The following is a 144,179-nucleotide window of genomic DNA, read 5'->3' on the forward strand; positions in this document are numbered from 1 at the left end:
AGGTGGGACTATTTTTTCCACAGTGAGGCTATTTTATTGGATAATATGCTTCGCGTCGGGCCGAACAACGCCCCTTAGCCGTGGTATAATGAGCATATACCACAGCCTGTCGTGATATATTGCTTAAATAATTGTTAGTAACTCGCTGACAATGCCCACATTGATAATGCATTATAAATAGTCATAATGTGTTATAATTGGCTTATAAATGTTTAACTATCATTCTAAACACTCATAAATTATTATAAGGCTTTATAACAATAAGCATAACACATTATAGAGCATAACGTTCTATGTGTTATGTTTATAATGATAGTTATACACGTTTTAAAGCCATTTATAACACATTATAACTATATTTATAAAGCATCATCAATGTGGGCATTGTCAGCGAGTTACTAACAATTATAACATTGTTATGGAGGGATGTTGTGCTGTGTATGTGCATGGTGTGTGCTCTCTCTCCCTGTGTGTATGTGCATGGTGTGTGCTCTCTCCGTGTGTGTGTGTGCCTGGATGTAACATATTATAATACCTGACCTTATAAGTGTGTTATGATTATTGTTATAAAGCATTATGGTCAAGGCCGGATTAACCATATGGTCAATTGGGCAATTGCCCAGGGGCCCGCGACCTCAAAGGGCCCAGGGCAGTGAAGGCATAAGCAAAATATCTGATTATCTGTCCCTTGTAAATTAAACTGTCCGCCGGAGCCGCTGCGCTGCACCTTTTATGCAGCACCTCTTTCTCTTTTTTTCTGCACCTGCCTGTGAGTGTCTGTGACATGAGCTGAGACCCTCTCCTCATTGGTCAGCCCGTGACTGATCATGAGCTGAGAAACTCTCTTCATTGGTCAGCCGTAAAAGGCTGGTCAAAGGTGACGCAAATCAACGTGCACTCAGCGTGGCGAGTGACGTCAAGTGCCTCTACGCGACTCAAAAAATGCAAAGATGGAGAAGAAGCTAAGTGGGAGCGCTAAACGAAAATTAAAAAAGGAGAAGGACAGCAGAAACGCAGAAGGTTTAAAGTACATACCGAAAATAGGTAATTTCTTCAGTCCCGTTACTGCTAAGGCAGCTTCCGTCAATGAGCCGGACAGCTCAGCCAGCTCAGCTAGCCAGGACATATTTTCACTGCCGGCGGCGCTAACGTTAGCTAATGTTAACAGCCCGGAGAGCGGAGAGCTCCCGGCAGCGTCTTCAACCGACGGCCTGACTTCTGCTGCCAGCGCGACCGCTGAGGGAAGCGGTGATGGGTCTCGAGTCTCACCTCCATCTGAGCTGCTCGTCGAGTCTGCGAGCAGCCCCTGTACCTCAACGTCTCCACTGCCTTGGGATCCTGCACTGTGGAGGCCCGTTACGGAGCAGCTCCGGGAAGAGGGGATCTACCTCGGGCCTGCAGCTTTCCAGAACCGGGCTGCCAAGTATCCTGCATCGGTAAGGGAGTCCGGTCTTGGGAGTAGGACACGCTCCCTCACCAACGATTTGCTTCATTGCCGTCTCCCAAACAACGACATTGTGCCAAGGGAATGGCTTCTTTACTTACGAAAAGAGTGCAGAACACAGACAAAACATGCTTTCTTTTTTGCACCGGTCTAAACACACATGCAGAGTGGACGCTTCTCTTGCTCGACAGTGTGAGGCGGAACAGCAGTACTGGAAAGAAGTCCTTAGACGTGTGGTTGCTGTTATTAAATTTCTGGGAGCGAGAGGACTGCCATTTCGAGGCGACAACGAACTGCTTGGCTCTGCGCACAATGGGAACTATTTGGGACTGCTTGAACTGATAGCGGAGTTTGACCCGTTTTTAAAGGAGCACATTGAGAAGCATGGCAATAAGGGTAGAGGTAAGCCATCGTACCTGTCCTCAACTGTGTGCGAAGAATTCATTTCATTAATGGGTGACAAAACTAAGCAAGTGATAGCAGAGGAAATCAAACACGCAAAATATTTCTCTGTAATTGTTGATTCAACACCAGATTTAGCACACGTAGATCAGCTCACATTTGTTTTTCGTTTTGTCAGGGCAGATGGCAGAGTAGTGGAAAGATTCATTGGGTTTGAACCAGAGGGGAACCCTCTGGGCCTTCAAGGTATTCAGTGAAGGCCTAAGAAAAAATATTGAAATAATTTTTGTACTACTATATATTTATTTATTTATTTTATTTATTTGTTTTATACAGTGAGTAACACACAAGTAATATTTTCTAGATCATTGTTATAAAGTTGGACTAATATTTTTTGGGAAACAATGGGTTAATATAATGGAACGGGAAATGGACCAATCACAATTTTTCTTCCAACGGTATCTGGGCAGTAAATCATCGACTCCCCCTGCAGGACCTTCGGTGGCTGTGACCGAAGGCCCGTGTAATGCAAGTCATTGTGGGCATGAATTTGAGATTGACAGGTGTCTTAGCCTATAATACATCCATGGTTGTGGGCGGGACCATATCACGACCCGGAAGAACAACATAGCCGCCAAAATAGTGTGGGAGCGAGTTGCCAAGTCCGCTTATTATACGTGACTTGGGCTTGTTTTTCTGTGAAGTCGCTTCTAAATATTGGTAGTCGTGGGTTGCAGGTTTTTGGGCTTGTTGTTAAAATGTAGTTACTTATTTTAGGGCTGCTTCCAGCTCCATGAGTTGTCAAGCAGATATTTTCGACATGTTATTTAAACGCAGGATAGTTTGTCCTCCTGCTGGATGTGTCACCCCCGTTCCCCCCGCCCCTCCCTCCCCCCGTACACACACGTCACTTTGCCACGGTGACAACAACAACGAGATTGGCTTTCACCACGCTGATCAAGAGAATATACCGTGAATTCTCAAATAAAAGCCGGTCTCCGTTAGAAGGTGGGTCTATTTTTATTCCTATTTTTTATTCCTACCTCATAGCCCACGATCGCCCGTTTGAGCAGTTTCCAGTTTAACTGCTTCATCCGTTTCACAAAGCAGGTTCAACAAACTCTGAGTCTAAACCTGAAACTGATTGATCTACTCTGAGATAGGAATCCTAGAGTTTGCCTCATTTCAGGGTTAACAGACTCAGTTTTCACTAAACCTGCTTTGTGAAACGGACTCCTGCCCTGACTGAGACTGACTGAGCGGGTGGTGAAGCTCCGACTCGCCGTGGTACGAGCACCGCCACTCGGCCTGAACGCAGCACACCCGGTCATGTTGTTCGGTCCAGCCCGTTGAGAACTCTGACTGACCGAAGGAAAGAGCAGAGCCTACAGTCTGTGGCCGGAGCGCACATTTATATATTAGAAGTTTAAATGGTGCTGATTAAACGCCTGACTTTAAGCTGGGTCAGTTCTGCTGTTGAAGCCCTGAAGCCACACAGACCCTCAGACCCAGCACCGCAGCAGCAGCACAGAACTGAATTTGTACTGTAAACAGGGGTGAAAGTAAGCCGGTATGGTCCGGTACTGCGTACCACTAAAAGATTCAGAGGCGGTACGCCATGAGAGAGATTAAAAAAATAAAATAAAATAAAAAGTAAAAAATTTAATAAATCTAATTTCACATGAATTCCCTGTGGTTTTAAATGATTTCTGTGAAATTGTCTCGGTTATTATTATAACACAGTGTTACGAGATCCCGACCCGATCAAAGACAGAGACATGATCTACTTTCTGTGCGCAGCAGTGCTTGTGCCCTGGGACGTCAGCACCACCTGCAAGCACCTGCAGTGTGCAGCTGTGCACCGCGGAACGCGCGCCGCTCGCTCACTGCTGCTGATTGAAGACTGAACCTTTTTTTCCGGTACCGTGAAACTTTGCCCTCAGCGCGTCGTGGCGACTGGCGAGTCCTGTCGGGACCGAGGCGGATGTGACACGCGGGCCAGAGCACGCACTGGGTCTCGGTGCCGCTACAGTCGAGCTTGCGGTCTGTTTATGTGAACGCGGCTCCAGCTGCTCGGTGTGCGCCACAGCGCTGGTGCGCGTTTAGACCATAGTAGGCTACATCCATGATGGTTTGAAGCAGAGAAAAAACAAACGTGTGTAAAAACAAAACGGAGCTGAAAAATGAAACAATGAGTCAGTTTTGCACCAGTCTGTGTAAACAGCCTAAAGTGAATGAATGACAGCAACAGTTGTATCATTGAACTGCTGCAGATAAAAGTAATGACTACATGACTTTCCGTTTGTGTTGGGGCATATTTACCATTTTAACTCTGTTTTTACTTAAGAATTTAAAACTACTTTCACCCCTGTGTAAACCTACAATTTGCCAGTCCCTCCAGGAATTCGCGATGTTGCGATCGCAACAATTAACGCAAATTCAGCCAATCCCCGCAAATTTTTGCGATCTTGCAATTTTGTACAATCACCGAAACTTTTCCGCAAATTGGACCAATTGTCGGTGCTTTCCGCGAGTTACACAGCAGAGAGTCTGGACGCTCGGAGCGGTGGTTGAAAGTGAGTCCACGGAGGAACGGCGTGGCTGGGCTGACGGCAAGAAACTTGATACAACGTGCACAAAGTGATAAGTAAAGGAACACAAGCTGAGTTGAACGTGTTCTGCAGGGCCGGAGCGGAGCAGCCGGCGGCCAGGTGCCCCTTCCCCCATCCTAAGGCCCTGGACTTGAGTAGCCACTCTCCCCTTTTTATTCAAAGACTGGACTGTTTTAACGGCATTTTAAAACAGTTCTTTTACCACAATTTTTAAACAGACATTTTAATTAAAAGTAAAACAACTTTCAACTCTACGTAATTTCCCTGTGCCTTTCTTAACAAGTGGGAAATTGCTGGTATAACAGGACCTCACATTATTCAAAATTTTCAATTTTTCTTTGATTTTTAATTATTTAGAACAAAACTGCAACTTTTTTTTTGCAACTTTCGCTGTCTCCCGCAATTGAATCGCAACAAAAGCACCTAAAACATCGCAACATGCACCGCAATTTTTTCAAAATGTGGCCGCAAAATCAGGCATTTTAGGCCGCAACAATCACAAAAAAAGCCTGCGAAATCCTGGAGGGACTGATTTGCATACGGTAGTTTGGTTGCCATTAAGGCCAGTGAAAAATGGCTGAGCATTTAAAAAGAGCCTGTGCCTTTTTCCCATTTCACCTCAGGAGGTGTTTGTTTTATAGCCACTTTTGGCAGAAATATTAGATCTACAGTGAAATTCAACTGTGTCTAAGCTCAAACAAACACAAAAAACATTATCAAAAATGTAGTTGTTGAACAGCTCATGATTGACATTTTACTTTCATTCCAGCTAAACAAATAAGTGAATGTGTGATTTGCTTATTTCATTTTTTTGAGTGATTCATGATAGCCAGCTGGCTGACTGTTTTTCCAGAATCACCTTGTGTGTTGTGAAGCCAGTTAGGGCAAAGAAACATGTAATATGCCGACCATCCATGTGACAAGGCTCTGGCTATTATTTCTATTGCTATGTTAAATTTTTTATTGCTACATGGTCCTATTGAAGGCCCAGGGTCTGGGTCCACGGTTCGCCACTGGTTTGAACCCATCCACAGCCACACAGGTGTGAGCCTAGCTGAATCTGTGATTGAAATGGTGCGAGGCTTGGGGTTAGACTTGTCAAACTGCCGTGGCCAAAGGTACGACAACGCTAGCAACATGTCTGGCAAATACAACGGGCTACAGGCGCACTTGAAAAAACAAAACCCATTAATTCATTATACACCGTGTGCTGCCCATTCACTGAACCTCGTAGGTGTTAACTGCATTGAAAATTCCTGTGAGGAGGTGAACTCTTTTTTTGACCTATTGCAGTCTATGTATACATTTTGCAGCGCATCAACACATCGCTGGAATACAGTTTTCCATAATAGCGAACATTACATTAAATACACTCTAAAATCCCTCAGCACCACTCGATGGAGTTGCAGAGCAGACTCCACAAAAGCTCTCAATGAGAATTATGGGGCAATTAGAGATACATTAGCCAAAATAGCTTCAGACTGTAATGAGAAAACACAAACCAAACTCGAAGCTGCTGCATTGGTCGCAAAACTTGATAAACTTGAGACAGTAATAATGACTATGTTGTGGGACCATGTACTGCGTAGATTTAAGGCAACAAGTGATCAACTCCAAAAAAGCGATATGGATTTAGCTACAGCTCTTGGTCTTTTGCAGTCACTGCATTCATTTGTTGGCAGTCTACGAGAGCAGTTTGCAGAGCTCGAAGAATCCGCACGTGCTGTTAGTGCCACACAACACTACCAGTTTGACACGCGACGTGTGAGGAAAAAGAAAGAAATTTGCAGACGAGTCTGGTGATGACAGCGAAGTAGCTTTTACTGATAGTAGTCAGAGATTTACTATACTGTTTACATACTATGTCATCATTGACAGACTTTGTTCGTGCCTATCCAAGCGCATTGAAGCCTACACACACGTATGTGACCTCTTTGGAGTTTTATTTGAGAGGGACTGCAGTGATTGTGATGTGCGTGAAAAAGCTGCTAAGCTGAGCTCCACCTATCCAACAGATCTGGATGGTTCCTTGTCAGACAAACTTATTCAGTTCAAGCACTTTGTGCAGAATGAGATTTCACCTGTACAGCTGCTGCAAGCTCTTGTGAGACATGGATTTAAGACAACGTTTCCAAACGTTTATGTGGCACTAAGACTGTTTTTAACTTTGCCTGTGTCTAACTGCGAGGGTGAGAGAACGTTTTCTGTGTTGAGACGAGTTAAAAATGAGCTGAGGACCACAATGTCACAGACAAGGCTCTCTGCACTTTCTCTCTTGGCCATCTAACATGAACTTGTTAGTGCCCTTGATTTTGAAGATATTGTACAACAGTTTGCACATTCAAAGTCCAGAAAAATGCCAGTGTAAAATGTGCCAAATGAAATCTGGCATTCCAAATTCAAACTGCACTTAAATGCACCTCCCCATTATTAAAAATGTGTATTTTGCCAGATTTTGTCTTGTCTAATTGAGAGAAATTGACAGATTTCCAGATGTTTATGTTGCACAAAAATGTTTAACCCTTGCCTGTCTTGTTGAATTGTGATGTGACAGGTTGTTTTCTGTTTTACAACAGGTTAAAATGAGATTAGGACCAAAATGTCTATTTGAGCAGATGATACTGCATTTTATTTATTTTTTCTTGTGGTGGCTCCATGAAAATGCTGTAAATTGTTTGTTGTTGAGAGAAAATTCTCAGATTTAAAAATGTCAATCAATTCAAAATCAATTCAATACAATATATATAATATTTGTGTTGTTAAATAAATATTGAAGGCTTTGAAAGTGGTTGCTTATTTATTTTTTTGTGAAAATGGAGGACACTTCCCTCTCTTTCTATGCAGTGGGTCAATTTTGCCAGATTAAAGTGCTGATGTGTTTTGTTTTCATAGCATCGTATGTGAGTGAGTGGCTTTGACAAGAGGACACAGTGGTGTATTTGTAGTTCTGAGCATTTGCACATCAAAGTGCACTTAATGACAGTTAGATATTGAAGTATTGAGTATATTTACTGTATATTACTGGAATTTATTCTGATTATAGTGATCCTGGGGTCGCGATGATGGGGCCCTTGAATATTGTTGCCCAGGGTACAGCGAAGTGTTAATCTGGCCCTGATTATGGTAATTTATGAGTGTTTATAACTTCCATGCTATTACTGCATTATAACTCACTATAAGTATGGTTATAATGCGTTATACAGATAGGCGTCAAATAAAGTGTTAACGCACATTCTTACACACAAATGTAATTATAGTCAGATCAGGCAGTGCTCTAATGATGGGATGTGGTAGCTGCGGCTGGATCATGTGTTTCACTTCTTTGTATTAGTCTGATATTAGTTTGCTCTGCATTTTGTTAAATATGCTGCTCAGCTCCCAGTGGATGTGTCCATGTTTGTGCACTCATGAAACCCTGGGTCGGTGTGATGTATGTGTAGCTCCAGGCCGTGTGTGTATCTGCATGTGTGTGTGTGTGTGTGTGTGCAGGTCTGGAGGTGTGATGGCAGCTGGGATACCCTGTCTCCTAGCTCAACAACCCTTCACTGATGTTACTCTTGTTTAAAACATAACAGAACCCACCCACCACACACACACACACTAATCTCACCCACATTTCCATGGTTAGGAAAGCTATTATGTCCCCTTCACAGTCTAACAATTGGTTTGAAAGGTCACACTATATGGCAGACAAACTAATACTTGTCTAAATATTAATTTGATGCATGAGGCAGAACCAGGAGTGATTCAGCAGCACATTAAATTTGGTATTTAAATGTTTTGATTGAGCTGCACATTACTCAGCCTATAAGCTCAGTGTGCCAGAAACCCCACTGAGGCGTCACTGTGGCATTTTAACGGGAAAAAGACTTTAGATAAGGAACAAGTCTAGGAAGGATTTTAAATACATAATACGTGAGATAATAGGATTCCTGCAAAGACTCTGTTTCCAGGTTTATATTTGGAAGCGTGTGATGGAGGCAGCAGGAGGTTAACTCCCCAAAATCCTTTTGTGTGCTGCCTCCATGTTTAGCAGTGCATGATGGGGGATTTGAGTGAGGACAGAACCAGTGGCATGACGACCAACTGGATTTCCTTTATTTGAGTTAGTACTGATGCAAAGTTGATCCTTCTTATGCACCACTGTTTTCATGAACTGAGCAAAAACATTTTTAGACACATATTCTAAAAATGCTCTCTCTCTCTCTCTCTCTCTCTCTCTCTCTCTCTCTCATATACACATATTCCCAGAATGTGAAGATGACATGTTAAAATGAATTATGACATATATATAAGCAAATAGAATTTTGATATATTGTTTATAATAACATTTTAATACATGTATACACATTTTACTTATACGTATATGTTAATATATATATATATATATATATATATATATATATATATATATATATATATATAGGACAGACCCTGGTTCGTCCAAATTTGACGAACCAGGAAGAGAAGCTTCCGCCACAAACAAGCTTGAAATACAGACTTATTTAATTTTTTCGGGACAATTTCGCATTTCGGGGCTTCAATACAAGACGGACATTACATACGAGCAGCATTGAGGTATTTGGATGTTTTTTGGTGTGTCTTTTTGTTACGAAGACAGTTGGTATCCACTGCTACGCCGAGACCCCCTGTAACTCAGAGAAGCCACGGAGGACTCTGAAACTTCTCCCAGCCCTTAGTCCACATGAGGGTGAGTAGATAATGAGTGAAATTTCAATTTTGGGTGAACTATCCCTTTAACGTATTTATTAATATTATGATGTGACCATAAAGCAAGTGACATCACTCTTCATATGGGGATATATAGATATCACATGACCAGCCACAGGCCACCTTTCACTCACGCACCTGAAATTTGAAGGTTTTACAGACTAAAATGATAAATATCAGTGGAAGCAGGTCATATCAGTTGTCACCAAACGCTTAATCAGTAAGTAATTTGATAACAAGCTGAAAAAAAGAAAGTGTTGTCCAATTGCTGCCAGTTGAGGTGGTTGGGGCATCTGGTAAGGATGCATAGGGCTCCTCCCTAGGAAGGTGTTCCTGGCATGTCCAGCTGCAAAGAGGTCACGGCTGCCCCATAGGTGGAGAGATGATGTCAGGTTATGTCAACCTGACCTAGGAATGTCTCAGGATCCCCCAGTCAGAGCTGGCCAATGTTGCCTGGGAAATGGAAGTTGATCTGCTGCCCCCACAACTTGACTTGGATAAGAGGTTGAAAATGGATGGATGGATGGATGGATGGATGGATGGATGGATGGATGGATGGATGGATGGATGGAGTCTAATTAGCCTATGAAGGGCTAGTCAACTCAGTTCAGACATGTCCAACTGGTGGGAGGCCTCGGGATAGATCCAGGAGATGGAGCTTTGGACTACATCAGAAAAGCAGTCAGAAAATTAATGGATGGATGGGAATACACACACTTTGACTTACACAAGCCTATGCAGGAATAACTTTTTAAAAAATATTTTACTTTTATTTTGGAACTCGACTAACTAGTCTCTCTCTTTCCAAGGTGGAGGTCATGGAGTGTACACACGAGAGCAGCTACAGCTGAAGACTTACACATAAAGCTGGCACATGAACCTATTTTAATTTACCATTTCTTTTTTTAAACATATGTTTATTGACATTTTGCTTAAGCTATACAGAGTGTACATTAACATACACAAACTTCAACAACCCCACCCACCAAGGATCTCATCCAACAAGGTCCACAGAGAGAAGAAATGTGAAAAATAAATGTGCAAATAAAATAAGAAAAAATAAGAATACCATACTATAGCCATATAATCAAACACACAGTGCAACACCATTAAAAAAAAGAATGAAAAGAAAGATGCACAGACAACAGAGCCACAGCACTCAGACGATTACAGAGTTAATTGAGCATTTCTAATTGAAACTTCCACTTCACTGTGAGCATCTGATTGGATGATGAGATGTCACAATGAATAACCCTCACATTTAACAGTGTTATCAAGGCAAGGCAAAAATTTTTTTGGCTTTTTTTTATTTGATAGCTCATAGTGAGATAGACAGGAAAGGGGGAGGCAGACAGAGGGGGAATGACATGCAGGAAAGGTCTGCCCGACGCGGGATTCGAACCGGGGACATCTGCGTTGAGGACCGTAGCCTCTACATGGGGCGGCCGCTTTAACCATTGTGCCACGCACCGCCCCAAGGCAATTTTATTTCTATAGCCAATTTTTACAAACAGTTCGTCTCAAAGGGCTTTACATGGCATCATAACAACATCCTTGGTCCCCCCAATAAAAATACCCCAAATTATTCAAAATTGATCAAATGTATTTTCAGACTTCACATTTTAGATTCACATCTAAAAAGAAATTATTGAAATGGTGGAACATAATTTCTGACAAATACTGTATATTTCTGACTCCTCATTCCACCTGTCTTCTCCACTACGATGCAAATGAACGGGTAGTTTCTTACACAGATGCTGATGACATCAGCAGGCCTTTAAAAAAATGACCCCCTCAATCTTAGGGCTTTATATTTTGATTTTCATCCATATCAATTCATCATGTATAAAGTAGTTCCATACACTTGGAGAAAAGGGAGATGGGGAGAAGAACTGGGGATCTGGGAAGGTCGGAGGGAGGCGAAAGATAAGAACTTGAGCAGACATTATATGTCTGAGACCCTTAAAATTATAATTTACTAGTGATACGTGCTGTTGGCTGTTTAGGACAAATAAACAAGAAAGGTAAGCACAATAAATGATTCCCTGTGCAGTACTATGAATGATATGGCGAGCCTCTACCAAGTTGTGATTTATGGTCGCATGTTATGAGCTGCGTACGGGCAAAAAAAATAAAAATCACTTTTGTGCCCCCCCCAATCCTGACATCGGATCTGCACCTCTGCCTTTTAACAGGGACAATTTGGAGAAACCTCAGGGTGAGCAACAGAGGAGGGATCCCTCATCCAGGACGAGGCAGACGTGCAATAGATGTTGTATACAGACTGCATGTGTAGCCAGAAACAGTCACATGCTGAGGATCTTACTCTTAACAGACTGTGGTAACATTGAGTTGAAGCTTGGACTGAATGAGCTGCCTCACAGCAGAGCCTTTCCCACTAAAGCTAACTGTACAAACACGTCTATAAATAGTCTTCTCCTGGCGTATGTGTCTGACTGAAGCATTTACACCAGTAATGAGGGCTGTCAAGCATTTCACTGCAATTTCACCTGAATGGGACTTAACATATTATGACATCAGAGCGCTCAGAGGTTTACACCGTATTCTCCACTGAGCATGAAGCCACAGAGTTCAGCTTTTGTTACATTTCACATCTATTAACACTGTGCTTACTTTACTGCTGGGTTACATGTCCTTGGACGTGCACGCACACACACACACACACCAGGGAAGAGATGAGTTTCCAGTTTGTCCTTGTGTAGAGCAGCAGTAACGGTCAGCAGGGCTTCAGGTTGGTTGTGTTGGCTTAGAGATGCTCCATGTAAATGACCTCCTACTCCAAGTGTGAAACAAACAACTGTTCTGCACTGATGTCTGCTGCAAACTTAAAGGGATAGTTCACCCAAAATTGAAATTTCACTCATTATCTACTCACCCTCATGTGGACTAAGGGCTGGGAGAAGTTTCAGAGTCCTCCGTGGCTTCTCTGAGTTACAGGGGGTCTCGCCGTAGCAGTGCATGTCCATATAACAGTTGCAAATGGATACCAACTGGCTTTGTAACAAAAAGACACACCAAAAAACATCCAAATACCTCCATGCTGCTCGTATGTAATGTCCGTCTTGTATTGAAGCCCCGAAATGCGAAATTGTCCCCCCCAAAAAATTTAACTATATTTCAAGCTTGTTTTGTAGCGGAAGCTTCTTGAAGCTCCTCTTCCCGGTTCATCAAATTTGGACGAACTGGGAAGAGGAGCTTCCGCTACAAACAAGCTTGAAAAATAGACTTATTTAATTTTTTTCGGGACAATTTTGCATTTCGGGGCTTCAATACAAGACGGACATTACATACGAGCAGCATGGAGGTATTTGGATGTTTTTTGGTGTGTCTTTTTGTTTGTCTCCCTTAGAGCTGACAGTGTGTTCACACCGTAAACAAGTAAAATATTTGCCTCGCTCTACTCGAGGGAGTTTGCCCGCTGGAATATTTGTTTTTACTCGCGACATTTGCACAGATATTTCGCTCGAGGTTAAAGCAGATATCAGCTTCACGGCCGTTTCGGCTAATGCTGCGTTCAAGGCAGGCTTTTGAAACCGTAAGTTACAGCTTCAAGTCACAACTACGACTTGGTAGCGTTCCAGGTAACCCGTAGCTCGTGTTTTTACCATCCTGTTGTCTGTGAAAGTTCCCTATAACGGCCACTCGTAACTTCCGACCCGTGAACTCGTACCAGATCGAACTGGTATGACTTCACAGGAAGGAAAAACACAAAGTACGAGTTTCTTGAACGCACCATGAGTTAGCAGCCCCCGCCCTTGTCAGGCATCAATTGGTCCTCGTGCTACGTCACCACATTCACGCGCATCCCTTGGCTGCACACACAGCCCTTCATGCCGTTCTCTCTCCTCATTGGATAACACTTGTATCCCACAAGGAAAATTTTCTCCTCGGGTTACAGCAGAGCAGAGTGACGGAGAGACTCGTGTTTAGGCTGAAATACTTCATGTAAGTGATTGCTGACGGAAAATAGGACTATTTAGGACTTATATTAACAAAAACATTCCACTGATATCTGCTTTAATATTTTGAACGTGCGCAAACAGGCTAATGACGCAATTTTTACGTGTTTGTCCATTTCCATTCACGGCATTCGTGCCGGCGGCAGAAACATCTATTCGCGACATTGCATATAATCTTATTATCTTATATAATAAGTAAATTAAAATATGATAGCCTTTTCATGGGAGCAGCTTTTTATATTTTTTGTTACTTTCCCCTATAGGCAGATTGTCATTAAAGTGGCTTGTCAAGTGGCTCAGATCGGATCTGTGTCATTAATGTGTAAACAGGACAAATGCGCATTGAATCGGATATTGTCAGATCAGATTCCGGCCCCCGTTATATGTGGAAATAAATCAGATACAAACCGGATATCTGCCAATGCGTCTGCAGTCTAAACAGACGGATCGGACCTTTCCTGGCAATGTGTGTCATACATGTAGCGCCTCTCTAGTGTATGTGACTATAGTGAGAGGTGGCTAACCTGAGCTCTTTCTTTACTCTCAAACAATAAGATGGGGTCTCTGTAATAAACTTAAAAGTATACACTAACAGTATGTGTGAAAAGTGATTTTTAAATGTTGTCTTGACTTCCCCTTTAAACCAAGTTTTTAACCATCAATTTACTCTCTTATGAACTTAAATACTTTTTAAATCACAGTACTTTTTAAACATAAAATTATTCCTTTTGACCTTAAAGGGATAGTTCGGGTTTTTTGATATGAATCTATATGGCATCCCCATCATCAGTTACGTGCTGTGACGGTGACTTTCCCCAGACTGTATCCCGTGAGCGGAGTTCCGGCCTGGTTTCGGTGCTGACGAATGTAGTCCGGCTAGTTGGCTGGGGTCACGAAAATAAAGCGTTTTTCTTCTCAAAACAATATGCATTCGAAAGAGTGATACATTTGCATCACAAAACCGTTGTCCACGAAAAAGTCTGACCTCGCAATCGCTTGGCGCTATTTTCTCTCCCTCCGTATCACTGCGCGCTGCCGCCTGTAGACGGCCGTGCGCGTTTCTATCAGCTGTTTCACTGAGTTTACTGCTCGGATAGTTCACATAAACATTTCTGATTATGACACAAGTGATGAAGCCATCACTTGTTTTAGCACAGAGCTAAAGGGAGACCTTTATGAACCTGATGTGATGCTGAACTTCGTCAGATGGAGTTAAAACGAGCAGACAGAGAGAGGAGGGACAGGGAAGTGACAAGCTGAAGTTAGACCACAGCTGTAGCTGTGACGGACAGGGTGATGATCAGTAATGCAGCGCAGTCCGTTATGGAAGATCTGAGGCTCCTCTGACCGCTGCAGGTGAGCCGCAGGTGAGCTGCACGTCAGCTGGCTGGAGTATAGTGCCGTTCTTTTTTTTCCAGCAGCACCGTCCGGTGCAGCTGTCTGTCTGTGTTAGGGCTGGGTATCAATCAAAATTTTTCGATACCGGTACCGGTACCGATACCTTCACTTCGATACCGGTTCCTGAACGATACTTTTTTCGATACCAATTTTTATAACATCAGTTCTAAAAAAAATGAAAATTACATTACACATCACGGTACAAATCTTGAGTTGTATTTTTCTATTCCAACCAGCAGCTTTTCTAAGGCTCAACAGGTAGATCACCCTGGCATGTGTTACAACTTCATTGCAGTTAGATGAATTTTGCAACCTGAAAATATTAGGAAACCACTTTCATACATAATTTTTGTAGTTGACACATTAGGTTTTTAAATAGGCTAAGGGTTTCTGATTTGTTAAATGCAAAAAGTGTTACTATTGTCCCTGGTCTCCCCTAAACATGGCGGTCAGGTAGTCCCATTAAATAAATAAATAAAAAAATAAATTAAAAAAAAGTGACTATGTGGTGGCCGCCGGCCGTGTTGTGACCCTCCAGGACACAGATATGGTTGGTCCGCCCCTGTGAACAGCTACACTACTTGCGCTCCAGCATTTTGCAGGCAGAGGAAACGCTGCTCTGACGTCTGCTCCCTCATGTGCAGTTGCACGTCGCGGAGCCGCACATACACATACAGAGGTGACAGAAAGAGGCAGGAGGGACTGATAACATGAAATAGCCGAGAGCATAATCTGTATGTGTGCGTCGCGGGGCCGCACGGAGAGGCAGTCTCTCGGGAATTACGTCAAACGCAACAAAATACCGGAGTTTTCTGTGCAAAGCGCCAGTCAATTTAAGCACATGAAAAACAATCAAAACCGGACGTTTTCATATTAAAAATCCGGACGACCCGAACAGGACGTGAAGAGGAACGGGTCACCCGATGCATGCAGCAACTAGGCCTACGTAATGTTACAGCTGATCACCGGCAGCGTTATCAGATCTTGATCACGTGATTAACCTCCGGGTACCGAAACTTGGCACCGAAAGACGAGGCATGTTTTGATACTCGGTACTACCGAAGCGTTTCGGTCGGTGCCACAAAAGAACCGAAGTTCGGTACACAGCCCTAGTCTGTGTATGTTTGTAGGTCTGATCTTCCACCATGAACTGCGCTGCAACGATCACCCACCTCTTTACCTAACTCCATCTGACGAAGTTCGCATCACATCAGGTTCATAAAGCTCTCCCTTTAGCTCTGTGCTAAAACAAGGGATGGCTTCATCACTTGTGTCATAATCAGAAATGTTTATGTGAACTATCCGAGCAGTAAACTCCGTGAAACAGCTGATAGAAACGCGCACAGCCGTCTACAGGCGGCAGCGCGCAGTGATACGGAGGGAGAGAAAATAGCGCCAAGCGATTGCGAGGTCAGACTTTTTCGTGGACAACGGTTTTGTGATGCAAATGTATCACTCTTTTGAATGCATATTGTTTTGAGAAGAAAAACGCTTTATTTTCGTGACCCCAGCCAACTAGCCGGACTACATTCGCCAGCACCGAAACCAGGCCGGAACTCCGCTCACGGGACACAGTCTGGGGAAAGTCACCGTCACAGCACGTAACTGATGATGGGGATGCCATATAGATTCATATCAAAAAACCCGAACTATCCCTTTAATGAACTTAAAATATTAAACTCAGTGACCACAACTGTTTAGTGTAAATAAAAATGAATTGTTCACTCACAAATTGTGTTCAGCAGGTACACACACTTTTTCAAATACCTTCTCAAAAAATAGTAAATATCACCATGACACTTTAATGGGCCCCATGAAAATAAAATAGCCGGCAATGAAATGAAAATACTGTTCAAATATACTGTTCAACCGATGCAGGCCTGAATGCAGCACGGGTATGTTGTTTTTTTGTTTTTTATTGAAGTATCTTCAAAATACAAACATTAAAGGCACATTGGTAACAGATAAATTAACAGTGCTTAATCAGCCATCTTAATCAATCAAGAACAAAAAGAAAAAGAAAAGAGAACGTGAGGGTCTCAGTCCACAATAGTAAATCCAGCAGTCCAGCAAAGAAAATAATTTTAGGGCATTTTTGCTTTCCATGTAATGCAAAGATTTTTTATACATTCTGAGTTTGTTTATCCATCCATTGAAGTGGGGTTTCACTTTGAGGTATTTACATCTGTTGATGAAATGTTTTCCAAGGGAAATTAAAATGTTCACCAAAAAGTTCAAGTTCTTTTCCTTTAACTGTAGTCCAACCTTGATCGACATCCAATTTAATGGGGGCAAAATAATGTGTTTAGATAACCAGTTTTGAAATGAAGTCCAAAATTGTACATACTCGCATTCAAAGAAAATATGTTCTACTGTTTCGATATCATTCTCACAAAAACCAGACATATTATTATCCAATTTAAATCTAATATGTAGGAAGTGGTTTGATGGATAAATGTCATTCAGTATTTTGAATGTGATCTCTTTTGTTTTCTGAGGGACAGGATAAGACAAATATCGCTTTCTAATCGTTCTTGCTTCCACAACATCGTAATCTTTCAAAATATATTTTCTTTTTAGTTGACAAGGGTAATACTGTTCAGTTAAAATATTTCTAATAAATTTATTAGAGAATACTTTACTACCTAGATTAATTCCTAACACGCTTAGTGATCTCATTACAAAAGTATTAGGCTCGGGTACGTTGTAGCAAACAAATGGCTGCTTCGCCACTACAGGGCAAAAGAAAAAGGAGAGGTACCTTAATCCACAGGTGTTGAAGCCTCACACACCCACGCTGGAGGATGGCCGAAGCAGGAGGAGGAGAGGGGAAGAGAGGATCCACATGGAGGAGGAGAAGAAGACACACGCCGCCGCCGAACCCGCCGTGGCTCGGCTCCGTCGTCCACGTCGCTGCCGATCTCGCTGTGACTCGGCTCCGTTGTCCGCAGCTCCACACACGCTCTCACACAGGCTCTGCCGTAAGGGTCGCTAGCCGCTAGCCTGTTAGCAAGTTAGCAAAGTCCGTGCAAACTACTAGCCACTTGTTTAGCCGCTAGCTTCACTTCTTTCACTTATCTTGAGTTGAGCTGTCCACTCAAACAGACAGTAACGTCACCACAAAGTCTTCCGAAGCGTCCTGGTCGAACACATCCACGACCCTGGTGACAGACATTCACTCGACAGTCTCTTTTCCTTCACTGTTCACACCGAGCTTCCATGCTTCGTCCTCCTCGGCTTCTCTTTTTTTTTTCAGAACTTTATTAAAAATTGTGCAAAACAATACAATTCAACACGACAACAAATATTATCGCCAGGGGGTTACATGCGGTTACATGCATAAAGGCATTTTTTACAGATTGCATTATAAAAATATGTTGTAGAGAGCACATAGGTTCAAGGTCTTGATAGCTTTTGTGTTATTAGATTTTTCAATGGTTTTAATATACTGCTTGACTTCGTTCTTAAATGTAAGAAAAAAAGGATTTTGATTTGTGTATCTACATTTATGAATGTGCCATTTTGATAAACCTCGGCTTCTCTCTAGCTCGTTCTCACTTCCTGTTTGTTTTTTTCACAGGTAGGCCTACTACGCTCACTCTCACACCTTTCAAAATAAAATACATTCATAACCATTTGTGTGTCTATTTCTTCCTTCCTGTACTTTCAGTCATAGTTAAACATAGTTACAGACATTAATAAACAACAAATAATTAACATGTTAAATGCATAGTTCAATACACCAATAACATTACCCAGTAGGCTATTCATATTTTTTACTGAATTATTTTAACTTTACTTTTTTAAACTTAAATGACATTTATTAACCATGAACTTAGACTTTATTTTTTAAATCTTAACTGCTATTTATTATGCAACTAACGTATTTATTTAAACATATGCCCTTTTCATTCTTCATAAATTTCCACCGGGCTACATGCGTCATCAATGATAATATTAATTCACGTGCTCACGCGTCTCACTGAACCTCTGTAGCCTGTGATTGACACGTGGGGCTGACCTGGACTACCTTGGTCAGTTGTCACAGGAATTATAGTGTTTCATTTTCATGGTGTCCGCACGTCTGTTTTGTCAAGTCTATGCAGATCGATACGAGGGCAAGCGAGGGAGTGTGAAAAAAGAGAGCACGCCAGACAAACACCTATTTCATTTGAGAAAGGCCCAAAGTTGTTAAAGTGAGACTCTCTAACAAGGAGAAACCTTTGATACCTTTGACCAAAATGAGCCGAGTCTGCCCATGTTTCAATGTGCACACCACATGGTTGTTCTATGAGCCGGTGTTACCACCACCACCACCCAGCATAGTTTTTTCATTGTCAATCTATCTATCTATCTATCTATCTATCTATCTATCTATCTATCTATCTATCTATCTATCTATCTATCTATCTATCTATCTATCTATCTATCTATCTATCTATCTATCTATCTATCTATCTATCTATCTTATCTAATTTGCCTCTACACCAATTTAATAAGGTATTGGGAAGAAATATAATTTGTCGAAAAGTATCCTTAATTAGAAAATACATTGCAATGATTTAGAACTGACAATCAGCTCATTGAAGCTTATTTACACCTATATTAGATAAATTACTTGAAACACTACTTAAGGGTTTATTACAAGTATCTATGGCTGGCCATTAGTTCACACCCAAAGAAGAGGATATGATGAAAGAAAGATGATTTCCAGGGATGGCTTTTTTTTTTTTTTTCGTTTTTGAACAGCAACAGTCTATTACTTTACAGTAAGAGGTGATAAATACTATAAAGCTACCAATCAGCAAGGTCTATCATATCAAAACTTAATCTAGGGGTGTTTATGGGAATAAAAAAAAATCACAACTAGAATTTGCCCTTCGAGCTTGATACCGATATGTGAAATTTTGGGTCTTGGCCCAAGGACTACCTAGTACCTATGAAGGGGTATGGGTGGATGGATGGGTGTGGTGTTTGACTCTAAGTGGCTGCAAGACTCTGCTTGTAGTTCATAGCTGTTGCTTGTGTCAGCTCTTTATGCCTGTGCCATAATCAGACAGGATTAATGTTGGAGTAAAGAGATGCAGAATAAATTTTTCATTGTGCTCCACAGTAATTGGAAGAACTGGAACAAACATTACAGCAGCCCATTTACTTCATACTGCTCTGTGCACTGTAAATACGCCCGCTCTTTATGGTAATGTGTGTTTCCCAGATGCTGAATTCACTTCTTGCTTAAATTATGTTGAATGTACTTGAAGGAGAATGTAAACAGTTTGGATAAGGTTCCATTTACCCAGCATGCAATACCAGTGCAGGAGAAAATAAAGTAAAGGAAAGACCATATGCAGCCACCTGGAAGAGAAAAAACACAAAGTACAGATTATATTTGGACATTAACACAGTTTGAGTAACTGCCTATGATTAAGTTCCTACCTACATTAGTATGTCCCTCATTTCTGAATTATTATTGTCGCAGTTACTAATGAGAGATTTTAATTTAGTCTCTCTATTATTAATGAGAGCTTTGATGGTGTTTTGGCTGCAAATTCAGGACAACATTGAAAATCTTTAACAAATTAGAGCTGAAACATAATGAATGCATATTGTATTTAATGGCTTGACATAATTTAATGAAAGTTGTGAATCATATGCTCTCAAACTAACCGAGCACATACAGATGGACCACTGTGAAGGGCAGTCTCCTTGTCCACACCTGCAGCGTGGTGAAAGCAGCCCGTCAGTAGCAGCAGCGTCTGTGCTGTCACCGTCACACAGGATGTATCCAGACGGTGCTGGTGTAAACTAGATGAGTTCTGTCAGTGCTCTCAGACCAACCTCTGTTGTCGCACCTGGAAATGGGAGAGAGAGAGGCTCCTCCTGACAGTGTCAGCCTCAGTTAGTTCAGCAGGCAACAGCAACAGAGAGGCTCCAGAGATCTCTTCTCATGTGTGGTGTTGGAGTGTCATTTTTGCACTTTAATTGGCCCATGACTCATGATGACATGGCACAAATATGTATCTAGAAAATTCTGCAGATTCATTAAAGGTGTACAGAAAAGAAAATTGAATTTGAGCCCACTCTGGGTCATACAATTAGTGTAATAACTCATCAATACATCAGACGTTGTAGGCCAGACTTTGTGCAAAATTCTATTTTTGAGTAAATCCGGGATGAAAGTGTGGTATTTCTTTTTCGCATTGGATAATGCAGGCGCACGGATTATACGTCAGCCTGTACACGATTCATCAGCCACTGATATTGGATCCGTCATCCATCAATCAAACGTCTGAGACACGCACACACCGAGCTCGGTCTCGCCCCAAGCTTTGAATATCCCGCCTGCTCGATAACGACCAATCAAATTTGTTTTCCTTACTCGGGTAAACTCGTGTTGCAGCTTGTGACAACTCGGTGCGACAAACAGGACAAACGGCCATTTCTGTACACCTTTAAAGGGATAGTTCAACATTTTGGCAAATTGGCCCATTGCCATAATCCCTATAGTTTTAGGAGTAGGTTCGTTACCTTGCAAGCTATTTTTAGGTGGAGCAGACCCGTGAGCTGCTCAGAGCTACGCTACGGAGGCTAATGGGATTTCTTGGGTTCCCTCATCAAACTTATCAAATACACAATCCAACAACTCCAAAACGCTCTGGTGGACAAGTTGTGACCTGCACATTCACCACAGTATGAGAAAATAACGGAATGTTTCAAGACAGAGTTGTTTTGGAGGCAAATACAGAGACTGCCCCCGACGGGAACACGCATCAGCTGTTTTGCATGAATTTCCCTCTAAAACAACTCTGTCTCGTAACGTTCTGTTATTATCTCATAGCATGGTGAATGTGCAGGTCACAACTTGTTCACAAGAGCATTTTGGAGTTGTTGGATTGTGTATTTGATGAGTTTGATACCCCCCCCCCCCCCCCACCACCACCACCACCACACATGAGTACAAGTCCATGGGTGATGATTAAGCAGGATTTATTTTATATAAGTCTATTTTCTTTTTTAGGAAAATCCTACAGACTACCTTAAAGAAAAAAAAGAACAGAAAAATGTAAAACATAGCACTAGAATTTAATCTATTTTCCAATATAGATGTGTAGAGAAATATTGTAGAAAAAGAAGAGTAGAATAAATATATAACTAAATACCAGTATGTGCAGTGTGTATGACAGCTGCACAGGTAAATCAGGAAACTGAACACAATTGCCATCACACTGCACTTCTTTTATTAGATTAGGAATATTCTCTCCCAGAGTGATGCTGAGAAACTAGTGCATGCATTTATCACTTCTAGGCTAGACTACTGCAACTCTCTCCTGTCAGGATGTCCGAAAAACTCTCTAAAGAGTCTCCAGCTGGTCCAGAATGCCGCAGCGAGAGTTTTGACAGGAGTTAGGAAGAGAGAGCACATCTCTCCCACCTTAGCTTCTCTCCACTGGCTTCCTGTAGGATTTAGAATAGACTTCAAAATCCTTCTGCTGACTTACAAGGCTCTTAATGATAAAGCTCCATCCTATCTGAAAGAACTAATCATTCCTTACTGTCCTACCAGAGCACTCCGCTCCCAGAATGCAGGTCTGTTAGTGACTCCCAGTATCTCTAAAAACAGACTGGGAAGTAGAGCCTTCAGTTACCGGGCTCCTTTACTGTGGAACCAGCTCTCTCCATGGGTCAAAGAGGCAGACACTCTAACTACATTTAAGTCTAGACTTAAGACCTTCCTCTATGACAGGGCTTTTAGTTAGGGCTGGTTCAGGTAGCTCTGAACCATTTTATAGCTACGCTGCTATAGGCTTAGACTGCTGGGGACACATCTGGTTACTCAGAGCCCTCTCCTCTCCTCTCCTCTCCTCTCCTCTCCTCTCCTCTCCTCCCCTCTCCTCTCCTCTCCTCTCCCCTCCCCTCCCCTCCCCTCCTCTCCTCTCCTCTCCTCTCCTCTCCTCAGTATATTTTTGAACTGTCATTTTCTGTTGTACTTTGTAGTTTGGCCTTGGTGTCTCGCACTCTCTCTGTGTTTCCGCAGATCCACCGGAGCTCCATCTCTCTGCACCAGCCGCCGCCTACATCGCCCCCATCCCACCCCTTCCCCTGCCGTTAGACCGGCCTCCCCTCCCTTCCCACGGACCAGTCTGCCACCCAGTCCTCCCATCGAGCTGACCGGCTCTCCCTGCCCCCCCCCCCTCCCCTCACTAGAGACTGCCTTCATCAACCCCTGCTAACATTTCCATATTCCGCACATTCTGTGACAAACTGTAAACTGTTTTCTTGTCTGTAACAACATCTATTGCACGTCTGTCCGTCCTGGGTGAGGGATCCCTCCTCTGTTGCTCACCCTGAGGTTTCTCCTGTTTTTCCCTGTTAAAAGGGTTTCCATGGAGTTTTTCCTCAGTCGATGTGAGGGTCTAAGGACAGAGGATGTTGTTACGATGCCATGTAAAGCCCTTTGAGACAAACTGTTTGTAAAAACGGGCTATACAAATAAAATTGCCTTGCCTTGCCTTGCCTTGCCTTCCTGCCTTACATGTCTTTTACACATTGGGGACATGTCTTGACTTGTACCTTCAGGTGCTGTGTGGTCTCTTGTTCTCATGGTACCAACCTTGATGTACATCAGGTTCAAAAGTGTGGCCCTTGCTGCTTGTAGCCACATCATCAAAAAAAAAAAAGGTCTCCACTGACGGTTTGTGCAGCACCTCAGGGGGAGACGATCAGGAAAAATAAAGCAGGACGGGCTGTCAGAGGAACAGCAGCACAACAGAAATGCAAAGAGCTGCAAAGCACACTTTCAGGAGAACCTGTGGTTTTTCTTTCTGATCATTTCCTTTTGGCAGCCAAACAGCTCTGTCAGTCAAAACGAAATGCATAATTGAAGGGCAATCTATCACTGAGAATAGCTCGTGTTGCTCTTTAATGAACCCTGCTCATGTTCATGCAATGGGAGTTCAGCTGCCTGTCATACTTCACAGCAGCTTTCTGTGGTCTTTGTTTACGTCCTCTACTACTGAGTGGGTTTGATCATGTGCAGCTTCTCAGGTTTTTACCCAGATAATCTTGACTTCTCTGGTTATCATTCATCTATACCAGCGCTGCTTTTGACAGTATCTCTCCGTATGGTGTCTGTGGCCCACTTTATGTGTCAGTATTTAGGCTATGGGGAGTGAACGGCTGGCCAAACATGGGCACAGTCGGCCCAGAAAGGGATAAGTTTAACCTGAAATGTAGCATATTTAAAGATATAGAAGCTCTCAAGATTTGGGTCAGTGATGGTGGTGATGATGATAGCTAGGGACAGCATTTTCTGGTTTAGCTCAAAGATGGCTTCACAACACTCAGAAAGCATAAAAGAACAAGTGGCAGGAACATTTATTAATCAATGGGAAATTAATGTGCTGTAGTCGGAATTTCAGAGGAAGGTAACCACATTTACTATAATGCCATCTCTTATTTCCAGAGGCGTTCCTGGCTAGTTTTATGCCCTAGGCTAACAAGAAAAACCCCCAAACCCCACCAACATATTTTATTATTTGTATTATTATATTATTATTAGTCAGTGTTGGGAGGGTTACTTTTAAAATGTATTCCCCAACAGATTACTGATTACATGTCCTAGTAGCCATTGAGCTACTATAGTCCATGGGCTACCACAGTAGGGGCCTATATGGATCCTGGGTGCAAGCCACATATGGGGCCCACAATTGCAGCCCAAGTGGGGCCCATATGGACTCCACTTAGCATTGCTGGCTGGGCTATAATGGATTTGGATTTGGATGGAGCAATGTATTCTGAATACTTCTGGATTACTTTTAGCTTACTTCAAAATCACCTGTCTGAGCACCTTTAACTAGAACACTGAATTTGTTTTAGAGAATGATCTTACACATGATCCGGCGGCCCTGCTCCATCCGGTGGCCCTGCTCCATCCGGTGGTCCTGCTCTATCCGGTGGCCCTGCTCCACCTGGCGGCCTTGCTCCATCCAGCGGCCCTGCTCCATCTTTCTTTCTTTTTTGTGTCATTGTCGTGTGAGCTAGGCTACTGGACTAATTTGAATTTCCCTCCTAGGGATGAATAAAGTATTCCCTACTCTACACTACTCTATCTTATAGGCTACCGTGGCTCCTTTAAACTAAAGCATTAATTTCCATACAGTGTTCCTGCAGGGAAATGAATGAATTAGCAGTGTAACTTCGTCCTGGTCTTTTAAAGTCCTTGTATTTCAGGAGGTGGGTCTTAAAATCAGTTCAAATCAAATGTAAAAGGAAGCCAATGCAAAGGGTTAACAGCTGAGCTCTAGTTTTGAAAAAAGCTGAAGTCTCACCTTTTATTTTTACCAAAGCTGGAAAATTGATGCTCCACTGTGTTGATGTGGGACCTAAAGCTGAGTTTATATAATAATCAGTTTCGTACTGTATCATCAGTACAATTATGAAAACATACATTGTGTTCTCTAATGATATCCCCATGTGGCAGCATTAACCACACAGCAGATCTCATGTTTCTCAGACACATGCTCAGCAGAGACTTGTGTTAGCCTGCCATCTACTCCCATTAACCTGGCCTGCTCTCCCTGCCGTTCCTGTATACGGCCCAGCCTGCACACCAGAAGCTGCCTTCATCAGCTCTTGTTTACCGACTGACTCCATGTTCCATGTTGTAAACTGTGTTCTTGTCTGTATACAACATCTACTGCCCCTCCTGGCTGAGGGATCCCTCCTCTGTCTCTCACCCTGAGGTTTCTCCTGTTTTTTTCCTTGGGGTCGAAGGGCAGAGGATGTTGTAATGATGCTGTGTAAAGTCCTTTGAGACAAACTGTAAGAATGGCCTCTAATTGCCTTGTTAAAGGGATATTTCAAAATGTTTGCAAATTTGCCTTTTGCCATAATCCCTGTAGTTTTAAGATTAGTTTAATTCACTTTAATTGTCGGTGCAAGCTGTTTTAAGATTGGCCAGGGAATGACGCAAGCTCATCAACCTCATCAAACCAAATACACAATCCAACAACTCCAAAATACTCTTGTGGACAAGTTGTGACCTGCACATTCACCACGCTATGAAATAATAACGAATGATTATGTAACATTGACACAAGAAGCAAATAATCAGAACTACTTGCTTTTGAAATCACTCTGCCCAGCAGCCGTGTTTGAAATGTAGTTTTGGTCATGAATTTACCAAGAAAACAACTCTGTCAGGTAACGTTACATTATTATTTCATTGCATGGTGAATGTGCAGGTCACAACTTGTCCACAAGAGTGTTTTGGAGTTGTTGGATTGTGTATTTAGTTTGATGAGGGAAACGTGGAAATACCGTGCACCTCCATCTCTCCCCCGCCGATCTCAAAACAACATGCACTGAATATAGGGATTGTGGATATAGGCAAAATTGCTAAAATGTTGAAATATCCCTTTAACATTTCTCCCTTTCTTGTTTGTTCATTCATTCACTTGGGCTCTGTGACATTACCCACAGAGTTGTTTTTTTTGTTTCAAACTGTTCCTGTCTGACTCTGACTATGGGACAGATAAACATCACATTTTAGCTATTAAATGTGCTTCATAAATATCATAAATTGATTTGTCGATATTGATCAGTGGTGGAGAATAATATTCCAGAGTCTCCAATATTTTCTTTAACCTTGGAAAAGTATAGTTCTCAGTTCTTTCTTGCCTGACTTGCTGCTTTGATGGCCTCTTTACATACAGCACATTACAGAGACCTGCTCTGTTTTCTTTCAGCTGCCTGATTTCCTTAATCTCAAAAGTTCTCCTTCATGCCACAGCCAGACTGCACAATCAAGCAAATTTCAAGCCCAATTTAGACGTGTCTCCTGCTTCCTCCACAGTCCAAACACATGCACGCTAGGTTGATTGGCAACTCTAAATTGCCTGTAGGCATGAATTTGAGTCTGTGAGATTGTTGGTCTCTATATGTCAGCCCCTGCCATCACCCTATGTCAGCTGGGATTAGCTGCAGCCCCCTGAAACCCTGCATGGATAAGTGGTGGAGACGATGAATGGCGGGATGGACGGATTTTGATGTCACCGACTGATTCTAGAAGCAGCTGACAGAATCCTGTGATCAGAGGCAAATTGGTGTTTGAATATGTCTCGCTATATATTATCTCTTCAATTATTGAAGCTGATCAGCCTGTTGGATATCTAGCATGCTTGTGTACTAAGATCCAACACCTTTGGAGTCATATAGACACTGATGGTCCTAAAAAGATAGTTCGACGACTGAAACATTGATGTGTACTGATAAGTCTGATTTGACATTCAAATGATGTCTATTCACCTGAGTCAGTGTCATTACTGACACGGTGTGCAGAGAAAATAGCTGCAGCGCCTCCTCCTCTCCTGTTCCGTGTGACTGACTGAGAGAAATGATAGTCCTTGTTCCCAAGAAATGGTGTTTGAGATAAAGATATGTTTGCAAGAGGGAGTCGATCAAACAATCAGAGTGCATAACAATCCATATATCACACATCAGAGGATAACTGCTCCCTGACAGATCTGTCAGTCACAGTTAGATTCTCGGTCCTGGCCATTCGTACACTGTCATGATTCAGACTGTATTTGACTTACCAGGTGTGGAGTTTGCAATGTTTCTTCTTACCTTCAGCTAAGCAGTGATTTGGAGATTTTTCCATCCATCCATCCTGATGTGTTTCCCAGTAGGAGTCATCATGGAGACCAAGTAGAAAGTATTTATAGTTAATAATTAAATGCATGTTGTTGCACAATTATAATTTCTATCTAATTATCATTCTAATGACTCAACTTTCTCTGTTTGCATTTTTCCAAGTACAGCTGGATTCGTTCCACTTTTCCAAGGTCTGGATGGTTTCTCCTTCACATCTGTCCGTGACCTCGTGTTTTCCATGGGGGCTGATGAGAAGCGGTTAGAGAGGAGATGATTTAGAGTTTTTTACTGCAGCCTCATATATTTTTTCCTTGTTCTCCTTACTCAGCTTATCTTGTCTTGATCCCATGTGCCAGACTATAGCACTATCCACGAAGGTTCCTCACTCTCTGTCTCACCTCCTCTCCTACTAGCGAACGTGCTTCACCCCTCAACCCCATTCAGTGATTTACATTGTAAATGCCTTTAAAAAAAAACAGTAAGTAAAATACTATTGTATGAGAAATCAATTGGTTAAAAGAATAGTTCACCCAAAATTCAAATTGCACTCATTATCTACTCACCCTCATGTGGACTAAGGGCTGGGAGAAGTTTCAGAGTCCTCCGTGGCTTCTCTGAGTTACAGGGGGTCTCGGCGTAGCAGTGCATGTCCATATAACGGTTGCAAATGGATACCAACTGTCTATTTTTTGAGAAAGGACAGTACCAAAGTTTGTCTAAATATATTCATATATAAATGTAGTGTCCTCTGTCAGTGATTAAATATTCTCATGTATCTCAGATGAAATAGAGCATCGTAAAAAAAGACAAAACCATTAACAGTCAGAACAATACGTTTTTATTATAGTATTCTTCCAGTCAACACCTGCTCCCACAACGCGCCTTGAACCTGAAGCTATTTACAGACTCCTACAGTGCTGCAGCTCACACCTCCTGTGCTGAAGGAAGATCCAATGCAGTGAACAGTACAGGACGGAGAAAGAGTGGCTGTCTGCTCGCTGCTGGGTTCAGAATCTCTCTTCATTATAGATGGTGGTCTAAAATAAATGATTTAGTATAATGAGATTAAGGATGGAGAAGTAAACCAGGAAATCCACTTCAGGCTCCCACCCAGGGACCCAGAGGAGCACAGTTTTGTGAGGGATTTTGGACGAACAGTTGCAGAAACCGTAACCCTTATGTAAACTGTCGTCTGTGAGGTCATCACAGCATGTTGCTTTGGCCACAGACTGACCTAACTACAGTGCAATGTAGTTAGAGTGATGCACAGTAATCCAAATAGGTGCTGGGATTTAAATAATCATACATTGCACTAAAAATCATAAATATAAATTAGGTCTAGATTAAAATCAGTGGCATATTGTTCCTTATCTGGCCTACTGTGTAGAAAGACAGGAAAATGCATAAAAAAACATTTTCAAATTACAAAAGAGAGACAGTAAAATAATGTGCCAAAACCCTTCTTATAAGAAATCTGTGACGTGATTGATTATAATAAAAACATATAGAAAACACAAAACCTTTACAAACAATAAATATTCCAAACATATTTGCAAAGACAGCAGGAATTATCTTCTAGGAAAAGTGTGTGTCTATCTTTCTGACAGGTTTTCAAGTTCAATGATGTGTTTATACTCATCATTTTGCACTATTATTTCAGTAGTGAGCAACATAAGCATCCTTTCAACATTGTTTATGAGTCATTTATTTCCTGTTGAGGTACAACAACCTGTATAGCGCTCTGATTAGGTTATTGTTCCTCAAGCCAATCACTGAATCACTGAACCAATCAGGGTTATTAAAGTTTAGTCTGGAACCAGACATGTGCCTGTGTGTCCGTTTATGTTGTATTCTCATAAAGATATGAAGTATTACACTGAAGTGTGTAAAGAGAGAGTATAAGTATATTTCTCAAACTAATGGAGTCCAATACAAGAGCATCACAATAACAAAGTGATATTGTAGAGACATAAAATAAACAGTGAGGAGGCCAGAATAACATTTACTTAGCTATATGGAATGGAAGATGAGGCTGGTGACATACTGTTGTATCTCTCTTATTATCTCTGCATTTGCCCTCCCCTCCCAGGTCATCCAGATATCATTTCTTCATTTCTGATATGAGCTTAAAGATTTTACATCCTCGGGAGGGAACAATGGGCTTGGGGGAGTGTGACAGACAGGCCAGAGATGAGACTAATACAACACAATGTTGGGATTTATTGACGATGAGAAAAATGTCCAAGGCCATCTGCCTCATTTTCTAATCAAATGCAAGTTTGACTAAGGGCTACTACTTTCTTTTGAGGCTAAACTATGGGTTGCCAGGCAACAACGAGGGGAAGGGGACCGGGTGGGCTAAGTCTGGCTACTTCAGTGTTTGTGCTTTAAGGCAATTTTAAAGGGATAGTTCAACATTTTGTCAAATTGGCTCATTGCCATAATAATCCCTATAGTTTTAAGAGTAGATTCGTTACCTTTAATTGTTGGTGCAAGCTATTTTTAGAACGGCGGAGCAAAGCCGCGAGCTGCTCAGAGCTACGCTACGGAGGCTAATGGGATTTCTTGGTTTCCCTCATCAAACTCATCAAATACACAATCCAACAACTCCAAAACGCTCTGGTGGACAAGTTGTGACCTGCACATTCACCACGCTATGAAATAATAACGGGACAGAGTTGTTTTCAAGGTAAATTCATGCAAAAGTACTGATGCGCATTCCCATCTGGGCAGTTTTTCAGCAAGCAGTCTCTGCATTTGCCTCTAAAACAACTCTGTCTGGTAACGTTGTGTTATTATCTCATATCTCATTATCTCGAGCCTCCGTAGCATAGCTCTGAGCAGCTCACGGCTCTGCTCCACCGTTCTAAAAATAGCTTGCAGCAACAATTAAAGGTAACAAATCTACTGCTAGGACTATAGGGATTATGGCAATGGTCCAATTTGCCAAAATGTTGAAGTATCCCTTTAAGGAGAGTGCAGCGATGGATGGATGGAGCAACCTGCTCGTAGAGGGATGCTTCTCTGTGCAGTATGAAAGGAGGTGGGGTGGGGGTGGGGGGTGGTTTATGCCTTCTCTAGTCTACAGTCATGCAGAACTTTAAATATTCACTTGCAAAGAAAAGAGGGAGGAGGGAGGAGCAGGTGTACGTCCTGTTGGCTGGTTAGAATTCAGAGAAATGAAGAGAGGGCGGCGACATTCAAGTGACTTCCTGGGTCACGCCTTTCTAAGTGAGTATAGGCTGATGTCATCAGTACATTCAGTTGGGCTGAGTAGTTATCCTGTGTCTGCGTCCTACGTAGAAGTAAGTCTATATTTTCTAACTAAAGCACTTCAATATACTCCTATTTAGAAAAAGTGTCGCACAAATTGTGTTACTTAAAATGCTTGCTTTCGTTATTGTTAAAGATAAATTCTCACATTCAACCGGATAATTCATCAAAAAATAACTTTGATCAAAATACACTGTACAGTAATAATACGAAAAATAAAAATATCGTACGTCGGCTACATCAACAAATCCAGTTTAATTCAGAGATCAACTGCTGCAGTTGTTTAAGACGATCAAACCAAAGAGCTTCCGACTGTCCCACACGGTTTATGACAATACAATCGACTACAACTGTTAAAACAATAGATATACAGTATATATTATGCACTTGCTGAGTTCATCTCTATTGCACACGAGCTGTCCTAAACCAGGTTTATATTGGCAGGAAAGACCACCAGAAGTAAAATACTGTATTAAAAACAGAAAACATCAAACTGACAAGGGTGGAGTCCCGAACGTGTTCACACTGTCAGTGGATCTGCTGCAGCTGCACACACTTACCTCATCCACACACAGAGGAGGATGTCAGTAATAGTCCATCACCTGCCCCCCCGCTGCATCCTGGAACTCTCATGATTTCATGGTGCAAATGGGAACAACGATGACCAGGATGACGGTGCAGGTGGCGGCAGCGATCAGCGCTCCGATCTTACACGCCTTCGCCCTCCGGAACTCTGCCTCTTTCCTCTTGAGCAGCGAGTCGTATCCTGGTGTGTAGATGTCCTCCATCCAGTACTCCAGGTTGTTGGGGTTCAGAGACTCCTGGGTCTGCAAACACACAAACACACACACAAGCACAGGTCAGAGAAAACCATCTATCTATCAGTCAGTGAGTCTGTCTGTCTGTCTATCTATCTCTGTCTGTCTACTGCTATCTCTCTCTTTCTATCTATGTCTCTGTCTTTCTGTCTGTCCGTCAGAGAGGAAAGAGAAAACCATCTATCTATCAGTCAGTGAGTCTATCTAGGTATCTATCTAGGTATCTATCTATCTATCTATCTATCTATCTATCTATCTATCTATCTATCTATCTATCTAGGTATCTATCTATCTATCTATCTATCTATCTATCTATCTATCTATCTATCTATCTATCTATCTATCTATCTATCTATCTATCTATCTATCTATCTATCTATCTATCTATCTATCTATCTATCTATCGGTCTATCTCTCTGTCTGTCTATCAACTCTCTCTGTGTCTATCTATGTCTCTGTCTGTCTATCTATCTATCTGTGTCTATGTCTCTATCTCTCTCTTTCTATCTATGTCTCTGTCTTTCTGTCTGTCTGTCTGTCTGTCAGAGAGGAAAGAGAAAACCATCTATCTATCTGTCTCTCAGTCAGTGAGTCAGTGAGTCTGTCTGTCTATCTATGTGTCTGTCTGTCTGTCTGTCTGTCTGTCTGTCTGTCTGTCTGTCTGTCTGTCTGTCTGTCTGTCTGTCTGTCTGTCCTTCCATCCATCCATCCATCTATTCCGAGCTGGGACTCACATGACCAGGAATGACAGATGCTTTGAAAGAAAAATAAATGATGTCAATAACCGGCCATTTCTAAAAAGTAAACAAAGAGCAGATGGCGAGAGACGGTGAGAGGAGCCAGCAGAGGGATGAAAAGAGTCAGGGTGACCCGTCAACATTGACCCCCACAGCACAACCGAGGAGAACGGAGGATGCTAAATTCTTCCTGAGCTGAACCTGTGTGTGCCCCAGTACAATCCACAAACTGAACTTAAAACTGTGTACACCACCACAGAGCTCGTCTTTGTTATAATGCGTTGAAGGGTGGAGAGTGTTTTTGCCTTTATTGGACAGGGACAGTGAAGAGTGAACAGGAAATGAGGCGAGAGATCAGGGATAACATTCAACAAACAATAACGGTGCCCACAAAGGATTAAACCAAGGACATACCTCACACTCTCAATGATCAGGAATTTGCTTTTCAAATTAAAACGAAAGCCGGCTGCGTGTGTAGACTGTATTGGCTGTTATAGCATCTCCAAGTCAATACAGTGTAGTTACCATTTTGTTATTGAGGTGCAGAGTGGGAGCAACATTGTGTGGATGTGATGAGAACATAGTTACTGCAGGAGTCAATACCCACAAAGAAAACGGGCTCTGCTACCGAGATTGATTTTGTTTTTCCAATCTGCTCTGTAATGGCTTTGCTGAATACAGTGTAGCACAGACATTCTTCATTGTGAGGCTTCGGACTCACCGCATATTGATATTTTAACTGACTCCTATATACTATACTATAAAAGAATAAGAAGAAGACACACGTTCCACATTAATATGATAGATTATAAACTGGTACAGTACACACTAAAAACAGTTGGGTTAAAAATTAACCCAATTTTAACCCAACTGCTGGTTCAAATAAGGACAAACCCCTTTTTTGGGTTATTTTAACCCAATGGGTTGGGTTAATCTTTTTGACCCAACTTTTGGGTTGAATATTCAACCTAAGAGTTGGGTTATGCTAACTACAACATTGGGTTATTTTTAACCCAACTATTGGGTCGAGCAACCCAATGTTGTAGTGCATTGTAGTGCACAGCATTTTTCAAATGAACCAGCCGGTTAAGTCAAAGAATTACCCAACCCAACCCAACAAATGGGTTACTCACTGAAAAATAACCCAATTACTTGCACAACCCAGGAATTCATAGCCCTATAACCCTGAAAATGGGTTACACTCTGGAAAAACAACCCAAAAATTTAACTCAACACCAATAACTCAGAAATTTGGTTACAGAGATAACCCAACATTTTTTAGTGTGTAGATATATGCAGCTCATCCACTCATTGGTCAGTGCTTATGCTTCTATAATTGGGGGAACATCCTGGACACATTGCTGGTCTATCACAAGCCTGACTTATAGACACACACACACACCCATTCACTCTCACACTCTACTTAGAGCTAACCTCATAACTATGGACTGTCAATTTCACTATAAGTGAGTGATCAGGAAGCGACAGGAAAAATGTCAGCAGGAGTAGGACAGGACAGCTCCATCTCTACAGTATGTCTGCAGTAGTGAATGAATGCGATGGTCTTTATTTCAAACATGATGTCAGTCCGACAGGGTTGTGCTGATGGTGTGTAAGCTCTTGTGTAAAATAATAAATATGTACTGGCAACATAACCGTAAACCACAGCCCGCTGTGACTGATGCATAATGAGGTCGTACCAAAGTTACACTGATATAAATTGCAGCACTGTGCACGCAGCATGTCTCCTCCATGTTGCGCTCATTAAGAACTCATAAGAGCAGATTTCTGTCATTTAAACAACTCAGAATTACACTGAAAAATTTTAATTTAAAATAAATGTAACTATAAACAGACAACAAATTAAAAAAAATATTGGGCTCACAGAGAATGTACTGAGGCTTGGTTCAGTTTGGGCTGGACTTTTTGGGGCCCAATTAAAGCTCTAATAGAAGCAAGGTGATACAGTGAAAAACAATGTTTTCCAAAGCTAACAAATGTCAACTTATTCTCATTGCAGTAACACAAAACTTTGGACACAAAAACATACACTTTAATATCAAAACGATACAATCGTTTCTCAAAACTTCTCCACCACATCATTAAAGTCCAGACAAGCTCTGGATCTATCGCCAGTATTGATAAAGACCTAGAGCGATGCTGACTCATCATCGTTCTCAGTTCAGTATTAATTCTCCACATGTGGGAAAAGTAATAGTAGATAAATTACAGGGCTGCACAGCTAAGTTGTGGCTTGCTCGTTTTAAAAGTTATGTAACAGTTGGTGCTGAATCAAGTGGGCCACTTCGAAAATGACTTGAACCCAAATGAAAGGAAGCTGGGGCACTCGGTTAATTGCGGAGCTTTAATAAGGTGCAAACAGCAAACTAACCTTTCAATGCTACTGCGTCTTCATCAGAGTCAAACAGGTATTGATTAAACAATGGCAGTTAAATACACACATCCTGAAACCACACACTCTCTCATTGGTGAATGAAGATGCAGAGCAATAAACCAATCCTGTTGAAGCACTCATGAGACAGAGGGTGTAACGTATCAGCAATCTGAAGGCAAAACAAAAAACACACCCACACCGAATAATGAACTAATAATAAATAATACAATTGAAAATGCCAACAACCTAAAGGTCTAACCAGGTGTTACTAAAGAAAACATGAACAATTCAACTCTTCATTAAGTCCATGTGGTTCAACAGTGTTCAGTGTATAAATCCAGTATTCTTCTCTTCTGAGGAGTTTGTTGACAATATCTCTCTCCACCTCTAGGTTTTTACAGATGTCCGTCACTGTACCTACGGTTCAGATTCTACTGACTCTAAATATTTATGTCATCCACACACCAGTAATAAGTACACAATTAACTAATTTATCAACTGTAGTACCACTAGGGTTGCAAAGGGGCGGAACATTTCCAGAAACTTTCCATGGGAAGTTAAACTGGGGAATTTTGGAAATATTCCAAATTGGAAAATTTCCATGGGAATTTATGGGAATTAACTGGAAATTGGGGGTAATTTAAACTGGATCATATCCAAACATAAATGTAAATATTTTGTTTTGTCATAAGCAGACATCCTTAATCCTTAATATAATTAAAAAACATGATATTTCAACAGATTTATTTGTGAGTAGAAGATTGAACAACAAAAACATTAATGTTGAGGAGTAAAATGAGCTTGTGTGTGTGTGTGTGTGTTCCTGAACAGTGACCAGTTGCACTCAGAGGCAGCTGATGATGGTGGGATTTGGAGGATGATGGAGGCTACATGTGCAAGAACCTCAGATCCACAAAGTCCCTTCTATCAGGTGGATGCAGATATTAGGGGTGGGAGATTCACTTAAAGCAGAAGTGAGTGATCCGGTCGTTTTCGCTAATGCTGCGTTCCAGGCAGGGTTTTGAAATCGTAAATTACAAGTCACAACTTACGACTTTGTAGCGTTCCAGGCAACCCACTCGTGTTTTTCCGACCTGTTTTACCGGTGAAAGTCACTATAACGGCCACTCGTAACTTCCGACCGGTGAACTCGTACCAGATCGAACTGGTACCACTTCACGGTCGGAAAAATACGAGTTTCCTTGAACGCACCATAACAGTCCTCGTCGCTACGTCACCACATTCACGGCGTTCCTTGGCTGCACACACAGCCCTGCATGCTCTCTCTCCTCATTGGATAAAAACTGTAGGATACGATAAATGTTTTCTCTTCGGCTCAGAGCAGAGCAGAGGGACTGACAGACCCGTGTTTCAGTCCAAACACTCTATGTAAGTGATTGCTGTCGGAAGATAGAACTATTTAAGACTTATATTAACACAAATATATCACTCACTTCTGCTTTAAGTATCACGATTTTTTGTTTTATGATTTTTAAATAGATTTTTTTTTCAAATTCAAATGCTTCATTTTAGTCTGTGTTAAACCAGGTTGGAAAAAGTTACCACTTTTCTCCAGCGGAGGGCGAAATGTTTTTATTCAACACTGCTTCCCGAACGGATGTGACGTCACATTACTAGGTAGACTGTCTACCCATAGCCTGTAAAAATAATGGACGTAGCACCCGTGACGTCACCCATTGGTTTGGGGGAGTCTGTATAGTGCCGCTACTACGGGGGTTTGAACCGCGCCATGTTGGATTTTACTTTCCATATTTGGAGAGGTGCGGCCGTTAGCCGGCCGAGGGCCCGCCCACTGGCCTCGAAGCAGCGGTCTCTGGACCTGTCACTCAACGTTTCCGCGCCCTAATTGGCCAGAATTTTAAACCTAATAATAGTAAAACGGTAGAGTTTAAAAAAATTCACCCCCCTCAGAGTGTGTGCGGGGGTATAAACTATCGGTTGAGACCAAAAAACGTAATGGCACCAGGCTTTGATCATGTTTATTGAGGATGTAAAGTCGGCTATTTTAACATGGGGGTCTATGGAGAGTTGCCCCCTTCTGGAGCCAGCCCCCAGCGACAGCGGAGGGGATTGCAGTTTTTTGAACGCGGAAGTGAGCTTCACTTCTCAGACCGACAACTGCCCCCTTGTGTCTACCTAGTTACCTTATGTCACATCCGTTCACGGTGAAGAAAACAGTAGCGGAGAATGGCGGACAACACGAGAAAAGGCACAGCGGCGGAGATCAAACCCCCACCATCACATTTTAAATCAAAAGTGTGGGAACATTTTGGAGTTTTTGTTTCGAAAGAAAAAGGAGAGCTGGACATGTCAAAAGCTGTTTGTAGACTCTGTCATGCACTGGTCGCATACTGCGGGAACACAACCAACGTGGCTGCTCACCTAATAAGACACCACCCTGAGGTAAATGCAGAGCTAACTTTCAAACGTACTACCGCAGCAGCAAGCCAGCAGACACTCAGAGAAGCATTGTACAAACTACCCAGCAGTTCTGAAAAAGCAAAACGCATAACTAAATCAATAGCAGACTTTATTTGCAAAGACCTGCGGCCCTATAGTGTTGTTGAGAATATGGGATTCAGGAACATGATACACATGCTGGAGCCGAGGTATGTGATACCCTCCAGAAAGTATTTCTCTGAAACAGCGGTGCCTCAAACCTATAAGGACATTAATGAGAAAGTCAAAGAAAAGCTCAGCAGAGCTGAGCATGTTGCTCTCACCTGCGAGGCATGGACTTCACAGGCAGTGTTGTGCCTGAACGCGTTCAATGAACGATCGTTCATGAACTCGTTCATATTTTGGGCGAACGTGAACTGAACGTAGGTATTTCTGCTTGATGAACGTTATTGTGAACGCGTTCATTCTGGCGTTTGTGAACGCAGCTCTCGACTTCGTTCAGGAGTGTGCCAAATTTCCATAGAAAACCCAGCTAAAACACACTGTAAACAGGCGTTAATATGTTGCGGAAAGACCACCCAATCTGGCAACACCTATCAGCTGTTTGGATCAGCGGCGCATGGAAGAGGCGGAGTGATACAGCGCGTCGCGGAGCCTGTCTGTGTGGAGGAATACTGACCCAGTTGGTTAGTAAAAGCAAAGATACTCTATTTATCTTATAAACCGTCTTTGGTAAAAGATGACGGGGGTTACGCTGGGGCCACACCGGACGCACGAGCCGCGGCCCTCCTGTTCACATCAGACGCTTCTCCGCGCGGTCGAGAAGCGCTTCTGCCCCTCAGCTGTGTGTGTGTGTGTGTGTGTGTGTGTGTATAGCCTGTGTGTAGCCTGTGTGTAGGTGTATGTGTATGTGTATGTGTGTGTCTGTGTTTCTCTCTCACGCTCTGTTTGGATTAATAAACACAAATAGGCTACAAACGTACACACATTGGACACATCTAACTCAGTTACTTTTTGGGTAAAGTAAAGTAGTAACTATAACTAATACTACTGGTTAAAACTGCTAAAATAATAGCTGTCTGTGGTTCGATATGGGCTGAGGCAATAATTTTGAAAAATAATAGCTTGTAGAAACATATTGGAGAAAAAAAAGAACTATGAACTAGTTCAGTTTTTGAACCGTGAACTTAGTTCAAAATTTTGAATTATGAACTATGAACTGAACTAGTTCATTTTAAAATTTGTGAACTGAACTTTGAACTAGTTCATGTAGAAAGTGAACTTTCCCAACACTGTTCACAGGCGACACAGTCTTTTGTCACCGTAACAGCCCATTACATCGCTGAAGACTGGTCTCTATCCTCCCACGTCCTCCAGACCAGAGTCATGCACGAGGCTCATACTGGCGCAAATGTAGCAGAGCTGCTTTGTAATGTGGTGACTGAATGGGACATCGCAGAGAAGGACCCGGCTTTAGTGTCAGATAATGCGGCTAATATGGTTGTCGCCGCGCAGTTAGCTGGCTTTCTCCATGTTGGGTGCTACGCGCACACGCTCAACCTGGCCTCTCAGCGTGCCCTAAAGCTGCCGGCTGTAGCAAGAATACTCGGATGAGTTCGGCGTGTGACTGGATTTTTTCACAGAAGTGCCACAGCAGTTCATGTTTTGGAGCAAAAGCAGAAGTTGCTGGAGCTCCCCACGCACAAACTGATAACTGACGTATCCACCAGATGGGACAGCGCTTATGATATGGTTGAGCATTTCCTGGAACAGCAGCCAGCAGTCACGGCTGCACTGCTTTCCCCCGATGTGAGAAAGAGAGAGGAGATCAGCACCTTCACTGAGTCGGACATCTCTAATGCAGAGGAGTTCATTCAGGCCCTGAAGCCAGTCAAGGTGGCTACAAACGTTATGTCAGATGAGAAAAACCCGACAGTCTCTGTCATAGCCCCACTCCATGCCCAACTCCTGCCACCCAGGAAACCCTCGGAGATTCTCCGTTTGTCAGAGACCTGAAAGAAGCCATTCACCAAGACCTAAGTAAAAGGTACACGTCGGAGGTCGAGAGGGCCACATTGAATCTAGCTTCAGCGCTAGTGCTGCCATTCCTGCCAGAGGAGGAGAAACAAGACCAATCACAGTTCTGTATACTTTATCGTGGGCCAAGAATATGGAATTTACCTGTACAATTTTTTGATTTATCTTTACAACAATTTAGGAGAGCACTAAAGTCTCTCCTGCTAACCAGTCAATACTTTCCACATGGTCTGCCTATCTAAACTGGGATTATATTATATTTCTTATTATCAAGCTTTTGTATTGCATTGTACAATGTTAAATCATGTTAAACCATGTTTGTATTTATTATGTATGAACAACTTTTGTACCTCACAAATGTATGCTCATTAGCTTAGAACTGTAGTCGGAGAATGCCACCCTACAAGCCCCTGGAGGGTTTTTTGGCATTCCCCTTCACATTGTTTTGGATTTTATATGTTATATCTTTTTTAACTTTGATATGTGAAAATAAACAAACAAACATTTTCAAGAATGGTACATGAAGCTGCAGCCACTGTGGATTATTGTCAGGTAAATAAATACATACATATATACTTACATATATGAATAAATAAATAAAGCATGTTCTATGAGTCTTTCACAATGTAGTTCTACAGGTATTTGTGTGTGTTCTTTTACACTGGATGTTCTGGAGGTATATTTATTTTAAAATGTTTACATTATGATTAATAATAATAGTGTAATGTAGAACACTGTGCTAATATTGTGTCATGATGTGTTGCAATTATCAAATAAGCAGAATGCTGTCAAAGACAGAACATGAAGACATTTATTTGTGAACTAATTATTAATTATTATTTTTGTACCACTGTGTTTTATTTGTTGTAGGACAGTGTGAGGCAGGGCTAGCCTTGTAAACCAGCCTCTCGCGGAAATGCATTTCATTTCATTTCTCGGGAGAGTCTGGCCTAATCCCCCCTGCAAGCGTTTGGGGTGGGCGGGAGCTGGGCCGGAGTAGTAGCAAAGACGGTTTAATATCTTTGGTAGTAGCGTTGACAGACAACCCCATTCAGCCAATCAGCAAGTTGGTGTAGTGACGGGGCTTTGCACCAGTCGGTCCCTGATTGGCCAACGTGCTGTGTCAATCACAGCGGGCGACGCTGATTGGCTCGGCCTTCTGAGGGTTTCACTCCAAACGCTTAGAATGGGGATGAGGCCAGACTCTCCCTCGGAATGAAATGAAATGCACTTCCGCGAGAGGCTGGTTTACGAGGCTCAAATCTCACGCCAGCTCTGACCAGGTGTACGCACATTTGGAACCAGCGTAGAACATGCAGGAAGGAGTGCTGCTGTGTCAAAATGATTATTAAACCATAGTCTAATAACGCAGCGATGCGGACCACATGTTGTTGTTTATATTGATAAAAAGATAAAAAGTAGCCAAAAAAAAAAGAAACGCTACCACCAAGTCCGTGTTGAAAATATAACTCGACTTTTATTTTGAGCAACTGAGATGAATTAAAAACCACGATGTGACAGATGCTCGTTAATCAGCTGTGTAAACAGAAACAGTCAATGACAGACAGACCTGTTATTGTTAGATCACACACACAAACTTCCAACATCTCCTTCACCAGAGCATGACCGTCATCGGACGGCTCCTCAGTCTCTCTCTCTGCCGGACACCGGAGCCCCAGGTTGCGGGGTGGGGGCTCCGCTACCTGTCCAGGTGCAGCTGATCTCCGCGGCGGAGGGTTTCTTTTTTTTTTTTCTCCCCGTCACCGGGACCTGTCAGCGGTGTTTCACATCCCTCCATCAGCCGAACCATGCCAGCGGTGCTGATGGTCATAAAGTCGCGTTTGCAGCAGTAATATGCCTATATGATTTCTCCTCAGTCACTTGTGTTTAGTAAACTGCAGGAGCATTTCATGAGGTCGCTGGGTTTCCTGACGTGGTCGGTGCGACGGTGACATGTGCGTCTGCAGCCTCCATCCACCGGGATGACCCTTATCAATCACTAAAACTATCAATCTATCAATGTCCAGATATTTAATGTTGCCGCCCTCTCCCTGTTCAACGCGGTAATGTCAGTAAAGTCCCTCTTCTTGGCCGTCTTCCGTGTCTCCATGTCGTAAAAGGGGCAGGGCGACGCCTCTAAAGCAGGAATATATCGGGGCGTGACATTTAAATGACGCTCGTTTTCAGCCGCCGGATTTATCACCACCACGCCGGTTCTACGCCGAAATCAGCAGCGTACACACTTTTAGTAAATCACACGTGACACTTGGCGTACACTGATATTTACACCAGAATCTACACCAGATCCTGCGCAAGTTTGATAAATGAGGGCCAGTGTCACTGCTCAGAGGAGCAGCCTCAACCATGAGCACGTTGACCAGCTCTTGTTTTTGCACAGGAATCTTGACATTCCTAAGTACTAGCTATCTTGATAAAGAGCATAGTTACAGTAAATGTAGGAGCAGAGTACTTGAAAAAATATATATTTTTGTTCATTTTATTATACATTTAATTTACTACTTTTGATTGATTTGATGTCCTACATTTCATACAAAGTTTAAGGCTCACATATGAGTATTCAGGGGCTCTATTTGACCTGACATTTGTTTGACTGACAGGAACAGCTAAATAAGCTTTTTTTAAATTATTGTTTAATGTGCATTTGTTTGCCTTTTTTTAGGTTTTGAAAAGGGTTTACCGGTATGTTCATAATTTAATTTAAAGGCTACTGCAGTATTGCAGATAAATGTAGCAGTTTACCTCAAAGTCTATACCAGTTGTTATTTTTGCACAAGAATCTTGACATTTGAATGTAGCAGCAGAGTACTTGAAAAAGTATATATTTTTGTTGATTTTATTATACATTTAATTTAGCCTACTAGTTTTGATGTCCTACATTTCAAAGTTTAAGGGTCACATTTGAGTATTCAGGGGCTCTATTTGACCTGACATTTGTTTTCTTAAAGGACTGAAACAGCTAAATAAGCAACTGGAGAATAATATATATATATATTTTTTTATATTGTGCAATGTGCATTTGTTTGCCTTTTTAAATACAGAGAGTCCAGGCAGTCCAGGCTTTTGAAAAGAGAGTTAACATATTGCTGCTGAATAAATCTTAAAAACTGACTTACATCTGATGTGTATTTTTTGGAAATATGGTTCTTGGAATAGTCTGTAGACAATGATAATCATTCAACTGTTTCACTGGTGTTAAAAATGGAGAAAATCGGCAATATCGTAGAATCGCAATTTAAATCGAATCGGCATCCAAAAAATCGTGGAAGAATCGAATCGGGAGAAAAGCATATCGTCCCAGCCCTAGCAGATATGTGCCGGCATGACTGCCAGATTCCATCCCCTTCCCAAAGGCATTGCTTGGTTCTGTACTTCACCAAACTGCCCAGGCTGTAATGACAGCATAAGCACCGTTAATCTCTTCTCCAGAGAGTATGCCCCTGTCATATTTTGGGTCCAACATGGCGCTGACTTGACCACAGCAGTTTCCTCTGCTTTGAGTAGTAGGGAAGTGGGCAGGACCGTCTGGATTTCTTCTTTGAGGTCGGCAAAGAGACACTAGACATCTGATAAGATGGCATCATCACCCTCTATCTTGGCAATTTCTGCTGCAATTGGTTTGAGGATTTTCAGGCTGCTAGTCACTCTTTCCCAGAACACATCATCTCTAACAGGATTCTCTTGATGTCACTTTCGATGCCTGCAGTCTGGGATATGGTCATCTCTTGCAGAGACTCCTTTCCCTCCAGTAGACTGTCATACATGATGACAACGCCACCCCATTGTGTGATACTGGGGAGCTTCAGCGTGGAACTCTTGTTGTTTTCCTTTTGCTTTGAGAGGTAGGTTGCTGAAGCTACTTGTTTGCCATTCACATACTTCACAACTTGCTTTGATCTCTTGTATAGTGTGTCCATTGTCTTCAGTGCAATGACGTCTTTCAGGAGAAGATTAAGGGTATGGGCAGCACAGCCAATGGTTGTTATAGGTCTCCTCCACGTGTGCCCAGGCAACCGTCATGTTTGCTGCATTGTCAGTAACAAGGGCGAAAACCTTCTCTGGTCCAAGACCATTGATGACCGCTTTCAGCTCATCAGCAATGTAGGGGCCTGTGTGTCTGTTGTCCTTTGTGTCTGTGCTCTTGTAGAACACAGGTTGAGGGGTGGTGACAATGTAGTTGATGATTCCTTGTCCCCGAACATATTACCACCCATCAGAGATGACTGAAATACAGTCTGCTTTGACAATGGTTTGCTTGACCTTTGTTTGCACTCGGTAGAACTCCTCATCCAGCAAATGAGTAGATTAGTAGGCCGGAGAACATTCAAAAATCTCTTCCACTGGAAGGCAGCATCAGGGGTGAGCCAGTTGCATAGACTGCACGAGCGAAACACTCATCTGCATTTCTCTGGCTACGTTCATCCATCGAATCAAAGAATCCTCTAATACCAGAGGGACCAGGAGCTGAAAAGAGGGTATCTGACTCTGATACAGCAAATTCATTTTCCCCTGGAGTGGAACTCTGAATGTTTTGAGCCTTGAGGAAAATGCTGCTGCATTTTTGTAGCAATATTCACGTATGTCTTTCCACAATATTTACACATATACAAAGACTTTCCTTCAACATTAGCTTGTGTGAAAGGCCTCCACACATCAGATGCCGAACGTGGCATTTTTCTGTAGAATAAAATAACAAAAAAGCTTGTAAAAACACTAATGCAATGGTATGATCAGAAATGACGGTCCTGTTTGGCCTCCAGTGCCTTGCATGCAGGTGTGCTGTGGTTGAAGTGCCTGACAAGCCGCCCCGCTGCAACAATAACCCGATGCACAAACATGTTAAATCCGTCATTTACCGCCAGCTGCAGTGTATGTGCAAAACAGGTGATCGAGTCCCAGCTAACAAGGCCGGGAGAGTTGGCTGCCACGTTGTTGCGCGCGTTGTCGTGGACGCATGCAGACACTTTCCCACTAAGTCCCCACGTCTCCACCGCATCAACTAGTTTAGCTGTGACTGAGGTTATCAGCTATGTGTCTACCTGGCATACTCTGCGTTAACAGGACGGCGGAATTAACTTTCCAGTCCTCATCGATATAGTGACATTGTAATTGTCACATAGCTCTCTGCTGTGAGCGCGGTCCAGCAGTCCATTGTAATAGCCACGAACTTAGTACTTGCAAGTTGCGTTTTCAGTTCTTTTTTCCTCTCCTCAAAACGAGCCTCTAATTGACGGGTAATGGTCGGTCTGGATGGGATTTGGTAATTAGGCTCGACATAGCCCAGTAGCTCCTGAAACCCGTCGCCACTGACCACGCCGATAGGCAAAAATGTATTTTTCCAACATTGAACAAATTTTCTGTGTGATCTCCTCAGACTGCCGCGCATCTTCTCCCTGCCATCATGGAAGGTAAAGTTTGCTGTGATGGTCCTCCATCATCTGTTCCTGGATGTTTGTTTCGCAAGTGGTAGCCTACTGCATTGTACTGGTACTGCTTGAATATTTCAGTGCTGTACCGCATAGTTTGCAAATAACCCCATCTCCTTTGCGGTTGAAATTGTCCCACACAGAACTCCTTTTTGCGCGCTTCACTTTTGCTGTGAAGTGGGCTGTGGCGGAAAACACATAAAGGCACGTGTTGCACGTATGGCACGCGTCGACACGCCCCCATGAGTTGATTGACAAGTAGGCCAGCTAAAAAAAGAAAAATTAACCAAAGCCGTTTTTCCACTAAAATTAGCGGGTCGACGCGGCATTTGGCCCCTTTCCCATTGACCAAAATGAGCCGAGTCTGCCCCCCCGCTGGGGGATCAGACAGAGCATAAACCAGTCGCCCCGCTCAACCGTGGTGCAAGAAACACACATGCCACAGCCGCCCGCCACGGAGTGTCCGTCCGCCGAGGCAGACGAGGTGTCTGGCTGACCTGGAGCACCAGGACCGCGGAGGACAGCGAGTCTGCCGCAGCCCCAACACGTCAGTTAAACAGACTGTCGTTTCTTTTCTTTTTTTCAATCGTTTTTGGTCAGTGTTCTTTGATCTTTTGATCCCAGTCTCGGATGAGAGCAGAGCGGAGCAGAGCTTTGTTTTGGTACGTGATATGAGACGCGACCGGCGCGATGACGTAGCGTCACGTAACGTTCAGTGTCATCACGTAAATTAGCGGGTTGACGCGTTCCCACTGCAAGCCGATCGGAGCCGAGCCGATTAAGGGGCCGTGTCCACCAGACGCGTTTTCAGCGCTCTGGGCGTCTATTTTACATTCAAACCCTATTGAGTTGGGCGCTCACAGCTCTCAGCGCCCTCGGCGGTAAAACGCCCTGGGCGCTTGCTTCTTTTTGTCGCGGCGCTCAGAGCGCTTCGAGTTGAAATCTGTTCAACTTTTAGAACAGCGCCGCGCTCGTCAATGTCACTTTTCCCCGCACTGACCAATCAGAATCAAGAAGGGGCGGGACATACGTTACCGACAGCAACACAACCGGAGACGTGGCTCGGTTTATATCATGACCCACACTTGTATTGAAGGTAGGCCGACCTCAGGGTCCATGTCAAAAGCTGCCGCTAATGCTATTGTGTATTTCTGACACTCGTTGTAGTGTTTACATTAAACAAGGCCAGAACACGGAAGTGTCAGAGGACTCGTTTTGTAACCTAGCAACAGCGGCATTCTGACGAGGGAGAGAGAGAGCGCTAAGCGCTGGGAAAGCAGCGCTGAGAGCGCTGTCAGAGCTGAAAGCGCGTCTGGTGGACACAGCCCCTAAAGGCGATTTTAACCCACGTCGCTTGCCGAGTCGTTTGACCGCTCGGTGCGCCTTTCCCGCTGCCACCAAAAGCCGATTGCTAGCGGGTTTAAACGGGTTTTTTGACCAGTGGGAAAGGGGTACGATAGTATTAATTGGTCAAAGTTCCTGTTATCGGTTAACGGTTAACCATGTGCATCCCTAGTAACTAATAATGTAACGCGTTGTTTTTTAAAATTCAGTAACTCTGTTTCCGTTACCAAATGCTGCGTTACTCCGTTCCTTTTGGTGAGGTTTTACAACGGCACACAGTTCCCATAACATTTTGGTGATCAATAAAGTTTCATTGAATTAAAAAAGACAAAGCACACTGTGACACTGTGAAAAACAAAGCACTTGGTGCCCTCTAGCGTCCCACATGCAATCAAACATGCACCATGCACTCGTGATCGTTTAGTAGTAATGCCCATCTTTTACGTACAGTGGCAGTGTGACCGTAGGGGGGCGACCGCCATTCCGAAGGACCGCCATTCCGACGGTCTGCCAGTCCGAAAATTCCCGAAGGTCCGTCATTTCGAACTTCCCGAGGGGCCGCCGTTCCGAATGTGTTTTATTTTGAAAATTGACCGGATTCTCTCGTGGTTTGACTTCCTGCCCAGCTTGACACGACGCGCCGCGGGGACAGCGCCCGACCGGCCCCTCCCCCTCCCCCTCCGCCTCCAAAGTTTCACCCAGGTGCGAGTCTGATGCATTACATCCATGGTCTGATGCAGCCGCGGCACTCCTGCTGAAAATAAATGTCCTTGCTCTGTGCTTTGGTTAGGTTTAGGCAATGTAGAAAGGAGTTGGTTAAGTTTAGTAAAAAGGTTAGGTAGAGGCCAATAAAATCGCAGTTAATATGTATCTCCCCCGGGAGTCGAACCCTGATCCACCGCGTCAAAGGCAGATGCTCTGACCACTACGCTACCACCGCAATTAGGCTTGTTTACTCCGTGCCGTAAACCATTCAAGATTTTTTCAGGTTCGGAATGGCACCCTTTCTTTCAGGTTCGTAATGGCACCCTTTTCCCATAAATAGTTAAGGGTCGGCATTCCGACAAATTAAAGTAAACGTTCGGAGTGGCGGCCCTTCGGAATGGCACCCTGGAACCGTGACCGTAGGTAACCACAGAATCAATGGAGGTGGCGTCTGTTTGAAAACCATCACCGTGGTGTAGTGTGAAAAAGGATGGAGGGTCACACTGATGCTGCATTCACGTGGAGTCAGGCAGAAAACAACAAACAAACCAGATGTCATTTTAGTCGACGAAAGCCGGTAAAACGTGGGTAAGGTAGACAATACATCGCCATGACAACATACCACGTGTGTATCGTCGTTTTGCCTCGTGTCAACGGACCGCTTGTCATACGTTACATTATTGTTACATGCAGCGGCTGTTGCCCGTCTGACCGATTCCATGTGAATGCAGCATCTGCATCCGGACCGTTTGATAATTCCTACACAATGTCCCTTTAAAACTTTCTCTTACCGCTACTGCAAATTATGATTTTACTATCCTGACAGTCAGATAGATCCAGTATAAACAAGTGTGATCAGATATATTTTCATATACAACTTAACTGAGCACAACATCACACATATATCCTGGGGAGGACTTGGTGGAGGATTTAATAAAGGTAAGTGCTTATTTTGGATCAGGTCTTGTTTTATTTCTCAAACATGCAGAGGAGGAGCAGAACAACAGCTGCTTGGTGGCTTCAGTGGGAGAGAGAGAGATGTTTTTTGTTTAACGCACAACAGAAATGATGAAAGAGGCAGCTGAACCGAAAAGAGGTGGGATGGCTAAAATCCACAGACATTAATTACATATTGGCAAACAGCGCATGGAAGCAGCTCATGAACTGTAGTACATAAGAAAACACATTATAAGCAGCAGATTATGTTGGATTCACAGTTCAGTTAAGTGAATTGGAGTTCAAGGATTTCTTACATCATTGTAGAATTATGCTCTGCCAATGTGATACCTCTGGTGTGGGCTGAGGTTTGCTGTGGGGACATCAGTAGACAAGTAGTATGATACGGCAATCAAATAACTTCCACCAGTCTACAGTTTCAGTATGCGTGTAACATTGTGCTGCTGCTGATCAGGAGCTCTAATTTTGTACCAGGCACAAGGTAGTGCGGCGTGGTGCAGCACGCACAGCAGAGACAGCACAGTCTCGTGCAACTCCGCGCTCAGCCAATTTGGTAATTTGGTAGACGGAGGTGCGCCGAGATGGGTGTGGCAGCGCAGTAGGGGGAGCTGTCGACAGATTCAGCTTGGCACAGTGACAATTTCGTGCCAAAAGTCTGTGCTGAAAGCTCGCCAACTCCAACCCGGTCTACTCTTGGCGCAAGGCGATCAAAGGCGGTTAGCATGCGTAATGGAAACTCAACCTGACTGAATTAACACTGAAATTGTGATGCAAACTAATGAAAAACAAACTAATAAAAAACTAACTATCATCTCTCTCAGCCAACCACAAACAGCCTCAACATCAGATAGTGAGTAGTATTCGGCATCATCTCATCAAAGAAAAGAGAAAAAGAGAGACGCTCAGCAATGTGTCCTTTTTGCTTCTGATTTCATCCCTGTTAAATTGTTTTTTTTTTTGTGATCTGTGCACACAACTCATCTTTGTTACACAGGGTTTAAATATAGGTTAAGGTACCTTAACCTATATTTATATAGGTAAAGGCAAACTAGAATCTCTTTGGAATGTGCATTATGTAGTTTCTCCATGGGTTTGGCATTATTTTTGTAGGGCTGTCAATCGAAAAATTAACTAATTAATTTCACAGTTTTCTCCCATTCAAAATGATCTGAGTGCTCTGTCTCTTTTAGTAAATGCCAGCTTTAAAAGCCAACTCACCGGCTTTAAAAGGATAGTTCAACATTTTGGCAAATTGGACCATTGCCATAATGCCTATAGTTTTAGGGAGTAGGTTAATTACCTTTAATTGTCAGTGCAAGCTGTTTTTAGATCGGCGAGGCAGAGACGCAAGCGGCTCAGCTAACGCAATGGAGGCGCACAGTATTTTTGCGTTTCCATCATCAAACTAAATACACAATCCAACAACTCCAAAACGCTCTCGTGGACAAGCTTGTGACCTGCACATTCACCACAAGTTTTGGATTGTGTATTTGATGAAATATCCCTTTAAGTTTGGCTTTACCGCGACTATGAAAGCTACAGAAACCATGTGAACTATTTAATCATTTAAGTACATTTAAGCAATATATTGGATAAGATACAGAGTATTAAAGGACTTAGGATCACAGTGAAAAAAAAAACACTAACGCATATGTGAGAGACCCAGGGGGACCCCATGATTTTCTTTTAATTTTCTGTTAATGTAGCCTATTATTTTTATAAACATGGTTAAACTGATTCTGAGTTAAAGGATCATAGGGCAGGATTTGTGAGAAAATACCGGAAAATACCCATGCGTTTTACGTTTTTTAAATAATAATGGGTGAGGAAGCGTTCAAAACCAAAAAGAACGAGCCCATCCGCGTATCTCTCGATTGCCCTGAACGGGGTCTGTGCTGCAAAATGTGCTGCAATTCAGGGGGTGAATTTCGCGCGCTGGCCGGCGGACCTGACGTCAGCGCGTCCACGACTGCCTTCGAATGGATCAATGGAACGGAGACATGAAGAGGGCAACCGCGGCAGAGCCATGGATATAGTAACAGAGTGGCGACACTCCCTGTTATATCAATCGCTCTGAACCAAGGTGGATCCAAATTACTGTTACTACCAGCAAACGACCCAGCACAACTGAAAGCCCTGTTAAAAGCCCCCCCCGCCGCCACTCTCTCTCCCCCTCCCTTCTCACACGCACACAGCAGCAGGCAGGTCACTAACTTACACACCCTCTCCCTCATCACTACTGTCTTATTATTAGCCGTTAGCCGCAGCTAGCGGTTAAAAGCCGACGTTATAACTTTAACGACGTTATCAGGCAGGTGGACAAACGTCCTCTTTTGCCCGGACACGTCCACTTTTCACGTCCTGGCCGGCGTGTCCGCGACGCGTACGTTTTTTTTTTTTTTTTAATGAAATCATATGTCCGGTGTTGATTTGGTTTGCATGGGACCGCGGACCCTGACAGATGCGCTCCGACACCCGGAACCGGCGCGTTAATTCTCGGTACCGGCCTGTAGGAGTAGGAGCCCATACAGATCCATGAGGAGGAGCTCAGAGGAACAGACAAGCAGCCCCCTGCTGCAGCACAGTGAAGGTGTGTGTGTGTGTGTCTGTCTGTCTGTCTGTGAGAGAGAGAGAGAGAGAGAGAGAGAGAGAGAGAGAGAGAGAGAGAGAGAGAGAGAGCGAGAACCTACAGTAAAATACCCCCCCCCCCCCCCCCCCTCCCCAGATAGGAAAGACTGCAAAGAGTAAAGTAAACAGTGAAGAGTCTGTGCGCGCTCCCGTGCCGGTGGCTTCGCTGGTTGCTGTAGTTACGCGCAGCGGCCGTCGCGTCACTGGCCGTTCTCATTAATCCTGCCCTATGATCCTTTAAGAGCAGTTGGGAAATAGAATGTTCACCAACAGGTAACGCGTGTAATTGTCATGGTTACGAGTGTTCTTTTTGTTGTTGCTATGGTAGTTCCTGTGAGACAGGAGAGCGAAAAAGAGAAAGAAACTTTGTAACGCCGTAGTTTTTGAGACGAAACGAGAAAGTGAGTCTGCCTGTTTGTGACTGCTGCAACACATAACACATACATCAAACCCTTTTTTTGTATTAATTAAGTCTTGTGACAAAATAAACAATAAATACACACATGCACATGGTAATGACAACAGCTGCTCTGAGTGTGTACCCTCCCACCCCCACTGAGGATCTAATGATAATGATTCTGAGACAGGTGTGAGCAGCACTTGTCTCATTCTCCCTGATTCTCTTCCTTCATGAATAAACAGTGTCTTTGACTTTTACATCAGATTATACAACACTGAGGGTGGGGTAGGGCCGTCTGTATTTTCATAATAATACATCAAAATTATGTTTGCAGCAACATCTTGGTTCTCCTATAGACCGCCCCCAGTCTCCCCTTGTGTGTGTGTGTGTGTGTGTGTGTGCAGGTAGGCAGAGTAATAACAAAACCCAGACCTATATGAAAGTGTCAGTTGATTTTAAAATATGAAAACAGATATGAAAAAATACAGAAGATGAGGAGACTTGATCTGAGAAATGCTGCACTTCATCTTAATCAACTGTTCTCCCAGGATTCTGAGTTTGTGGGATTTGATTGAGGCGAAGCGTCCAATCTTGGCTGCTCAGTGGCACTGCAGCCTGAATAAAGAATAATAGGCTACTGCCTACCCCTCATGCCTTGATTAAAAAAAAATACTTTTAACTACAAGATTTGTATTTTAAACTGCAATAAAATTATTAAAGATCCCAAGAATTCCAAAGATTCCAAAAAAGTTTTAACTTTTTTTTTTCTTGAAGGGGATCTTGTTTACTTCATATCATGAAAAACAATGCATTACGTTATTAGTTACTGAATAAAGTAACGGCGTTACTAATAACGCGTTACTACCCAACACTGTTGACAAGACATTCCAATATTTTCTGATGCTTTCTTTGATGTGATGAGAAGCTGGAGAAAAGGTGGTAGTGCACACAATAGACTTATGACCGGCATGAGGGGGTTTGGGGTCAATAAGCTTTCCCTATCCAATTAACACTTTGGATAAGCATGCTTTGCTCATACTTTTTGTCTCGAAACTGGTCAATTAACACATCAGCCTGTTTTCGAAAGTCCACTTCAGAGCTGCAAATTCTCTTTAATCTCAGTAGTTGAGTTCCTGATCAGCCCTTTATTCTGAATATTTGTGTCCATGTAAACAAAGCTATGGACTCTCTTTTCTGGCAAACTGAGCAAAAGCCTCTTTTTGCATTGCTTGACTTCTTACTGTAGATGGGCCCACCCTGGTCTCAACCTCCCCAGCTCCAGCTGCTGTTGCCTGTACATCCATGACTAGGGCTGCTGCTGCAGCACACATCTTTTGGGGGGTGCTACCCACACCAATTGGTATTATTAAAGCGGAGAAATGATAGACAGAAAAAATGTTTCCGATCTTTTTCTGAAGAGTGTTTTTAGCTAGTTTTTGCGGCATATATTGCAGAAATTTACATCTGCCTCAGAACGTCAGGAGCTATAGAGGGTATGCACATGACGTCACGGTACTCGGAAGTTGCTGTGGAACGTCCACTGAGTGGCAAAAAGACGAGTGGCAGAGCCGCCAAAGTTTAAAAACGAGCAAGTAACGGAGCGATTTTCTCCGAGCCCATACAGGTCTGACACGTCTAGCTTTGCCAGCATGTAAAGCATGCATGACCTAACAGAGCTGCTAAACATCTTGAGGATACGTCTCACTTTGACCGAGTTACATTCAAGAACCTGTTCTCAATGACGGAAAGTAAATTCACTGGAGCGGTCATTTTTTTCGATCGATCAGCTGTGTTTACAGTTTCAGGTGTCATAGTTATGATGTTTAGACAGATAAATTAGTCCTCTAACACATCCTACACTTTGACTGGTCAGAGTTTTTCAGAATAAAAGCAGCTCGTGTTTTAGTGTCGGGAGTCACTGTCAGGACGACAGTAACAGCTGTAATCTCGTCCCTCTGCACAGTAACAGTGAGCCTGTCAGTCACTCTGCAGGTACCGCGGTCACTCTGTGTGTTACAGGAAGTGTCCGTGCAGCAGACGGCTTTGGGGAGCTGGTTGTCGATTCCTTTTGACATCAATTTGTTTTGATATAAGATATTTTATCCAGTTTATGAGTCCACCGCTATCCGCCAGCATGTTGAGGGACGCTTGTTTTGCCACTCAGTCCGATCGAACGGGGCGTTGCCGAGGGCAACGTGACGTAAACGCATACCCTCTATACTCATCAGTTGTGATGTTGATGCCTGGATTGAAGAGGATCTGCAGCTGATGCACCCACATCGCCCGGAGTGGCTCAGTGGCAGCTGACCTGCAGAACTTCAATATTCAAGGTGAGCATCAAAGATAAAGGCAGTCCAAAACTGAAAGGTCCAAGGCACTCTGGGGTGTAGTAGAAGTCCTTTATTACTCTGGGATCAGCGCGTTTCGACTAAACAGTCTTCATCAGGATATGAGACTACTGGTTCACATGTGTTTTAAATCCTGTGGAGCGCATGCTGGAAGTCATGTGACCCAATCAACAACGACAAGAGGATACAATACTAAAATGTATAGACAACAATAACATCATTATCAAGAGATATCTTTCACAGTGCTAGAAAAAAATTAAATATTATAATGTATAGACAACAAGGAACAACATCATCAAGAGATGTTGATCTATCAAAAAGAGACACCAATCTATCAATCTTAAGTGTTCTACAAAAAGTACTCTAAGAACATCACAACGGGAGCATCATTATCAAGAGCTAACAAGCATATTTTAGAAATGTTGAAAAATCTATCTCCTCATTGAGGTCTGGACATGTTGTGGCTTTCAGAGTGAAGATCCAATAGTTTTCTTGCTGTAGGAGCAGCTTCAGTCTGTCACCTCCTCTCAGGCTGCTGGGGACAACCTTGATGACTAAACATTTCAGAGAATCTGGGTTGGTGTGAGAGACAGTTTTGTAATGTTGGGCCATGGGATGACTGGGATTTGGGGTTCTTATAGCATACTTGTGTTCAGCCAGCCTTTCTTTAGTTAGTTAGTTTAGTTTTCTTTTTGTGGCCAATGTAAAAAAAAACACATTTACACTCTAGTCTGTATACAACATGTGTTGTGTTACAGTTTGCAGAACTGCGGCAGTGAAAGGTCTTATGGCTGAAAATGTCTTTGAAAATATTGTCTTTTTTGATGATGTGGCAGTGTCTACAAACTCCACACATATAGGTACCTTTACATAGGTTGGGGGAACCAGGACCAGGTGAGCATCAGTTCTTTAAATCTGCACCGTGACATTGTTGCTCAAAACACCGGCCGACACCGGCAGCATGAGAAGCCCCAGGAAAGCTCTGAGCTCTGTCTCCTCCACATATTCCAGGGCTGCATTGGTCCTGCATGGGGGTCCGCTGCATGCAGAGGTTTGTATTTTTCAATAACCCCTGCATTAATTTTTCTGTCATCTGTAAATCCCATGTGGACTCATTGTCCTTCATCCGGGCAGTTGCAAATCAAGTTGGACCTGGATGAGGGATTGCAGCGGGGGACATAACACTGCATGACATCAGCAGTGCCGGACCATCTGATTTCCCCATCCTTGGATGACAAAGCATTCTCCACCCCAGCATCATCATCATCATCACTAGAGTCTGAACTGTCTGAACTTGGTGGATGGACACAGGCTTCACTGGCAGTTTCAGAGTCAGACTCAGTGGAGTCCGTATCCTCATCTGGGGGGGAGTAGTCTGGGCTGGAGTAACAGGAGGTAGGTGCTGGTGCTCTGGAGGAAGAAGCCATCGGAGAAACCTGGGCATCAGCCACGGATTCCCTCGAGGCTGGAGCTGTTGACCGCTGACCTGCCAAGTTTAGCCGACGGCCACGGTTGTCAGCGATGAGCTGAGTGCAGGATTTCCCATAAAAAGATTCTTGTCCATGGCTGGTAGATTTGGAAATGTAATTTTCTGATACTGGGTGTATTTTAGGGATGCACCGATTGTGAAATTCTGGGCCAATGCCGATGTTTAAAATAACAACTTGGCTGATGGCCGTTTTAACGCCGTGGTCGGTGTCAGGGCTCTCACAGAGGGAATGACGTTGGTAGCTGATGCCTCTGATGAGCTAACTTCTCTGGTCAATTGTTCAAACGGGGAGAGCAGTGTTATAAAGTTTTCAATTAATTGCCACTGCTGCGCACTGAGAGTGGCGGGGAGGTCGTAGTCTGCCGCATATGTAGCAAGTGCGGGCTTTTGTTCAAGCATGCTCTCCAACATATACTATTCTAACAAGTGGAAATATCCTGCTGTAGCCTTTTTGGTTTCATCCCCAATTGGATCTGCACAGCCTGGAGACGTGAATAGGCGAGGGGTGAGTGTTTAAAGTGGCCGACTACTTTTTCCGCAAATAGCCACAACATCTGTGACGCTGCGCTGGCTAAAAACACCATCATGGACCGCAAGTTGCAGAGCAGTAGCGTGCACAGACATTTTAGGGGGCAGGTGCTCAGTGAAAAATAAGGGCACTTTATGCACGTGGAACAGCCGGCTGCCGTATTATAGCAGCATGAGATTTTAAATTTAAAAAAAAACATTGTTGCACATATTTTTTATATTTATTTCATTATGTTAATAAAATTACTGTATAGATTCAAAGAGACTATGCATTGGAAACAACAAAATAAAGATAGCAGTGCCATATTGTGCATTGTGTCTATAACAAATAACCACTAGAAATCAACACATTTTAACACAATATTGAAAAAAAGGGACTTGAGACTTCAATTGGACCATTGCTCAAAGACTTGAGTGAGCATTATCATTCTCCTGCTTTAAAATAAAAGACCAACAGGACTGCTTCGTAAGCTAGGGCTGCACAAAAAAAAAAAAAGGTGATATTTTCATTTTCTGCGATATATAAACCTATTGTGATTTTTTTTTAAAAAGGACTGTCATTACACTTTTAATTAGATTAGCATTTACTGGATATTTCCTGACAGTAGTGATCATACACAGCAACAGAGCAATCATCTTGATGTAAATAAACAATCTTTGGCCGATAATGTGACCACTCACAGCTTTCCCACTGGATTTTAGCCCGTCATGTGACGCACCCCTACCGGCTTGCTTGACTGTTCGGCTTCCGGATAAGCTATAGACACACCGATGGGATCGATGTAAAGGCTGAAGTGTCCTGGTTTCATTAATAAAAAGAACATCACTATCATTTTCCGTTACGGAAATAGACGCAAAAGAGTATGAAAATACCTCCGCGGCGATGCCGCCAAACTCAGAGGATTGAGTGGCCGCTGCTCTGTGACTCACAGGCAGTGCGCAACACGTTATGTTTCACTTTCATGACGCGGGCTAAAGGCTCGTTCAGAAGGGAAGGGAGGGGGGCACGCATTTTGGGGCATTATTATTTCACGTTTTTAATCGAGAATTGATCGTTGATCATGTCAACATGGGCCGCATACAGTACACGAAAAAAAGGAGGGAAAAAAAGTAACTTTCAAAAGGGCACTTGTCTGGACCAGAGGGCAAAGGGCAGGTGCTATAGCACTACCTAGTGTCTATCTGTGCACGCCACTGTTGCAGAGTATGTGCCATGCAGCCAAAACTAGCCAGACCACTGTCCGTCATAGCTTTCGACATATTCCTAGCATTGTCTCTTACCACAGCATGCACTTTGGATTTGTCAAAGCTCCACGTCTGAAACATTTTTTCAAATGCCTCCGAGATGGCAGCTGCGGAGTGTGTGCCCGTGAACTCTTGCGAGTGCAACACTGCTTTTATCAGGTTGAAATCCTTGTCAATCCACTGAGGCTAAGCATGCTCACGGGGCTGACATCTGAACTCCATATATCAGTGGTAAAACTGATTGCGGCGATGTCACGGGCCAGTAGCTCATGAATGTGTGTGGCCACAATGTTGTGGATTTCAGGGAGACAGACTTCGGCGAAGTGACGTCGGCTAGGCACCGTATAGCGTGGCTCCATAAACTGCATCAGACTCCGAAACCCCACGTCCTCTACTACGGAGAAAGGTTGGTCATCTAGAGCGATGAACTCCATCACCTTGTTTGTTATTTGTTTTGCTCTGGCGCTGCCTGGAGCCAGTTGTTTGGCTCTCTCAAAGGCCGTGTCAGTTAAAGTCTGAGTCTTGCCGGCGGTGGCTGTTTTCGTTTCGTACACCGCCGCGTGCCTGCTTTTCAAATGTCCAATTAGAGTTGATGTGTTAAACGACTTTCTGTCAGTCCCACCTCTTGAAATATTAGTTTTACACGCATTGCAAACTGCATGACGGGGATCGTCCTCCGAAACAGTAAAATATTCCCACACGGTCGCCATCTTCTTTTACCTGACTAAGAAAAGTGTGCGGGCGCCCTCGTGTGGGCATAGTTATATCCTCCCCCCCAAAAAAAGGAAAAATGTCGTCTTTTTTTTTTTCTAGTGTATTTATAAGCTTCAGATCAGGTGCATCTGCATACACAAAACTCCTGCTTTCTCAACCTTGTTTACATTTAGCACCATGCAGTTCGCTGCACTAAAACTGTTCTGGGGAACTTTGGTCATGTTGATATCTTCTGTGAAGTTGAAGTGATTGAACATCCTTTTGATCTATTGACCTCAACAACGTGAATCAAAAACAGTCACTTGCTCAGAAATGTCCAGTGTGCATGTGTGCATTCATGCGTGTGTATGAAAGGAGAAATGAGGGGGTACGGATTTACAGCCCAATTATCTGATGACACACACACACACACACACACAATCTTGTTTTGTCATCAACATGCAGGGAACACTCTGTCTTTCAATTTCAGAAAAAATTTGACACTTTTGTTTAGATTTTTTTTTGTCACAGTGGCCTGTGAAATCCTATTTTTTTCTGGTTTGTGTCCTGAGGCATGTTTGTTCCTCAGTGGGAAACCATATGACATGTAGATCTGAGTAAAAACATGAAATTTGAGGTCTTTCCTTCAAAATGAATGCAAAACAAGATGAAAGTGTTGATTTGTCTTGCCATGGCCGAGGAATAAGAAAATACTGGTTTCATGGCTTTTTGTAGAGTTTACAAATTGAATGTTTCTTATATAAGGATTCCAGTGTCTGTGATTTGATGACACACAGACACACTCCTGGAAAATAATTTTTCACTTCAACCATTTGGACTATAAGACATTATCACTATCAGCATATCAAAACCATTGTTGTGGAAATAAACTGTATTGAACTGGTTTTCAGCCATAAACTACATAAGGATGGCAATTTGTTGTATGGGGTGGCTAAAGCAGAGACATTTTGTGATTGACATTTTTACAAAATGCGTTTTTAATTCAAGTCTATGGTTAAAATATTGTAGTTAACAGTAACAAAAACATTTCACACAGTCAAAAATGGAAATGGATGAAACTCCAGAACTTCAAAATTCATGAGGACACCCACTTCCTCACCAGTTTTCATGACAATAAAACAATCACAGCCAAAATTATTACAATAAATGCACCTCCAACTACACTGGAGTGTTCCCTTTCACTCAATCAGTAGCATAATTTCTCATGCTCATTAACATCTACTAATGTTTTTACTCGCTCACGTACATGAGTGAGCAAGACGATATCCATATTATCCTGTAATTGTTTTGAGTCGAGTTCATTTTTTTTAATGCCTCAAATATTTGAAATGAATCGCAAAATTAATCCATTAATTTTGAGAGCAATAAATAATATCTCAGCAAACAACTACTTTCTCTGGTCTTTCTTTTGGCAGCCAGTCTGCCAGCACATGTTAGTGCACATACAAGCTTAGTGCTTTAATCACCAGCTCTGTTTCCCGCTATCCATAAGCTCCACCCGGTCATTCAGTCTGCATCCAATCACATAGTTGCACAATGGCCTTCAGCCAATCACCTGTAAGCGATCAGACTTCAGAAGCGTTCTCTCTCTGCTTTTTTTTTTATTTTTTTTTTTTATATATTAATATTTTATTGGGGGATATACAGTACAAACAAATGAAGGACAGGACAGAGAAAAAACATTACAATACTAAAACAGATTACCTAAACAAGACAAACTCATGGGCAAGGCAGAAGCAGCCTTTTCCATGCTTACAAGGTTTAAAAATTCATCCAACCATTTCAGCATGTTAAAACAATCGGGGTTTCTAACTTTCCAATTCATGAGTATTATACAATTAGTTGTAAGACATGCGAATGAGACTTTTTGCGCAATTAAAGAGTTAATGCCAGACGGTTAGACACCTAACAAGATTCAGTTCAATATTTAAAATTTGGGACAATGTGTCTCTGACTGCATCCCAGAGGGCCTTGACAGCAGGACAAAACAGAATGGAGTGGGCCAGGGTAACTACTTGCCCACACCCATGCCAGCATAGGTGTGATACAGAGTTATCCATCTTGTTTAGCTTTTGGGGAAGATGTAGGCCCTAAATTGATAATCCTAAAACGTGCACATTTGGTAAAATATACAGAGCTATTCCAGATTCTGTGAAGTGAGATACCTAAATCGTTCTCTCTCTGCTATCACAATCTGCAACCCAACTCCGCCCCTTCACCTCCTCAACCACAGACCAGACCATCTCCAATCAAACCGTCAAATCAGAAGTTTCCCTCTTGAAGATGTCCCACCGTTCCTAACTATCACCAGAGTCTAGACTCGGGGGGGGGGGGGGGGGGGATGACTGAATCCTTGAATCATGATTGGACAGTGGTTAGGCATCGGCTAGTGGCCAAAGGAAGTGTTGGTTTTGATCCAGGATGCTGGTGGACTGGTGCAAGATGTAGTGACAGTGACAATTATTTATACACACACACACACACACACACACACACACACACACACACACACACACACACACACCTACTGTAATCAAACCAACACAATCCAAAACACACAAAATCACACAAACTAGGCACAGCTACAAAATAAACATAAAAATGACCATTAACTTTTTGTACTTCGTTGGCTTCAGTGTCTGCTTTGTATTTTCTGGAATAATGGTGATTGTTTCACAGAACAAGAGGCACCTGTCTCCAACTCAAAGCCAGAGGTTAATTACTGTCCCTCCAAGCTGAAAATTAGAAATCCATGTTGACAAGCTAAATGTGCAGACGTTTGTGGGCCTGTGTGTGTGTGTGTGTGTGTGTGTGTGTGTGCGTGCGTGCGTGCGTGCGTGCGTGTGTGTGTGTGTGTTTGTCACTGGCACAGATGCACTCTAATTACATTTTTGTGTGAGTGTGAAGTAATCATACGCGGAGTATGAAGCCGCCACACTCTGCAGCATCTTCCACCATCACAATTCACAATCTTGCATTTGCCGTCGGCACCGTATGAATAAAAACATGAATATGTCAGTGATCATTATGAAGCTATAAGTGTCGGTACTCCTGTTAGTATTGACAAGCAGAGCTGAAATGTTTAGCACGTCAATCTAATGTTAATCATCTGTAATCAACGTCTGCATGGCAGTCAGACTGTAGATCTAAGTCATTATGATACACAACACTCCCTCTGAATAATTAGCCTCTAAAACCTGCTGGCCCATAAATACGGTCGTAGTGAGTAGTGAATCACTGTTTGGACTTGCTGTTGTGGTGATACATGACTTTCGAGCTCCCCTTGTTTTCTGCTATTTTTAGTTTCCTGCAGTTTGACTTCTCAGCCAGCTACCCTGCTCCTCTCTCTCTGTTCTCTCTCACCCTCTCTAACTTCCTCCTGATTACAAGTTGGCATCTGCTACTGTACAATACTGTGTGTTTATGTAAGTGGAGCCACTTGCCATATGGTGATGCTCTTATCATAGCACAGTTCCCCTCATACCGTGTGGACTAATGGCCCTGTGAGGCGACTGTGTGTGTCAGGTTTAGGGAGAATTTGGACCCAAATCAAAGACGGTTTATAAACCAAGACCTTCCATGATAGTCTACTTGCCAACAATGAGTACCCGGAAATGTTGAGTACCCCAAAGTTTTATGTTAGAAATAGATAGTATGGGTCCCCAGTATTCAGAAACTGCCGGATGCTAACTTATATATATTGGACAATTAGCATAATGTATATAATTAGCATAAATTAGCATAATTGCCTATATGGGCAATATTTCAACAAAATTGACTTGGCTGATCTGGGCAATATTGGAGTGGTTTTAGGGGTTATTGATGATGCTGAATCCATTTCTGACATTTTCAAAATTCAAAATGGCTGTCTAAACCGGAAGTGACCAGATTTCGAAATCCATCAAAATCAGCCCACTGGCGGTTAAAATCTGGATTCAGAATCATCAATAACCCCTAAAACCACTCCAATATTGCCCAGATCAGCCAAGTCAATTTTGTTGAAATATTTCCCATATAGGCAATTATGCTAATTTATGCTAATTATGTATGTTATGCTAATTGCCCAATATATATAAGTTAGCATCCGGCAGTTTCTGAATACTGGGGACCCATACTATATATTTCTAACATAAAACTTTGGGGTACTCAACATTTCCAGGTTCACAATGGGGCCCTATGGGCTGGCAAGTAGACTATGACGAGTCAGCTTCCTGTATGATGTCATGTGGGCTTCTGCTCGGCCACGCCCCTTTAGGGAGACCAGAGGCAGCATAGAATGTATTGACTCCAATGGGACAATTTAACGTGAACACAGATTATGGTCGAGTCTTTCTCCCCACAGTCACTGAAGTACATTTTGGACTCATTTTTCACAAGCCACATCTCTTCTGAACAGTTTGACACAAAAATGGCAATTTTCAGACAGACACATCAGGAGAAAATCCACTTTGTTCAAGACCTGTCTCTGTCTCTACCAGGGGCGTCTCTATGATTTTGACACATCCGGGGCTTAGCCCGGAAGAGTGACACATGCAATATATGCGCGCGCAGAGCGCGCGCCGAAATTTTTAGGCATAGAGACATTCTCCATCATTGGTGAAAAAGGTGAAAACGATGCAATCCACAGATCATCAAATGAGTGACCCATTTTGAATTTAGTTCTATGTACTGACATTAGCTAGCTCCGTAACAACACATTGTGTTTCCATTTAACACATTAGCAGCTACAGTAAAAGAGGCAGGCTGTGCGGGATCCCTGTCTGCTAACTAGCTGGGTCATTCCATGAAATCGGTAACTTTTCAACTTTGAAAAATTAAAATTTTGACTATATTTAATTGCTATTTTTCAAGTAGCCATGAATGAAAGAAAGTTTAAAATGACAAGAAATGATATCGTGCCATCTCAGGCTGTGGAATTTCATATTTTATAACAGTTTTTCTCCTTAATGTTTTCATAATCTTGTCAACCCTGTTACCGACATAAGATTTACAATATACAATATTTCTAATTAGAAATATGTAATATATGGTACATTTATTAGCAGTACTTTAGTCTCTGTTTTCATTGAGATTATTTTCAGATATAGATTTTTTTTCTACAATTAGATATTTGTCATTCAGATGATCAAATGCACCCTAATTTTGCATGGCGATCACATGTACCAAGCTACATAAGGTATTTTTTAGAAGAGAAATGTTGAAAAATGGCCCAGTCTAAAATATAATATAGTTTAAGTTATATTGGTAAGAGTTGAAGCCCATTTGAATTGTAATTTTTTACATTTTTATCAAATTAATGACAACAACAGGGTTGACATTATGGTAACAGGGTTGACGTTATGGTAACAGGGCTGACAAGAGTGCACACCACTATTAAGTTTTACCTCCCAAGTTATGTAATATTATTTTGTACTTGATAGATGATTGATGATGATGATAGATGATTTAACAGTACTTCATTCAACACAGTAGCCAGGTTAAAAGTAGTAGACAGAGAACAGCAGTGCCACACAAACTTATCAAATATCAAAATCTTTATTTTCACCTTGAAAGAGATAACAAATTTCATCAGAGGCAACGAGGAAAAGAAACTTACAAACTGTAGTAAACATATAACAACATTTCATATCAAAAAACAGACTTAGAACAGCCATACAAATTTCATCCAAAGCAATTAGGTAAAAACAACATATCATATCAAAAAAGAGACTTAGAACAGCCATACAAATTTCATGCAAAGCAATTAGGTAAAAACAACATATCATATCAAAAAAGAGACTTAGAACAGCCATACAAATTTAATCCAAGGCAATTAGGTAAAAACAACATATCATATCAAAAAAGAGACAGGGTTATCAGGGTCATCAAACGCAATTAGGTAAAAACAACATTTCATATCAAAAAAGAGATTTAGAACAGCCATACAAATTTCATCAAAGGGAATTAGGTAAAAAAAAAAAAAAGTACATAACCACATAAACATTTTTTTCATCAATTAAGAGACTGAGGCCAGCCATACACACTACACTGCAAGGCCTCATTTTCACTGTGAAAAGGGTACAATTTCAACATATTTCACAGTGAAGGCTACATCATTTTACTCATTGAGATTCAACCATATGTCTCGCTGGATCTCCACATGGCGGGCAGTGACTGGCAGGGGAGCAGGGATGAAACGAACTATATCGTCAGATGGATACCAGAGCATATCCTCTCGCAGAGGCCAAAAAAATCTATTTTCCCCTATGCGGTGCATGCACTTAACTTGGGCGTAGGACTCATCCATTGCCATCACGATCCCTGGGTAGAGGTCACTGTCGTATTTGACCACACACCACTTTCCGACAACCTCTGGGTTGGTCAAGTCAACTTCACTGGGTTGGACTGGAATTTGGTCACTGGGAAAACTGAAGACCTGGGAATCATGGCATTCACAGTCAAGCCTCTTCAGAGTTGCACACATGCAGCTGGCATCACGGCAAATCAGGCTGCCTCTTGTCAGTGTGACAACCTGATGGAGGCGCATTGTTGAGGGAACCGGTGGGATGTTCTGAGGCATGGCCTGCACTGCCTTCTCAATATCCTCCTCCTCCACGTAGAATAACTTGATGGATGTTTCTGTTCTGGTCAGTGCTTCAAACAGAGACCTAGCATCTGGTATGTCGAGGCCTTTGGTGACGAGGTCATCTGCTTGTCTCTTCAGAGCTCCACCTACTCCATCCGGTGCACCCTTCCCGTGGTTTGCCTCGAAGAAATTCCAAGTCCCTTGGGTGAAACCTCTTGCATAGATTTCTGTGCTGAAGAGGTAAAAGTTTCCACGCTGCCGGTATTGCGTGCAGGGACCATCACTTAGAAAATGCAGCACCTTCACAGCTGGGTACTCCTGTTTGATGTAGTTAAGCACAGGTCTGAGATGTTCCCAAATTGCGGGTGGGCCCTTTTGTCTGGATGAGGACACTGTGCTGAAACAGAGAGGGGTGGGATTTTCTCCTGCATATAGCACACCCGTGTGTAGAGTGGCTTGCTGGTGCGAAGCACCAAAATGGACAGCCTGGACCTCAGAACTATATTTACAGCCATAATTCTCAGAGAAGTCCACATGTATTATGCACTCATGACTGGACAGTTCTTTCTTCAGTTCTCTGGTGAAGGCAAATTGCTGCCTGATGTTAAAAACGTGCCTCTTGAATTTTATCAGCTGTTGATTGAACAGCTCGATGAGATCTTCCATGGTGCTCTCTATCTGTTTTTTGACTGTCATTTTAAATGACACAGTGTTGCCACTCTCTGACTTCTTTGTCTGCTCTGTTACCCACTGTGAGTAAGAGATCATGCTTGTGGGGTTGTAAGGTGCAGTAACTGGAAAGCTGTTCAGCTTACACCTTTCACACTGACCATACATACACTCCTTTTTCCTGGAGTTGCACACAACCTCTTCTACCAACTCCTCAATGTTGCAGTGTGTTAGCAGCTTCAGGTGGTAGAGCTTGTTTGCGATAAAGCCCAGGTTTTCATGCATCTTACACAAACAAGTCTCTCTCTCCGACAAAGTTGGATTGACCACCCAAAAAGGACGCAGCTGACAAAATAAAGAGTAAGAAATTACTTTGTTTGGATATTCTGCCAAAAACTTTCTATGAGCATTTCTCATTGTGTCCATTAGGAATCGTTTTTGCTTTTTAAGCTTGCTCTTTGTCTTTGTCTGCTTCCTACCAGTGGTCAGGCGGCTCACATCATCCCTCTCAAAGAACAGCCTCACAGAGCTTTTAAGTGCATCAGCTGTCGTAGAGGTTCTTTTTCTTGTGAATGTGTAGGGGTCTTTATCAGAATACTTCCACCTTTTGTTTGAGAACCCAAAAACCATCTCTGCATACTTTCTGAGCCTGTACTTCTGTACTATCTTTCCCCCGGCACATATTTTGGCAATCATCTGTCTCTCTTTTTCACCTTTGGCATTGCGATATCGGTTACTGAGGTCTTTTGTAAGGGCAGTGTGAAAAAGTAGACGTTTTCTAACCACTTTGGGCAAGGTTGACAGCTTGCGGTTCACCTTGGATCTAGGGGACAGTGTTTTCTTCAGCAGCCGCTGATATCTCTTTTTGAATTTCTGTTTCTGTTTCTGCTCCTTTTTCAGCTCTCTTTCCAGGCGTAGCAGCAATACATTCAGTGCTTTCCGGTGTCTTTTTGAACGTTTTCTCCCCTCATCACGTTGCCTGAAACATAGAAATAAGCAAAAAATTTACTTTGATGTTGCCAAGCGGTTGCTACTCAGGCTTACCTAAAATACATAAGTTAAATTACACTATTGAAGCTGTCTGCACATTATGCCTTCGGCCTTCTATGTATATAATCTGCATGTATTACCCTCTGCTTTGTTTACACTGTATGTATAACATATCTAGAACATTTTAAACTTTCACTCCTAGTTTTTTCTTGGCAGAACTCCTATCCTGTGAGACACTTCAGAAAAGAAAAGGCCTGTCATGGATCTTGCAGCCACCTAGAATAGCTGGCTGGTCCATGGCAGGCCTTTGTTTACCAGAATGTAATGAATGTGTAGCTATGTAGTTATTATGTGCAAATGTTTATGGCTGGTACATGTCCAATAATGTAGGTATATAGTTATTATGTGTGAATGTCTATGGCCGGTATGTGTGCAATAATGTAGTCAGGGTGCAGTCATGTAACCATGAACGCCTGGGTGTAATCATATCTAGTCTGAGTGTGTGTAATTATGTTTTTATAACTCAACGAATCATGTCCAATCCTTCTGCAATCATGTAAATCTACTTATTTTGTATCGGTCCTCTGTTTTTTATGGACTTTTTATGTCAATTATTGTATTGTTTGGGGACTACGGATGAAATTTTAGCAGCAGTGCTAAGTCTGGTGTATTTACAGTGAGTACTCATGTGCTCAGTGTTCATTAATATGCACTGTCCCGTCCAAATAAATAAATACGAATGTATATCCGATTGGTAGGCAGTCAGCAGCTGGCTGGGTGTGGCAATTCTGAGTGGCTGAGATTCTTTATTAGCTAATTCTAACCTTGATGGATGTGCTTCCTGTGAATCAGATTGTGAGTCTGGGCTCACTGGAGGTGTGAACAGACTGTTCATCACAAGTGATGCTGCCTTTTTTGTTGCCCTGTTCTTCGTCTGGGTTACTCTCCACTTTCTCCTCTGGGCCCTTTGCTGTCTCTTGCTGCATTCTTGTATTCCCTTTCTCTTCCCCTGCTCCTTGTCTCTCTTCCACTTTTTCTGTTCCCATTTGAGGTACTCCGCCCTTCTCTCCGGATCTGCATCTCTGCGTGCTCTGTAGCGCCTTTGCTTTTCTGCCGCACTCAGAGGCATACTACTTGCATCTGTAAAAGTGTATTATATATAAATATACAATCACACAACACATAAATGTTAAAATAAGACAAAATTAAGATTGTAAATAAGACAATGAGTTCTGAAACATTACTGCCTTCCATTAAATACCCATAGGAGCAGTGAACAGTGAACACTGAACAGTGTTAACTAAAAATGTAGCCGATGCTCATATGCTGACCTTACTAAATGATATGGATATTAGCTCAATAATATATTAGCTCAATAATGCTCACATGATGACCTAAATGTTTTAATTTAATAAGGCTAACCTTTAAAGACAGTACAACTAGGGCAAACACTGTTCAGTGTCATCCCTGTTACTCACATGTCAACCCTGTTACTCTGCAAAGGTAACAGGGTTGACAGTAACAGGGTTGACAATTTCAAGCTAATTTGCCCATTGCTAGCTAAAATAAATGCTAGCTAAAGCACATGCTATGAACTTTGAAAGGTAATTACTTGTAGATATTGATTATATTATGAGAAATAGAAAATTGTTTTGATTTATATGTTAAAAAGTGGTAACAGGGTTGACGTTGTATGCTCGTCCCCCCCGGTCCAACCTTGAAAAAACATCAAAAATAGCACATAAGAGATGAGAGAAACTTACTTGTCACTGAGGTGTTAGCATCCTGGGTAAGAGATGATGCAAACTCCTGTCAATCATGTCAAATCTGGAATGTACCATTATTTTTGCTAGGGGTTTTTGGTTAGGGTAACAGGGTTGACATAAAATCAGGGGACACCGATAAATTGGTAAATATTTATAATAATTAATATATATTATTACCAAAAACACTGTTTTACAATAAGATCATACTTATAACAATATGTAAATGTGAACATTTTAACATTTTGCCAACATTTTACAAATTAAAAGTCCTGTTGATGTACAACAACAACAGTGAGGGACAGGCCAAAAACCTCACCCTCATCAGCATAAAAGTCATTTTAATTATTTAAAATTATATTTAATTGACTTTAATTTGATTTTATAGTAAGGAGAGAAGACATGGTAATGTTATATTTTTGAATTACATATTAATTTGTTGTTATCATAATTTTATGACAGATTACTTCTTGGGGACACAAAAGTTACCGATTTCATGGAATGACCCAAAAAGAAAATAAACAAGATGGTTCGATGTTATAGCACATTAACTTCAGCAACTTTCCCCTCTAGAAGAAGCCCAAACTTAGTTATTTCTATGTACACAATTCTCACACCCTACAATTGCATTTACAGATGCCAATAATTACAGATTGCTTTTTTTCTCATGTAATATCAACCAGAGCAATATCAACTAGCTGCTAGCTAGCTAACGTTAGCTACTACCCTCTTGTAGTTCCAGCTGCAACACTCTTTTCGAAATTATACATTTTTACATAATTTCTATTCCCATTACCTTTTTGATTGCTGACCACCTTTGGGGGAAAACATGGAAATCTTTTTTGTGGCATCTTGATACACTTTAGCTGCTACTAGCTACCAAAAGACAGCTGCAGCTTGCTGTTGTCAAACCTGCCTGCTGTCAGGTATTTGTTGTCAAGTTAAATGCGCCGCTGTTTTGGGTGAATGACGTCAAGTGCGACCTGGAGGTGTTAACCACTTGTGTGCCAAAGCCAAAGTAGTGGCTTTTTAAAAATATAATTAATTGTTACTCAAACCTGTCCAAAAACACTGTTTTATCGAAGCATCAACATAAGATAACCGTAGTTTGAGGATGTGATCTTAAAAAAAAAAAAAAATTTTTTTTTTTTTTTTTTTTTTTAAATTAATATTCGGGGCTAATTAAAAAACATCCGGGGCTTTAGCCCCGAATGTTTTAGCCTAGGGACGCCACTGGTCTCTACGACGCACTCTCGCGAGATTTGGCACAGATCTCCTAGGCAACGTCAAACCAACGGCCGCGAACTCCCGTGAAAATGATTTAAATTATTTTTGTCACGCTAAATATGACTGTTAGTAGTGTAAAAATTTAATGTTATCATAAGAAAATATAAATATCTCACTTTCATCTACCTACAAATTGTATAAATCCACACACACGTTCACAGACGAGGTGGGGTGACGGTTGGCCACGCCCATTTAGAGAGACAGGAAGTGTATACCATTTCTATCATTGGAGCAGCCTCTCATGGAGTATCTTTCCATATATTGAATATCTTTGCCCAAATGCAGACACCAAACTCAAAGTGACGGGCAATGAAAAGGTATTTATTATACAATGAAGAACCCAAAAACGGGTCAACCAAGTCCAACGTAAAATAGCAAAGTGTCAACAAAAAGGGTCTACGGGCCTGAGTCCCGGAAGAGCGCAAGCAGTAACAAAGTTCAACAGAAAATAACAAAGTACAACACAAAAGCCCAAGAAAAACAGGAACTCACTGTTGAAAAACACCAGGCAGGAACACCGCACAAACACAGGGCAGTAAAACAGGGTGTACGCAGACGATCCAACAAAGACAAAAGGAGAATACTGAGGCTGTATTCTAAACTGCAAACTAACGTACCGCCTACTACATACTGCGTTATGTATACTACTGTATTATATACTGAATGTGGGATTGAATGTGTCCCACCATTCCGACAAGGCTTTCAATATAAGGAAATGTGCGTTCACTCAACAACACAACCTACTTATCTGGACTCTCTACTTCTGGACTCTCTCTATATATATCTGGCCTGTCTATCCTCTACCTGGTCTTTTTACTGAACTTAACCAATTACTTTCTTCATTGCCTAAACCCAACCAGTGCAAAATATTTTGGGGAAAAAATACGTGATTAAAGGAATTGTTGGAAAGGCAGGATGTTTAAAAAAAGGAAAAAAAAAATACTGTCATTCCGACCATAGGAGGCAAAAATTGTCAGAATGACGGGACATTTGATAGGAAATTAAGTGTTGCCATTTAGACAATTAGAGGCCTATTCTAATATTTTCTCAAGCGTGTAAGTAAGATCCCCAATATGCTTGCTCCAACGTTTTCGAGACACAGATGAGACACATCAGGTAATCACAAGAGGGAGAACACAGGAGGACACTGAACTTCAAAATAAAACTGGAACTAACTCTACTACACAAAAGAACACAGGGGATGTGACACTAAGACAAGACACAGGGAATTCCACAATAAAACAGGACACAGACCATGACTGTGTGTCCTTGTGATGAATCACATCCAGAAAATGCAGTTACCCCGCTCGCTCTTGTAAAAAAGTGCTTTGTTGTTAAGGCTCCAGCCAGACACAGAGGACTGTAAGCAGCTTTTTAAATGTTGACATTTTGAATTCATTTGATTTAAATTTTGCTGAGCACATCAGAATTCCATACAGACAAGCCAGGCCAAAGAATACAGTGAGTGAAAGCTCCTTTGAAGCCATTAAAGCTGGGTATACACTGTACAATTTTAGAAATCTTGTTGATTAATTCCATCTCACACTCTGTGAATAAATCAAAGGCGACGTGACGCCAAAGCTCACAATTGACATGCTCACACTGCGTGGACCGATTGTCAGCCCTGACCTGAGTGCTCACAAGAAAAACAGCCCCTGTGGACCAGTCCTGGCTGTTGATAATTGTCGATAAAGATTTGTTTGAATCCTCTGAAGCAGAAGAAGCTGCTGCATTGATCATTTGTGCAGTGATCAAAACACTGGTGCTCTTCTCTCATTCATATTAGTGGTGAAAGGAGGATAATTTTAAGAGGCAGCGGATGTTGCTCAGCATATTTTGTCAGTGTATGCTCTCATTACTGTCGTCTTCTGTGATATGACGTCTGGTTGCAGAGCGTCTTAAGCTAAATGCATGTAAATACACCATTTACTGCCGTTCATATCCGCGGCGTGTTAAAGTCTGCTGATAAATTCTACCCCAACATGAAATAAGCTGACGATGCTGCATGATGCCAGGAAGTTGTATCACTCGCCTAAACTTTATGACCAATAACCGAACGGCATTTGCGGCCGTGTGACTTTTGTTTACAGTTTTTGGACCGTTTGAGTTTGGCCTTTATGAACGCAAACCGTACCAATTGAAAAATTGCAACAATGTATCATCCTTGCATTGGTTCGAGTCAGATAATGGACCTTTAGGTGTGAACCATAGACTGTAAAAAGAATGGACGTAGCATCCGTGACGTCACCCATTGGTTTTGGGGAGTCGTTTTTGTGACTCAAATATGGCGGCCTGAACAGCGCCATGTTGGATTGGCCGGCCGAGAACCCGCCCACTGGCCTCGAAGCAGCCTGTCTCCTGACCGATCCGGACCTGTCACTCAACGTTACCGCGCCCTAATTGGCCAGAATTTTAACCTAATAACAGTAAAACGGTAGAGTTAAAAAAAAAAATTCACCCCCCTCAGAGTGTGTGCGGGGGTAGAAACTATCGGTTGAGACCAAAAAACGTGATGACACCAGGCTTTTAACATGTTTATTGAGGATGTAAAGTCGGCAATTTTAACATGGGGGTCTATGGGGAATGCTGCTTTCTGACACCAGCCCCCAGAGGAAGCTGAGGGGATTGCAGTTTTTTGAACGCGGAAGTGAGCTTCACTTCTCAGACCGACAACTGCCCCCTTGGTGTGCACCCGCCCTAAGATGATCAGAAACAGAGACCAAATTAACCCTCACTCACAAAAAGACGAGCTTTTAGTCCACCAGAGAGACGCACTACAAGACCATTGGTCGACTGATCAGCTCCAGAGGATCAACATATGGAAAACTGAAGGAAAAAAAACTTAAAAAACAAATCTCTACTTCCTTTTATAAGAATGATGCCAGAAAAACTGTGCTAGAAAACTAGTTTCATCCCCCTCTTTAACAGAGCTACTACAACCCACATTCCAGTCCTGAGTTGTGACCAGTAAGACACTCTGGATCTATTGGTCCTCGTCCCTACGTCACCACATTCACGCGCATCCCTTGGCTGGACACACAGAGAGGACCGCCCCTTTATGCCGTTCTCTCTCCTCATTGGATAAAGGTTGTAGGATACAAGGAACGTTTTCTACTGGGCTTACAGCAGAGCAGAGTGACTGACAGACCCGTGTTTCAGACCAAACACTCTATAGAAGTGATTGCTGTCGGAAGATAGAACCATTTAAGACTTATATTAACGCAAACATTCTGCTTACTTCTGCTTTAAAACAAAGGAGAAGATAGGTAACAGCCCTGAAACATGCACCAGCCCCCCCAGGAATGAAACTGTTGTGATCATGTCCCACATTGCCATTGCCATTTGCATTGCCTTCAGTGCCAGAATGCTTTTTGCCCTGTGCGTTAGTCTGCAGCTTGATGCTTCGCGCCGGAATTAAATTTGTCATCTCAGTGCTGAGCTCTCTGCTCTGTGCAGTTAGTAATGCCCAGCAACAGTGCTGAACCACTGAGCATCTATAGCCAAGGCCCTGAGCCTCGCTCTTGGCTGCAGCTTTTGTCCATGACCGTGATTGTCTGCACGTGCAGTCTTTTATTTCCATAAGCCAAGTCCACACCAATTAAATCAGGCAGCAGGAGTGGAGGGATTTTTGTAACTTTTAATTATCATCTTCCTCTAAACATTTTAAAGTCATCCGGCCAATACCGGCCTCCTCTGATTAACTTTAAAAGTTAATCAGCAAAAGTTCAGCACATTAGGGGGGGCTGGAGCCAACCCCAGCAGACACAGGGTGAGGGGTCATGTCACCAGTCTATAACATGGTCATTACATAGAGATGACCTGTAGTATATTATACACTTTAACTTTTTTTTGCTTTAATATCTTGTATCATCGCCATGTATTATGTTCTTCTTTTTATGTGTGCCCTTTTTTTGGAATTGAAGGAAAGTGTGAATTGGTGCTTTACTTCATGGACATGTTTTGCTTAGAAGTAAAGGAATCAAAGGTAGATGTTATAAGAGAGAAAGACGCACATACATTTATAGATATATAAAGATGTTGCATTAGGTGTTTAGTAACAGTAATAGATTAGATAATGAGTGGCTCTTGTGAAATGTACCCTAGGAGAATGTCTTCCCTGTTCACATTTTTCCTGTGAGAGCCTTACTTAAGTTTATGTTAGCCTCGTCCGGAGTAAGAATGTAAGGTCGTAAAACTCTATAGGCTAGATCCTGTCTCATGTTCATAGACGCAAAACATGAACTGCGCATGTTAAACACTTACAGGAATTGTTTAGATTAACAGATACATGGATTGTTCATGTTAATGTCGAACAGTTAATGGCCGCGTTTCCCAGATTTGTTAAGAAGCTCTTAGCGCTAAGATCTTCTTTGGAGCGCTCTTAAGAACGCTGTGAAAGAAGAACGTGTTTCCCAGAGTCGCTCTTAGCTTAAGAAGATCTTTCACTAAGAAGGAAATGTAAGATCGAGCTGACCCACTCTTTCGAGTCTTCTTAGCGAATTTTTAGCACTTTTTCAAGGCAAATCAATATCACACTAAGCAAGATTTAAACAGTGCACATCGTATGTTTAAAACATATTAAATATGTGCCGAAATAAAAAATAGAGATAAAAAATAAAATAAGAACAATAAATAGCCTAAATATGAGGAATAACGTGTGCTCTGCACATCAGGCACACAAATAAAATTAATCATCATGACTATCATTTATCATAATTTTTACGCACACATCCACGTCCCATATCTGCATGAACATCAAAAACACAAGCGTTCTTAAATCAACCCCTAGTGTCGCTGTTGCATCGTGTTTTTATGCAGTGGGCAGCTTCTTGGTGTGGTGGGGGCATCGCAAGCAAGGGTCAGTGTCACGGAGTGTGGCAGCCGTGACACCGATCCTCCCGTGCCATTTTATACTGGCACTAAAAAGACTGTCACGCATTAACACTCCACTGCCTAAATATACAGCGGGGAAAATAAGTATTGAACGCGTCAACATTTTTCTCAGAAAATATATTTCTAATAGAGCTATTGACATGAAATTTTCACCAGATGTTGGCATCAACCCAAGTAATGCACACATACAAAGAAATCCGAACATTAATGTCCATAAATTAAGTTATGTGTAATAAAGTGAAATGACACAGGGAATAAGTATTGAACACATGAAGAAAAGGAGGGGCAAAAAGGTATGGAAAGCCAAGAAAACAGCTGGAGTTTGTCAGTATTTAGAATGTAATCCTGTCTCCTATCAGTACAAAGTAATATCTGCTGGTTTAGTCCTGATTGATGCCTTTTAAAAAGGTTTCTCACCACCAAGGTGTCAGACAATAAGAGTTGCATGGTGGGCAATGGCAAAGGGCTGTCTAAGAGCTGTCTAAAGACCTACACAACCTTACTATTGCAAAACAGGAGTCAAAACAATAATCAGAAGGGTTCCCTAACAGTCCAGGACACTGGTGTAGAGCTTCAGACAGACCTGGGATCAGCAGGTACAGTTGTTTCAGAGAAAACAATAAGTAATGCACTCAACTGCCATGGCTTGCATGGTGTGTGTGCATGGAGGCCATGATGGTTGAGTGCATTACTTATTGTTTTCTCTGAAACAACTGTACCTGCTGATTCCAGATCTTTCTGAAGCTCTCCACCAGTGTCCTGGACTGTTAGGGAACCCTTCTGATTATTGTTTTGACTCTTCTGTTTGAAATCTTTGGCTGCGTAGGTCTTTAGACAGCTCTTAGACAGCTCTTTGCCATTGCCCACCATGCAATTCTTATTGTCTGACACCTTGGTGGTGAGAAACCTTTTTAAAAGGCATCAATCAGGACTAAACCAGCAGATATTACTTTGTACTGATAGGAGACAGGATTACATTCTAAATACTGACAAACTCCAGCTGTTTTCTTGGCTTTCCATACATTTTTGCCCCTCCTTTTCTTCATGTGTTCAATACTTATTCCCTGTGTCATTTCACTTTATTACACATAACTTAATTTATGGACATTAATGTTCGGATTTCTTTGTATGTGTGCATTACTTGGGTTGATGCGGACATCTGGTGAAAATTTCATGTCAATAGCTCTATTAGAAATATATTTTCTGAGAAAAATGTTGACGCGTTCAATACTTATTTTCCCCGCTGTATATGTAGCCTATATACATATGTATAGCATTGATCATTCAGTGATGATGAGAAAAGAAAAACGTGTTGACCACCAAAATGATTTTCTATTGGGTGGATTTGAACCCAGACCACAGCAATGCTTCAACTTGCAGTGGGGATATTTGCTACCTTGTGTTCTCATCCTTTCCAGAGTTGTCTGGCTGTAAACCAGCCAGCCCCTGCGCACATTTTTATTTTTATTTTCACACACATCAATCACATGGTCACGCAGCCGTCTGGCCGCATCTTTACGCGGCTGTGCCGTGTCACCTACGGCCAGTCCGTCGCTGCCCGCGACCAACGCGGCAACAACAGCGGAGAAGTTTCTAATCAGGCCCGCGGTCACCGACACCCAGGGGCGGACTGGCCATCTGGACGTTCTGGAGAATACCAGAACGGCCGGTGCTGCAGGACGGCCGCCGGCCACTGCGCAGCCGTCAGTTTTGTTTTTTGTCCCCTCTTGCTTATCATCTACTGTTGTTCCATGTCCAGACCAATAGGTGGCAACAACGCGCCCGCAGGCACATAGATGCGCAAGTTCAATCCTCACTCAGCCGTTGACAGTGAGGAGTGAGTGTAACGTGTAGCTCAACTGGTAAAGCACCTTGCCTTGTTTTCAAAAAGCTTGCTCCTGTGTGGGATCGAATCCCTCCATAACCGACTGAGTTTGGATAATGCATTTTCTTTCCCCATCATTATGATCACTCACTGTCAAAGTTAACGAAAGCGAAATGCTTTTAACACTTTTACCGCTTCGACAATTGAAGAGTTCATTTGCAAAAGCAGATAACTCCGTTTTTAAAAAATTCCAGAATCTTCATTTTTAGTTTTTAATTTACATAAGGTGATATCAGTCAAACCAAAGTTGAGTGACTTTGAGATGTAACAAAACAGACATATCTAAAAAAAATAAAGTTTGATTGAAAAGAATAATTAGCAAAGAATAATTACAAAGCCTCAGCTCATTTTTTTCAAAATGGCACTTATCTGCTTTTGCAAAAGAACTCTTCAATTGTTTTTTTTGTTTTTTTTTCCCCCAATCGCCTGTTCATTCAGCCTGGGGAGGGAGATGAGAGGGGGAGGGGGGGTGGCGCAGTCTTATAATGTTACAGAAAACCTGCATGTTTTTTCTCCTTATGTTCCTACACTAAAGAACCTGTTCTTCTTATCACCAAACGAGGCTGCTCTCCCTCTGTCAGCTGATTTTTAAATAAAAAAGCATAAGAAATGTCCAGATCTGGATGTTCCTTATGCTTTCCATTCATATTGCTGTTATTTCAAGCAATATATATATATAATGTGTGGCCTCTCTCTGTCAAAAATGCCAGGGCCTATTTTCTGTCCCAGTCCGCCACTGCCGACACCTGTGTTAACCCCATGTTTGACAAGTGGAAATCCCGTTTTCGGTTTATTCATCGCCCGTCGGTGCAGCTGCGCTTGTCAATGTGTGTGATTTATGCGCGTATTAGGTGGCGTGTGATATAATAATCGATTTGCCTGGCATCGATTGATTCAGTTTCAGTCCTGTGGTGGTGGACAGCTCCCGTTAAGAGCTTCTTAAGAAGCTTCTTTGGCGTGATCTTAAGAAGGCAGTTAAGAACGCATCTGGGAAACACCCGTATCTTAGCGCTCCTTCTTAGCCGAACCCTTCTTAAGAGCCTTCTTAAGTCCTTAAGAAAGATCGAATCTGGGAAACGCGGCCAATGCCTATTATGGTAAGCTATATCCTTATGTTGGGAGAAGGTGGAGTTTTGGAGTTAGAAAGTATATATGATCATGGTTTTGAGCCATAGAGAGAGAGATCTCACATTAGCCCCAGAGATGCTTCAGGATTCTGCATTTTTTGTACACTGTTCTTCTTCTTGTTAATACACTTCTTTTTAAATACAAGTGAAAACGTGTCGGCGGTGATCCCTTCTTTTCATCAACACATCACTATACCACAGACCAATGCACATGCACTTACATTAACACCTAGGTAGGGGTGGACAATATGAACGGTAGAAAGGATTAGATATGAATTTGGCCAATGGCAGAGCTTTTGACTATACTATATAAGACTATATATGTCTTCAAGTTGCATTCATTTCAGTTAAAAGCATATCAGAGGCTGCAAAGATGGAACTAATATGGGAGGAGGAGGAAGAGGTGCTCGTGCTTCGGTTTTAAGGAGACGGATGTTGTGCACAAAAATCTGCAAAATTTGCAGGGTGACAGTAATAGCAAAGAGAGGGAATGCATGCAATTTGTTTTCTCACCCATAAACCTGTGTTCCTGGCAAACAACCTCTGATGTGCAAGTCTAATCACTGCAGGGAATATAAACACTAATGTTCAGTGTTCATATTGCAATATTGCAAGTTTGGAATTTATTGTTCTATATTTAAAGGAAAAGAAACCTGTTGAACTTGAATGATTTCTATTTCAAATACATGCAGCTATATTTTTGTGCGATATAAATAATTAATCAGGTTAGCAGGAAGAATTGTAATGTTTGTTTGTTCCACTTCATTTTAAACGTATCTGCATCTTTATTTATGTTACATTGTTTGGAGAAAGATCCATAACTCAGCTTCAAAAATACTTGAAAGTTTTTTTTTGTTTTGTTTTGTTTTTACAAGTTTTGCACAATAAATGTTCTTAAATGGCATTCTATACTACTTTGGAGTACAGAAACGGTCATTTTGACACACACTTATAGTATATCCAAAAGAAAAGAATATACCACAATATATATCGAATAGCCATATTGCCTACACTGAGGGGCAATTTAGAGTCTCCAATCAACCTATTGGACATGTCTTTGAACTGTGGGAGGAAGCTGGAGAACCTGGATAGAACCCACACAGACATGAGGAGCATGAAAACACCACCCAGAAAGATCCTAGGCCCAGGAATTGAACCTTAGAACCTTCAGTAGAACCTTTTTGCAGAGAGGCAAGAGGGCTGTAACCACCAGACCACAGTTCCAACCCAGATGGAGGTATTAGGACTGGATTTTTTATTGATAAACTATTGATGAAGACTTCTTACAGGCGCAGCTAGAAAACCGAAAACACTGATGTTGGGGAATCAACTCCTGAGGTCAGCTGACATGTCAGAAATCAGTCTGACTGTGTGACGGCCATTCAGGAGCAGATGACTGGTCCTCATTGTCCTCCCCTGTACACAGCACAACTGACAACGACTGACAAGCTGAAATTCAGTCCGACCATAAAATGAGTAATGCAGCTAAAAAAAACGGCTCAAAAACAGGCTGAGATCCTTCGGTGTATGTCCAGATTAAGAGTCTGTAAGAAGCAGACACGGGGTTTAGATGCCTCCCAGGTGCAGCCAGAGGATCATCAGACAGGAGAATTGATTTGTCAGTCCCTTGAGACTCTGAAGGCCATACAGTGACCGTCAATAACACGCCTCTGTGTCCGCGCCAGAGCTTTACAGGGTCCATGCAGTTGCACAGAAAGCACACGAACCGTCATGTAAAGGGAGAATCCCTGCAGCCCTGCAGGTCACACATGACGATCAATAAAGGGAGGGGTTTACATTAGTGTGTGTGTTTGTGTAAGTGATAAGGCTGTAAATAAAATATGACCAAGAATGAACTTTTACCCTACCTTTACCATCAGTCACTCACACATCACAGCCAATCAGAAAATCCTTTCTAATTATTTTCTGGAGTCTTTTTCCTCTTGAGGCTCAGGTCCTTTGACATCTGAGCCCTTACCAATCTGGTTTTAGATCCATGCAGTGTCATCTCCGCTGTCACATTAGTTGTGAGTGATATTGTTACCTTCAGGGACAAAAGGAAACATTGTGCTGCTGTTTTTATTGACAGAAACGATGTAATATTGGGCTTGATTCATCTGCCTGTAGATAGTTTCAGATTTACCTTTGAGAAAGATATCAGGGTGTGAAAACCGGAAACATCCGATCAGAATTTTTATCAGTAACAAAAGGTGTTCCACAAGGATCAGTTCTGGGCCCTGTTTGATTTACAATTTATAGTAACGCAAACCTAAAACTCTCTTTCCCTGCGCTTCAGAATGCACTTACTGATCTTAATCTATACTCAATGCAAGCAAAACAAAGTTCATGCTTTTTTCTAGAGCAAGAGACATTTCTGCAGTTATCAACATTAAATGGTTGCTATACTGAGAGAGTATAAATATCTTGGAATTTGGCTTGATGAGTCATTTACTTTTAAACATCATTTTGAAAACCTTATCACCAAACCCCGACAAAAACCCGGATTTTTATACAGAAACAGGTCCAGTTTCCCTTTGGATTGTAGAAAAAGTATCGTCGAGGCAATCTTTCTATCAGTCCTAGATTATGGTGATATATTATACAGGCATGCTGCTGCTACCACTCTCAAACCCCTCGACTCAGTTTATCACTCAGCCATCAGATTCATTACTAGAGGTCCCTATAATACTCAGGCTTAATAATAACTAATATATTTTTATCCATAAAGCCTTCAAGTCCCACAGGTTTATTCTGAGCTTGGAAAATCTTCTTGTAGGTTTTTGTGCACCAACCACATGGAACCATCTTCAAAACATACTCATGACTGACACACTCACTATTGCTCTTAAAGCTATAGTGCGTAACTTCTATCGCCCCCTCGAGGATTTCTACATTATTACAACGATACGGCCGGCACTTATGGCCCGGTGTAACTCACAACACACCACATGCTGCTGGTCACGGACCATGGTTCACGGACTATAACACTCGCGACGCGTTGAAAAACACTGTCCTAATGTTTTAACTCCTTCTTAATGTTGAACTCTTTCTTAATGTTTTAACTCCTTCTTTGTTTTCATTTTTCTGTTGTTGTATCTCAACACCATTGCAAATTATGGAAACCTCAATTATGTTGAGGCTTAAATAAAGATTTGAATGAATGAAAATGAATGAAATGCTGCACATTTTTATCTGTCCAACCAAATGACTGAGTGTTGGCTTCTGCAACTTTATTTCCTCCACTTTACCTCTCTGTTACACAAATGGCGATTCTACTGGGAAAACTGGTGAATTAGTGGGCGCAATAAAACCACAGACGTCATCGGGATGTATCACAGCCTCAGAGTCAATCTAAAACTCCTCTTCTAAATATATTCAGAGGGGCAATGAGTCACAGACAGCTGAGCGGCTCTTTGTGTCTGGATGATGTTTCATAACTCCTCAGACACTTTAAGGCTTTCTGATTTCTTTAGTTCTCAGGACATTTTCTAGAAATCTCTCCTCTGATTCCACTGGAAGCACAAGGAGTGTGAGCATGAGGGATGATTGCATCAAGCATACACTTCTGTCGGCATGTAGTACTGTTTCCAGACACAAGTGGTCTCTGGACACAGTCCTTTGGTGTGAATGCAAATGTGTCCTGACCACACTGAAGGACCACCTATTCTACTAACACATCTTATTTGCTATAGTGCACCAACATATGCATTAGCCTTATTTCAAAGGGCTAATGCATTTTTATTCCCACTCCCCTCCAACCCTAACCCCCCAACCTCCCAGAATGACACATTTCTAGGGTTGCAAAGGAGCGGAAAATTTCCGGAAACTTTCCATGGGAAGTTAAGATGGGGAATTTATGGGAATTAACTGGAAATTAGGGGTAATTTAAACAAGCTGTATCATATCCAAACATACAGTATATGTAAGTATTTTGTTTTGTCATAAGCAGACATCCATGCAAAATAATACAATAAAAAAACATGACATTTGTGAGTAGAACTTTATCAAGTTTTAATTCTTGTTTGAGCAATCAATTCTTTTACTGAACAACAAAAACATGAATGTTGAGTAAAATAATCTCCCCAGAACTCAGAACTATGACGGTATCTGATCGTCTTCCAACCTCCAACCTTCTTTCTTGATCAATGAAAACATTCTTGGCAAATGTTTTCGCTTTCGTCCGTCTTGCGCCGGTCCAAGAATTTCACCGTGCGCACGGAGGCTCATGGGAAATGTAGTGTGAAAACACTTCACTTTCAAAAACTCCTCGTTGTCCCTTTACATAAAAGGAGCCCCCCCCTATGTGATGGAGGAATGCACAGTGCATGTATGGGGGTGTGGCCTCAACAGCCCTGCAGTAAGCAGTGTGCTGTGTGCATGTGATTGAGGAATAGCATATAGATATTCAAGTGTACTTGCATTAAATCTGGTTGTTTTAGCCAACTGCAACTGCAGGAGAAGTAGCAGAGCAGGCATCACTCTGCAGAGTAGGACTCCTACTATTTTCAGATGTCTTATGTTTTTGAAGCCAAAATTAAAACGGATAAATCACTGTTTTTCTTGAGAGATTCTCTTTCACAAAAATGCATTTTTCTCAGCTTTCTAGAAAAAAAAGTGGTCTTTTTGGTGCAACCAGGCTCTATTCAACTTAAGATATATCAAGAATGGAACAAGGTACACACAAATGTTTTTTGAGTCATAGTACAAAATATTCCGTGGGTCTTGAAATATACTGACCATTTTATAAAAGGGCTGGCACTCAATTAGTTAAGGGCCAACCTTCAATTTTGTAAATTTCTGATTTATTCCCGTTTATTCCCATATATTCCCATTAATTCCCATGAAAAGTTTCCAACTTTGAAAATTCCCGGAATTTTGCAACCCTACGTGACATTTCTGATTACACCTCACACAGGCTCTCTCAAGAACTCTGATCATAATAATCCACATTTAGGCAAGATAAAACAGCAAAACCATAGCAGTCAAGACATATACAGTGTTTACAACATAGCTCTACTTTATTCTTCTTACCTGCAGGTCCAGAGCTGTGAGCTGCTGCTTCCCCTTCTCTCCTGAGTTGCGTTTGTACTCCTCGATGGTCCAGGACGGCTGGCCTCGCTTGGCGTCTGACAGGCTGGTGAGCCTCAGGTCAGTGTAGAGGTGACTCCCCTTCACGTGGGCCTTGATGGTGGGGGTGAAGGGATGCGGCGAGAAAACCTGTTCGATCATGGGCGGGTGGGGGGCGGGGGAGAGGTGGGCCTGGGGAAGCTCGTATTGACGTTCTCGCTCCGCCTGAGAAGAGGAGAGAGGATCAGAAAAGAGTTTCAAGTCTGTAGTTTGTTTTCATCTATCTGATTAACCATGATAGTATGTATGTATGAAGTATATCTCAGTTGAAGAAAATGTTTAAAAAAGAAAAAATAAGTGCTTACAAAAAAGAAGGAGAAAGAGAAAAAGAAGGGGGAAAAAAAGAAAAGATAGATAGACAAGCAGTGTCCACTGCTATTTTGCTTGTTCGTTTTCTTGTTATTATTATATGTTTAATCATCTTTAATTTTTTTAAATAGTGTATAATATTGGTGTTGATATTAAAGGGAAAGGGATTTTTTAAAGTGGGGTTGTATGATCTACAAATAGCCCCTAAGTACTTTAATTGCAGTAGAAGACTCTCTGCACTCCTCCCGTTAGCAACGCCAGCCCATAGCCCTGCCCAGAGTTTTACAACATGCAGTGTTGTGAACAGACCCAAAGAAACGGCCTATTTTCACAGCCTAAAAAAGGTTTTACCTGAAATCTATAATATAATTTTTTCCAGCCCTTCAAAGTGCAGGAAAAACACAGTTTTTATTTGGACCTAACCAACTCACATATCCCTCCGCCCAGGGTTAGCGCCCACCGATCAGTTGAACTGTGCTTTTTTTTTCAGGTCAAACCTCTTTTAGGCTGCGAAAATAGGCCGTTTCTTTGGGTCTTTTCAAAACACTGTATGTTGTAAATCTCTGGGCAGGGCTATGGGCTGGCGTTGCTAACGGGAGGAGTGCAGAGAGTCTTCTACTGCGATTAAAGTATTTAGGGGCTATTTGTAGATCATACATACATACAGTACATACTATCCCTTTAAGCCAATGCAATTGTAACTATAGAAAGGGGCAGGTACTATAAGTATTTCTTCATCCTGCCCCTTTTCATTTATGGTGATTATGTGTAGCCTACATCATGTAAAACATCGTGTAAACCATGAATGGAATAAATTGAAATGAAATGAAATGATTTAGAGCAGTGATTCTTAACCATAGGGCCGCGGCCCACACCTGGGCCGCGAGCACCCCCCAGAGGGCCGTGAGCACCCCCCAGAGGGCCGCGAAAAACTTTCAGTTTTGCACCTGTGGGCCGCGAGGGCCGCGGAACTGCGTAGATCATGTCCAAAGTCCGGCCCGCGTCTCTGGCCTCCAAACAGGCTGAATGACAAGAGGCTTCACTCTGTGACTCGGTCTCAGCACCTGGGCGCGTTTGTTCCATAGCGGAATGAAATGAAGGGAGTGAAGCCTCTTGTCAGTCATCCAGGATCTTTGTCTCTGTGGGGGGAGGCGGGGCCGCTACCACACACACAGTGCAGCCTGTGAGTCTGTGAGGAGCAACGCTAGGTAACGTCAGTGTTGCCAACTTAACGACTTTCCAAACCCTCTTAAAGACTTTCTTATAGTCAAAGGCGAATAGCGACAAATCTAGCGACTTTTCCTGTGCTGTTACTGTTACAAACGTTTCTGGTTTGGAGACTCGGACGTGAAAGCACGTCATCACTGCTGTTTCCAACGAGCAGCGCTGCTGCCGTGAGCCTCCCGCCCCCGTCCCTACAGCCCCCACCGGCGGTGTCACGGAGCTGTCCCCTCTCCACGCCGCTGACACCCCCACCACACCCGTCTTTTAGAGCGACATACACAGCCTCAGTCACTGCTCACCTCATCTACTGTGATGACACGGTCAATATCTTTAAGTGCTATTTTTTTGAGACTTGATTAGCCATTTTATTTATTGTTTTGGTTGTGTGTGGTTTTATATTTGAGTGCATCTTTTCTTAACAGAGACAGGGTCTATTCTTGTTTTTGGTTGTGATTTTTATTCAAGTGCAATTTTTGATTTTTGAAAAAAAAAAGAAGAAAATCCAGATTAATTTTTCTTCATTTTATGTGGTCTTCAAATATGAAAAGTGATTTTGGTAAGAACTTGTTTAGATTTATTTATGTATTTGAAGAAAGGAAAAGAATGCCATTTGCAATAAAAAAGTATTAAATAGTTAATTTGCACACACACATACACACACATATATATATGTATATATATATATATATATATATATATATACGTATTTAATGGGCCCCGGGCCACTTTGTACTATAAAAATTGGGCCTCGAGGTCAAAAAGGTTAAGAACCCCTGATTTAGAGAATTCTAAATTCACAACTCTCAGCCAGTGTAGCACCTGTTTATCTTCCATTGAAAGTTGATGTAAATGGCTGGAGAGACAGAGTAATTCACACACCTCCTGCCTCACTTCCAGCAGTCTAATAGGGAGTTTCAGGTGTTTAACTGATTGGAAGGTCATTAAGTGTTTATGAAAACCAGTGTTGGGCACGTTACTTTTAAAGTGATTAGTTACGGTTACTAGTTACTTTCCCCCAAACGTGACTGAGTTAGTAACTGAATTAAAGGTTGACTATGTAGAAATACAAGAACAACAACAGAAAAAGAATTCCAGCAGTCGATTGCCAGACCGTTGCTAGGTAAAACGGGCCGTTGCTAGGGACTCCGCTCTGATCAGAGGACAGCAGAGGAGGAGAGCTAAGCAGGATATTTACCTTATGTTTCATTTTTACCGTCATTAACAGCATAATAAATGACTTGTAGCTTGTTACAGGGACAGTGGAGGCTCTCTGCCTTCCACACCGCTGCTGCTCAGAGCCTCCACTGTCACTGCTCTCGTCAAGTTGGAAAAAAAAAAAAAAAAAAGGAGCTCCGTGGCACCGAAAGTCCGCGACGATAAACGTGTTTATGACAGATAAGACTACACAAATACACCCATCCTAACAAGTATATGATAATCCATTGATCCACCGATTGATTATTAAAAAGGCTTGGTTGGAAACAAACGCATACGACCGGGAGGAGGCAGGAAAACAGCTGAGAACTGAGCCACATGTCGGCTACAGGCAGGTACAAATGTAAACAGAACGTTGACAGATAGTCAGTTGTCGAGCCCGTCAAAAAAATTAAAAATAATAATTCAGACTAAAAAAAAATGTTTTGTGGAAAAGCAATACTTTCATTCTGTACCCCTCTAAAGGCCCCATGGATGTATTATTTTTGAAAAAATATAGCTTTTAATAAATATTCTACATATTCAACCTTTAATACATTATAAAAGTAACTAATTACCCGGAGAAGTAACTTTTGCGCAAATTACATGGACTCGCCCCCCCTAACCCCCAGACCATAACCCTAGCTTTTTTCAGACTAGTTGTTAGACTGAAAAAAAAGTATATAATGTACACTTTAATGGGTGTATTATTTTGTGACGGGACTTCTCAAGTCAAGTAATGGCGCATTTTATTGTGAGTAACGGTAACATTGTTATAATGGGGAAAACCGTAACTTTTTTGTTTTGTAAAAAGAAAGTTGTGCTGTTATTTTATAATGCTGTTGTTCCCATCACTGATGAAAACTTGATGGTGCATCAGGCCAAGGAGACAGAAGCTGTTTCTCGATCTGTGTTCTGATGGAATTTGAAAAGTCCATTTCTGTTACTTCCATCCTACATCTCCCCAAGTTCAAATTAAATATGTAAAGTCTTCTCACTCTCTGCCTGTTTTATCAAGGGTACATCAGTACAAGACTTTTGTGGACTTGAGAAAAGTATCCCAGAATGCATTTGGCACAATAGTAACAACAACAGGGATTCTGAACCAGACTTAAAACTGAAACAAATTTCTGCTCGGGCACCGGTAAAGTTTGTTCAGCTTTTGTTTATCAGTGTTTTTGTGAAGTGAGTTTTTCTTCTCATACAAGTCCAGGGGTTAAAGTAAACCAACAACCATGCAGGAAAGACACTGCACCACTGATAAATAAGTGAAAGAGATAGGGAAAGAGGAGCATACACACAGAGAGAAGCTCCTTATCACAAACACACAGTTCTAAATCAATGAGGTTATGGTAAAGCTCAGTTCTATATGTGATCTCTTGTTGACATCGACTATACTGCTCAGATGTTGCGTTCGGGAACATTTTTATAGATGTGTTATTCTCTCGCTGATGAGTAACCAGGTGATAAACATTTGTGTTGTTGTGTAGGAATGTTTATGTGTACGACTCAATTCAATGTGTTCTTGTTACAGAAATCAATGTTCTTCTGCCCTTTTACAATCTGACACACAGCTTCAAATGTCATTTTGAAGGATCCATTGATTTCCAGAGAGCAGTTTTTTTCTTAATAAGCCACTCTTCCACATGAATTATTATTCCTCTGCCTGAGCAGCAATCACAAAATGAAGAATAAAGCTTCCCTGAACACCGAGTATTGATTGCGTTAATCCAAAAGTACTTACAAGCAGCTGCCATCGATACCAACCGCTGTGAGAGACATCTGTCTCTGCAGTCAATGAAGGTGACATGAATGTGTGTGTGTCAGTGTGTGTGTGGTCTTTATTACAGAGGAAAGACTCTCAGGTTGCAGTCAGCAGCTTGTGTTAATTGGATGGCTGTGCAGCGGTCTTCAGAGAGACTGCAGTGCGATACAGTGGTTTAACCGTGCAGGACATTCATGACTCATGATTCATGAAATCATTTCATCACAAAAAAAAACATTCCCGGCTCCAAACTGACCATTCTCACACCAGTCAACCATGTCACTACCATCCGCAGGCATTGGGAATGAATTAAAACTTAAATCCAACATTCTGGGGATGAAGAATAAAGCAGGGACACTCCCCATGTCCAAAATGTACCTGCAATGCACCACCACAGACTCTTTTTGCATTACAATGTCAAAACTCATGGTCATTTCTTCTTTATCTTGCTCAGCCTGGCATAAATTGCCAAGCTCCTTGTGTTTTATATGGGCTCCCTTTCAATAATCCAAAACGCATGGTCTTCAGCGCATACTGCAAGTGCATGTAGTATTTGCCCATGTTACTTATGCCATTCCAAAGAACTGTATTTAATCTTGTAATTATTTGCTTAAAGGGATAGGTCAACATTTTGGCAAATTGGCCCATTGCCATAATCCTATAGTCATAGCAGTAGGTTCATTACCTTTAATTGTCGGTGCAAGCTATTTTTAGAACGGTGGAGCAGAGCCGTGAGCTGCTCAGAGCTACACTACGGAGGCTAAAGGAATTTCTTGGTTTCCCTCATCAAACTCATCAAATACACAATCCAACAACTCCAAAATGCTGTCGTGGACAAGTTGTGACCTGCACATTCACCACGCTATGAGATAATAACAGAACGTTACCAGACAGAGTTGTTTTAGAGGTAAATTCATGCAAAACTGCTGATGCGAGTTGCGTTCAGGGACAGTTTTTCAGCAAGCAGACTCTGTATTTACCCTGTATTTACATCGAAAATGGCTCTGTTTCGTAACGTTCCGTTATTATCTCATAGTGTGGTGAATGTGCAGGTCACAACTTGTCCACGAAAGCGTTTTGGAGTTTGTATTTGATGAGTTTGATGAAGGAAACCAAGAAATTCCTTTAGCCTCCGTAGCGTAGCTCTGAGCAGCCTGCTTCTAAAAATAGCTTACACCGACAATTAAAGGTAATGAACCTACTGCTATGACTATAGGGATTATGGCAATGGGCCAATTTGCCAAAATGTTGAACTATCCCTTTAATTGGCCATATTCACAGCGTTGTCATCTTTCCTTACATCATCACTCTGGTAAACAAACCGTATAACTGCTGCGTCCCTGGCTACAAGCTGTACAAACATCAGGAGTCTGATAAACTGCTTCTTTCATCACTTCCCGGTTGATACAGATTGAAGAAAGGCATTGGGTTGTTAACGTCCGAAGGGAAATGGGCCATATTTTAAAGTAAAACGACATTTGGGTTTAACTGATTTGAATTAAGTTAGCCTGCATTAGCCGCAATTGCTAACGGTAACGTTAACGTTATGTGACGGCGCTGAATCTTCCCACCTCGAATTACGACGTAGGTAAAGATGGCGACACTGTAAATATGGCTGTTCTCTGGATCTCCAGCCCCTCCATTCCATCCCATCACCACCAGGTCACCATGCTAATTAATGGCCGGCAAAAGATACAACCTCAGCTCTTGTCTACCCCCAGAAGACCTCATATGCCGCATCCGATGTTTTCACCCAGGATACCTACTGTATAAGGAGAGAAGTATCCTTTGACTCAACCCTATAATCACTGTCCATTTAATGGTCTGTCTCTGTCCTCCCCAAACACTCTCAGATTTATCCTTGAGAAAAAACAAACCCAACCAGTTTGACCTTCTACCAATTCTTACCTAAATGCTTCTACTTCCACCACCACCTCTGTAAAGTTCTGTCCAAAGGACAAGGACAGTCTTTCAGCACTAGAGCCACCTCAACCAATACGAACCTTTGGATGATGAAACTCCCTCCACCTCCTGTGTTGACTCCAACCACATTGTGACTCCATGTCCTCCCTGACCTTCTTTCATCCATTCTCTTGACCCCTTAACATCCCATCAAACCAGACCCTCCAATCCTCCAGATACAATGTGGTGCCATCTTGAAAGAGAAACATTTCTTGTCTGAATGATAGCCTATGTGATTATAGGTTCAGCACTTCCCTCTTCATAAGCTTCAGGGTTATCTAAAGGCACATTTAAACCTATGATACTGATGATGCCTCTTCTTTCTGTGCTTTCTTTCTTTTCTTTTTTTTTTAAAATCCCAGTGCTGCCCCTTAAGAGTTCCTTGATTTGTATTTTCACGGTTCATTGTTCAAAGTCCCAGAAAATTCATCTCTCCTCCATGAAGGCATTAATTACTTAAATGTTCCTCCTCTTCAGTAGATTACAGAGAGCTCATCCTGAAGGCAAGGATAAGCATCTACCTCTCAGACTTTCTTTGGTGAATAAATTGGTTTCACACTCGAGGTCCAAGGTGTTTTATACAATGTGCAGCTCCTCTGTTAGAAAGCCCTTCTTTCTGTATTCACCCCTACATCAGCCTACCTACTGCAATTCATCTGCCAGCTGTCACAAAATCTGATTCATTTTCTTTGTAGATGTGAATATTACATGTTGTGTATCTCATGCTCTGCTGGGCTGTTTGTGATCTCAGGAACGGACTGGTGCTTGTTACATTTCCCATAGTGTCTAGGGGTACAGAGAAGTAACATGATGATGATGGCAACTGGCTATAAACAGAAGTGAAACAGAGAAACCAGGTTTTAATAATAAATATGGAATATCATTCACAGATGTACAATAGCTAGTGAAAAACCTGCAAAAAAAAAACACTGAGTAACACCAACTAATGAGAATGCAACAAAAGAAGAATATCACTATCCAGAAATGTCACAACAGCAATTAGCAGCTCCCTCTCAAGGACAGGTGGCCCACGCTGGCTGTTCACAGCAGCAAACTATACACTTAGATAATATCCAGAGCATCACACCAGCAGCCTTTCCATCAATCACAATGAAATGAATCATCAGACCCGATGCAGTGCACTGCCCGAAATGATAAGACTTCAGTGGCCAAATGTGTTGGAAGAAGCTGTTTCATAAAGTCGGTGCTTGTCTGCTATATGCAATCACAAGATGAGACAGCAATGTGCAAACAACAATCCTCATTTAAAGACCAATATAACCATGGCTGCTCAGATAGATGCAAGTTATTAAACAGGTACTGGATGAGCAAATGGCAAACGTGTCAGTCTCAAACTAGCAAAGTCATATGTCTTGTGCTGAGTGCTCTTCAACAATTTACTCCTTGTATAAAACGGGGCCGTATGTCTTAAATTTAATGACAACAAACAGGGTAAAACCCCTAAAGATGTGTCCCCCAACCTCTTAGCAGGTTGACTTGAGCCCCCTCAAAACCCTCCAGCTAAATATGATCCATGCTGACATCCTCACTCTGTGAATACACAAACTGGTACTTGTGTAATTGGTTGTGTCTATTAGTGTGTCTGAGTGGAGGACGTGTTTGGTGTTTCTAGAGCAGGAAGGATGCTCAGTCTAACAGTGTCTTGCATTTTCTGACTTTTATAAAGCATTTAAACTTTGGTTTGATACAAAATGTATAATAGTATAACTTTAACATTAATAGCCCTATCCAAATTATGTCACCATTCATATTTAAAGGACAATTCTGGGCAAATTCAACTCGGGCTGTATTTTCCTAATATTTTAGGTCTAAAAGAAGGAATCTGAAGATTTTCAGTTTAATTGCTCCTGTTTTGCGGTAGTTGTGTCTGTCCCCGCATCGCCACGGCAGCGATGAATGGGAGTGGATTGAAGTTCTGCTGCTTAGGCTGTTTACATCCCTCAAAACAACAGCGTCAGATGGCGACTCAAACATGCAGCACAACAGTTACCACATGATGCAAATGCAAACAACTCGTTCCTCATACTCATGCATCTGCAACATGAGGCGTAAACTATAGCATTAGCTTGGCATATAAATAGAGTGCAGCTCAAGAATACAGTTACAGTATTATAGTATTTCAACACATCAGCTTCTGTAACTTTTTTCAAGTTTCATTGTGGAAAATCCCTGTTACTGAAAGATTTTCTCTTTTTTTGATATTTCGGGACATTTTGAGCTTTTATTATATGGGACAGTATGAACGAGACAGTCACCCAGGGGAAGAGAGAGGGGGGACAACTTGCAGCAAAGGGCCACAGGTCAGATTGGCGCCTGGGCCGCTGCAGTCAGGACCAATAGTCCAGGCAATCTAGCTCATTTTGAACCCAAAAATAGAACTAATTGTAACAGAAGGTTTTTCAACATACATCATTTCTATGAGGTGTCCAGAACAACATACTAAAAGTCCTAATGGTGCGTTCACACCAAAAGCGTCGGGAGTGTCAGCAGCATCGGCAGCAGACGCTTTCAACGCTCTGTTCAGCTCATTTGCATATTCAAATTCATTTTCCAAGAAACTTGTAATACAAAAAATGTTACTTTTCATGTCTACTTTCATTGTGTAAAGTTTGATTGTGGTAGGAGTAAAGGGGAAAAAATAAGCCTATTCCGGTGTATTTTGGGCATATTTGATTAGTGTAAGGCTCATTTGCATATTCAAATTCATTTTAAAAGAAACTTGTAATACAAAAAATGTTACATTTCATGGATACTTTCATTGTGTAAACTTTAATTGTGATAGGAGTAAAGGAAAAAAAATAGCCCGATTGGGGTGTATTGTTGTCAGCACCATAGACTTTATACAGTAAATAATGATGCAAATTAAACATATTTCCCCAACTAGGATTTCTTAGGACTTTTAGTATGTTGTTCTAGTCACCTCATAGAAATGATGTATGGTGAAAAACATTCTGTTACAATTAGTCTGTCGTAAAACGCTATTTTGCCTGGACTACAAGTCTAGGTGGTATGTGCACAACAGGGTGAGCCACTGGAGCAACCCCTTATTCTGGAACAGTATTAAACAACACCAGCTCAGGATCATTTTCCTTTCCTGAGCTGAGTCGGTTGCTGGCTACTGCAACACTGTGAAACCACCCAGTAAATAACATCAATATGACGGTCAAAGTTCAAAACAGAGGCTGCTTCTACCTCCTTTACCTTTATACTGCATGGTCGCTTTCTCAGTTTGCGACCTTCTCTCGTTTTACAGACGAGTGAATGGTGTGAAATGTAAAATCCAGCCCGACCCCATCTTTAAACACAACCTGTAACCTACTATAATACTAAGTGCAGCCCCGAGTAAGTTGTGATGAAAGTGGTTTATCAGGAGGAAAGTCGGCACCTTAATTGACCCATAACAATTAAATGAAGCCTGATTTTCGCCTGAAGAGGATCCTGTTCTCTCAGCTGCTTAATGACACACATCAAAATACAGCCTGCTGCTCTACCACTGCAGAACTCATTTGGTCATTGCAAGATGCTGCTAGCTGATGGGCTGACTGAGATTTTTTAAATAAAGCTTCAAAACCTCCCTTCATTCTCGTACAGTTTGAAAGACAGCTGCCATAGAGATAAATAATCCATAACAGCTAACAGGGCGGATTTGTTTTTGTTTATTGAACTATATTTGAATTTGTGATTTGCCTAAATATTAACCGTTCAAATAAATGCTAATGCTAGAAAATCAGGTGTTCATCTCCTGATTCACAGCAAAGGGAACAGGCCAGACTGTGGTATTGAATGTGCCCTAAATAGCAGGCTCATCTCGGAGTTACAGCTGGTGGGCTTGTTGATGCTACAGTCCATTGGCAGAGGAGCTGACTGTGGCAGCTGAGTCCCAGCTGTCATTATGCACTTTTTTTTTCTTCCCTTTTTTCTCACCATTTTCTTTTGCCACCCTGACCAAGTGTGAGAGAGGAGACTAAAAAGGCGAATCAAACGATAAAAGGAACATTAAATTTATGAGCCAATAAGATGAGTTAACGCCCCATCACAGAATAAACCCCTGAGTTGCTTCACCAATATACAGTTGGATGTTGCAGCTCATTTGATTTATGCTTATTCCAATGCTTAATGCACCATGTAATGTCCTTTCTTTAGCAATAAGGTGGTGAATGGTGTGTAACGTGTCTGATTTTCCTATTTGCTTCTTTTAGTTGATTAAAAGCCACAGCTGTTATCTAATCTTTACCAAAACTATAGCTGCGATGTGAATAGAAACTTTAGAAATGTTGTTGTTGTTGCCATCATTGGATGTAATTCTGGGTTTTGCAGACTGCAAATGCATTAACCCTTAAATGCACCTCCATGAGCAACCAGGATTTACAGTATACATCTAATTCACTCCAATAAAGGAAGAATTAAACTTCCTGGTATTATTCTGGTGTCATAATGTCAATAGTTATTTTAACCTTCGTCTTGTGTTAGCTTTCTGCTCCTGACGAAGATCCACTGTGATCGAAACGCTGATCTACAATAAACACTCAAGGAGTTTTATACAGTGTGTGGACTTCACTCTTTTTTTCTAAGTCAATTTTGTTTGTTAGTCCTGCACCTGTAACACGTTTGGATGTGCGTGCTTTACCCCACTATTGTGTTCTTAGCTTTCTGCTACCATCTCGTGTTTGGGTCAGTTTTGACCTGTGTCTTAAATCAGCTTTAAAATACACTAAAAACATTTTTTTTTCATCCAATTTGTTTTTCTTCTCTTGGTTACATTGTTAGGCTTCCTAATCCATGAAAATATTGGTTTTAATATTTTTGGTGTGGGCCCCTGGGCCGTTTTTGTCAGTATACCCATTGACTTCAATTTGACCTTCGTCTTGTGTCAGGACACTAAAACAATTATTTATCATCCCATTTGTTTCTCATCTCTTGGTTACGTTGTTAGGCTTCTTTATCCATGAAAAGGTTGGTTTGGCACTTATGATTTCAGTTTTAAAGCAGAAGTGAGCGATCCGGTGGTTTTGGCTAACTTCTTGTCAGCAGATGGAGTTAGCAGTCCCCCCCCTCGTCCCTACGTCACCACATTCACGCGCATCCCTTGGCTGCACACACAGAGAGGACCGCCCCTTTATGCCGTTCTCTCTCCTCATTGGATAAAGGTTGTAGGATACAAGGAAAGTTTTCTCCTCGGCTTACAGCAGAGCAGAGTGACTGACAGACCCGTGTTTCAGACCCAACACTATAAGTGATTGCTGTCGGAAGTTAGAACTATTTAAGACTTATATTAAAGGGACAACGGGGAGTTTCTATTTGGTTATAAAAAAAGTCTCACGTTAATGTGGATGAATCTCCGCTACCCACACTTGTTAATGGGCCCATTTTAAATAAACATATTGTTTTGTCTCTATCGTTATTTTGTTATTATTAGTGGTGGCGGAGATGCTGGGCGAGCCGACCAGCGTTTCTTTACTTTCGGTTTCGCGGCGAGTCATGAGAATAACGCCGCCGAATCGCCGTTTATGGTCGGAACTACGACGGTATGTGATCGTCTTCGAACCTCTGACTTTAATTCTTGATGAATGAAAACATGAGTCCGTCTTGCGCCGGTCAAAGAATTTCACAGTGTGCACGGAGGCTCATAAATGTAGTGTGAAAACGCTTCGCTTTTCCAAAACTCCTCGTTGTCCCTTTAACCAGAGCATTTTAGAATTTTGTAAAAAAAATAATAATAATAAAAAAGCCTTGATGCAATAAACAAATTTATGTGGTACTTTTATGCATTTAAAATATGAAAACAGTTAGCTGGTGACCCGAACACAAGAGGAAGGTTAAAAAGCATAGAGTCTGTGATGTAGTTCTCTTTATTAAGAGGTTTGTTTAGCACATTATTGGGGTGCCAGTTGTAGTACTGCTACATTTTCTCTGATATTGGAGAGTTTGGGCGGCAGGAGGAGATAAAGATGATAAGGATTTCATTCAAGACTTGCATCATTCAAAAGGAGCACAGGAGCATGAGGATGATGAGGCGAGTTCAGACAACATGTGCTCAGAATAGAACAATGGTCAAAACGTGTCCCAGTAGCAGAGCCAGGAGAAGACGAGGTAATGTGAGATGTATTTTCCTGCTCAGATCTCCACTCGAATATCCTGGTGTAAGGCTGAAGAAAAGGAAAGAGGTGCCATGATTTACAAAGCCCATGGATGCTCTGAATGTTTTCAGTTATCTCTTAAATGTAACACCTGCTCATCCACAAAACAGAGCAGAGCTGGGCACAGGTTTTTATTTTTTTATTTTTATAGATGCCAGTCTGGGATCAAATCTCAATCTAATCAAATTTAATTATAGAGCGCAGGAAAATACAGCAACAACATCAACGGACAAACGAAACAGCACAGAAAAAAACCCAACGTATCTTGGTTTGAATGAAAATCAGTATAAAAATGGGGTTTGAAGGAGCTGTGTGCGATGGACAGATCTGATGTAATGTAATGTAAATTTTATTTAGACAGAGACAGTACACAACAAAACATTGACCTTGTATAAAACAAGGACAGATGCACTGTGCCAGCTTTTAACAAAACAGATTTTTTTCTGCCTGCAGAATTTGATGTAAATGGAGTACAAAACACCAGCGCAAGAAGTCATACATCTCCAAACCTACAGTATATCACCACAGATATGTGTAAAGGTGCAATAAAATAAAATTCCCACATTTACCCCACATTTCTACAATTGCTGAACCTGAAACACGAGTCACCGTGGCTGTAAGATGTAGCTTCAATTTTGAGCTGGTGCTTCAAGCCTGTAGCTACACAGGCTAGTCACAACCCCCTCCACACACAGATGAATGAGCATGTTAGATAATGAAAAACCCCAGTCCGTCGCCCTAAACCAGAGGCCCTCCATCACTATCTCCATCATCTGTGCAGCGCTGAGAAGCAGAAACAGGTTGGCAGTGTGACAGAGTAACCGCCGCCTGACACCTGCTTATGATTTACTGCTGCTTCATAAATAATTAATCACATGTGTCCACCTGGCTTAGACATCAAGACTCAGCATCAACCAAAGTGTTATGTAATGAAGTGATTGTGTTGCCTTTGTCAAGAAAAATGGTTCAGCAATGACTGGGAAACCAAAGCAGACAAACTGAGGTTTGAGTGCAGCGTACTATACTGAATGGATGGATATTATGAGATTTCTAGCCTGAACCTGAGTCACTGTTATCTGTTTTTCTGTATATGTATTTTTAAAGACCTTCTGATGAAAACCAAGTATTAAAGGGATACTTCACCCAAAATCGATAATTCACCAATTTTCTACTCACCGTCATGCCAAGGAAGTACTTCCCTATATGTACATAAAAGCTGAATATTGCTTATTAAGGGCGCTCTACACTAAAATTTGTTAGTTTTCTTTAGGAGCACAATGTAAAATGATTTCAGTATCAGGTTATATAAGCCTTAAATAATGTACAGGGTCCAATGTGACCCATTTTTACATTTGAGAACCGTAAAAACATGTTTCCTTTGACTTTAAGTTGACTTCTAATATGACCCAGAATGGGTCATACATGTAAATTCAACTTTTTCAAATCAACATACACAAGCAGTAACTAGTTCTAGGTAGGCCTATATTTTGACCAACACAATATTTGGCTAATTGGTCTTTCCTGACACTACTGTGATATGAATTACATCTTATTATTTAACTACTTGTAGGCTATATTTGTTGCACTCCGTCTGATGTTCAACAAATCAGTATCAGTATAGTTTTATTAATGTTTTTACATTAATAAAACCCAATATCCTGTAACACAAGCAGCTCCATGTTGTCATAGAAGCTGTAGATCTCATCCAGGAGCTGAAGGCATTATTAGTGGATCTGCCTGAGTTTATATGGACATTCTAAATGGAATGTGCTTTTAGCATGCGTTTTCTCAATTAAAAAAAGGCATTTTAAAAATGTGTTTATTTCGGATACAAAGTGTGATCTCACTTGTGTCTTTGGATAGATTCATTTGTATGACCCTAAGGTACTTCCATGCCAAAGGAGACCTTTGCATCATGACTTGAAGTCAAAGGCCTATTTTTTGGGCTTAACTTCCTTACTAAAGGTTTTGTAGAAGTTTCGGTGTCATCAAAAGGCTTTTGAATTATTGATTTTGGGTGAAGTATCCCTTTAAATTCTGTTTACATATGGTATCTTTTAGTTATAAGATATGATATGACTAACTAAGTCTGCTAACCATTCTAAAAAAGTCCTTCAACTGTCAACCTGGAGCAGGTGTGTGGTGGGCGGGGCTTAGGGTTTGATGCAAATTTCTCAATTAAAAAGAGTAGATAAACTTTAGCTCCAGTTTCCCTTTTCTTCAATATTTGTATGAAAATCATGTTAAACAAAATATTAATCACTGCATGTCAATCACAACAGAGATTTTTATTTTATTTTTCCTGAATGAGGAAATGCTGTGATGATGATGTTTTCATGAAGGATCCTTAACACAACAGATTTGTTTGACTTTCATGGAGTTAGTACAGTATGCAGTTAGTATATTGGGTATTAATTGTCATTTTAAAATTTAAATGGACCATAAAAAGGGCATCATTCAGATAATGTAAAATCAGCTGCTGACACCTGACTATAAAACATCCCATCCACCTGCTCTCCACTCTCTGGTCTCAGCTGAGTCCTACATGTCTGCTTTTTAAATTAATTTCCTTTTCGGGGCTTTTTCGGTTGCCAGCTCAGCCCGGCGAGGCTGCACTTCTCTGCTCCACGGAGAGAAAATTCTTTAATATCACAAGCAGTGTCAGAAAAGTGCAGGTAATGATTATTTTCCATGGGGAGGGTCTAATTAAAAATAATGAGCTGTGTGGGTTGTTCCTCTATACCAGACATATCATCTCCTGATATCTCAAACCTCATCGCAGATTACCTGAACTTTATCTGCAAAAAAATTCACTCACTTCTTCTGCCGTCACACACACTCACACTCACATCCACCTGCAGCTGCTGCTGAGAACCCAAGGACAAACATCAGCTGAGATGAGATAAACGCATTCACTACTCCGTCTGCATATCTAATCTAATTAAGTGTGGAACAATTATAAAGCCTTAATGTGGTGCTGGTATTATAATTCTGAATGAAATCTAGTAGGCATGGGATTTGTACATTTGTACATAAAACACAGAGTTTTATCAACACTCAATTTAAATCCCATTATTTATATGAATCTTTTGGTTTTCTTTTAGTTTCAGTTGTTTTATGGGAGCTAGTGACAAAAGTCAATGTATTTTAGGGAAATGGTAAAACCTGCTGTTCCTCTAATGAGTGTGTCTCCAGTGAGTCAGTCCCTATAGACTCCCATGTTAAAATGTCCAACATCACAGCAGAAATAAACATGTTTACAGCCTGGTACAGAGGCAGAGGAGTTTTTTTCTTTTCTTTTTTTGGTAAAGACTTAAAGGGATAGTTCAATGTTTTGGCAAATTGGCCCATTGCCATAATCCCTATAGTCATACTGTAGGTCAGCGGTACTCAATAGGCGGCCCGCGGGCCGCATCCGGCCCGCCGAACCTTCCAATCAGACCCGCGACTGAGTTCTACTAGTTTACATATTACTGTATACTCCTATTTCTCGGGCTCCGTGCGCCTGTAAGTCAATGCGCTGGGACATGGAAACACGTGCGGAGCGTTTGTGTGTGCCTGTGAGGCGCTGCACTGGGATACAGAAACGCCGACGAACCCAAATCACCATGCGTGAAAATTTGGGGAGCTGTCTGCAGAGACCGTGGGTGATTTTCACGGCCGTCTTGGTTCAACTGTGTGTGCATCATGCATGGGGGCCGTTCAGATGAAGCGTCTTTTGCGCGCGCTCAAACCCATTCAATGTAGCCGCGAGTCATGCACGCTCACAACTCAAAAGCCGTAGCCGCGCGCATGTGATGAGACGCAATTGTTTTTTCGTGCACGTCAGTGGCGCACAGCTGCACGACCTGCTCCCCCCCCCCCCCCCCCCGGTGTTGTGTCCGCTGCCTTCGGTCTGTGTCTCTCCTACTGTTTCCCACTGAGCTCTGCCTCGTTTGAAAGGTGAAGGAAGCCCATGTGTAGAAAGACGTCGCCTCCGAGATGTAGAATGTGTATTATAGAAGAGAAACACAAATTTCAGGACCAATGACTTGTATCCTCAGAACAGAGTCAGACGTCCTGTGATGGTCAGGTCATATTTAAGTTGAAAATCACAGGGCATGTCTGAGGATACAAGTCAGCAGTGTAAAGCTCCAGCATGATATGTAAATGATGATATGATAATGTCAAGATTTTTCATTTTGTATCATACAAAACACCATTAAGTGTATAAATAAAAATGATGTGCTTACAAGTAAAATAAAAATATTTAAATTATTAGACGAAAAAGGTGAATTTAATTTCAATCTATTCTATTTCTATTCATTTGAATGTGTGGCCCCCAAGGTGTCTGTTAAGAAAAATTTTGGCCCTTCGACAAATGTATTTGAGTACCCCTGCTGTAGGTGCTCAGAGCATACGCTACAGAGGCTCATGGAATTTCTTGGTTTCCCTCATCAAACTCATCAAATACACAATCCAACAACTCCAAAACGCTCTGGTGGACAAGTTGTGACCTGCACATTCACCACGCTATGAGATAATAACACAACGTTTTGGGGTAAATTCATGCAAAACAGCTGATGTCCATTCCTATCAGGAGCAGTTTTTCTGCTAACAGTCTCTGCATTTGCCTCTAAAACAACTCTGTCTCATAACATTCCATTATTATCTCATAGCGTGGTGAATGTGCAGGTCACAACTTGTCCACCAGAGCGTTTTGGAGTTGTTGGATTGTGTATTTGATGAGTTTGATGAGGGAAGCCAAGAAATCCCATTAGCCTCCGTAGCGTAGCTCTGAGCAGCTCACGGCTCTGCTCCGCCGTTCTAAAAGTAGCTTGCATGGACAAATACAAGGTAACAAACCTACTGCTATGACTATAGGGATTATAGCAATGGGCCAATTTGCCAAAATGTTGAACTATCCCTTTAAAGATATGTATAATAGAGAGTGTGGCTTAACTTACAAGTAGGTGAGCGTATGCCTGCCACTAACCATCATGGCACCAAAGCCTCAGCAGGAGTTAGGGGCTGAGCTGAGTCAAACACTTCCCAGGCAGAAACAGAATTCAAGGTCACTGTGATGGACGCCACCTCTACCATAAACTCAAACACAAGAGGATTCTTCTGCTTCTCAGCTTTGAACAGAACAGTCCCATTTCCCTGAGCTCTGCTTGGTGGATGTTTCTGCCTCCAGCTGTGACTTCTTGACAGCTAACAAATGCAGCAGAGGCCTCAGACACCCCGAGGCGACCTGTCCATTTGGCCGGTTTTAGTCTCCCTAATTTGACAGTATTCCTCTTCTCACTGAATGACTGAGTACTGCACATTTCTTGTCTGTGGGAGATACAAAGGTAGCCACATGACAGTAACAGAGCTTTAACTGTAATACGCTGCTATCTTTTTTATTCCATAGGCTCATCAGTCTATATGGAAATAGAAGATGAAGTGTCACGACTGTGTTTCTTTTTTATTTTCAGATGAGCCGTAACTAATGAATCTAACTGTCATTACTTTTCAATCTGTTGATTGATCTTTAGATTCATCATTAAATGGTGACACATTCACATGAGCAACAGTTCAAAACCGGTTCACACAAAGAGAGACTGCACAGCATGACTGACATTCAGTGTCTGAAATGATTCATCCATTATCAAAATTGTCAGTTTTATGCCAACCACAGAACCAAGAGGGAAGCTTCTAATTTAATTTGTCATCAATTATACATCACATATGCTGACGTGATGGCTCGCCCAATCAAATCCTAAAAAAATGATTTGACCTGAGATGATGATTCACTTTGTCCACATTATCTAAGTATCAGCATCAGCACCCATCAGCCAAGTTGTGTGGTGTACGGTCATAATCCCTCTGCATCCTCATCCTCTACAACTCTGAATGATAGCCAGACATGTGACATGTGATGGTCTGTCCACACTTCCTGTTTTATTTTGAAGTCTGTGTCCTACCCCTGACTTCCTGTCAAGTTTCCCGCTTGTTTGATTACCTAATGTGTCTCACCTGTGTTGATTTCCCCACCTGTGCCTTGTTTCTCCTCATGTATTTAACCTCAGTGTTCTCCCTTTGTTTTCATCGGAGCGTCTGTGTTGCTACGTTGTTCATGCGTTGTCTTTGTGTCCTGTGTCCTGCCCTTGTGTTTTTATGTTTCAACTCTCTTGTTTTGTACTTTGTGATTTTCTGTTGTAGCTACTCTCTCTGTGTAGTCTGGGACTTAGGCTTAGTTGGTGCTTTGTTACTTTCCGTTGCACTTTGAAGACCTTTTGTTCACTTTTTTAAATAAATATCTTTCGTTGACCATTACTTTGAGTGTATTTGGGTCCACGTTCCCCCCCTGACACAACATGTTTATATTTAACATTATGATGTCTAGAGCACTGTAAAAGAGAGTAACGACACCACCATTGACTCCCGTGGTAAGGGTTTTGCGCCCCGAGTGGCAGGATATGGGTATTGCAAAAGCGCCCAGAAAACTCATTCACTCCAATGTATGTGTGTTGCCCACTTGCTTGAAAACGGCCGTTTTTATTTTTAGGTGTCTTGGTCATAACAAATTATACTTATAATTTGTTTATTACAAAATGTAGATTGAAACATTAATGTACACAACTGTTTTTTTTTTGTTTTTTTTTTTTACTCGCCTCTGTGTTAATGTTTATCTGTAAAGGATCCTCAATGATGCTATTAACGTGGGTGATCTATAAATGTCCTTAAATTATTGAAAATACCGCACTTGCTCATTCACCAACAATGCAGAGTTGTCAGTTCTTGGGCACTTTTGCAATACCCATATTCCTCCATCAGGAGGCGCTTCCATTGAACCAATGCGTGTCGTTACTCTCTTTTCCAGTGCTCTAATGATGTCACAGTGAAGTTTACCTTTGACCATTTGGACATGGAGTGTCGGTGGGCCTGTCCCATTTCTCCACACTTGGCTCAGTGCGCTTGGTTACGTACGCACACACTGACGTTTTGCCGGCGGAACGTATATTTACATATAGTGTGCAAGCATGGATTAAGTGGCCAAGCGCGTGGGGGGAGATTTAAAAGCAATCGGGACATACGTGACAAGTGCAGCCTGTGCCATTGCGCACAGTAGCACAACTGCGACACACACACACACACACACACACACACACACACACACACACACACACACACACACACACACAGCAACAGTTTTAATAAACAGTGCTGCTGGATCACAGTCTTATCTACAAAAGTGTCTGTATGCGCAAGATTCAAATCATAAATGTGTAAGCCCAACTCCGTGAGTAAATAAAACAAACAAGAAAAATGAAAAAATTAAATAAAAACATGAACAGAGCATGATGAATATAAAATATGACATTAAAAAGTCATAATTATGAGATAGAAAGTTAATTTAATTTTATTGAAATTAATTCAATCGCATTTCCTAAACGTGGCTTGTGGGTTGGTGCATTGTGGGATTTATACTTGGCCAAACACCGCTCGGATGTGGTCTTACCATAGGTGGGTAAAGTACAAATCAAGCGCGCTGCACGTTCGGTCGTTGGAGAAATGGGACACACTTGCGCACTGGCACTAAGCCCATGAACGCGCACACCAAGTGCCCAAGTGTGTAAGTGTGTTCGAGTGTGCATATTGGGACAGGCCCATTACAGTTTAAAAGAGGACTGAGCACATCCCATTGTCAGCCATTAATGACTCATCATTCACTGTGAAAAGTGTGATATCGGTGGTCAAAAAAGCTGAACTGACATTTTTCACAAAGACATATTTTTCTAAAATGTTTGATATAAAAAGTAGCTTTGAAATTGGTCTGTGATTATTATTATTTTTTTGTTGTTCTTTGATTTACTTTCTGATGTGTTCTGAGCAGTGACACAAATATTAGCTAAATTAGAGTGCCAGATTTAGTGACTCACTCAAACTTCAAAGAACCAACATTTCTATAGAAAGGATAAAGGCGGGCTTACACTGCACGACTATCCGTCTGTTCACATCTCAAACTGCACGAGCTTCCCTCTTCAGTCCTACGTCTCAGATCAGTCTCAGACCTTCACTAATTGCACGTCGTTCTACGATTGCTCTCCACCACGATTACCCTGCGATGCCGCTGAGATTTGTGCTGCTCTATAATTGCTCGATTGTAAACCTCAAATTGACATTGGTTCCTGATGTTGGTTCCTATAGCAGAGAATGGCTGGCGAACGGCTAGTCGCGCTTTTTGTTTGTGCTTTTCTGAAAAAAGCCGCAGACGGAGATTGTGGGCCAGAGGTTGGTTGCAGAAGTGTGTGTGTGTGTGTCCAAATGTGCGGTGAAGAGATGGGATGTAATGTGATTAGACTTTTGGGGGCAAAAACTTGTCGTATGTGCAGAATCGTGACGTAGGACCCCATACATTGTCCGTCACGACAAGAAATTTTCTGGCATGTCAGAAATTTGTCGTGAGGTTGACGACTCGTCTTTAGGACGCAAATTATGCTGCGACTCGTCTGGGACGACAAAATCGTGGCAAAATCGTACAATGTAAGCCCGCCTTAAAGGACAATTCCAGGCGAATTCAATTCAGGGGTGTATTTTCCTAAAATTTTAGGTCTAAAAGAAGGAATCTGAAGATTTTCAGTTTAATCGCTCCTGTTTTGCGGTAGTTGTGTCTGTCCCCGCATCGCCACGGCAGCGATGAATGGGAGCGGATGCAAATTCCGCTGCTTAGGCTGTTTACATCTAGCCTGATGCATCAGCCGCTTACTTCATTACATTTCATATAGCGTCTGAACACGAGCCATAGGGATTCGTTTGCTTCCGGGAGGCGGTTGCTTACATTTGCTTCAACTAATCGCTGCTGCTTGGTGGTCACGTGTGCTATACACCGGTTAAGCTCATAGGTTAATCTTGAGCGCTTGAGTTCAACGTCATCGCCTTCACTTACCCGTCTGTTCGCTGAAACGCATTGCTAGTTCCCTGACTATATGGTTGAGGCAAATTAAATTTGCCGGAACCAGTAGGCGGCGCTAGCCTGGCTAGTTTACATCCCTCAAAGCCGCAATTTTTTTCCACAGACAGCGTCAGATGGCGACTCAAACATGCATCCAGAAGTTTATTTACTTCAAGCAAGCCGACATGTTTGTAAAACTAGATCTAATTCAAAGTTTTGCACGAGACCCAGTTGACATGCTTGGTGTGTTCACATGCAGTGGGAAAGCTCCCGTTTGTGTCATAAACACAGGAATATCAACTCTTGACTTGCTTCAAGTAAAAATAACTTCTCGGCGCATGTTTGAGTAGCCACCTGATGCTGTCTGTGGAAAGAAATGTACACTTGAAGCAAGTCAAGATTGATATTCCTGTGTTTATGACACAACCGCAAAACAGGAGCAATTAAACTGAAAATCTTCAGATTCCTTTAAGACCTAAAATGTTAGGAAAATACACCCCAGAGTTGAATTTGCCTGGAATTGTCCTTTAAGATGAACACAAGACAAGAAGAAGCAAATCAAATGTGTAAATAAATAGATAAATAAATACACCCACTCATGCACAACAGTTACACATACATCACCAAGAATTACATGCAGCATCATGGCAGTGAAAAACTGGATGCATGAATTAAACATATAAACATACTGACATTTTAGTAAGAGACACTGCTTCTAAAAGTTCAGACAATGAGGTTGAAGAGAAGTGATATAAAGTGTTCTGTGGTGGGTGACAGACATTCTAACTTGCGTCATTAGGAGAACAGAAGCTCTGATTGACTCTTGGTCAATGAAGTGAGATAAAAACCCTTCAGTCACACAAAGGTCGGCTAAACCAGCTGATGAATCGAATGAGCAAAAAAAAAAAAAATGGGGCTCTGATTATGGAGGCAAGATATTCTGCTCCTGCATGTTAGAACATACAGGAGCTTCACTGTGATATTATACTGTATCACTGCAGTGAAGTAATAACTGCTCCGTGCCCTAACACTGCAGTTGGAGACCTGATTCCTCCCATCTCTGCTCTGCTTTCATACACTGACTTACAGCCATGATTGATTTATTCAAGGCTGCTGCCATTGTTTGAGCTCGGACCTGATTTTAAGAGGAGCAGAGTTAAAGCTTTCTGTCAATTCTGGAGTGGGCTAAAAAAGTGTCCATGGAGACACTGCATGCAAAATTGAAGAGCAATGAAGGCAAAGACTGGAGATGGAAAGAGAGTTAACGCTGTGAGTCTATGCTCAGATACACTAGCATTGGCCTATCAGTCCACTAATAAAGTACACAACATGGCCCAACTCCAACTGTCAGTTCCTATTACCACACTTTTTGGTCTGAACATACACATACACAATATTTATTATATTTATTCACCCAACATCAACATGTTGATGATCAGCTGATCTACCTGAGCAATAGATTCAGATCCCACTGGCTGCTGGACAGTTTACTATTTACTACTGCATGACTCCATCTAGGCTGTGCTGGAGAAAATCCCCACACATCTTTGGTTACAGAGTTTGCTGTAGTGGGGCGGGTTTATTAGTGGTGCAGAATGAGCCGGACACAGAGTAGGTCGGAGGTGATAGACCGACCCACAGTGAACAGATGATGGTCACCCAATGATCAGACACTAAGAACAAAACTTCTTTGAACTTAAGGTACATAGTGTAAGAATTACTCCCATCTAGCGGTGCGGTTGTAGATCGCAAGCAACTCAGTCGTATTTTTCATGCTGCATTCACGTGAAATTGGTTAGATGGCAGACAGACAACAGCCGCTGCAGGTAACGGCATAAACAAGCCTCTATGTAAACAAGTGGTCTGTCAGCACGAGGCAAAACAATACACCTGACAATATGTTGTCATGGTGATGTCGTATTGTTGACCTGACCCACGTTTTACCGGCTTTCTCTGGACTTCTGTGACTAAAATGACATCTGGTTTGTTACCGACAGCCGTTTTTCCGACTGCACCTGAATGCAGCATTCACGTGCAGTCCTCACAGTCCTCACTGCGTTACCGCGGTGACTTTTCACAGACGCCACCTCCACCTGAGCCGACAGCTCCGGTGTCTCCGCTGAGTTTCCGTGGTTTCCTACCGTCACGCTGCCACTGAACGTAAAAACATGGAGACACCACATGGCAGCCAGCACCGAGCTTACCCGCTCCATGGAGATATGAACGGCTCATTCAGAGCTGAAAGGAACACTTCAATTTGTTGATGGGGGGGATTATTGATGAATGAACGTACTTTTGAACGAAATAATTGATTTTCGTGAATAGATAACAGGAGAACTTACACAATGTAGGCTACCTTTAAATATTACCAGGAGACGAGAGGAACCCCAGACTCTATCAGTTTAGCCAGAAGTCAAGTGATGTACTGAAGATCAAAGAAGGGAGAAGAGAGGGTGTACAGACAGATAACACTTTATCAAGTAGGAGTCATTTAGTTGATCAGAAGATGAAGGAGGTCAAACCAGGGGTTTGGAATTGCTCCCAGGTGTTATTCTCTATAAACGCTGCTAAAGAAAAAAAAAGTCTGTCTCCATCTAGATGTTCCTTTTATCCAGAAGAAATTCATACCACCACATATCCAGCCCCTGGTTACGTTTCAACTTTAGACACTATAAAGATGGTGAAGAGCTGGAACGAAAGCAAAGCCACGATCAAGATGTTCAGTAGGGAAATAACCTAAGTGGAAGAGGAAGTGTTGGTATACACACTACAGCTGCTGCATCGTGTACATTGGCAATACACATGACCAGTATTTCTATTATTTATTGAGATGTGAAATAAAAACTGCATTAAAGATAGTTAACTACATGACTTGTGACTTGTTACAGTGAGAACGGAGGCTCTCTGTCCACCTGGCGTCTCATGGCTGAAAACCAACCATGCAACATCAGTGTAGTAGCTGGTCACCGCCCCCGTGTCCCAGCTCTGGACCCTGCAGCACCGCGACACAAACGAGCTGTAACCCGTAATCCTTTGTTTATGCCAATTAAAGGGACAACGAGGAGTTTCTATTTGGTTATAAAAAAGTCTCACGTTAATGTGGATGAATCTACGCTACCCACACTTGTTAATGGGCCAATTTTCGCTAAATATGTTGTTTTGTCTCTATCGTTATTTTGTTATTATTAGTGGTGGCGGAGATGCTGGTCGAGCCGACCAGCATTTCCTTACTTTCGGTTTTGCGGCGAGTCATGAGAATAACGCCGCCAAATCGCCGTTTATGGTCGAGCTACGACGGTATGTGATCGTCTTCGAACCTCTGACTTTAATTCTTGATGAATGAAAACATGAGTCTGTCTTGCGCCGGTCAAAGTATTTTACGGTGCGCGGAGGCTCATAAATGTAGTGTGAAAACACTTCGCTTTTCCAAAACTCCTCGTTGTCCCTTTAAGACTACATAAATATAAACGTCGTCACATCGTATATAACGCTATCCACCGCTCCATTGATTGATTTTCCGCCGGCTTCATTGTAAACAAATGCACATGGCCGGGAGGAGGGTTAGCAAAACAGTGGAATAGCGACCAGACTTGCATTGTTCCTCTTTAATATAAAAGCTATTTGCAGCATGTCAGAGGAACAAACACCAGCATTAAACCTAATTTAACTGAAGGAAAGTCTATACTTTCACTGCTACAAAAGGTGAAGGTGGTGCACCCAGGTATTTCTCCACATTCGCCACTTTGCTGCACCGTGGACCTCAGCTACTGAAACCAGCGTTTTAACACCAGCACGCCGACATGGACAAAGCCCAGTAAAGACCGATCCATTTAAACTGTGCCTGGAGTGGCTCCAAAGCCCAGGACAGCTCCAACTGAAGCCATAAAACCAACAAAGCCACCTGCCAGTGATGTAATAAATCCTTGAGCACAAGCAGGTGTCCCACTTTAAGCAGGACTGGACAGCATTTTTATCCTTTGTCTGGAGTCCCACATAGTGAATAGTAATAGTGTCCCACAATTGAATAGACTCCAGTTTCCTGCTCTTAAAACTGGGCGCTTTTCTAAAATGGCAGTGAAGAAAGCAGGGGAAGGCCGTTGCTATGGAGCTGTGCGTTTGATGTCAAAGTGCACACACGTGGGTCAACTGCAGATTAACCTGCCACCACCACTTCACTGCTCATGCTATGGCCACCAAAGAAAATTCACAAGCTGTGCAGGTTTTATGATGGAGACGAGCAGAAAAAACAGACATGCAGCTACAACAAAGATAGGGTGAAGATGGTGGAAGGTGTCTCTCTTGGACATGTGAGTTTACCATGTCAGGTGTGGTTTTAGCAGAGATGTGCTGAATTCCTACAGTAACCTCCGTCCCACTTTGGTAACATGTCCCACACCCGTCTCTCAAAGGGTCACATGATCATAAATAGGTCATTTTGTTCTAGTTTAAAGGTCTTATATTGCTTAAAGGGGACATATTATAGAAATATCACTTTTTGGAGGCTCTTTAACATATATTTGGGTGTTTGTCTTGCCCTTCTGGCCCCCACAATGTGAGAATTGACAAAAAAAATCTGTAATGTACAGGCTCCCTGGGTTGAAATCCACGTGGTTTTACGAGCTGTTCACTCAGTTGTCTAACAATGATCTTATTAGTTTTCAATTTTGCATTGCATTTTGCATTTAAAGGGACAGACACTGAAAGCAGCCGTTCTGAACAGGGCTGTTTAGAGAGGAGGAAAAGAGCTGTGATGTTTGATCCTTGGGGGATTTTGACCAAAGCATGTCACAGACATGTCTTTAAGACACCTGGGAACTATTTTAATTTGTGGAAAGGGGGCAGAATATTAGTCTAGAAATCTAGACGCACCCTAGCGGCAGCAAATCAATTTGCTCCGTAGGTGGGTCTAGAAACGAGCCATAGGAACTTTTTGAGTCTCGAATAGGGATGCAAATTATCGAGTAATTCATTAATCGATAGTTGATAGACCTTATCGATCGATGATCGATTAATTGATAAGCGGCGATTTTCCTGAGAACCTAAATTTAAGGGGAAAATTTAAGATCAACATTCCTTATGGACTTTACACTAGTATTTGTTAGTTTATTTTAAGAGCACAGCACAATGAAAATGTTTAAGTAGCACGTTATTTGGGACAGAGAGCTCTGAGGTTGAAGTCCTATCATAATGAGATGAGATGAGAGACACCCCTGCGTTTCCATTACAGATTTTCGCAAAATAAAAGCGATATTTCTGAAACTTCGAAAAAGTGCAATTGCCATTTGCGGGTGTTTCCATTGAAAGGTGTTTTGCGAATGAGCCGTAATGCGTCTTGCGTTTCTATGGTGACGGCACAGCGATCTCAGCTGCCTACAGCTGTTGCTGTTATTGTTTTTAACATTGACAAAAACAGCGCTTGATTGCTGAAAGGCAAAGCCTGTGTGGCGCTGGCAGCGGCCACAGATAAGGACGCACTCACACTAGGGCCAGTTATTCCGTACCGTGCTGAAGCCCGAATGCCCCCTCCTCTCTCCCCCGCTGACCCGCACTCACACCACCTCCAACCCAAGCTGATCAAGCACGGTTTCCTCCGTTGATATAGAGGGATTATTTGTTTACCAACACGGCGGATGTGTGCTTTAACCTGACTGCAGAAAGAACGGAGCCTTTTAAACACCAGCGGTGATGAGGCGCTGTCGCGCTGACAACAATATAGGCCTAGGTGGTTGTGTCCACACACCCGTACTGGTTTATGTGACTTAAAGGAGCATTATCGCAAATACAGCAGTAATAGCATAAAATAAGCTGAAATATGCAAAAGATGGGTCGGGGGGAGCCATAACTAAATTTACAAAAAAAATCGCCAACAGTATAGTGTCCGTGGGGCAAATGCAGCATTTGTCTTTGTTATGATCCAAGCCGGCCCGGCGCTTGCTGCATTAAAATGCACTCGGAACTCGCAAATCAGACCTCCGAACCGGACAAATATGCAACAGTAAGTAATGTAGCAGTGTTAGGGTGCTCACAGTCACTGAATCGCTGGTAGAACACTTTGTCTCCAAGTCCCTGTGTCTTTCTTCAGCTGTCCTCTCAGCGTTATTAAGGAGGAGGACGTTTCAGTTGTTGTTGTCGTTGTTGTGGTTGTGCGCGACGTAGAGCTGCCGCTTCCACTAGCGAGTTTTCTTTTTCCCGCGATTGCACGTTCATTCAGCCTGGTGAGGAGAAGGAGGGGGGGCGGAGGGGGGGGGGGGGGGGGGGAGGGGGGGGGGGGGGGGGGGGGGGGGGGGGGGGACTTAACGAGGCTGCTCTCTCTCTCTGACAGCTGCCCACTTGTTTATATCTGATAAGCTCCGCCTGGCTCCATCTAGTGGCCGAATTTTGCGATAATACTCCTTTAAGGTGACATTTCGGCGCAGGAGGGAGTAGGAGTGTGGATGCGAGCCAAATTTCCTTCAACCATGCACGGAAAAGGGGAATGATAGGAAAGGGTTTTCTAATTTATTGAGAAACAATGCCCAGATCAGCAATGCATGACAATAAACATGTGGTTCTGTCCCCTCAAGTTACATAAACCAACACAGCTTGGACACACGCGCTGTTCTCCGCGGCACCGCAACGAGCGCTTTTTTTTCTTTTCTTTTTTTTTAAATTAAGCTCCGGTAGCGACCGGCTAAACTACGGAAGGATACTGTAAACCAGCGCGGATACGGTGTGTTTATCAAAGCTTGGTTGCCGTGCTGAGGCACCGGGTCGGTTTGAGCTGCGGTCAGGCTGCATTACAACTCCTCAGGCAGCTCCATGTCGGCGGCTTTTTGACTCGTTACTCACTGGTCGTCTGTGTGTTAGCGATAGGCTACAGCCTGAGTCCCGTAAAGCTACAACAGGTAACATTGTTGTCTCTTTTCACCTCCTCTCCCTCTCTCCCTTGTGTGCTGCAGTGCGCTGCACACGTTTACACAGAGATCCGCTACATTATGTCGGCTTTGCTTGTTTACATTTCACAGTAAAACTCCCATTGAAAAGGAACGATTAATTGCAAGTAATTTAATTTAATCGATTAAATTCTTATCGACAATTAATCGATAGTCGATTAATTGTTTGCATCCCTAGTCTCGAACAACGTTTGTGTTCACCAATCACAGCGCTCTATCTGTTTAGAGAGTCGTTGGGCGGGCTTAGCGCCATGACGACATACATTTTAATTGGCTTGTCAGGCTAACGTCATCCTGCTCTTTGCTCTGATTGGTCGTAGCGCTACCCTATTGGTGCAGAGGCAGTTTGAAAGACAGCCTTCATCCCGCCCCCTGGATTGAGCCGAGGTCTACCGGTCGTTTCCAGACTAGACATTTTAATGATATAGTCTGGCTTGTCAGGCTAGCAGAATATGTCTCCTTTAAAACCAGCTGGAACTTTGTGATCTCACAACAAATCAAACCCCGCCCACCTGGACCCACCATCCAGTCTAGCAGAATTTGATCTCTCTCAGTGTCAAACCAGAAATCTGCTATATTTTATTATATTTAATTAGATTCAAATATGTTTGGCCCAGAGCCTTCTCTCTTCTGATTGGCTCACTGATCCGTTGTTAATAGAGCTCCAGAGAGAAGTATGAGAGAGGAGTTGTAAAACTACACACAGGAAGTGTTAAATTTGGACCTTTAAATAGGAGAGTTAAATATGATTTCTGATCCATGTCACAGATTCCATTTCAGCATCTTCACTTATAGAGGCCAATGACAGATAAAGGTTGGCAAGATGAGAAAAAAAAGAATTGTTTTAGAAGCATGCATCTGATTTGTTGAAATGTACATTTTGTGTTGATGTTGGTTTTATGTCATTTACACCATTTTTTTTAACAAAAGTCAGATTGAATGCCCCTGAAAATGTCAAATGAATCAAAAGGAAAAAAAAGAACGATAAATATTAGATATTTTATCCACCTACACTGGATTTAAGTGTTACACCATTTGCCGCTGGGTTGCATCACGTCATTGACCCACAGACACTATTTATCTATTCTAAATGCAACTTAATGAGATCAGTATTGCATCTGAAGTGTCCTGGACATAATGACACATGGCATAAGACATTATGTAACAACAAACAGATTGGACCTCACAATGTAAGAGCATCCTGGCTTCCTCCTCCACTCTCGCTAACATTTCTCATTTTTCACTTTGATTCCCTCCTTACAGTACACACATGTATGTATAATTGATGCCTCTGTTATGTCACGTACTGCATCTGCTCCCTTTTAATTATTCCACTTACGGAACCTGTGCTTCATGTTTTATGTATATCAAAGACTGTGTGTGTTTTATGTCTCATTTTAGAGTGAATTTAACACTAGAACCGCCATGAGGTCATTTTGACCTCTCTGGCTTCTTAAAATGCATGTAACTCTGTTTGCGTAAAAACCCTATGTCTCCCAGTCGATGACTTTTCCTAAAAGTGTGTTCTACATCATCTTATGCGTTTTCGCGATTCTAGTATAAAAGAGAACTAAAAAAAGAGTGATTTTACCTAGAACCGCCAAGAGGTCATTTTGACCTCCATTCATTCTAATGCAAAAATGGTAAATGGACTGCATTTATATAGCCATATACATTATAAAGCCAGCCAGACACACAGCTCAATATTCATTAGATTCACATGACGTCACTGTGTTTCTGCGCCGCCATATTTGTGTCCGAATCAGGGCAATCTGGGCACAGATCACAGCATGTCACGTTACCAGAACAAGTGGAGTAGTAGGAGGAAATCAGCAAGAGACCGAAAATTGACGTTATTTGAAAGATGCCAGGATTATATTGTGCTGTTGACTGTGATAGCAGTCGCCAAAGAAAACCCCGGACTGCAGTTTTATTCCATCCCAAAAGACGTAAAGTTATAGGCGGAATAAATAGTTGACTGCAGGCAGTCTATCAGTGGCAGCATGGGCTGTGACAAGTCTCACAAAAAGAGGGGGTTCACTTTTTTTTTAATAACATGGATATATTGAATTCTGCATTTTGATTACTTTCTTAATTACTCACTGATTCTGCATTTAGGGTCTTTTATTTCTGTGTAACAGACCGTTGCTAAGTAAAACGGGCCGTTGCTAGGGACGCCGCTCTGATCAGCGGAGCAGGGCAGAAGAACTATCAAGGATTTTTACCTTGTGTTTCAGTTTTACCAGCTTAATGTTAGAAAAATGACTTGTAGCTTGTTAGAGGGAGAGTGGAGGCTCTCTGCCTCCCTCACCGCTGCTGGAACCAAACCTGCGATCAGAGCGGACAGAGCGGACGGGCCAGCGCAGCTGTCACAGCTGTGACCAGCTGTGTCTGTGCCACCGCGAGTCCGTGACACAAACGTGTCCCGTAACCGTCATCTCTTATGACAGACAGGACGACATAAATGCGCACATCGTAACATTTACATGATAATTCATCAATCTACTGATTGATTATCAAAAGCTCGTTGAAAACTACACACGAGTCGACCGAGAGGAGGGTGAGGAGCAAACAGGGAGAAGTGACCGGACTAAGGACTTTGATCAACATTACGTCTCAAATTAATTAATTAATTCATAAACTGTGTAATAAGTGGGATAATATGGAGTTTGTCTGTTGTTATAGAGATATAAACCCAGACAGGATGTATGAAACCCTGTCATTTTGTCAAGAAACTGTAATTTCCATCCTGCGGTTTGCATGCTGTATATGAGGAGAACTGTCAAATCGGACACAAATATGGCGGCGGTCCCTTCGACGTGACGTCACTGCAACCCATGAATAGACAACTCTTTATTCTTCTATTTTTCAAACAGTGTGTGTATATAAAAATTTATAAAATTGATTTTCCAAACATTGCAATCTGGGCTAAATAATGTCCATTTAGTCACTCAGTTTGTCAGTTAGTTAGTTAGATAGTTAGATATTTAGTTAATAAGTCATTTTGACCTCATCCCACAACACAACACGAGTTCAGATATTAAAAAGTTGTCAAACAGTTAAACACAGTGTCAAACAGATAACAAATGAACATTACTCATAAACATTGAACATAATGACAGTCCCTTGGTCTCATGAGAAATGGACATGATTTGAAAATGTTTATATACACACACTGTTTGAAAAAGAGAAAAATAAAGAGTCGCCTATATTGGTTGCCTAGCAACAACTATTGTTATTTTTTGTAAAGTATGTGTGTGTATATGAATGTGAAGCATTACTATAAAGTGTTTTGAACTGTGTGTCTGGCTGGCTATATAATGTATATGGCTATATAAATGCAGTCCATTTACCATTTTTGCATTAGAATGAATGGAGGTCAAAATGACCTCTTGGCGGTTCTAGGAGTACATGGAATGTTGGCAGTTCTAGTGTTAAAAATCATGTCTGTACTGTACCTCTTTGGCCTTCCGGTGTCTGTCCTTGCTGTCTCTGTCCTTGTCCTTGCCGTCGTCTCCGGGGTGGCAGGTGTAGGACACGGTCCTCCAGTCTCGGGGAGAGTTGGTGATGCTGGCGACCTTCGACTCGGTGGCGCTGTTTTCCTCGTTGAGGGAGCGGGACGACCTCCTGGTGAGCATGCTCTGCTTCAGAGCTTTCACCCTGAGGCTGTCGCTGTTGCTGCCGTCAGAGCAGCACCAGTCCCCCTTGGGACCGTTGTCCACTTTGACATTGTGGCCGGTGGTGTGACACTGGAAAACCCTTGGCGAGAGGGAGGGGTCCACCACGAGCGGCTGCTGCTGCTGCTGCTGGTGGTGGGGATGCGACGAGGGCGTGTTGCACCCGGACGGCGTTTCCCTCTGCCTCCCGTTGGCCTCGGGCTCCTGGATCTTCTCGTCCAGCTTGTTGAGCTTGGACAGAACCTGGGAGATCTCGCTGCGGACCCCCGACAGAGACTCCAGCTTCTTCTCGATCTCGCCGATCCTCATCACCAGCTTGCACACGCTGGATTTGAGCTCGTCGTCCGTGTTTTCCAGCGAGTGGAAGAGGCGGTCCAGTTTGGACTTGGCTAGTTTGACCGTGTTGCGTTCAGGGGAGCTGTCGCCTTCCGACTTCAGCGTTATCTGAGAGAGAGACCCGGTGCTGTTGTAGCACGACGATTGGACGATGCCCAGAGAGTCACAGACGCTCATGTCGTCCAGGAAACGAAATATATCGCTTATGTCGTCGCTAACGATCTCCGAGTCCTCGTCCGAGTGTTTGAGGGCGTGTCTTTCTCTTTCTCTTTCGCTGAACTTAGCCGCGTATTCCTTCAACTTCTTCTGCTCGGCCTGCTCCGTTTGAGTCCCGACGCTGGAGGAGCTGTCCACTCCTTGAAAAGACAGACTATTGATATTTTTCTCCCTAAACCTTTTGGCCGCCTCCCTTTTGTCCAAACCCGCAGGTCCGGCCGCTATCAGCGCCGCCGCATCTTTGCTTTTTATTCCGTTGGTCTTCTTCGCAAAGCCAGAAGGAGACGCAAACACTTTTTCCTTCGGGCTCTGAAAGCGCTGCTCGTCGTCAGCGCCGATGATGCTGACGGTCTGGTGGTGGTTTTCCTTGAGCGGCTTTGGGCTGTTGAGAAATGACCTCTCGAAGTCGGCGGGGCCCTCTTCCGTGTTGAGACTGAGGCTCTTGACGGGCCACGCCGGCTGCTTCCCCGCTCGGCTGCTGAGCCTCCTGCTGCTGACGCACTCGGAGACGGTGGTGGGACCGAAGTAGGTGGACGCCTGCAGGTCGTCCAGGCTCTCGTGCTTCACCCTCCGTCTGTCCTGGAGGGGGGAGTTGAGCATGGGCTCAAAGTAAGGGTTGCTGTAAGGCAGTTCGAAGCTGTGGTTGAAGAAGGTGGCGGGCTTGTGCAGCTCCCTCCGGTGGTAGCCTTCAGCAGCCTTGATGCCCTGCTTGCTGTCAGTGGTGACGACCTGCAACAGGAACCCAGAGTAGACGACTTTAAAACACACACACATCACCAGAGATGGACAGAGTACACCACCCCAGTACTTGAGTAAGAGTACAAATACTACTGGTCAAAATTTATTCCGTTACAAGGAAAAGTAGCTCAGTCAACATGTTACTCAAGTAAGAGTAAAACAGTACTTGCTTTTAAAAGGTACTTAAAGGGATAGTTCACCCAAAATTCAAATTTCACTCATTATCTACTCACTGTCCTGTGGGCTAAGAGCTGTGAGAATTTTCAGAGTCCTCCGTTCCTTCTCTGAGTTACCGGGGGGTCCGCGCAGCAGTATTTGTCCATATAATGGTTGTCAATGGATACCACTTTTCTTCGTCCAAAAAGACACACCAAAAAACATCCAAATACCTCCATACTGCTCGTCTGTAATGTCCCTCTTGTATTGAAGCCCCGACATGAGAAATTGTTCAGAAAAAAATTAAATAAGTCTATGTTTTAAGCTTGTTTGTAGTGGAAGCTCCCAGTGTCTCGGTTCACTGCTCTTCCTGTGTCATTGCACTGACCGGCGGAACAATTTCTCATGTCGGGGCTTCAATACAAGAGGGACATTACAGACGAGCAGTATGGAGGTATTTGGATGTTTTTTGGTGTGTCTTTTTGGACGAAGAAAGTTGGTATCCATTCACAACCATTATATGGACAAATACTGCTGCACAGACCCCCCCGTAATTCAGAGAAGGCATGGAGGACTCTGAAAATTCTCACAGCTCTTAGTTGACATGAGGGTGAGTAGATAATGAGTGAAATTTGAATTTTGGGTGAACTATCCCTTTAAAACACAGACATCACACAGACACATGGTATAATAGAATTATAAAACCTAAAAACTACAGAGTCCTGTGGGTTTAATAGGTTTGAATTTATATGGAAATGAACCTGTAAACTGAAGAACTGATGCTATTGAAAAACGATTTAAAGCAGCAGAGTTAAATCATTCCCATGGGAACAATGCGACTCCACTAAATGGTCTGACCTTCAGAAATAAAAAAAAACATGTCAGGGTAGTGTTCAGATAATGCAAGTTGGTCTTTAAATAGTCATTAAATTAAAGCAGTAATTAATAACTGGTGTCATAAAACTGGCTCTCATTAAATCTTAAAGTAAGATTAAGACACAGGTTGGGAGATGTGTTTTGAGATGTGTCTTATCCTTTAACAATCAAAGGGGATCTGTACTCTGTCCCACAGGCTGCCTCTTCCATGTTTTCTGTCTGTTTAAACTGGGACATGACATATTACAGCATTTTCCTGTTTCTCTGCAAAGTAATTAAGTACCGGTAGATTTATTCTAGAACTGTACTTGCTATTTTATGTTTGGTTATACGTCATTTAAGGGAAATATTGTATTTTACACACACACACACACACAGCATGGGCTACTTTACTAATCTGAGATATAAATGGGAGTTTCTACACTGTATTATTATTACCTGCTTGTACACAGCAGGTGTGTAGGTTAAATGCTTCATTACATTTTAAAAGAATGACAATTAAATGTAGGGCTTTTAGTCTGATGTACTTCAAACTGCTCTCATTTTTAGCAGCACACCTTCCTGAACTGAGTGTTCTGTACCATACGTCCCCTGACAGTCTCCATACCAGACTCTAATCACAGCTGTGCTCAATTTGCTGTGTAACCCTAACCCTAAATTACACATCAACATATTAATCCGTTTAATTAAGAATATCTGCAGCCTGAAGGTGTTTAATGTTTGTTGCATTTACGTTGATGTCGGTGTTTTAAATGACGATTGATTCTAGAGCCCAGATTTCCTTCAATTCTATTCTCATCTCTCTCTTTTTTTTTCAAATAGCTTTTGGGCTTTTTGCCTTTTAATAGACAGGACAGTTTAGAGAGACAGAGAGGGGGAACGACATGCAGCAAAGGGAATTGGGGGAATCAAACCTGGGCCACTGCAGAGAGGACTATAGCCTCGGTATATGGGGCGCCTGCTCAACCCAGTGAACTATACGATGCCCGCAATTTTATTTTATTTTATTTTTTTAAATGTCATTGTTATTCATTTGACATATAAAATACATTTCATGTCATTGTGTGCTGAGGTAAAGTGAAATACAGCTACACTGTAGATATTTCTGTGACACTAATTGGTGGTAAACTGATGAAAAAAAATAGTCAAATGTCAATGAAAACTAATCAGTAACTCATAAATTAAGTGAGTGACTTAAAGGGATAGTTCACCCAAAATTCAAATTTCACTCATGTCGGGGCTCCAATACAAGAGGGACATTACAGACGAGCACTATGGGGGTATTTGGATGTTTTTTGGTGTGTCTTTTTGGACGAAGAAAGTTGGTATCCATGGACAACCATTATATGGACAAATACTGCTGCGCGGACCCCCCCGTAACTCAGAGAAGGAACGGAGGACTCTGAAAATTCTCACAGCTCTTAGTCGACATGAGGGTGAGTAGATAATGAGTGAAATTTCAATTTTGGGTGAACTATCCCTTTAAGAATCACATGCTACTGTATGCTGAACAGTTTTATAAAGATGACAACAAATCACAATAGTTTAGTTTCTAATCTAGTAAACTGAGAAGCATCATATAAAAGCAGACCTGTGGTGAGAAGGCCACGAAGTTGTGAAAGTCCTCCTTGAAGATGTTCCTCTTCTGGATGCAGGAGTGAACAGAAAAAGGCTCGACGTGGCCGATGTGCTGCAGGGACTCTTGGTCGGTGGTGGACTCGCTGTCGATGTCCATGGGAAAGTAGGTGCTCTGCATTTCGCAGGGTGTGGGACTGCTGTTGGAGTACTGAGGCAGATGGTGCAGCTTGTCCAGAGAGGCTGCTCTACATTTCAGGTCTTTGCCCACTCCCAGGATGAAGTTGGGGTCTGAGGAGGGAATAAACTGCTCGCAGTTTTTGCACTCGGACAGTTTAGGACAGGGAGGGGTGCTCTGAGCTGCGGCGTGCTGCTGCTGGGGGCGTTGGTGGTGGTGGTGGTGGTGTTGGTGGTGATGGTGGTGGTGTCCGTCCCTGCGCTCGTAACCGGCCCCTCTGTCGCAGTCCTGATACTTGTAGGCGTCGCTGTCGGACCTGCACAGCTCCACCGAGCGGTTCTTGTGGATCTTGGCTCTGTGCACCACGGGCAGCTTGTCTTTGGCCGTGCCTCCGTTCATCTGGATCAGGTTGAACATCGTGACGATGTCGGCCGCCACCATCAGCTTCTTGGACTCGGGGTCCTCCATGGAGCTGCGCATCTTGTCCTTGAATAGCGTGGCGGGGAAGGCGGGGTCCAGGCAGGCCGTGTAGAAGAGCAGGCTGCGCAGCTTGGCCAGGTGCACCAGGTCGAAGCGAGCGCACAGGGACTTGCACAGGTCCTGGTAGGACATGATGCTGTGCTTGGTGTCCAGCTCCTCCAGGATCCGGACCAGGAACTGAGAGTACTCAGGGAGGGGGTCCATGGCTGATGACCGGCAGGAAGAGGCCTAACAGGAAAGGTCCTACCCTAGGAGAAGCTCAGCACCTGGAAACAACACAGTTAAAGAGATAGTTCACCCAAATTTCACTCATTATCTACTCACCCTCATGTCGACTAAGAGCTGTGAGAATTTTCAGAGTCCTCAGTGGCTTCTCTGAGTTACGGGGGGGTCCGCGCAGCAGTATTTGTCCATATAATGGTTGTCAATGGATACCAACTTTCTTCGTCCAAAAAGACACACCAAAAAACATCCAAATACCTCCATACTGCTCGTCTGTAATGTCCCTCTTGTATTGAAGCCCCGACATGAGAAATTGTTCAGAAAAAAATAAGTCTATATTTTAAGCTTGTTTGTAGTGGAAACTCCCAGTGTCTCAGTTCACTGCTCTTCCTGTGTCAGTGCAAATCTCGCATGATTTGCACTGACCGGCGGAACAATTTCTCATGTCGGGGCTTCAATACATGAGGGACATTACAGACGAGCAGTATGGAGGTATTTGGATGTTTTTTGGTGTGTCCTTTTGGACGAAGAAAGTTGGTATCTATTGACAACCATTATATGGACAAATACTGCTGCGCGGACCCCCCCGTAACTCAGAGAAGGGACGGAGGACTCTGAAAATTCTCACAGCTCTTAGTCGACATGAGGGTGAGTAGATAATGAGTGGAATTTGAATTTTGGGTGAACTATCCCATTAAAGATCTGTTCAGTTCATCTGCTTTTGGTTTTTGTTGTTTTTTCCCCTGCAATCATCACTAATTGAGACATCCAGTCAGTCCACAGTGTAGCCTAATGTCCTGGACTGTGCTGGGTTTGTTACATGCAGTCAGCAGGAGGACTATGATCCACAATGATAATTAAAAAAAAAAAAAAAACCTCAACCCCCATACAACCTGAGCACCGACCCACCTGCAGTCCGACAGCCTCCAACAGAGCGCGGTGCGAACACTGGGACGATCCAGTCTTTATGTCAGCTGTGTGTGTGTGTGTCTGTGTGTCTGTGTGTGTGTGCATACCGACACTCACCCTGAGTTGCTGGGAGCAGAGTGGAGAATGATCTGATCAGCTCGGGGCAGAGCAGAGATCCAACACAGTGATCGAACATCATCCGGCGCTGAATCCGCAGCGCGCACCCTCCACACGGCTGCGTCCGCGAGGGCTTTTCACTGACAGAGACTAACTTTAACCCATTGGTTAGTCGAAATCATTAAAAAAAAAAGAAAAGAAAAGAGGAAAAAAAGCCAAGTGTGAACCTAAACGCACCATGCATCCTCACATGCACGCGCACAGGTGAATGCTGATTAGATGCGTCAGGTGGATTTTGATGTGAGACGCGGGTCCGCGGGTCCGCGCTCCCGCTGCAGCGCCTCCATTGTCCTACGGTTCCCTCGCTCCCTCCCGGACACCGACCGCTGCCTGTGCCGCTGTGATGCTGTGGAACTGAAAGTGCACTAAACTGCATACTGTGCTGTAAAGTGTCAAATCCTGAACATTAGACGTTTAGACTTCCGGTCAATGCTTTCAAAGTAAGAGTCGTTGTGGGGTTTACCTCGAAAGAGAAAGAAAGAAAGAAAGAAAGAAAGAAAGAAAGAAAGAAAGAAAGAAAGAAAGAAAGAAAGAAAGAAAGAAAGAAAATGACTGTAAATAATAATTGACAGTTAAATGTAAAAAAAAAAAAAAAAAAAGTTTTGAATACATTAACATATCCAGTAGATGGGATTCTCAAAAGTACATAGCGGGGGCAGCATACATCATCTGTCTATCAGTTTTTCATGGGAGCTCTGTTATACTGCACATGTATAGTGCATACATGTGTTATACTGAACAGTCCAGCGATCATTCCCTTCATTATTCTTTCGGGGTTCGTGCTTTTATTGTGAAGACAGTGCGCCTCACTTCCGGTCACAGCCTGGATGATTCTGTGTAATCGATGCAGCTCTTTGTTTCTACTTAGAATGACGTAACTACACCTAAAGCTCAACGTAAGGAATATATGTAATATACTGTATATCGTGTAGGTTTCTTCCTGTATCAAGAATCATGTTTATAAATATTACATATAAACATCCTCTGTTTATGTGTTTATAACAAATGTGAAATACTCATACTGTAGTAATATCAGAATTATCTATATGATGTTTTTTTTAATTGGCATAGGATGTTGCAACAATATATGTTCAAGATATTAATTTTGTACATGTACATTGTACATTAAAACAGCTCATACTCTCAAAATACTGTTTGCTTGGTTTTCTAATTACTTTAGACATGTCTATTAACTTTATGAAAACTTTTTGAACTGACTGTATATATTATCCACATGCCTTTACAGGCTTTGGAATGAATGTATAAGTACAAACTCCTAAATGTATGTATGTATGTATGTGTATGGGCTAGACATATGTCAATATATAAAATTATTACATTTTCTAATAGGCTTCAGATATATTATTTACATACAGTATATGATTTTATTTTTTCAGTAGGCTATATCAGCAACACCAAATAAATGAATACAAATCATCTCATAGATTTTTAAATATATATGTACATATCCTAATTTTAATATGTGTATTTCACACATTAAAAACATTTCCAGAGGATTTTTATATGTGAAAGAAGAAACATACAGCAACATTTGATGGATTACATCTCTGTGTAGGGAACTAGTGTTGTGCAACAGAATCAACATCCTTCTACCTTTCAGTGAATGTTCTTACTGAAGAACCAGAAAGGAAACAGTTTGATATCAGTGAGTTGTGTTCAATCTACACTGGAGTTGTTCATTTCCCGGCTGACTAAGCAGCATTTAATTGGGCTGTGGTGAGGAGTCAGCGCCCCAGTGGCTCTCAGAGGACGTGAGGGTCTGAACGGACTGGGGGGACACCCAAGTCTCACAGGGTGTAGAGCTGCAGACATGTCCCAACACACACTCAATCACCTGAATTAACCTTATGGGTTTTATAACAGCTATTATCAAGATTCAGAATAGAGTAAATGTTTCTACAATTAGTTTTTCAAATCGACTAAGACTTGAAAAAGAATGTAACGTCTCAAAAAGCCGAAAACAAATGAAGCATGTCTGTTAAACGACCTGAGGCTAATTAACCAGCTAGTGAATGTGATGTTACAGACTGACAGGCAGCTCATTGATTGAACAATTTTTGCAACTGTCATCCTGCTGTGTGCACAGACTAACTCCCAGTGACTGACAGCAGGCCGTGCTATACATGATAAATAAAAGTAAATTAATCATGAAGAAGACAGAAAAGCAATAAACAACACAGCTGTCATCCTCTTCATTGATCTCTCCATTCATCTAGCGAGCCGCTGCAGAAATGCGCTTGTTTTCGGACCGTAACAGCTGCTAGCAGCTCCAGCAGCTTCGTCTGAACGACACATGGTGAATTCACGGCAAAACTAACAACCAGGCTGAACTGAGGTGTCACAAACGATGACAAACTGTTCCTGTTGCCATGGTGCAGTCATTTTCATATACCGGAGACACATGGATGAAAAGACATAAACTCATTTGAAGCTTATATGATATAACCCCCAGGTCACCGATACAGCGAACATCTGTGCTGAGCAGATCAATGATTTGATTCACCAAACTTTTCTCCATTCCATGAGGCTGCATGCTATAAACAACTACAGCATGGTCCACCTTAAAGGGATAGTTCACCCAAAATTCAAATTTCACTCACCCTCATGTCGACTAAGAGCTGTGAGAATTTTCAGAGTTCTCCGTCCCTTCTCTGAGTTACGGGGGGGTCCGTGCAGCAGTATTTGTCCATATAATGGTTGTCAATGGATACCAACTTTCTTCGTCCAAAAAGACACACCAAAAAACATCCAAATACCTCCATACTGCTCGTCTGTAATGTCCCTCTTGTATTGAAGCCCCAACATGAGAAATTGTTCCGCCGGTCAGTGCAAATCACGAGAGATTTGCACTGACACAGGAAGAGCAGTGAACCGAGACACTGGGAGCTTCTGCTACAAACAAGCTTAAAATATAGACTTATTTAATTTTTTTCGGAACAATTTCTCATGTCTGGGCTTCAATACAAGAGGGACATTACAGACGAGCAGTATGGAGGTATTTGGATGTTTTTTGGTGTGTCTTTTTGGACGAAGAAAGTTGGTATCCATTGACAACCATTATATGGACAAATACTGCCCCGTAACTCAGAGAAGGAACGGAGGACTCTGAAACTTCTCCCAGCCCTTAGTCGACATGAGGGTGAGTAGATAATGAGTGAAATTTGAATTTTAAATGCATCAGTGAGACAATCTCAGTGAAGAGAGCAGTGTTATCAGTTCATAAATATACTGTATGTAGGTCTGCTTTAGAGCTCATGCACCTGACCCAGATACTGTGGATGTAATGCTACCATAGTGAATGTGACTGTATCATTTGTGGAATTGCACACCTCTATGTCTGTATGCATGCATATCTGCATTGTGTATTTGCATGACTCTTCAGTATGGAGCATGTAGATGTATTGTAATAGCCCCCACAGACAGGACGTTAAACACACCAGATGGACTCTCAGTCTCCTGTGGTGCTGAGTCTAAGCCAGAAAATAGAGATTCACACAGAGATGCACTCTTCAATTAATGCACCATCCCACACAGGCCGTTCCATACAGAAGTGCTTATTGAAAGCCTCCTGTTAAAACACCGTGAGTGTTTTATACTCTGGTGTCATTCGAACTGAATATCCAGCAGTAGCAGTAGCTGGGATGGCTGGACAGAGACAGACAGACAGAGGATCTCAGGTGTGTTTGGACTCAGATGACTGGGATGTTTTCAGGACTGATACCAGTAGTCGAGTATACAGCGGCTGTGATATCATACATCAGTGTCTGTGAGGACAGCTGTCTAGCAACACGCACCAGGGTGTTTTATAATAATGATAAACCCTGGTTCACTGCTAAACTCAGAGGCAGCAGAGGGAGGAGGAGGAAAAACACAAAATGAGCTTGATTTTTTTTTAGGAATTCAGTGAGGAAAAATACTGCACATGGAGTTTTGATTGAACATTTGAAATGGGAACCTATACATGTTGAGAATCAATAGTAATTTTTGTGTGTAGGACTCTGGTTTTACAAAAATAAACGGTACAAAAGTACACATGTTGGGAAAACCAACAATTAGCTGTTGTTGCGCGTGACGTAGATTTGCCAATACGAGCAGAGTTTTTTTCTTTTTTTATTGCCCGTTTATTCAGCTGGGGCAGTGCACCTATATAAGTGTAACAACATCTATTGCACGTCTGTCCGTCCTGGGTGAGGGATCCTTCCTCTGTTGCTCACCCTGAGGTTTCTCCAATTTTTTCCCTGTTAAAAGGGTTTTCTATGGAGTTTTTCCTCAGTGGATGTGAGGGTCTAAGGACAGAGGATGTTGATATGATGCCATGTAAAGCCCTTTGAGACAAACTGTTTGTAAAAACGGGCTATGCAAATGAAATTGCCTTGCCTTGCCATAAGTTTTCCCACACTACACCCACGGCACAACTTTTCTCATCAACTGATCTGCAGAGAGCGATCCGAATGGATCACAGATCAGCAATGATCACACACTCAAAAAACACCACAGGATCACACTTCTGCTCTCTTCTCTTCTGCTCTTTATCTTTCACTTCTTCACTCTAGCTCTTTCTGTTTTCCCTCCTTTCAAAATGAAATTGTGGGCATTATGGTAACATATACTGTATAATGGTAATACATTACATTACATAAAGGAGCTTTCACAGTAGGTAAAGGGTTACAGAGCCAGGGGACAGGTTTAGTGAGGATCTAAACAGCTGTACGCTAAGACCTTCACCATCATATTCCCAACAAACCAAAAACCAAAGGCCTTAATGATGACCCACCTGTGGCCCTAACCTCCGTGTTGTTGAAGTCCTTTGAGCGCCTTTGAACCTTCACACTTCAAAGCCATCACAGACCCCCTCTGTCTGGACCCCCTGCAGTTCACCTGCACAACTAATAGGTGGTCTATATGGACGATGGCAAGGCAATTTTATTTGTATAGGCCATTTTTACAGTTTGTTTCAAAGGGCTTTACATAGCATCATAACAACATCCTCTGCCCTTAGACCCTCACATCGACTGAGGAAAAACTCCATAGAAAACCCTTTTAACAGGGAAAAAACTGGAGAAACATCAGGATGAGCAACAGAGGAGGGATCCCTCACCCAGGACGGGCAGACGTGCAATAGATGTTGTTACAGACAAGAAAACAGTTTACAACATGGGATATAGGAAAACATGACGAAGAAAAGGGTGTCTGCGCTCGTACTCAAAAACTCTCCTCAGGTGTTTTAGGCAAACTTTTTTTTTAAAGAAAAAGCAGGGAAAGGCTCGCACACATCTAGTCAAAAACTGGAATGTCCACTATAGAGGTCAACTGATGTTAAGTGACATGTTTAAATTGGCCTATTGCCATAATCCCTGTAGTGTTAGGAGTAGGTTCATTACCTTTAAAGCAGAAGTAAGCGATCCGGTGGTTTTGGCTAACTTCTTGTCAGCAGCAGATGGAGTTAGCAGTCCCCGCCCTCGTCCCTACGTCACCACATTCACGCGCATCCCTTGGCTGCACACACAGAGAGGACCGCCCCTTTATGCCGTTCTCTCTCCTCATTGGATAAAGGTTGTAGGATACAAGGAAAGTTTTCTCCTCAGCTTACAGCAGAGCAGAGTGACTGACAGACCGTGTTTCAGACCAAACACTCTATATAAGTGATTGCTGTCGGAAGATAGAACTATTTAAGACTTACATTAACACAAATATTCCGCTTACTTCTGCTTTAATTGTCGGTGCAAGCTGTTTTTAGAACGGCGGAGCAGAGCCGCGAGCTGCTCAGAGCTACGCTATGGAGGCTCATGGAATTTCTTGGTTTCACTCATCAAACTTATCAAATACACAATCCAACAACTCCAAAACCTGCACATTCACCACACTATGAGATAATAACGGAACATTATGAGATGGAGTTGTTTTCGAGGTAAATGCAGAGGCTGCTTGCTGAAAATCAGTGGCTTTGCAAATCACACATCTGTGCTCTATTTGTAGATTGGAGGCAGAGTCAATCAGTGAATGGATCCATTCATGTTCCAGGGCCACAAGTGTAGATACTACAGGGTGATATCTAAAGCTATTAAAGCATGATCAGACCTGATTTAGGATAAACGCTAATAGTTATTTAACGATTACAAAATATATAGAATAAGAATATATAGGAAAAAATGGAATAAGAATGGGAAAACATGGAGTCGGTCAGTAAACAAGAGCTGATGAAGGCAGCTTCTGGTGGGCAGGCTGGGCCATATACAGGAACGGCAGGGAGAGCAGGCCAGGTTAATGGGAGTACTGGATGGCAGACTGGTTCATGAGCAGAAAGAGGGAATAAAAGCTCAACATGGCCCTCACTTCATCCTCCAGCACCTGGACATCTCAGGAACCAAGCTCTCAGCTGAGCGGTGGATCACTGACTTCCTGACAGACAGACAGACAGGAAGCAGCAGGTGTAGCTGGGGGAAGCATGTCCTAACAAGCTCCTGAGATTAGAGGATAACACACCACCCTCACTGGACCCTGCAAGAGAGAGCTATCTCTAGGGAGGATCATTCGAGGGAGCTTGACCATGTGGTGCAGCCAGAACAACCTGCAGGTAAACGCTCAGGAAACAGGACTGTGAAGCGTATAAAAGGACAGATTGTGGCTGATCCCTCCCACCCGGGACACAAACTCCCTCAGGCATCAGGAGGATCAAAACCATACGCCACAACAACAGTTTTCCTCCACCATCACCGTTCCACTGTGCCACTCTGCTCATATACTCTACCTCCCCTCCCCTCCACTAACACTAGAACACCACTAGAGCAATGCACTGTGTCCACTTGCACATCCCTGTATATATAGCCTACTGCACATTTTGTCTCGAATTATATTTAGTTGTTATTGTATTTCTGTACTTGTTTAATCATCCCTCCCTCTTGTTCTTTGCACCATACACCACGGCAATTTCCCCGTGGGTGTAATGACTACTTGGCAATAAAAGCTATTCTGATGTGTCGGTTGACATGAGTGAAGACACAATCAGCATAGTGTTGGTAACTGCCAGTTCTCTATCAGGCTGATGAACAGCTCTCCTCTGTTCTGTCTGCACAGAAGGCGTGACACCTCACAAAAGCATGCCTCATATGTTGTTCACACACACACACACGCACACATCCTCTAACCTTAAAGGGATAGTTCAATGTTTTGGCAAATTGGCCCATGGCCATAATCTCTATAGTCATAGCAGTAGGTTCCTTACCTTTAATTGTCGGTGCAAGCTATTTTTAGAACGGCGGAGCAGAGCCGCGAGCTGCTCAGAGCTACGCTACGGAGGCTAATGGGATTTCTTGGTTTCCCTCATCAAACTCATCAAAAAAACAATCCAACAACTCCACAACGCTCTGGTGGACAAGTTGTGACCTGCACATTCACCACACTATGAGATAATAATGGAACGTTACGAGACAGAGTTGTTTTAGAGGCAAATGCAGAGACTGCTTGATGAAAAACTCCCCGATTGGAGCGCGCATCAGCTACTTTGCATGAATTTACCTTGAAAACAACTCTGTCTGGTAACGTTCCGTTATTATCTCATAGCGTGGTGATTGTGCAGGTCACAACTTGTTCACCAGAGCGTTGTGGAGTTGCTGGATTGTGTATTTGATGAGTTTGATGAGGGAAACCAAGAAATCCCATTATTCTCCGTAGCGTAGCTCTGAGCAGCTCATGGCTCTGCTCCGCCGTTCTAAAAAATAGCTTGCACCGACAATTAAAGGTAACAAATCTATACTCCAACTCTAACCATGATTACAATGCATTGACTTACATTGTTGGGGCGTTTTCAGTTCCAATGTGTTTGTACCAATCCAAGCTGTCATAGGGCGAGGGGCCAGGATAGATCACCAGACCTTTACAGGGCCAACATACCGAGACAAACACCCCTCACACACTCACATTCACTCCAATGGGCAATTTAGAGTCACTGCTGGAAGAAGCAGGAGAACCCATAGCGAGTGCAGCCAGGGACCCAGTTTCTGAGGCATCAGTGCTAAACCACTGCACCAGTGAGCAGTGAGTACAGTATGTTAACAAATGTTAACACACACACACATGAACATGCACACAACATGCACACTCATAGTCTGTAATCATGTCCCCCGTCAAACACAGACATTGATGGATACGGAGGTGTGGCACACACCATAACTTACAACAAAGACTCACTGTTAAATGTGTTGTCATGAGGCGTTACCCAGATTCTGAATCTGAACATAACTGTCCTCACAACAAACTGAATATAGATGGTTTGGATGAAGCACAAGAGAAAGAGTGGGAGGATAAGACAAAGACGAAAGAAACAAAAACATTTTTGTTGTTCTCAATCCATTGTGGTGACTTCTCTAATTAGAAATGCACATCCATTCATCCAGCAGGCATAATAAGGGCCACATGCAAACACTGACATCAGTGTCAACCACACACAGCGCTCCATTTTCCTGAATTATGCAATTACATTGTGCAAAGGGAAGGTGACAATCTGGCAGCAAAATTCAATTTTAAAAATTCAAATGACTTGGTACAGGTGCTGAGCGATGATCAGGTTTGTACCTGTGAACCTTTCAAAGCCTGAGCAGCATCTGGAGCTGTTCACAAAGTCGATTAGAAACTAGATATGAGTATTTATGAGGCATGGACAAATCACTATTTATGCTGAGAACAGAAATATAGAAAGTAATTAAATAATGAGACAGTACAAGTTGTATACAAATTTCAGTAGGGTATTTCATACATGTTTTAGACACATATCTTTATATGTCCAGAGGATGTTTATATATGATAGGAATATGTGTCTGGGTTTGTCATGTATGTCAATTGTTCTAATTCCTGATATTTATGTTTATATATGATTTTTACATACGTGATTTTTTCTTTTAACATATATGTGATGAATAGAAATTTAATTTGCATGCAGGGTATTATGTTCAGCTGTACCAGATATTAGCCACACAGTATTTGTTTATATAAACAATATGCATCTTAAAACTTTTATTCTCACATATTTTGTTCCATATTAATTTCATTTAAATTGTAGTTTTTTTTATGTTATATTTTTTATGTCTATCCTTATACCTGCTTCATATTATTATTTGGTGAGGGAGCAATTGCAACTCAACCTAATTTTCCCTTGCATGTGGATCAATAGAGTACCTGATTCTAATTCTGGTTCTGATTCTGGGTTGACGTGAAAAATTCAAAGCATGTGAAATCTTTTGCCTTTATGAAAAACATGACATTACAAATTGACCTTGTTTGCCGCTAATTCTTGACATTACTATGCAATTACTTGTTATTTCTTGGCTACTTCTTGACATTATCACATAATTACTAACAGCCTGTAAATTAAAGGGTTTATAACAATACACAACAGTTTCAACACCTACAACTGATCCACACATGTGATGACATGCTCTATTCTTGTCTTACTGTCACTGTCCAACATATAAAGATAACATTCTCCCCATGTTGCCGATGAGAGGTGGACTGTCCCTCTCTTGTGTATGGTGTAGTTCACAAAATCAGAAAACCTCTTATACAGTCACATAAATTGTAGATTAAATGCTTTAATTGTTTTTGTCACTGACAAATACAGTTTTGTGAAGAAATAAAATGTGAACCAAAAAAACAACAAAGCTCTTATCAAGGGTTGTGGTCTGAAATGGAGAACAACACACAGGAGAACAGAGTCCAGTGCAACATTTAACAGCTGAATTACAGATACCTTTGGGTAAATGGCGCCCCCCTGTGGTCTAATTAGTTTTAACACTCATGAGACTGAGTTTTCAGAACAATCAGGACATCATGAAATCAGTCACACATCTACACAAACATGCAGGCTTCGTGTAATACAATACAACTAAGAAATAACTGTGACATGAAGCATGAAGTGTGACACATGCAGAATGTGGGCAAACAATTTCTCTGGGGAAACCACCACACACACACACACACACACACACACACAACACTGTTTCGTTTTACTGGCTTGACCATCAGCAAACCAGCATCTTTTTAACATTGTTTCCTGGTCAGTGTCGTAACAGTTTGGGCTTCTTTAGAGGATCTTTCTCAAATGTTAAATAATGTATGTAGTCTAATTAAAGCAGAAGTAAGCGGAATGTTTGTGTTAATATAAGTCTTAAATAGTTCTATCTTCCAACAGCAATCACTTACATAGAGTGTTTGGTCCGAAACACAGGTCTGTCAGTCTCTGCTCCGCTGTAAGTCGAGGAGAAAACTTCTTGTATACTTCCTTGTATCCTACAACCTTTATCCAATGAAGAGAGAGAACGGCATGCAGGGCTGTGTGTGCAGCCAAGGGATGCGCGTGAATGTGGTGACGTAGGGACGAGGACCAATAGATCCATGACGAGGGCGGGGACTGCTAACTCCATCGGCTGACAAAAAGTTAGCCAAAACGACCGGATCGCTTACTTCTGATTTAATCAGAGAAAAAAAAAAGGGAATATCCGCACACTGGATTATAGCTCCCATTTATTGGATAGACTATTGCTTGCAACGTTTCGACCGATGTGGTCTTCCTCAGTTGCCTGACAAGCCAGACTATATCAAATATTTTTGCTGCCGCTAGGGTGCGTCTAATTTCTAGGCTACTTCCTCAGGCAAATGGCATGACAAGTGGCAGATGACCTCTGTCATTAGTTGGATTGGCTTCAGGTGAGCCAATTATAGGCCACTAAGTGTGCCCAGAGGTCTAATTGATCATCCTCATATTTTTATACCGCTGGTGTGGAAATAGTGAGGCTTTGCAACAACTAAACACCACTTCATCAGTAATCCTTTGTGACAGAGCGTCTCCGTCAGGGACTGCACACTTTGAAGTCCTACTGTCATTGATGCATACTGTTCATTTGAACTGACCTCATATCCACTTACCTGCGTTCCAACTCACCTAGGCTACTGTCTGTGTGTCTGGCCAAAGCATTACCTCTGATATGGTCATTTTGTTTTTGTTTTGTTAGGGTCATGTGGCTGGTAGTCTTGCGGTTTCGTTATGATGACCCCTTGGGAGATAGTAAATCATGATAAAATTAATTTTTTTTCGACTACACGATTGTTTTTCTCAGTTTGATATAGAACCCTTGTTAAACTGAGAGCCTGTCTGTTACTTTATGGATTTATGTTACACTGGAAAACTGCACATTTCAGTAGTTCCAGGGACTCTGCATGAGCCTGAGCATCAGAGATCCCAGGTGCTAGAGGTGAACAGGAAGAGGAGGCAAGGAGAAAAAGATGAGAAAATAAAAGACAAGCGTGACAAATGCATTGCTTACTTTGACTAAGCTGGCAGCAGATTTACACAACTGGAGACCTGCTGGAATGCAATCAAAGAAAGATTACAAAATTCAAGTTTTCCTATTATGGTGCATCCCAGCTATACTCAGAATTTCCAACTTAATTCATTGAATATATCATTTATATTCATATTTTAGTCAGGTACTTCTGCAGTAGCTCTGTTGATGTTGAGCCGGTCCTCTGGGACAGCACAGCTACGTTTAAGTTGCAGTGTTGATATAAACCTCTGTGCTTCAGTATAAAGAAGATAAAAACGTTATGTGTGTCCTGAGTGTTCTCTGACAGGATGAAGTGGCTCCAGCGATTCAGCATTACAGTCCTTGCAGCTATTCAACACTGACCTCGTTTTTTCACCAGAAAGAGAGTAGTTCTGTAGAGTCTACTGCAGAGAGAGAAAGTAGTTCCACTTAATATAAAATGTTGCAACCATACCATGTTATACCACAGAGAAACTCATCATACAGGTATCGTTTATGTACATTTAACTTTTAATAAACATTTTACTATAGGTATTTGAAGGGATAGTTCAACATTTTGGCAAATTGGCCCATTGCCATAATCCCTATAGTCATAGCAGTAGGTTTGTTACCTTTATTTGTCGGTGCAAGCTATTTTTAGAACGGCGGAGCAGAGCCGTGAGCTGCTCAGAGCTACGCTACGGAGGTTAATGGAATTTCTTGGTTTCCCTCATCAAACTCATCAAATACACAATCCAACAACTCCACAACGCTCTTGTGGACAAGTTGTGACCTGCACATTCACCACGCGACGCTATGAGATAATAACAGAACGTTACCAGACAGAGTTGTTTTAGAGGTAAATTCATGCAAAACCGCTGATGCGTGTTGCCTTCAGGGACAGTTTTTCAGCAAGCAGTCTCTGCATTTGCCTCGAAAACAACTCTGTCTGGTAACGTTGTGTTATTATCTCATAGCGTGGTGAATGTGCAGCTCACAACTTGTCCACCAGAGCGTTTTGGAGTTGTTGGATTGTGTATTTGATGAGTTTGATGAGGGAAACCAAGAAATCCCATAAGCCTCCATAGCGTAGCTCTGAGCATAGCTCGCACCAACAAATAAAGGTAATGAACCTATATGACTATAGGGATTATGGCAATGGGCCAATTTGCCAAAATGTTGAACTATCCCTTTAATCTAAACCTTGCCTCTTGCTCTGTCCACTGTTGTCAGACTGAGATGATAAATCTCTCATTTAAATGACATGATGTGTTGTTTTTAGCAGCTTACATGTACATAATCAACATGGTCCCATGAGGAGCCATCTGGGGAGTGAACTCACTCTGTGATGAGGCTGGAACCATTGATTCATCTACAACACAAACCTACACAATATTCATTAATCCTGTTGATGCTATCACAACTGTCTGTGTTTTAACTGACACACACTCTCTGTCTCAGTATATTCCTGTCTCTCCTGTGTTGCTGAGGCAGATCTAGTATTACTGTCTGCCAGCCTTTTTGTTTGTTTCTTGTCCAGTCTGCAAAACAGAGCCAGTGTTCTCGTCCTCCAGGTAACCTCTGCAGTTACGCAAGCTCAGAAGTTTGAACTTTTCTGTTCTAGTTTCCAATATCAACCCCAAAATCTCAAGTGTCCTCCCAGATCTGTCTCCATGCTGTGAAACTAAACACAGTTCACAGAACTAACACACACACCATAACAGAGAAAATAAGAAATCTAACAGAAAACAGTCAGGTCACTGATGGGGAGGATTATTTTTCAAAGTGGTATTTGTTGCTCTGTGTGTTCTTGGCTGCAGAGGCGACTCAGATTTGTTATTCTGCTGATAAACAATACGACTCTGTCCTTAGATAATATGCAGTAACATCTCACAGGTGTGTGCGTGTACAGTATAGGGATGTGTCTATTAGAATGTACATGCATTTCATTTTCACACACACACACACACACACACACACACAGTTATATACAGCGGGGAAAATAAGTGAAGTGATAAGTCTTGCATGGTGAGCATGCATAAAGGCTATTTGCTTTTCCCCATCATGTGACACCTTGGTGATGAGAAACCTTTTCATAGGCGTCAATTTGGACTAAACCAGCTGATATATTCACTGACAGGGGGCAGGAGGACTTTCTAAATACTGACTCCAGCTGCTTTCTTGGCTTTCCATACTTTTTTGCACCTCTTTTTCTTCATGTGTTCAATACTTATTCCCTGTGTCATTTAACTTTATTACACATTAATTTATGGACATAAATGTTTGGATTTCTTTGTATATGTGCATTACTTGGGTTGTTGGCAACATCTGGTGAAAATTTCATGTCAATAGCTCCGTTAGAAATATTTTCTGAGAACGCGTTCAATACTCATTTCCCCGCTGTACATATCTGTGTTATATACTGTATATACACACACATAGATGAATATTACAGTCAGTGTTTTAAGTGGAAAAAAATAAGTGCCAGTACTCTCCTTTTTTAACTGTTGGTGGTAAATTAGGTGGTGGGCAGTCGGTACCAGCAGATCATTAAGTGATACATCTAAACATGATGCTGATTTTATTTATTTTTGTTATGTTTTATTGAACATTCCACAGATAATTTAACAAGTATTTTCTTGTTAAAATCCATCTATGAATAAATGAATCTATGTTTGTAATTTGAAGTTAACCCACTTCATAGAAGGCGTCTCTATCCTACTGAAAAGTCCTTTCTCAGTGTTTGTGCTCTTGAATACTGGTGAGGTCTTCAGAGAGGGTCCTCAAGTAGCTGCACTGGAGGAGGCTGGTGATCAAAGGAAGTTGGTCTGGCACTAACCATTGCCTATGGACACACACACACACATCAGGAGATGGATAAAATATGGACACCAGACATGGAGAAAATTGGAGAAGTAAGCTATGCAGTTGACAAGTAAATCAATCACATGACCTACTCCTGTGTTTGTTTCTATCATAACAAACCAGTAGACAATAAATTATTTTAGACCTGAGTATTTGATTTTAATAAAACTTAAAGCAAAACAAAAGTGCACACTGGGTAATGTAGTGTAGTCATAGGAGTGTAACTATCATGAATCGCTGAGAGAGAAAAGAGCAGGACAGGGTACTATGAGCTCATGACAAGTCCCGGTACGCCAGGGGTTAAAATCTAGAATCGGTGCGTACCGGCCCACCAGCACTGATACAGTCATAGAAACATTAAAGATGAAAGGTACCGTATTACATTTACCTATTATGTATTTGGTTACATTTTAGACACAATATAGGTTGTATATGTCCATTCCAAAGCCTGTCAATAACGTTTTATGTTTTATGCTGCTTGGAAGTGTGTGAATTCTCCAAACATGGCGACTGTGATTGTGGCCAAATAAATCAGTTTTGGACTCATAGAGAATTAAAACTTCACTAAAACATCAGTGTTTGAAGTTTAAGCTGAATCACATGGTTGTTCAGTTGCTGTGAAGATCAAGAGGGAAATATTCAAAAAATAATGAATCATTCATGAATAATTAAAATAAATCAATACTTCATAATTAAGCTTCATAGAAGTTTAATTTAAAATTGAATTTAAATTTAAATTTCAGGATGCTTTACAGGAGGAGTTATAGCAAACATAGGCAGTCTGACCTCTTTGTTATAGCACTAGTGTGTGGGAGTGCTGTGTGAGGAAGAGTAGGAGGAGAGCAGTTCTGCATTCTGGTTTAATGGTAAATCCACATACCTTAATAGTAGGTCGTACAGGTGTGTTTTTCCCATGTAAAATCACATTATTTATTATTTAACAAAATAAAAGAAAATCACTTTACAGTAGATTTGAAATAGAATAAAAATTGATCAGATCATTCAGGTTCTTGCTCAGAATGGTCTGACGAGTATTAGACATAAAGTGTATGACAGTACAAAATATAGTGACTACACAGAACAACACAGGACAAATGGTTAAATCCCTGTATGAACAGATTATTTACTCAGTTCCAAATCAGCACCATAAAATACGTGTAGTGGCAGTTTATGTACCAAACATACTGCAACTAAAAAAAAAAGTACAGTACAGGAATAATTAAGCATATTCTCACTATATCAGCCAAAAAAAAAAAAAAAGACTCATCAATAAAAGCCAATGTTGTTAAATAACCCTACAACATACAAAACAGAAAACTGTTAACAATGACAACAGGACCATCACTGACAATATGCTGAATTCCACAATAGTGAAACGGGTCATAAGATAGCACCATTCAACTCCTCGGAGAAGATTGAGGCCTTTTGTGTTAACACACAGACACACACAGACACACCCGCACACATACAAACACACACACAAACACACACACACATGTGAACTCTGTTGCTATTTGAAAAGGGCTGATAAGGCAATGATAATGTCGAGTGTTGATTTTGATATTGAACGTTTACTGTCAGCTGGGAAAAGCTTCTGAAAACAGCAGTGAAGAATAAAGCTCTCGCTCTCAGACCCCATTTCCACCTGAGATTAACAGGTGTCTACAGTATGTATATGAATAATGACACCTCATCATCGGCCTCTGTATTCACACCAGCTTCTTATCATCTCTGCTTAGTCTGTAACACTGGTCAGATCTTGATCAGCGCTGGTAGATCTGACAAAAAATGGGACGCAGCTCAAGTCAAGGGAAGCTATGAGATAAAAAAAAAAGCTACGTTCAAGACACTGCGATGATGTGGGCTGCTTTACAGCCTCCCCTGCTGGTCACAAGATCCTCATAGTGTTGTGTGTAGTGGTTAGTCAAGAATCACCTGATGAGGTCTTACTATATTAACATGACAGAGGCAAAAACTAGATCCTGCAGGTGCAATGAGTAGTTCCTGCAGTTATATGGAGGCAATCACTAACTTCATTGTGATGTGCGTCTAAATCCACACTAATACACTCCTCAAAAAAAGTTCAGAAATTATTTTTCAGTCATTCATTTCTCCCCTGGCTTTAACAATACCAATTGATGTTGTATTTTATATCGTTGGAAAGCCTGATTAGTCACCTTTACAACTTGTAAGAATCATGCATCTGTGGATTGAGCAACACAGCTAAACGTGTGGGTAGCACTCCAAAACACGTGCCAAAATCCCCAGAAAAAAACATGTCATCAATGAAGGTAATCTCAATGCAGTGAGATATCGGAGTGAGATTCTGAAGCCAGTGGCGTTCCCATATCTCCAGGATCTGGGACCTTACTCCATCCTCCAGGATGACAACGTTCTCTCCTCCACAGATCCAGGATCATCACAGAGGAACTCCACACTTTGGGAGTGGAGAGGATGGAGTGACCTGCTGTGAGTCCAGACCTCAACCCAACTGAACACTTGAGGGATCAGCTTGGGTGCTAGAATGACCACCACAACCACGATGGTTGACCTTCAACAACTCCTGGTTGAGGAATGGGAAGCCCTCCCACAGCAGAATGTGACCAGGCTGGTGGCCAGCATGAGGAGGAGCTGCCCGGCTGCTGTGGCTGCGTATGGACCTTCCACTTGATACTGATGTCCCTGACTGTGTCAAATGTATAAAGTGTAGAAATATGTGTTGTTTTTTTCTTATTATTGTGTTAGAGTGCAACAATCCAATCCACCAAGCAGCTCAGAACCAGAGTGAATACCAACAGGGGAAAATCACAGGGGTTTAACTGTGCTGCTCATTCCACGGATGCATGATCTTTACAAGTTGTACCTCGTTGTAAAGGTGACTAATCAGCCTTTCCAATGATATACAATACAACAATAAAATAACATTTCCAAACTTTTTTAGAGGAGTGTAAGAATGTTAAATCTCTCAGACTGTGCCAGCAAACAAAGTCAAGTTACTGTCAACTTGTGCTTGTTAAAGACTGTGGTCACAGAGTGGACATGTTATTTTGAGAAGCTACTGCAATATGTGGCCACCTCCAGATAGATTTGTCACGGCAACCACTGTGGTGTTGGTATCCACCTTTTTCCGAACATCAAAAATGTGAGCCGGTTTTGCTCTTTCGCTGGAATTGTACGTTTACGTTTCCATGGTTTCAGTGGTTGCATTAAATGCATGTTTTTTTTTTTTTTCATTGAAAATCTGTAAAACGCATGGATCATCACACTAGCTTTTAACAATGGATATTACACAAATGGACATCCATTGTTAAAAGCCAGTGTTTACAGATCCATGCCCTTACCGCAACTATGACAACTACTGAAACCATGGAAATGTAAACATACAATTCCGTCAGGAAGAGCAAAACCGGTTTCCTTTTTTTGACATTCAGAAACGTGTGAATAGGCAGAAGACCTTGGCTATGTTCAAAATCACCCCCTATCACGGATGTAGTGCACTATATAGTGTGTTCGCCATTTTGTAGTGTTGTTCGAATTCTCCGCGATTAATTTCATCCACTATGTAGTGGATGACAAAACACCCACAATGCACCGCGAAATTGAGTGAACAAGCGATGTACACTACTTTCTGCTCCCGTATCCCACAATGCAATGCGGTCGTGTTTTGCCAGAGAAGAAGAGGAAGCTAATTAGCATGTTAGCTACGATTTATTTAGGCAATTTACCAAAAAAACTCCTCAGACGTATTTGCCTTCGCTCCGTTTGCCTTGCCCGAGGAGCAGGAGTTGGGCAGCAGCATCAGAACATTAACAGGCAGCATTAAATCAATCTAATTAAGAAACTGTAATAGAATATGTAGTAAATACGATCTGACGAGCTAAGCTAATAGCCACAGAGCATAGCCACAGAGCCGTTAACGGCTCACGGTCGGGACACACAACAGTAGTCGACCAAACCAAACTTCCGATATTTCAACAGTTTACTGTCCGAGTAACACAACCACACAGAATCACATCATAAAATGTTCCCGCAAGTGTCTGGTTTTTATTATTTTATTTTATGTGTCTGGTTTGTTTACATGATTCTCGGCACATCTGCTTCCGTCACAGCAGTAGGCTAACAGCTGGAGCATCAGCTGACGCAACCACGTTCAGAAAATGACCGTCTAGTGTCCGAATTCTCCTCCTGTCATTCCCTACGTCGTGTACATGATGTAGTGCACTATATTACATGATGTAGTGGATAGGGAGTGAGTGAGTGAGTGGATGATTTCGAACACAGCCAATGTCTGTACACAGCATGAGTGAAATGGGAGTTTGACTTGACTTCAATAAAGGGAATGTAAGGACTTGACTGACAAAAGCAGTGAGTCAGCAGGTATGTGAGATAGTATAGTTTAGGCTTTAGGAGAAGATACAAGACACAAGTTGTCCTCATGCTTTAGTTAATCGAAGCCTAACCATTATCAAGCTTCAATGTTATCACTGTAGGTAAACTGCTAAAGTGCAGAAGTTCTTCTGGAGTTTTTGTCAGTTACCAAACAGCTTCAGGAGCAGAACCATCTACTTCATGTCGCCTATGAAGCCACAGCAGCTGTAAACACAGCGGTGATCTGGCCAACGGAGAAACACATATGTGCCTAAGTGTAAACGTGTTTCAAATAGCACCTGGATTTTACGCAGATATGAGACACTGGAAATGACAAGTGTAAACGGGGTCTTTGTCAGACGTGGTGGTGAGATGTGAAGTGGTCAATATAATGTAAAAAACAGCCAAGAATTTCAAGATTTGTTTTGCGAGTGAAGAGTTCATCTCTCAGGTCGATAATGCGAGGTCACAGGTCCGGCTGACCAGCACTGAAACAGCCAAATGACTCCAACAGGAAAAAAAAAAGATGTTTGCACTGAGCTGCACGGTTGTAAGTGGTAAATGGAGTATTATTGCTGGCAAGAAATAGTTGAATCCATCAACTGGACTGTTATCTGATAAAAAATAAACCACCATGTTCTGCTACATGGGCTCTCCATGGTCCTCAGACAGGACAGTGGGTCTCCTCTCATTAGCTGGGCTAATTCACTGTAATCCTACAGTATCTTTCCATGACTCCTGATCATTACTTACATATTATTACAGTATACTTAATTAATACTTACGTATCATAAGTTTACCTATACATAAACTCATTTACTAGGTATTTGAAATTGCAACAATTAGCTATAATACAGTACAACAGGGAAACAATACAAAGGAGAGCATAATTAAAAAAGAGGGGGGAGGGGGGAGGCTCTGGCAAACTCCCATGTTGTCTGATAGACCTGCCAGAAAAAGTCTACTTCAAAATCAAGCACTTATTTTCAATCATTCTGTGCAATAAAGTCGCCTGGACTGGCTTTCCAAAGGCTCCTCCACTTTTTTTTGTTTTGGTGTACAGCAAAAAGAAATGTTGGACATTTTCAAGTCTTCATCAAAACTAGAAGCTTATGAGCCCATTTCAAATGTACACACACGTGTACTTGCCATTTTCTTTTTCTTTTTTTTTTAAATACAAAAAAAAGTTCCATCAATAATAGAAATTGTTTTCTCATTTAACAATATTAAAAACATTTACAAAAATGGAGAGTCGTTATTTGGAGGAAAAGTAGATCTGGTTTGGTCATTAGCTCTTGTGCAGTATTTTCTTGGCATAAAAGTCCCTACAGGTTTCACAGCAGCGCTGGTACCACCTCATGTCCTGACACAGGTTCTTCTCTCGGATCACGCGGCAGTACACCGTCCACTGGTCCCCCATGCACTTGTAGGTCAGAGCAGCTGTGGGGGAGGGAGGGGGGACAGGAGAGAGGCAGCCAGTCAGGATTCACAGCTGAAGATGTCACAACAAGATTTCAACAAGTTAAACAATCAAGTGTATTGAACCAAGTGGTTGAAAGAACAGTGTCTTTTCAGTGCTATTACAAACAAACAGAAGCAATAAAAGTTTTGAAGTTAGAGGTCAACACATACCAGTGTCTCTCAAACTTTCAGACCAGCGACCACTTAAAGGGACAACGAGGAGTTTCTCCATCGGCAGAACGAAAAATTCCGCGACAATAAAAAAGTCTCATATTAATGTGGATGAATCTACGTTACCCACACTTGTTAATGGGCCCATTTTCGATAAATATATCGTTTTGTCTCTATGGTTATTTTGTTATTATTAGTGGTGGGGAAATGCTGGGCGAGCCGACCAGCGTTTCTTTACTTTCGGTTTCGTAGCGAGTCATGAGAATAACGCCGCCGAATAGCCGTTTATGGTGGGAACTACGACGGTATGTGATCGTCTTCCAACCTCTGACTTTAATTCTTGATGAATGAAAACATGAGTCTGTCTTGCGCTGGTCGAAGAATTCTACAGTGCGCGCGGAGGTTCATAAATGTAGTGTGGAAACGCTTTGCTTTTCCAAAACTCCTCGTTGTCCCTTTAAATTCCTCATAGGGTTTCTCTATTTTTTTATTTTTTATTTTTTATACTATACCCATTTCAAGCTTTGTGTTGTTTTGTGTTGTTGTTGTGTTGTACTGATTATTTATTTATTCTCTATTTATTGTGGGCCATGTAGGCCATACAAACCACGACAACCTGCTGCTCAAAATGAATTGCCCCTTGTGGGATTAATAAAGTTGTTTTGAATTTGAATTTGAAGATTTCAACAAGCCAAACATTGCTAGCCTTTCAGTGCTATTACAAACAAACAGAAGCAAAGAAAGCCTATGAATATTCTCATTTGTTTAGGTCATAGTTATCTCAAGGAAATTTAAATCAAACGCAGCAACTGGACCAGTCCCAGCCTGGTCAGATGCGAACATGAACCGATGAAGCCTCTTGGATGAGAGGTGAAACGTCTTCCTAGACAAATAACCAAGTCCAGTTGCTTTTGATTTAAATTTCCTTGAGAGAAGCAATGAAAGTTTTGAAGTTAGAGGTCAACATATACCAGTGTTTCTCAAACTTTCAGACCAGCGACCACTTAACCCATAAAAAAAACACCCGCGGACCACCTAACTAACTCTACATAGCCCCCAAAACAATATGCTAACTTCAGCAGTTCACAAATTACAAACTAAAACGACAGCTTTACCAATATCATATCTCTGTTTTAAGATACTAGTTCATTAAGGGTGTTTCGTGTGTTTGGTTCAGTGTTAACACAATAGTTGCATTCAGGTGCGCAGTTGGACTCTGGTGTGGTCTGTTATGTGAACGCGGCCGGACCTGGATCTGCTCCAGCTTCCTGGTGTTTAAACTAAAAGGGCGCACGTAGTTCGCTGGCCAGTACAGCTGTATGTGTGTCTCCATTGTTAAAGTTTAGCATTATGCTACTTCTCAGAGTTTCTTTTTAAGTCGGTTTTGGGTGTACCAAGCTTTCTGGGCAGTTGCCATGGAAACATGACACTCACACACACTATTGGACCAGAGTGAAAACAAACATGTGTGAATGCGAAACACACTAGCTAAGAAATGTGTCACTGCATCATTTTCGCATCTGGTTTGGACCAAGGCTGTGCAGCTACTGCATGTCTCAGGCAGTTTGAAACACTGTACATTTTGAAACGTGATATGTTACCATGTCAGCTGGCGGGCCACTGGGGGTCGCTGACGGACCACCAGTGGCCCGTGGACCACTTTTTGAGAAAGGCTGACATATATACACACAAAAACACACACACTCACACTCACCCTGGAAAGCATACACACCTGTAAACACAAACAGTTAAACATGTAAGATACTGTGGAGGAAGAGGAAATGAAAACTGAAGCGGAAATTCAGTTATTTTATATATTCTATATGAATTCTTTATCAGGGTTCCTACAGCTTAAGCCAAGTTAAATGTAAGACTTTTTAAGACGTTTCTAAAGTGTAGTGTTGTGTAGTTGGGCTGCAGCGTCATCTCCGTGTGTGTTTATTGACAACATGACATCGTGTAGTGAGAACATGCGGCTGAAGGAGAGGGGATGATCAACTAAAAAGGACACGTTTGCTCGTCGGTACTGTTACTGTGTGTCTGCCCCGACTCCAAAGCAGCGGCGGCATTAATGACACAGCGGCCGTTCACCGCCACTGAAACACTCGATCGAAGCTCTGATTAAATACGCTGAGCCGTGAGCGTTATCTCACTTGGTAGAGCACCCGCGCTGCAGCGACACTGGGTTGGATTGTGTCTCTTTCCAGCTGTCCTTTCAAAATAAATGCATAAAAAGTCTGGGGAAAAAAAAAAACACTCTGGTGGCGGTGAGAAATTTAGCGTTGACGGCCGCCACTAACTTCTCTAATGTTACCAATTATTTCGAGATTTGAGACTAATTACAATCATAAAATCCCACTTACCAAGTGTTAACATTTTTAAGACATTTGAAAAAACATTTTAATGCCAATTAAGGCCTTGTTTTTAGATTAATGAATTCAATGCCTTTTAAGACTTTTTAAGGATCCGTAAGAACTCTGCTTTATTCATGTAAATATAAATATTTTGTTTAATGAGAGTTGTGTGCTGTTACTGTATACAATGATCAACTCATGAATAGATTACCTACTTTAATTTCCTTTTCCTACTGGCTGATTGAATTATTACCTGAATTAATAGAATACTGTGAATACTGATATAAGTATTAGTATTTATTGATGGATTAGTAGTTCTTTATTTCAAATTAAATGAAGGAAATGGTTGTGAGGGTCTCACCTAGCCTGGGGGACGTGATGGTGTTCACATTGATTTTCTCGTTGCAGGCCCCGTGGTGACAGGGCCGGTAGGTCGGCGGCCTCAGGGTCACCGGGCAGTCGTTACCGTGACGACCAGTCACTTTGTGCATACACTGGACGACCCGCGACTGCAGGCCCTTCCCACAGGATGACGAACACTGGAAGAGCAGATTAAAAGTTCAACAGGTGGGTGGGGGGGGGGGGGGGGGGCACATAGGTCAAAGAGAAAGACACACATTCACACCTACTGGCTGATTTTAGAGTCAAGTATTAACCTAAACCTGGAATACTAAGCAGAGGACTCTCACTGTGAGACCACATCACTGAACTACTTTTTTTAATTTAACCTTTATTTTAACAGGGTAGATCCATTGAGAGCGAGCTCTCTTTTTCAAGGATGCCCTGTAGCATACAGAGATCACAGAAAATCAAACATCAAACATCAACTTTACCTGGAATCATTTCAATGATTACAGTTATTACTCCTGACAACATTTACTACTAAACCTGCTCCTACTTCATCTCCAACATGGAGAATCTCTACTGTGTTAACCTGCAATCTAAATCTGTCAAACTGTGTCTAGATCTGAAGCTGCTCTGCTGGAGGTACCGGCGTGGCCTCAAACCTGCATGAAAACTGTCAACAGGTAAGTGCATCTGCAATGGAAAAGGCGCGCGCACACACGCATGCACACACAGTCTCTGCAGTTTCAGTGACAGGGCAGATTTCAGAGTGGCATCCTGTAATCTTGTATAATTGAAAAAAAATGTCAGTATCTTCAGCCGTCACCCAGGAGGGTCTAAACCAGCGGTCAGAGCTTTCATCCCTCTGCTGTGGCTCCTGTGGTTTACTGTAGAGAGGGCAAGCTCATTTTTGAAAAGATTATTTATCTGGGTGTATGAATGTGTTTACCACTACTTATTGAAGTCTCTTCTGCCTCTTTGACCTGTATTTCTGAACTCAGGGCTTGATTCTGTAAAATTCAGTGTTTGGCCAAAAGGCTGCAGAAAGACATTTTTCTTAGCTTAGTCAAGGAGCGGGTAGTAGAAGGTATGTTAAACAGCAGACCTTGAATAATCCCTTTTTTATAAGCGTTTGACAGGCAATCAAAAGGACGTTACCACAGGGGGGGCGGCTGGTGGCGGAGTGATTCTCTGTTTATATTTCCTACAAAACAGGAACACTCCTGGGAAACTGGTAGAGTCTGAATTCAGTACAGTGAGTTCTATGTACAACTGTGAGCTGAATCAATGAGTGTTTGGCATTATCTGAATAATAAACTATTATTAACAATTTCTCCTGGGACACATCCCTCTGATATTTAATTATTGGATTCCACCACAGTATCATCATCATCTAATTTCCATGTCACTGCAGTGTTATGATGACAATAATAATCCTTATTACTAGAGGATAACTGTGACACATACACTCATTTGCCAATTTATTAGTGACACACAGATAAAACTAATGGTCAGTTTGTATTGAATCAGTGTATCTCATTTAAATGAATAAAGGCTGACAAAATATTAGGCACAGCCCTCAGTATAACCCAGTACAGGTCAACAGCTTCACTAATTACAGCCTTAGACAGATTCAATATAAACTGAGGATTTACAGCAGGCCTGTTGTATTATACTGTTAGTTATGTCTAGGTGTATCCATCAAACTGTTGTGTAAGTCTATTACTTACAGCAGCCCTCCCCCTGAATCAGTCATTCTACTGGAGAACGTGACATGAACTTTAAAATGTGTCTGATGTTGATTCATCATGTGCATTAAAGAAAATCTCTGGTGAATGTGTTTGTGCATCAGCGAGGAAAATATTAGAAACTGTTCACAGTCTGTAGCAGCAGTTTAACTAAAAGGGATAGTTCACCCAAAATTCAAATTTCACTCATTATCTACTCACCCTCATGTCGACTAAGAGCTGTGAGAATTTTCAGAGTCCTCCGTGCCTTCTCTGAGTTACGGGGGGGTCCATGCAGCAGTATTTGTCCATATAATGGTTGTCAATGGATACCAACTTTCTTCGTCCAAAAAGACACACCAAAAAACATCCAAATACCTCCATGCTGCTCGTATGTAATGTCTGTCTTGAATTGAAGCCCCGAAATGCGAAATTGTCCTGAAAAAAATTAAATAAGTCTGTATTTCAAGCTTGTTTGTAGTGGAAGCTCCTCTTCCCAGTTCGTCCAAATTTGACGAACCGGGAAGAGGAGCTTCGAGAAGCTTCCGCTACAAAACAA

The 144,179-nt window shown here is 42.1% G+C and overlaps 2 protein-coding genes across 2 annotated transcripts in view; both read right to left on the minus strand.

The window, feature by feature from the left end:
* Positions 1-31,123: 31,123 nt before the first annotated feature.
* minar1 (membrane integral NOTCH2 associated receptor 1) lies at positions 31,124-117,910 on the minus strand (the record flags this gene model as incomplete). Its single annotated transcript, XM_083995408.1, has 4 exons — positions 31,124-31,321; positions 80,915-81,175; positions 112,933-114,432; positions 117,065-117,910. 4 exons carry the CDS (start codon positions 117,908-117,910, stop codon positions 31,124-31,126), a joined length of 2,805 nt encoding a protein of 934 aa, XP_083851534.1.
* A 20,940-nt stretch (positions 117,911-138,850) lies between these two features.
* The window catches only part of adamts17 (ADAM metallopeptidase with thrombospondin type 1 motif, 17), a gene marked incomplete at both ends in the record, with an annotated part of 178,466 nt that continues 173,137 nt past the window's right edge, over positions 138,851-144,179 (minus strand). Inside the window, 2 exons of the mRNA XM_083993041.1 lie at positions 138,851-139,002; positions 141,910-142,087. Coding sequence (XP_083849167.1) covers positions 138,851-139,002; positions 141,910-142,087 — 330 coding nt within the window. The remainder of the gene's footprint in view (positions 139,003-141,909; positions 142,088-144,179) is intronic.

Source organism: Trachurus trachurus (assembly GCF_905171665.1).
Source record: "Trachurus trachurus genome assembly, chromosome: 3".
Taxonomy (NCBI): Eukaryota; Metazoa; Chordata; class Actinopteri; order Carangiformes; family Carangidae; genus Trachurus; species Trachurus trachurus.